This window comes from Felis catus, chromosome C1 (genome assembly GCF_018350175.1).
Source record: "Felis catus isolate Fca126 chromosome C1, F.catus_Fca126_mat1.0, whole genome shotgun sequence".
Lineage (NCBI taxonomy): Eukaryota > Metazoa > Chordata > Mammalia > Carnivora > Felidae > Felis > Felis catus.
The window spans coordinates 56343193-56487371 of record NC_058375.1 but is presented as its reverse complement, the minus strand read 5'-3'; the positions used below and the strand labels follow the sequence as shown (position 1 = coordinate 56487371).

The following is a 144179-nucleotide window of genomic DNA, read 5'->3' as shown; positions in this document are numbered from 1 at the left end:
TGGGTGGCGCAGTCGGTTAAGCGTCCGACTTCAGCCAGGTCAAGATCTCGTGGTCTGGGAGTTCCAGCCCCGCGTCGGGCTTTGGGCTGATGGCTCAGAGCCTGGAGCCTGTTTCCGATTCTGTGTCTCCCTCTCTCTCTGCCCCTCCCCCGTTCGTGCTCTGTCTCTCTCTGTCCCAAAAATAAATAAACGTTGAAAAAAAAAAAATGTCAAAAGGCAAAATACTGATTTTTTTTCATTGCACAGTTGATAGAGCTTATATAGATTTTAAAGTATTTAGTTGTGTTATTTAATGCAAACTAATATGCTGTCGTAAAAATTTAAATACTATACAACTTGTTAAAAGTGAAAATCTTCCCCTTCCCAGGAGTAACCACTGTTAACAACTAGTACAGCTCTGCTTATAGAGATTTTCAAAGGTTCTTTTGTCTATTCCTAAAGTGAGAGTGTTCCCAACAATTTTTTTTTATTTATTTATTTTTTCTTTTTTGTAGAACCAGGAAAACGGAATGGCAAGTAGATCAGCAGAACCATTCTCAGTCGCTGAAATTGAGGTGGTTCTTTGGCTGGGAAACTTTGGGGGTCCCTGAGGCCAGGCAGCAGAGAATAAGTTCCAGCACTGGCTATGAGGTGGGGCACATCTATACTTGTCATCTTGCCGACACCAGGACTGGTTACTTAGCACCAATTCTTCCATCTCCATAACCTAGCTCTCCCTACCCAAGCTGGTATATTCCTAATGACACCACTTTATTTCCCCCAAGAAGACTGACGTCCACAGTCAAGTATACTGGGTGGAAAATATTAAGGTGGCGGTGTGGGGACAGGAAAAGCATGAGTTTTCTGTGTTATGTTCTAACAATTCAGAAGTGACAGCCCCAGGAGTTTCTCTGTATCCCCAGTTCACTCTGTCTCTCTACGAGATAGCATGTGCTGAAAGGCAGGCAATCTTGCACCACCACTTACTATATGTGTGCCTTATAGCAAGTCATTTAGTTCTGAGCCTAAATTTCTTTTTTTTTTTAATTTTTTAATGTTTATTTATTTCTAGGAGAGAGACAGACAGAGAGAGCATGAGGGAGGAAGGAGCAGAGAGAGAGGGAGACACAGAATCCAAAGCAGGCTCCAGGCTCTGATCTATCAGCGCAGGGCCTGAATCTACAAACCACAAGATCACAACCTGAGCTGGAAGTTGGACACTTAACCAACTGAGATACCCAGGTGCCCCATGAGCCTAAATTTCTTTATGGTGACTAGGGACAATTGCACAGGGTTAAGAAAATTAGTGACATGTTGTGTATGAACTGTACTGCCTTATAAGCCTTTGTGGAAAAGAAGCTTCAACACTCTGCTGTCAATGGGCTAGACTACCTTTCTCTTGATTCAAGTAATTCCTAGTATCAAAAAGAGTAAACAAACTCATATACCATTGACATTAGTGTCAACAGACACATAATTGTGATTTATAAAAAGATTTTGAGAAATGAGGACACAACAACAAAAATTATTAGACCAAAACCTAACATTCTCAATTCTTTAGGGACTTAGGAGGCATCAGATTATAGACTTGAATTGCCCTGGGTATTTTTAGCATTAATAATAGGAGTCTTTTTAATGAATAGACAATAATTCTATAATATTATTCCTGATCTCAGAGAGCCTAGTCCTTTTTGTTGTTGTTTTTATTATGACTTCTACTTCTATTATTTTTACTTTTAGTTCTGAAGTTTTATGAAGATTTTCTGGACAAAAAGAGAAATGAGATCGAGGAAGCCTATAGGACTAACAGTCAGCAGGTACCATTAGTTCAGCCTAAAGGTGGTGGTTGAAGGCTGGCCTCTTTTCTGATTAATCAGCACCTATACCAGTGCTAATAGTGAGTTTTGTATTAAAAAAGCAAATGTCAGGGGCGCCAGGGTGGCTCAGTCAGTTAAGCACCGACTTTGACTCAGGTCATGATCTCGCGGTCAGTGAGTTCAAGCCCTGCGTCGGGCTCTGGGCTGACAGCTCAGAGCCTGGGGCCTGTTTCAGATTCTGTGTCTCCCTCTCTCTGACCCTCCCCTGTTCATGTTCTGTCTCTCTCTGTCTCAAAAATAAATAAACGTTAAAAAAAAATGTTTTATAAAAACAAAAAAGCAAATGTCAGTTTGAAAGCCAATTCATTCTGGAGGAGAGTAGTTTAAGTAAACTTAAAACATCTTCATTTTATTTTGGTACAGAGTTTTAAATCAAATGCAGATATGTTTTTCAACTCCCCAAACAAATGTCATTTACAAGTTAACTAAACTGCATAGAATTGTCCTTGAGTCTTGGTGCTCTGTTAATAGTTTGGGGTCGCTTATAAAAGAAACAAATGAATCACCCTCCTCCACTGCTCCTCTCCCTGCAAAGAAACCCAACAAACAAAACCAGTGGGTGTCATTAATGTACTAACCCTTGTTTCTTACAGACACAGGGGACATATTTGTCTTCCAAAGAATACAAACATTTAATCCTTTTCATTCCCTCAGAGATATTCCTCAATCTACATTTTCTGTTTAAATTTGAAAAGCTCTAAACAGAGATATGTATATATTGATTGATAAGTATTTGAAAAGAGTGATTTGTGAATCATTATTAGGGTTATTGTTATTGTTGTTTTTGAAACATTTTAAGCCAGTGACTAATAAAACTAAGATTTCTCAGCTTTTTGAGAGAGAGAGACACACAGAGCATGAGCAGGGAAGGGGCAGAGATAGAGAGGGAGACACAGAATCCGAAGCAGGCTCCAGGCTCCAAGCTGTCAGCCCAGAGCCTGACACAGGGCTAGAACCCATGAACCGTGAGGTCATGACCTAGACCGAAGTCAGATGTTTAACCAACTGAGCCACCCAAGCACCCCAGATTTCCCAGCTTTTTCAAGCAAACATTAGAAATTCTTCCCATTTCTTAGCCTCCAATAATTTATCCTCTATTCATAGGACACTAAGAAAAGACAGCATGAGGAATCAGTTAATTTAGAAACTCCTTCTCTGTCATTTATACATATAGAAACCAGATATATAGACATGTAGAAACCAAATTATGGGGAAAACAAGATCAGAAAACTCCATCATATTTCTATAATGACTAAATCCAAACAATAAATTATTTAAGTCACTAAATCTTCCAAGTCTAAGCATAGCTTACATAAATGAAGAATAAAGGTCAAGCTTATTTGATTCTATTTTTAAAGTTTATTTTTACTTATTTTGAGAGAGAGAGAGCAAGCATGCATGGGGGAGGGGCAGCAAAGTGGAGAGACAGAATCCCAAACAGGCTCCTCACTGTCAGTGGAGAGCCCAACTTGGGGCTTGATCTCACAAACCATGAGGTTATGACCTAAGCCAAAATCAAGAATTGGACGCCCAACCTTGACACCCCAAGGTCAAGCTTATTTTAAACTATGAGTTATTCTCTTATTGATACTTTTCTACAATACACCGAAATCTTCACTTGTTATGTTTTAGATGTGAGATTGTGGATGATCAATTGCTTTGTTTTTACCTCAAACATTTTTTTGACTAATGTATACTACTAAAATTGGAATTTTTAAATTAGAAAAATAAATAAAATATTATAAAGTCACTTCTATCATTACAATGCCAAAATGTGTACTAAAATGTTGATCCCACTGCTTTGCCAAGCTCCAAAGAAATCTGAAATGTAAGAATGGATTTGTTCATTTTGCCATTGTCCTCTACTGTTCAATTCAATTAATCTTAGAATTTTTTTGATGAAATCTATCTGTGTTGGCAAGATATCATAATTCTGAAGTCAGCCTACTTTCACAAAATTGAATATTCCTCTTATGCAGTAAGTCTCAGGAAGGTAACAAGAGCCAAATTATTCAACCTAGAAAGAGCCTGAATCAACTCTAGTGGAAGCTAAAATTCATAATTTGATTTAATTTTGTGTTATACTCATTTTGTGAACTTTATTTTTATTTTAGAGAGAGAGAGTGAGAGAGCAGGGGAGGGGCAGAGGGAGAGAGAGAGAGAGAGAGAGAGAGACAGAGGGAGGGAGGGAGAGAGAGAGGATCTCAAGCAGGCTCTATGCTCAGTGCAGAGCTCAACGTGGGGCTTGATCCCAGGACCCTGGGATCATGACCTGAGACGAAATCAAGACAGACATTCAACCGACTGAGCTACCCAGGCACCCCATCATTTTATGAACTTTTAGTTAAAGAATTGGGCACCTGATTCTGACCAGGAAATGAAGCAAGGACTTAGGCACATTTTCTTTAAACAAGGAAGGTTCATATTTCTGATAGTGATATAACCATTAAGGCAATTTGTTTCTTTTGATATTTAACAACCAGATATTTTCTAAAAAAGATTGACTAATGACTAACATCAGTCAGAGGAACTCTACTAGTTAATTAAAATCCCCAAAAGGAAATATCACAGCAATCTTCTTCAGTATAATTTATGAAATCAGTCAATGAGACTGAAATCAAAATTTGCCCTCATGGTAGAGATGACTGGTTTATTGTGAACTCTGAATATCAGCAGTTAAGTACAGCAAAATTAGACAAGAAATAGTTAAAACATGATAGCTTTCAGGGATTTAATTAATTTCCACCATTAAAATGATTATTTCAAACTTATATTTCAATGCTTATGTTTCAACCTGTTAAGGGAAAAGCCTCTATTGACTGTGTCAACAAATGCAAAATGTTTATGACTTTTTCCCTAAGAATTGAGGCTAGAAGTTATTAGAAACTTATCAGCAGGAAAAATAACAGGGGTAACTGCAATAAAAATCATTTTTTGTGTGTGTTTTGTATATTTTACTGGATACTAATACCACCTATGTAAAGCAGAATAGCCTAATGTTGAAGAATATAGATCTGTGTCAGAATCCTGGAATCAAATCTTGGCTCTGCCAATTATTAGTGATAAAACCTTTAACAAGTTAATATAACCCATCTGAGACTCCGTTTCTTCATCTGTAAAATGGGAATATCTCATTGCATGTTATAATGATTATATAAAATGCAAAACTACAGTTTCTTATTCAAAACCCTAAGGCCAAGTGTGTTTCAAAATTTAGAGAGCATGTTTACAAAAGGAAATATAGTTTATATACTGTATATTATGCAATACCTCCAACAGAGGTTGGGATAGCAGTCCAAAATCAAATACATTGTGTTAGTCAGCTATTGCCTCAGTATTTCCACATTAACAAAACACTCCCAAACTCAAAGGCTTACAAAAGCAATTGTATGTTTTTCTTACTTATAGATCTGTGGGTCAGAAGGGATGACTGCTTCAGGCTGCTGGTCAGCTGGGCTCAGCCAGGATTGGCTGTGTCTTTTCCAGATTGCAGTTTGGAGAGGCTATCCTCTCACTACTCTCACTCTTCTCACTCTTCTTGGGTCAGCAGTTTCCTGGGGCAGGCTTCCTCATGTCAAATCATAGGAACAAGAGACACAGGGACAAGCCAAACTCAAATCCCACAAGTGACTTAGAGCCCTTGCCCTGCTCTCATCACCTCCAGTCATGTTCCCAAAGCAAGTCATATGGCTAAGTCCGAAGTTAGGGTAATATTTTTTAGGAGGAAGCAAGTGAATTATTTCTGTAAAGTACTCAAATCTATTATACATGCTGCCTTGTCTTCAATAAAACATATAAATATATTCACATTAAGTGGGATAAACACATATTATAAATAACCTCATGATAGTTTGGTTTTCAGAACATTTTGGATTTCACATTCATAGTTAAGACATTGTGGATCAGTAATGTACTTAGTATAGGGCCTGATATTGGTCTTTTTCTGGGCTTTGTGATACCTGGAAACTTAACTATTGGAAGCTTTTCCCCATGTTATGCCAAACAGAATGTATCTGTATTCCCTCTTGAGTAGATGAATGAAATTGCATTGCAACTGGCATCTAGATTCTACTGATGCCTAAACATTTATTAATTTTATTAATGTTTATTTATTTTGAGAGAGTGAGTGAGAGAGATCACAATGGGGGAGCAGCAGAAAGAGAGGGAGAGAGAGAATACCAAGCAAGCTCCTGGCTGTCGCTGCAGAACCTGACATAGGCCTGGATCTCACTAACCTTGAGATCATGACCTGAGATAAGATCAAGAATCCGATGCTTAACCAACTGAGCCACTCAGGTGCCCCTTTTAAACATTTTTAAACTAATATTTATTTATTTTGAGACAGAGAGAGAGAAAGAAAGGGAGAACTTGGTGTTTTGTTTTCTTTTTTTAAAGTTTAGTTATTTTGAGAGAGAGAGAGAGAGAGAGACAGTAAAAGAGAGAGCACGCAACCGCAAGAGAGGCAGAGAGAGAGAGACAAAGAGTGAGAGAATCTGCACTGTCAGTGCAGAGTCTGATGCGGGCTCAACTCAAACTGTGAGATCATGACCTGAGCTGAAATCAAGGGTCAGATACTTAACTCAGTGAGTCGCCCAGGTGCCCCTCTTTTACTTTATTTTTTTTTTGAGTTTTATTTATTTAAGTGATCTCTACACCCAACATGGGGCTCAAACTCACGACCCTGAGATCAAGAGTCAGATGCTCTACTGACTGACCTAGCCAGGCACCCTAATTGTAATTAATTCACTTCACAGTTTGCTTTTTGAATGTGAAAGCCAATAATATTTCTTTAAGTCTGAAATACACAACTGTAAATATAACATAGTGCTTAAACTTCACATTTATAGCTAATTTAATCCTCTTAATGACTCTGAGTTAGGCACTTTTATGATCCTCAGTTTGCTATCCTCAGATAAAGAAACAAGCATAGACACTCTAAAACTGTAATCAAATTCACATACCTAGGAAGGTGCAGAATTGAGGCTCAAATCCAGATGGCTCTCACTCTCTTCTCCTTTCTATTAACCTTGGGCTAAACATTTTTGTAAACACAGAGAAGCTCAGTTTCTCAACAACCCATCTGGATTTAAAAAGTCCCTGTTTGCACATGAATATAGGACTTCTCCAGCTATCTTTCAAAATTTGGAAAACCTAGTCACTACTTTACTATCTGTCAATGCCATTTATCAGTGAGCTCCAGAAAATCTGGAAAACCATGTGATGTATCATTTTCCAAGTATCTGGCATAATGCCTGGCATATAATAGGCACCAAGTAAATATTTGTTGAACAAAAGGAATGAGTACGTTACACATAAGTAACTAATGTTTCCTAAACATGAGCCTTCAAGATAGTGGTTTTTAAAATTTCAAACCAGTCATGTAGTGTTTCCTCTCTTGTCCATTTACTTTGCGATTTCTACTCCTGAGACTAGGTGCTGCAGTAAGGATGGCCTCCTTGGTGCTCACGGCAGGCCAAAGCTACTGCTAGCACCTGATCCCTAATGTTCTCCACAGCGCCTGGCTGTTTCAGATTTCATCTACTTCTTTTGCGGCCCCCACAGGACCTAACAGAAGCTCCAGACCCATAGGAGGCACATAAGAAAAACACTTGTTCATTTGGATTATAACATCCCTGAAGCCGGTTTACCTATGCAAGCCAATTGTGAAAAGGCTTAAGGAGTTAAGCCCCAGGGACATTCCTGCCATTCAGTTAGTACATTTCATCCACTCCTACTCTGTTATCTCTCTGCTTCAAGAACATCTGAACAATTTCAGGTTTGCTAATTAAACTTCACATTCTCTGTTTATTAACTAATGCATCCTATCATGTTTTTAACCAGAGTGAGACAATTACTGAGACTTCAATAATATGCTCCCCAAATAAAGAAAAAACAATGTTAGCCTCAAGTTATACTAAGGCCAAATAATAATTAGCGACTATACTATTTTTTGTATTTCCTTAAGTTACCTGAGAATCATGTTTCTAAGGAGATATATGAAGTAGAGGCGTGGACTTATGTTTAAAGTAGAATATTGCCCAATAATAGTGCTGTCTACTATATACTTATCCCTAACCCTTCTTGCCTAGATTGTAATTAAAAGAGAGGGTTATTATAACTTCATGGTTATTACTTGTTTCATGTTACAGTAGGTTGGTTGATGTCCTCTTGAAAACAAAAACTCAACTTTAAGCTGAGGCATTTTTCTAAATACCCCAATGCAATTCTTATGTGCCAAAATTACGATTTCTCAAGTTTTGGAAGAAGATTAAATAAATCCAGAGATGTATGAAAGAAAAACAATAGAAAACAATACTGCTGAATTACTTGCAATTGAACCAGACAAGATTCAAAGTGAATTGCATTTATTTTTCAAGCTAGATCATGAAGAAATAGTAAGTCAAAAATAAGTAAAACGAGAGAAACTTTTTATGTTCTCAAAGATTTCTTGGCGATTTTCTGGGACTTTAAAAACTGACGCAGACACACAATTAACACAAACTTTCCATGGCTTTTAAAAATTGGCTATTTTATTACAATAATAGTACAGGTTCGATATTTTAAAAATCAACAGAATGGAAAGGTACAAGGTCAAGCAAAATTTCCCTGCCTTCTAGCCTTACTACTTTGTAATCCTACTTTCTGGAGAAAACCACTGGTAACGTTTTCTTCCTTTTATAGCCATTGAAAATATTTCACTTTTACTATTTGTATTTGTTTTGCTAGGGCCACCATAACACAATACCACAGACCGGGTGGCTTTAACAACAGAAATCTATTTTCCCACAGTGCTGGGGTCCGAAGCCCGAGACCAAGTGTTCACAGGGTCATGTTCTTCTAAGGCAGCTCTCCTTGGGTTGTGGGTGGCTGTTCTCTCCCTTGGTCTTCATGTGCTCTTTCCTCTCTGTTCTAATCTCTTCTTATCGGCACATCAGTCAGATTGGATTAAGGCCACTTTAACTGCCTCATCTCAATTTAGCCACTTCTTTAAACATCCTATCTCCAAATATAATCACATTCTGGGGTTCAGGGCTTCAACACATGAATTTGGGGGAGACAGTTCAGCCCATAACACTATTAAAAGCAATACTACAACAAAATTATAAAACTCCTGTACATATATCTGAAAACTCTTGCAGGTATATGAGAAGGATAAATGTCAAAATGGACATCAAGGGATATGCTCATTAGTAACTTGGAAAGATATTTATAAATTCTCTATAAAAGGTTTGTAATAACTTATACAATTGACAATACATAGAAATACCTATTTCCCTTCAGCCTTGAGCCTACCTAATCTTTTAATTTTTTAATTGTACAGAAAATATGACAGTTTATTCTTGTTTTAATGTGTACACTTTAAAACATTAATATGGTTGGGTATCTCTTCTCACATTAATTGTCTAAAATATTTTTTCCATGAACCCCATACCAATTTTTTTCTATTGAGTTACTTATCTTTTGTTTACTTACTTGTCAGAATGTTTTCTATATTAAAGATGGTTTGTCATATGTATGGCAAATATTTTTTTCAATCAGCTTTTGTCTTTCCGTTTGCCCTTTTGTACTGCATAGAGTTTTAAGATTGATACAAATTTAAAATATTACGATATAACTTCAGATATTAACTTTTCCTGTAAGCTTGATGTCTTTCTTTTTTTTTAATACGTTTTTTTATTTTTGAGAGAGAGAGTGTGAGCAGGGGAGGGGCAGAGAGAGAGGGAGACACAGAATCGAAGCAGGTTGCAGGCTCTGAGCTGTCAGCACAGAGCCCAATATGGGGCTTGAACCCACGAACTGTGCAATCATGACCTGAGCTGAAGTCAGACACCCAACCGACTCAGCCACCCAGGTGCCCCTTGATGTCTTTGAAAATACTCAGAAAGGTCTTTCCCATGCGAAAATTATTTGTGAACTAATATTATCCTATGTTTTCTTCTATATATTTTATGTTGTTGTTGTTTTCATATTTTAGTATGGAAGGAAAAGAAGAGAATTCAGCTTTATGTTCTTTAAGCATTTGGCCAGTCTTACCAACATTGTTTATTCAACAATTCATATTGCCTCATTTACTAAAGTGCAACTTTTATCATTTATTAAATTCTGATAATGAGGATGATTTATGGATTTTCTCATTTGTCTCATTGATCTGTTTGTCTAGTCCAAGATCAGGGAAACACAGTTTTAAATATTTTATCTATTATTTCCCTCATGAGTCTTCTCTTTTAGAATTTTTTCTGATGTGTATTTTTTTAACGTTTATTTCTGAGAGAGAGAGAGCATGTGCAGGAGGGGTGGAGAGTATCCCAAGCAGGCTCCAAGCTGACAGCAGTGAACCTAACAATGTAGGGCTCAAATTCATGAACCATGAGACCATGACCCAAGCCAAAGTCAGATGCTCAACCAACTGAGCCACCCAGGCACCCCTCTTACATGTATTTTTTATATGTATTTTAGTATCATTTAGTTTAAGTTTAAAAAAAAGTCCTGGGGTGTCTGGGTGGCTCAGTCAGTTAAACATCCAACTTTGACTCAGATCATGATCTCACAGTTTGTGGGTTCGAGCCCCATGTCGGACTCTCTGCTGACAGCTCAAAGCCTGGAGCCCACTTCACATTCTGTGTCTCCCTCTCTCTTTACTTGTGCTCTCTCTCTCTCTCTCTCTCTCTCAAAAATAAATAAACATTAAAAAAAATTTTAATAAGAAAAAATCGAAAAGCCTTGTTCATATCTTCGATTGATTCAAAGATAACTGATGTCATTCTAAATATTGAATCCTCTATCCAAATTAAGGATGTCTTTACATTTATTTAATTTTTTTATATATACATCAGAGGACTTTTAAGTTTCTATGCTTTCTTATCACATTCATTCCTGGAATTTCACCTCTTCATAGTGGTTGTGAATGAAACATTTCTTTCCATTCTATTTTCTGAGAGACAATCATTATTTGAAAGTAAAGTAATTGACTTGGCTTTTATATTAAATTTGTGATTACCATGTTAATGAATTCTTTTATATCTTGAAATAATTTTTGAGTTGTTTGTATTTTTTTATTTTAATTTTAATGAATTTATTTATTTATTCTGAGCAAGAGAGAGCACACCAGTGGGGGAGAAGGGCAGAGGAAGAGAGAGAAAGAATCTCAAGCAGGCTTCATGCTGAGCGTGGAGTATTTGTATTTTTAAGGTTTACAATTACATCAATTATGAATAATTATAAGTTTGTTTCTTTCTTGCCTTATTTTTATTTTCTTATTCAATTGCATTGGCTAGTATTTCCAAAACAAATACCAAATAATAGGTGGTGACTTTTCAATTCAGCATTGCACTGGAATTAGCCATTATAATAAGACAAGAAAAGAAAATAAAAGCTATAAAGTTTGGAGAGCAAGAAGTAAAATTATCATTATATATGATGATTGCTCATGTAAAAAATGAAAAAAATCTACAAATAAATTATAATAAATTAATTTTACAAGGTCACTGGAAAGAAGATCAATATAGAAATATATATATATATACACACACACACACAAACTATACAATCTATATACAATAGATTATATATATATGTGTGTGTGTATAATTATATATATATATGTATATATATATATATATATATATATATATATATATGTGTGTGTGTGTGTGTGTGTGTATAAATATATAAAACACTACCAAACAAGAACATAAAAATTTTAAATTATCATTACTTATGTGTGACTTACTCATTTGGTCATTCATTTTGTTCAACAAATATTTACTTGGTGCCTATTATATGCCAGGCATTATGCCAGATACTTGGAATATGATATATCACATGGTCTTCCTGATTTTCAGGAGCTCACAGCAAATATTTAGAAATAAATCTAACAAAAGATGTGCAAGACCTGTTCCCTAAAAATTACAAAATATGACTGAAAGAATCTGAAGAAAATTCAAATCAATAGAAGAAATCCTATGCTTATTGATGGGAAAGTTTAACATATGAAGATGTCATTTCCTACACGATTGACTCATGCAATCCTGTATTTGTAGATAAAGTCTTAAAAGAGTTGATTAAGTTAAAAGAGACCATTAGGAAGGGGCTCTAATCCAATATGATGGATGACCTTACATGAAGACAAGGAGACACCAGGGGTGTGAGCACACAAAGTGAAGACCATGTCAAGAGGAACTGAGAGTGGCTATCTGAAGGCCAGGAGAGAGGCCTCAGAGGAATGCTATCCTGCCAGCACCTTGATGTTGTACTTCCAGCCTCCAGAACTATGAGAAAATAAATTTCTGTTGCTTAAGCCACCCAGTCTGTTCTGTGGTATTTTATTATGGCTTCTGTAGCAAACAAGTATAATATTCATTTATAGGAATTAATCAATGTGTATATGTGTGATTTATATAGTTAACTGTATATAAGTTACATATATACTGGTCTAAACAAACAAACAAACAAACAAGCAAACAAATAAATGAAGTTTCCTTCTGGCAATCAACCCAACTTATCTCCAGCACAACCTACTTGTCATCAAAACCTGTCTCACAGTTCATCCACCATCTTCTACATGGCTCATCACAATTTCTGATTGTTTTTGAACTCCACCCTAGCCTTGTCAAGCTACAGCACTTTGCTCTACGTTTCCATGACAAGGATAGAAATGGTTGTGTGTGTGTGAAATTAGTATGATCTTGTTATTTTGGACACTTTGGTGAGCAACAAATTATTGGATCTAGAAATGCACCAATAACTTTCTGAGTAGCCCTTGATTTCTGCTTTCCTCTCCTTGTACTTCTGTTTTCCCATATGAAAAACAGTGATAATTATAATTGGACAGACCTCCAAGGTTGTGAAGATTACTGAGATATTATCTTAAAATTGTACAGAATTGGTGCTACACAAACAGGAGAAGGTGTTATTATTCTCTGTCTAGTAATAAACATGGTTTCAAATGATAGCTTTTAAAGATCTATAGTCATAATAAGAACATCACTTATCCACCCTTGTTATGTTCCTACCTCCCATAGCCATAGGTATCCAAAGCAAAATGCTGAAGACATTCTGACATACCACATCTTCAGCTGGATGTATCAGCTTTAGAAGTTACTGTCCCTTGATTTTAACCTTGCACATCTATATTTTCCTTTTTTGTCTACCTGGAGAATACCTACTTACCTTCTAAAACTTATCTGAAGTTATGTTTTTCTCTAAAGACTTATCGGAACTCCTTTTTCTCCAATATAAAAAATCAGTCTCTCTTTTTCCAGCTTTCTGTTGCCAGTGTACCCTTATGTGTCAATCCCATGACAATGACAACTGTTACTATTCACTATAGCTGCCCTTCGTGTTACCATGTTCTAGGCACTGATCAGAGTTCTTTATTTACATTAAAACTTAAAGTCTTGGCATCAATCATATGATATAGGTACTATGAAAAAGAATAAAGCACAAATAGTTTAAATAAATTTCCTAAAGTCACGTGGCAAAACTAGGCTTTGAACAAAGTCTGTCTGGGTCTTGAATTTGTTCTATTAACCTCTGTGCAATCCTACATGTCACACTTCATTGTATGTTAGCTTTAATGTCCTTTCTATTTTCTAGATTTTTATTTTCTTGAGAGAAGAAACATTTTTTGAAGTATTTAATGTCTTGCATACAGTAGGTGTTCAATAAATGTTTGCTGTATGGGTGGAAGGTGGAATGAATAAAGAGATCCTCACTTTCATACTGCAAAGTTACCTGTTGTAAGTACCATTTGAAGTACATATTTTTTATTATTGTATTTTAGTTATGTGTTATATTCTATGTATCTATGCATCTATGTATCAATGTATCTATGTATCTACGTATGTATGTATCTATCCATCCATCCATCTCGTTCGGAACAGTGCCCGTTACACTGTAAATATAAGTGTTTGGTATTATTATGATGATGTATTATTTATGAGGCTGGGCAGATGATATTCTCAGCATCTGTTGATCATGGTTATAAAAGAGAAGTTTAGGATGATTTCTAGGTTTCCACTTGGGTCTCAGGATAGCCAGCACTTTGGAATAGGTTACATAGGGGAGGAATACCACAGAATCATAGCTTGGTGAAACTACCTTAGGTCAACTGGCCTATTCCAGTGATTATGTTATAAGGAGAAATACATGAGCTAGACTGTGAATTATACACAATAATGTACAGATAAATGTCTTGGTAAGTCCAAGAATAAGAAATAATCTAAAGTAGCAAGATCTTAGAGTATTCAGTTAGATTTTATTGTATGTGGACTTTATCCATAGGCTTTATTTGTAGGCAATAGGAAGATATTGCAGAGTTATATTCAGAAAGTGAAGAAAACAGATCTGTATTTTATAATGATCACACTTTGGAGACTGTATGCCGACTGGATTACCTATAGTAAGAAACCAGAGATTGGAGAGTTGATAGGGAAGATCTTCAATAAGTCCAAGTTGGAAAGACGATGAGGGTCTGGACTTGCAGAGAGGTGGGAGGGTGGAGAGGAGAGGCTAGCTCATGTGTAAAAGAGGTAGAATCTGGTCTGGATAACTGATTGGATGTGTGGGTAATGAATCAAGGATGGCCTTGAGGTATGCAATTTGGGTGACTGGTTGGAGAGTTGGGCAGTTAACTGAGATAGGGAAGGCATCTGCTTGATTTGGATGTGAGTGTAGTTTGTCTAGGAAGAGATGTCTAGGAAGCATAGGCTCTTTGAGTCTAAAGTTGAGGCAAGAGGTCAGAGCTGAAGATACAGATTTGCTCATAGACCCTCTGGGAAGGGATGAGGTAAAGGAGAGAATGGTGAGGAAAATTAACTTTCAGAGAGTGGGCAGAAGAAATGGAACCAATGAGAGAGAGCAAAGGGGATGTTAGAGAAGTAGGGGAACTGAAAGAGCAGATTTTTTGAAGCTGAGGAGGTGAGATTGTTTCCCAAAGGATGAGTGTTAAATTTCAGAGGCATCAAATAGGATGAACACCAAAGAGGTCACTGGTGATCTTTGTCAGAGCAGAGCCAATGGAATGTTGGGTCTGGAATCTAGATTGTCTGCAGGGGGTCAGGAAGGGAATGGGAGGTGAGATTATAGAGCCAGCAAACGTGAAGTGTTATTTTCAGAAATTCGATTTACAATTAAAGGAAAGAAGTTGGTGAAGATTATGAATTAAGGAGAATGCAGAGCTGAGAAGGATATTTTTTAGGTTGGAGAAGATTTGAAAGTAAGACTGAGGAAAGATATGAAAGGATGTCATTAAAGAAGCAAGTTATAGGGGCGCCTGGGTGGCGCAGTCGGTTAAGCGTCCGACTTCAGCCAGGTCACGATCTCACGGTCCGTGAGTTCGAGCCCCGCGTCAGTCTCTGGGCTGATGGCTCAGAGCCTGGAGCCTGTTTCCAATTCTGTGTCTCCCTCTCTCTGTGCCCCTCCCCCGTTCATGCTCTGTCTCTCTCTGTCCCAAAAATAAATAAGCGTTGAAAAAAAATTAAAAAAAAAAAAGGAGCAAGTTATAGAAGCTGATAGAAGATCATTAATAATAATAGCTAACATTTACTGAGTGTGTACCATGTGCTAAGTGCTTTATCTGGTAAGTACTTTTCATGTGCTAACTCATACAATCCCCGTTCTTACCCTGGTGGGGGCTAAACAGGACATACGCCCTTAGCTATTAGGCTATGCTGGGCAGCTCTCTAAAATAGCTCTAAGAGCATAAGGACAGGTGGATGTGTTTAAGTAAAGGTATATACTTTGCCCAAGAGGTCGTTCATTGTTTCCTTGGAGATCAGGCATAGGAAAATATTAATCAGGTTGGAGTGTTTATATCTGATGGCTCGTTCTCCTGACCTACCCAGTAAAATAGAACATCTGTTTTGAGAAGAAGGTGAAGAGGCAAAAATCTGGAAGTAGAAAGCTCTAAGAGAATTGCTGCAAAGCCAAGGATTCCACTAGAATTAAATAAAAACACTTCTGAGCACAACAGCCTTTTTATCTTAAAAATTTTGTGACCTACTGGAATAGATAAGAAAACCCCCAAATGACTGCAGTATTGGGGTATCATGTGTAAAGGGACACAACAGACCTAGCTATATGAGGGTTTACCCAAGGTAGATACTGTATCTGCTTAGGAGGAAAAAAGGATCAAAAAAGTATCTCAAAGTATGTGTGATACTTGAAAGACAGAGTTTCAACACGCAGTCCTGAGGCTTGCCATCCCATTCTTTCTAAGTAACAGCAGGGTTGTTCAAGGAGAGAGAGCTGTCAACAGGATTACAGGAAAGTGGGGTTGAGGACAATACACCATCATGGGAGAAAGAGCCCCTAAACAGAGCAGAACAGGAAAACGAGGACTGAAGGCCTTGAACTTCAGTTTTCTGACTAAATAATGGCAGCCACCGGTAAGATTACCCTCTGCCTCCTCCTCTAGTTCCTCATTATTGAGGGCTTATCAAATTCCTGGCACCTTGATAAGCACTTTATGCATTGAATGTATTCAATCCTCACCACAGCTTCTGTGAAGATGCCATCATCTCCACATTTACAGGTGGCTTAGCTGAGGCTCAAAGAGGTCAAGCTATGTGACCAAGGTCCCACAGTTCCACCAGGTCTGTTTGATCCTTATCCTTGCTTCTCAAACTGCCTCCAATAATCACGCAGCAACACCTAGCACACAGGAGAGGCTCAATAAATTACTAATGAATAATAGTAATAATTACTCATATGTAGATAAATTTGGCGGATTTATCAAGATGTGTAATGTGAACAAAACCCACAGTGCCCTTGTGGGAGTGGCAGGAGAGGGGAAAATATATATTTTTAAGTAGGCTTCACATGCAGCGTGGAACCCAATGCGGGGCTTGAACTCATGACCCTGAGATCAAGACCTGAGCTGAGATCAAGGGTTGGATGCTCAACTGAGGCACCCAGGCCCCTCAAGACACTATTTTAAATACTTAACACAAATTATCCCATTTAATATTTATAACAATAACATATGGGGAAAGTATTTTTTTAATTTGTTAATGTTTATTTTTAAAATCTTTTTTAAATGTTTTATTTATTAATTTTGAGACAGAGAGAGAGAAAGAGAGAGAGAGAGAAAGAGAGAGAGCATGAGCAGGGAGGAGGCAGAGAGAGAGGGAGACACAGAATCCAAAACTAGCTCTAGGCTCTGAGCCGTTCAGTGCAGAGCCTGATGTGGGGCTCGAACCCATGAACCATGAGATCATGACCTTAGCTGAAGTCAGATGCTTAACTGACTGAACCACCCAGGGGCCCCAAATGTTTATGTATTTATTTTGAGAGAGAGATACAAGAAGGGGAGGGGCAGAGAGAGAGGGAGAAAGAGAGAATCCCAAGCAGGCTCCACACTGTCAGCACAGAGCCCCATGTGGGGATTGAACTCAAAAACTGTGAGATCACACCTGAGCCAAAATCAAGAGTCAAGCACTCAGGTGCATCTGGGTGGCTCAGTTGGTTGAGCATCCGACTTTGACTCAGGTCATGATCTCCCCCTCCATGAGTTTGAGCCCCATGTCAGGCTCTGTGCTGATAGCTCAGATCCTAGAGCCTGCTGTGGATTCTGTGTCTCCCTCTCTCCACCCTTCACCTGCTCTCTCTCTCTCTCTCTCTCTCTCTCTCTCTCTCAAAAGTAAATAAATTAAAAAAAAAGGGTCAGACACTCAACTGACTAAACCACCCAGGTGCCCTGGGGAGAGTATTTTTTTTATTTTTAAAAATTTATTATTATTATTTTTTAAGTAGCTCTATGTCCAACATGGGGCTTGAACTCACCACCCTGAGATCAAGAGTCACTTGCTCTACTGACTGAGCCAGCCAGGCACCCCTGGGGAGAGTATTATTATTCCCATTTTACAGATGAGGGCACAGAGTGACCAAAAAAAATTACCCTAGCTAGCCTAGACATACAACTAGTAAGTGGCAAAATCAGGACTCAGACCACAGGTAGTCTGGCTCCAGAGCCCATGCTTCTTTCTGCCATACTGTGCTGACTCCAGAGTGTGGAGGACCTTGTGCACTAAGCCAAGGAGAGCACCTGCTGTCCTTTCTCTTTCTCCACCTGAGGTCTCCTCCTTGCCTCCTACATCAGGGAATCTTTAGGACCGACTCTCTTGGCTAATACAGCTGTTGCATCATGCACGCACACCTGCCATGAGAAGTTTGGTGAGAGCGAGAGCCTATCTGTCTTTTTTGTATTTGTATCCCAGCACTTGCCAGATACCTGCCATATGGTAAACATGTAATAAATATTTTTGAAAGAAATGAAAGAAAACATCATCAAGTCATTCAGGCTCCAGAGTTCTTAGAAAAGGAAGACACATATCAGAAATTGGGAATTTTTACCCTCATACATTTTTACATTAAGATGAATAATATTGATCAAGCAACTTCAAATCCTTGGCCAAGAGGGTCTTTGTTAGGGACTTACATGATGACTACAAAATAAATAACCAAACAAAAGTACTTTAGGAATCAATTCGCAGGTTAGCTACAGCCAAAACTAATTCTGTACACTGAGTCTTCTGATAACCTGAATGTCTTTTGCTAGCATGTGTTCTTGAAGAATGTCCTCAAAACACTGAAATCATGCTTAATTACTTTCATGAGTCATTTGACTTGAAAATTGATCTTCAGCTTGGAAAAGCCTTAATGGCAAATACTACCAAAGAATGGATTGCAAAGATTAAGGCTTAATTGGAGGGAGTTTGATCTGAGTGGGAGTGAGGTGCTGAGGAAGAAAACAGAGCTGGATGTATGAACAAAGGAGCAGCAAAAAACGCTGCAACAGTGCCTGTCTCCGAACTGGCAGGAAAAGGGGCCTCTGAATGAATGTCTCCTGAGGGAAGCATGAGGTGAGGCCCTTGTGCACACCAAGGATTCCATTTCTCCTCACTTCCACAAGTCTGTAGGTTTCTTTCCTTTGGTGAGTTCAAAGGGCATAACTGACATAAAAGGAAATAAGAACCAAGGCTCTGAAGTGGGCTTTGTAACATAGGCTGCATGAGCTCAAGGCCTCTGTTGGGCCCACTGCTCTTCCCCAGCCTCTAGATCTGTTTCTGGCACTCAAGGAGGTCAATACATATGTGGTGACTGAATGCATGAATGTTGTGTTGTAGCTACCTTAGAATCTCAGCTTCCCAGTGTAGTAGCCGTGTGGCCAAGGGAATATTCCATAACTTCTCTGAACCAGCTTTCCTCTCTTTAACATGATAAACGTAGTACCTACCTCACAGGATTGTGGTGTAGATTGATAGAGATAACACATGTAAAGCATTTAGCAAAGTGCTTGGGCTGAGATTAAGTCTCAGCCCTTCTTCCTGCCATTGGCCATCTGTGGAGGGCCTTCCTTTCTGAACCCGTAGATAGCTGGGGACCATAACGTGTTCCTTCATCATTTACTCATTTAACAAAACTTATGTGCCAACTCTATGCTCTGGGGCTGAGTGTTATCTACACATCACTGGATCATTGTCCAAGGAGGTGTATCTTGGCCTGGCCAGACTCTCCTCCCACTGCCACTCTCCATGGGAAAAAGCAGATGGAGAGGTACTTGTGAGCAGGACGAAGTACGTGGTGAAATGGCGAGGGAGCATAGTCATGAGGGCAAGGTGGGCGGGACAGAAGCATTCAGCACAGACCCCATAAGGCCTACACTATGGAAACTGGCAAAGAGAGAAAGACTTTTCCCTACCTCTTCTCCAGGAACCAAGCACATGTGATCTTGGAGGTTTAAACACTGGCACATCCCAGCCCTCTGCAGCAGTCTCTTTCAAGCCTGGGAAACAACGGGGGCCTGGCTGACTACTTCAAGTTGTCAGCTGCCTCCCACCAGAGGCCTCTGGAAACCTATAAAGTTTTTTTTACTTTGCCCTTCCAAGTTGCCTGGGTTCAAAAAGCAATTTCATAAGAGACAATAATTAAGGGTTTTATAGTTCTTTTTTTTTTTTTCTATTTGGGAACAGAAACCTTCTCCCTTATAACATGCAAAATATTCATTGAGTACCCACTCTGTGTCAGGCTCTGACCTAGGCACTTTGTAACATATGTTTAATGCTTACCACAGCCTATGAAGTTAGTATTAGCATCTTCTTTTGTTTTAAGAAATAAGAAGAGTAAGCCTCAGAAAGCTAAGTAATTCTCTTATTTATTTACACAACCGTAAGATTTAAAGCTGTGATTGAATAAACCTAATGTATGAAATGTATGCGGAATGTCAAAGAAAAGATGTAAAGCTGGGTGCTGATGTGTAAAAAGGGAGGCAGTGGTGGGGTATTTATTAAACTATTTCATCAAAAAAGATCACCTTAATGTACTGGTCTTCTAAGCTCTGGGTTCTGAATAGTTCCTAACCAAGATTGGTGTGTGAAAGGAGGTGCTAGAAAAGCTCTTGTATTTACATACAAAATAAGACAATGGGGATCACAGAGAAAGAAGGGAAGGATGGTTGGGGGTGGGGGAAGAAAAGGATTTTAAAAGAAGCTGTGAATATATATATATATATATATATATATATATATATATATATATATATGTATACTGAGTGAAAAGTGACACTGAATAATAGAGTAAGAACCCAAAGTGCCTGCTCACATTCACAGGCACTAACTACAAGAAAATGCCAACAACAGAAGAGCCCCGGGGATGCCATTTATGGGTAAAAGCTATTTATGAGAATGAGAAGACTGGAGTGGGATTATTACTCTTGTTAGGTCCCTCTGGGAAGTAAATTAGGTGTTTGAGTAGGTATATGCAATTCTTTTAGATCTCTGCATTACATTTATTTCAATGACAATAATGGAATGCTGCCCTTGGCTTCCAAAGTGGGCTTTCTCAGCTCCAGGAACTGAGTCCTCCTCTGTGCAAGGTGCAGTGCTGGGGCTATAAGAGAGACAAAGGCTCTGGTCACACTTTCCTTGTGTTTAAGCAGCTTGCAAACCAGGGTGACAATACAGCACATATATAGATATATGTGAAAACTACAGCCCAGGTTACATATGCCAGATAGGAATTTGTCAGTATATGCTATATAGGAATTTGGGGGGTGGGGGCAGGGCTGGTGGCAGTTAATTTACCTTCACTTACTCATTTATTCATCCATTTATTCATCCATCCATTCAATAAATATGCCTTGAACATCAGTATATTCTTCCATAAGACAAACCCTTCAAATAAAATGACGGATAAATCAGGATCTCCAACTTAAAGTCTAGTGAAATAGAATTGGAATGATCCAATGCTGTTGGAAAAGTTGGATTGCACTCTTGGATTATCCAGTGTCTGGGACGATCTACCTCAGGACCCACAACAAGTGCTTTACTGGTGATTGAAAGTATTTTTTAGAATAGAATGTTTCTATGTTTCAATTTTACCTACTGTTGTTCAGAGTTCCATACTAGATGTTAACCTTTCTAAAGCCCTTCTCAAGTAGAGTTAATCTCTCACACTGTTCCTAAAATATGCCTCGAAAAATAAGATAATGTGGTAACATTTTAGAGCTGAGGAAGAACCAATTAATGATCAGTTTTACTAGTTTTTAATGCAAGGTTATCGGTTTCCCTTAAGGGTTCTTCAGTATAATCATCATCACCATGTCTTGCAAGAATACCATGAGGCAGATGTTGCCATTATCTGCATTTTATTTATTTACTTTTATTTATTTATTTTTAACGTTTATTTATTTTTTTTAAATTTTTTTTTCAACGTTTATTTATTTTTGGGACAGAGAGAGACAGAGCATGAACGGGGGAGGGGCAGAGAGAGAGGGAGACACAGAATCGGAAACAGGCTCCAGGCTCTGAGCCATCAGCCCAGAGCCCGACGCGGGGCTCGAACTCACGGACTGCGAGATCGTAACCTGGCTGAAGTCGGACGCTTAACCGACTGCACCACCCAGGCGCCCCTATTTATTTTTTTGAGACAGAGAGACAGAGCATGAATGGGGGAGGGTCAGAGAGAGGGAGACACAGAATCTGAAACAGGCTCCAGGCTCTGAGCTGTCAGCACAGAGCCCGACACGGGGCTCGAACTCACAGACTGTGAGATCATGACCTGAGCCGAAGTCCGCCGCTTAACTACTGAGCCACCTTGGTGCCCTGATTATCTGCATTTTAGAGACAAGAAAGCTAAGCTTCGGAGTGCTAGGTAACTGTAGTGGCCCATAATCACACATAACAAGCAAGGGGCAGAGCTGGGGTCTAAGCTCCATTCCAAACCCAGACAACTCAAACACTCATGCTCTTTTCAACTTGTGTGTGTTATTCCCTTGGGAAATAAGGATCTGACAGTCATTTTAAATTTTTAAAAAGATATCATAGAAATTATAAATTTTTCTTGAAGCAGCTTATGGTGATAAATACTGAAAATGTCTGTTCCACACACAGTTTGGTAATATTGGTCATCTCATGAGAGTTAGAAGCATTGATTAGCAATTAGAAATATTAAAAAAATTTTTTTTTAATGTTTGTTTTTTTTTTAATTTTTTTTTTCAACGTTTATTTATTTTTGGGACAGAGAGAGACAGAGCATGAACGGGGGAGGGGCAGAGAGAGAGGGAGACACAGAATCGGAAACAGGCTCCAGGCTCTGAGCCATCAGCCCAGAGCCCGACGCGGGGCTCGAACCCACGGACCGCGAGATCGTGACCTGGCTGAAGTCGGACGCTTAACCGACTGCGCCACCCAGGCGCCCCAGATGTTTGTTTATTTTTGAGAGAGACAGAGAGTGACAGAGTGCGAGCAGGGGAGGGGCAGAGAGAAAGAGAGAGCGAGACACAGAATCCAAAGCAGGCTCCAGGCTCTGAGCTGTCAGCACGGAGCCTGACATAGAGCTCAAACTCATGAGCCATGAGATCATGACCTGAGCTGAAGTCGGACGCTCAACTCACTGAGCCACCCAGGTGCCCCAGAAATATTTCTTTTTAAATAAAATGGTTATCTAATAAGTGCCATTTAAAAATAGGGGACCATCCTTGTGGGGAAACAGTATTTTATTCCAATAATCTCATTTTCAGATGGGAAAACTGGTACCGAAGAAGTGAGACCAGTTACTCTAAAGAGATGCACTTGTGAACCAAGGGAGTAGAGTATGTTGTAGCAGTTAATAGAAAAATGACTTGAGGAGGGTCACCTGGGTGACTCAGTGGGTTAAGCAGCCGACATTGCCTCAGGTCATGATCTCACGGTTCGTGGGTTTGAGCCCCATGTCAGGCTCTGTGCAGACAGCTCAGAGCCTGGAGCCTGCTTCAGATTCTGTGTCTCTCTCTCTCTCTCTGCCCTCCCCCACTCATGTTCTGTCTCTCTCTCTCTCTCTCCCTGTCTCTCAAAAATAAACATTAAAATTTTTTTTTAAAAAAAGGAAAAATGACTGAAGGAGCTTGCTAATGTTAAACAAATATAGTACACTCCCTTATCTGTGGGATGTATGTTCCATGATCCCCACTGGATGCCTGGAATCGCAGATAATACCAAACCGTGTATATACTATGTCTTATCCTATGTGTATATACCTATGATAAAGTTGGGTACAGTAGGAGATTAACAACAATAACTAATAATAGAATAAAACAATTATAACAATATACTGTAATTAAAGCTATGTGAATGTAGTCTCTCAAAATACCTTATTGTACTGTATTCAGCCTTCTTGTGATGAGGTGAGATGATAAAATGCCTTTGTGTTGACAGGAAGTGAGGTGAATGACAAAGGCATTGTGTTGTAGCATTAGGCTACTTATTGACCTTCTGACAATAGGTCAGAAGGATCATCTGCTTTCAGACCATCAGACCGCAGTTGACTGCAGGTAACTGAAACCATAGAAAACTAAACCCTGGATAAGGGGGGATGACGATAAACCAATTCAACATTTTTGTGGCTCCACTTCATATTTGAAGTTCATAGAATACCATTTCTGTCTTCTTAAATAGAGAAACTTAATATCAAATGGAGAGTAAATCTTGATAGTGAATCCTTTCAACCTTAATTAAAAAAAATTCCTTGGTATTAAAAAGAAATTCGAACCCAAAGGCATCATTATTATCCAAATGTGTGGAAGTTGGTAGCTTGCTGAGATAAGAACACAGAATGTGGAGTTAACTAGCAGCAGAGGTGAGAAAGGCATTCCTACTTCTTTTTATGATGTCCTGGGACCTACTCCAGTCAAGGGGAAGAAAAGTGATGTAAGCTCTGAAAAGGTAAAGAAGGAAGGCAAATATCCCACACTGGTCTATCTGTGTTTGGTACCAAACACTTCTGACCACTACTGTTGACAGCAATTCTGTGTGCTGCTTCCCATCTGATCTGGTGTTCTCCAAAGTAAAGGTCATCAATCACTATTCAGTGAATAACAGCTGGATGTGGGCTCCTCCAGGACAGGAGTGTCTTCCTATCTTGGTATCCTCAAGGGCTTAAAACACAAAGCCTGGAACAGGTTAAGGGCTCAATATGTGAGCCCTACTGGTTAAAAGGTTGAAGGAATGAATGGATAAATAGCAACTATATCCCCAGAACTCTTAAGAACTGTTAGGCTCCAAGGAGGTGGGTTTTCAATGCATAAAGTATGGTACCCGTCCTTGAGGAGTGTCTAGTCTAGCTGGAGACTAGAAATGAATACTTCTATTAAGTGTAATCTGCATGGTATCTTCCATAAGGGCAATGCAAGTTCAAAAATAGAGCAGAGAAGAGAGGATTTGGGGCATTCCCTTGGCATAAAGAGGCTGTGGATAGAGGGAAGGGACAAGAAGCCAGGTGTCTAAGGAACGGTGGGTGGTAGAAACCTTGTTTGTGTAGGAGTGGGGGGTGACCAAACCAAGGGTCTGTTGGGCAAATGAGTTGTGCTGATCAAGTGACCTATTTATGGAACATGGAAAAACCAGGTCCAGGAATTTAGGCTTGATAGAACAGGAAATCTCTGAAGAGTCTCAGCTTCCTTCTCCTCGAGAAGTTAAGTGTAAATATAAATATATCCTCACAAAGAGACAACAAACATTGCAACTAAATAAGTGTACCATCTAAATCAAATAAGGTCTCTTTCAGGCTTTTGAAATGCAAGCCGTGGGCTTGCTTTCACATTCATGTATTCATTCCACAAAGTTTATGGAGGACCTACAAGACCTAGAATTTTGTTAGGCACCACGGGGGGTGGGGGTGGGGTTCAAAGATGAATAAAACTCGGTCCCTATCCCCCAGGAGTTTACAGCTCTGTGGAGACAAACATGTACACACAGGTCCTCACAATAGGAGCTAAGAATGTAAACACGAGTTGTAGGGGTTTAGTTCACGGAAATACTACACGGAGGTGATTTGGAAACTTAGGTGACGAGCTGGTTTTTAAATGAGGTTTAAAACTCCGACGGAGTAGAATATATATATTTAAGGGCCAGGGTCAAGGCTCTGGAAACTCATGGAATGGGGGATAATGAACAGTGGTCTGACTTGGCTGGAGCACAGGATTCCTCCAGGGGTGCAGCGGAGGAAATTTAGCTGTGTATGCGCCCAATAACTAAGGCTGGGACCAGGTCGAAGGAAGCCGAAGACTATTCTGCATCTCTGTGCTTTGACTTAAGCATCTTTGGGTCCCTTTAAAAAATTCTTCTCTTTCCCAAAGAGTTCTAGCAGTTGCGGGTGGGGCCCGTTTCCTAAAGTCAACGCGTAAGTTAAAGGTCTGCAAAGCTGTCCATGGGTGATTTAAATCTCGCACCAGAAAAGGAAACGTGAGAGGCGGGGTAGGGGGAACCCACTTAACAACAACATCAACCCCCAAACGACACCAGCCCCAGGCGGGACAGGCTGCCAGACAGACCGGGGTCGGGACGCCAGCACCCTCCGGAGCTCGGAGCCCCGCACAGGCGGGCAACGGGGAGAGGAAGAGAGAGAGGGAGGGAGGGAGGGAGGAAGCGCGAGAGGGAGGGAGGAAGAAAGGGAGGGAGGCAGGCAGCGTCATGTGATCCGCTTCCCTGCTCCTTTAAGCGTCCACAGGCGGCGGAGCGGCCACAATCACAGCTCCGGGCATTGGGGGAGCCCGAGCCGGCTGCGCCGGGGGAATCCGTGCGGGCGCCGTGCGTCCCGGTCCCATCCTCGCCGCGCTCCCGCACCCCTGAAGTTTTGCAGCGCCCAGAAAGGAGGCGAGGGAGGAGGGAGCCTGAGAGGAGAGGGGGCAAATAGCACACCCTAAAACATTTATTTCAAGGAGGAAAGAAAAAGGGGGGCGCAAAAATGGCTGGGGCAATTATAGAAAACATGAGCACCAAGAAGCTGTGCATTGTTGGTGGGATTCTGCTCGTGTTCCAAATCATCGCCTTTCTGGTGGGAGGCTTGATTGGTAAGTGCGAGAGCTGCAAACTTTTCCCCCTTTCTCTCTTTTCGGGCCCCTTCCCTCTTTGCCTCTCGGGCTACTTGTTACAGTATCACTGCCTTGCTTCTATGATCTAATTAGTCCGGCTATTGTGCTTAAGAAAGCAGAGCTCCATGGGGCTCCGTGGGGCACAATCCAGTCTAGTGGCTAAGAGAAAAGGAGGGGAAAAAGTTTTGGCCTAGTTTCAGTATCCACTTGAAAGGAAGGAGGGGGGTGGCGGGGGTGGGAATCTTAAGCATGGCGACGGATCGCGCGAGGAAGCGCTGGGTTACAAAGTTGATTGCTGCTCCCCCCGCTTTTTCCCGCGTTCCCCCCTTTTCCTCTCCGTTCCCTCCCAATCAGCTCCCGGAGGGCAACGTAATCGACTTTATTGGGAACAACAGAAGAGTCAGGGAACTGCGCCCGGCGCTAACCCGGAGTCCTGCTACGGGGCTGTGATCGTTGCCTGTGTAAACCCATTTGGTCGTCTCAGCTAGGGGGTGAGAGTTTGCGTTTTGGGGTCCCAGCCTTCGCGCCCGCTGCTTCCTCACCGCACCCCACCCCCACCCCCCGCCGCGGCTGCGGACGGGTCTGCGAGGTGGGCCCGGAGGCGAGATGCCGTGGGGTGCGGTGGGAGAAAGTCCTTGGCTGGCGCTGCGGGAAGTTGGAGAGGTCGGAAGGGAAAAGCGTATCCGTAAGGTGTTGCTCTTGGCCTCCTGCCCTCTCGCGAATCTCCCCTCCCCCACTTCTCAGAGCCCGCAGAGCTGGGGATTCTGAAGCCCCCAGTCCTCCCAGGGCGCCTAGCAGAGCGCCTCCCGCCTCCCGCCCCCGCCGCGGCTCCCCGCAGGTGACAGCTCTCCGGCCCCCGGCGACGGCGCCTCCCCTGGCGAGCGCGGCCCGGACCTCTGGGAGCCAAACAGGCTTCCGAGTGAAGAAGATGGTCTCACGGATCTTCCACTCGGAAAAACTCCCTCTTGGCTGTGTCTCCGTCTTCATCCATCCTCCAGCCTCGCCGCACACTCGCGTCCCCTTCCCCCTTGGGATTTAGGACATCCCGGTACAAACTTCAGTGCCAACTTTGCAACGGGCGCGGATGGGGTGGTTTTGCTTTCTTCGCGGACCTGCGAAACTTTGCGGAGTGGAGAGTCCGCGGAGGGGCTTTCTCCGCCCGTCCCTTTGCGAGAGTCAGCGCCGCGCGGGCGCCGTCGTCGGCGTGGTGGTGAGAGCCGCACAGGCTTGGGCACCTCGAGCCCTGTGTGTGCCGTTTTGTCTCCAGACTTGGGTTTGATGCGAACAAATTAAAGGGAGTCTGGTTCTGTAAATCACTGTAACATCCAAGCTAATTGTTTTAAACAAAGGAGAGTGGGTGAAGCTTCACCGAGGCAGAAATTTCTGGAGGAGATCATGCCTTTCTCTCTGCGTATGTATCCACAAAGCAGAAAGGGGTTCGGGGTTTTACAAGCCCGTATTCTCAATTTGGGCCAAACAGCTTAATCTTTTTGTTCCTGGAACCCTCACCTCTCAAATACATACACGCGCGCGCACACACACAACGGGGTTTGGCTTTCCTGTTAAGAGCTCCTGTTTGGCTACGTACAATCTCCATGTTTCCCTGTATTGGATTTTTCGAGGCTCTTAATACATTCTCTGCTGGGAGCTGAAGGCAGCCTTCCCTGTGCCCTCACAGTGATTATGCAGCGGTTACAATTACACCTCTTGTCTCCCTTGATGAGCAGTTGCAGTTAGATGCCATTGGATCTTGTGTGATTTCAGTGGCAGACCATAATTAAAATTTCTTGCACCTTGTGCTTTCAGAATTAAATTGGCCTATTATCCCTGTCTGACCTTCATCCTCTTTGAGGTTTTTGCACAAGCAGCGAACCATTACACATAGTTCCCTGGTGTTTGTTGGTGTGGGTTTCTTTTTCTTTTCCTAAGAAGCTGATCTCCTAGCCTCGAAGAGCCCATTATCCACTGTTGTGGGTTTCTTAGGGCGCTTCCGGAACTAGTATAATTTCTGGGATCTTAGTACTGTGGAGCAAAGGTGCAAAGACACTGGTGAGTGGCTGCTGGACATTAACGTTGCTGTAGGATCAGAACAGTTTTATATTCAAAGGGGTTTGCCTAGAGTAAGTGGTGCCAGGAGTTGTTTTGCCCAGAGAATTTGGTTGGTGACCATACTTGATAACCATCGCAAGAAGTTAGTGATAGGTCCTAACTCCAACTAGATTCTTCTCAATAGATAAACTGTTGCAGTTCCAATTTCCTTGGAAAAGAAAAAACATCTATAACACTTCTTGGGGGGGGGGGGAGTTGTGTAAGTTTACTCCTTAGCTCCCCTCCTTCCTCAGTTGCCAAGACATGTCCTCAGCTCTGGCCATAGTAGACTGCAAAGATCAGATTCAGTTCACCTTAAACACTAAATAGTGACTTAGACTTTGTCTCAACTGTTTAGACAGTATTTATGTTTGTTTGTTTGTTTTTGCTGTTAAACAAATCAAGGAACTTGGGTACACTACAAGACCCCCAAATGGGAAATAAATATCAACAAAAGGTAAGTGCAGTGTTTTCCCACCAGACTTCCCTAAAATGAAAAGCAGGTGAAACCGAGCAAAGCCTGGAACTTCAACAAAGTGGCAAGTGGAATCAGTAGTTGAAGCAGTTTGTAGGCTGGAAAGTTGAAGTAAAGTTCAGAAACCTCTTCCTTCACTCTTCTCAGTGAGAAGAGAACTCCACTGATAAGTAGGAAGTCAGGGATGTGTGTGTGTGTGTGTGTGTGTGTGTGTGTGTGTGTGTGTGTGTGTGTGATGGGGGGGATGACTTCACTTCTTTTTAATGCGTCTGCAGAGGCTAATTGAGAAAGTGATATAAACATAATTTACATTTCTTTTTGATCATTGTTGGTTCCCATGAAAGGAAACATGGCAACCTAGAAAGGGGAGGCTCTGAATGGCAAAGTTCCTGATTATAAAAGTACTCCATACACGTATATACAAAACAAAAACAACCATCCATCCCCCCCCTCCCCCCCCACCAAACGGTCATGACAAACCATGCACCCCAAAGTGACCAGGGAAATCAGTTAACCAACAAGTTTCATTTTCTTCATTGGTAGATCAATGAGTTCAAAGTCTCTAGTTACAAAATTGTATGAATGTTTCAATACTTGGAGAATTTTATATGCTGTTTTTACACTGGCATTTGGTTGCAGCCTTCTAGAATTGGTGGGGAAATTTAGACATCAGATAAAAAGCAGATAGGAGGGACTGGGTTTTGGTTTAGCCAGCTTACACACTTCCCTACCCCAATGGCCTTTCGAGAACCAAGTTTTTGTTTTGTTTCCTGCTTGTTTTGTTTGTTAGTTTTTCTTGTGCCAGTGTCTATATACTGCACACCTTTAATGGTATTTTGTAAAAAGGCTCTAGAACACAATATCTTATAAGGTGGAATTTGGGGTATTTAAAATTTCGCTGAATTATGCCATGCTTTTATAAAAACTTTGAACCAGTATAAAATGATGCATCTTATTGTTTTCTTATGTGTTGAGAAGGTTTCTTAAGTAGCTAGCTTCTTTAGAATTTAGAATGTATTTAAAAACTTAAGAACCCCTAAAGGAAAAGAAAATATTTTTAAAGATGTAGCCTAATCTTTATCCTCCTTGAAAATAAGCCTGCAGAAAATGCAAAAAATAATTTCCCTTTGATTTCATGTTTGGTGAATTTAGTTCATGGAGAGGCAGCTGCAGGGGTGGTGGAAGGGGGGAAGGGAAGGAGAACCATGTGCCCTGAAACAAGAGTGCAGCCTACTAAAAATTGTGAACTTGAATCCCTGGCCCATTATGTGCAATTTGCTCAGCTTCAAATTAGTCATGTCTGGGGGATATAATGGTTGAAAAAAGCAGGTCACTGTTCCCACCTGTTCTAAAACTGTTAAGAGTATGAAGATCAGAACTGAATGAATAAAAAATGATTGCATTGTTTTAAACATAGCATAAATGAGAATATTCCAAACTTAAACTCCAAAGAAGTATCAACAAATTGCCAATATTGTATCTTCAGGGAGAATAGCTTTCTTTCAAAAGCTTACCATACCAGTAGTCTTTTGTTTTGTTTTTTAATGCTGAGAATGTTATGTGTACATATAAGCATATATAATCACTTAATTTTTGCATGGACTTCTCTACTGCTTTTCAGTGATATAACCCATATTATTGTGCTATTACTATTTAAATGGGAACTATTGATAATCTTGTTTGTGATCCATTCTTGTGAATTTTTGTTTCTGCTATTCTTATTTGGAAGTTCAAGGATTTTAAGAAATAAAATTACGCAGAATTAATGTGAAGGCTAGGCGGAGCATGTAAAGGTTTGCTTCCCAGTCCATTAGGTTTTAAGCTCGTGGTATTTATTATATTTTAGCATATTTTAATAATGTGATGCCAGTAATCCTGCAGTGTTTGGGTGTCTGGTGAAAATCTCAAAAAGAACTAATCACTTGGCTTTTGGTTGATGTTAGCCCACATTACTTTCTGTATTTGATTCTCCCTTTTTATTTTGTAAAATTTCGTATCTGACTGAACCATGTCATTTTTTTTTCTTTGTTAAACTACCCGAGTGTCTAATGTGGTTTGTAGGAGTACTGTGCAATCTCAAAAATTCTTCTTGTAAAAGGTGGGAAATTTTTTATAGCTGATATTACATTACTTTACTTTTAAACTTAACTACCTACTTGGTTATTACAACAAAATCATGCTTGTTCTAACAATCTCAAACCAAGCTTTCATCTAATCCTTCCATAGAGCCTGTCTGGCCTTCTTTTGGTACTTTCCCTTTTTCTTATTCAAAGTGAGAAACATTTCCTTGAGATAATCATGCAGAGTGTGGCTTTGTAAGGTTTTCAAATCTCCTGCCTGGAACTCAGATCTAGACTCAAAGCCTTTCCTAGCTAGTTGACATTTTGCAATAATTTGGCATTAAAAAAATTTTTTAATCCATATAGACTGAGGAAAGAATCTTACCTTATCTTCCTCATAAAGGTGTTTCTATGGAGATTTGGAATTTGAGATTGTATGAAAGTTCTTAGGTAGAGTTCATACCTAACATGTAAAATATTGATTCGAGCCTGCTGTGCGCCCAGGATAGGGCTGCAATGCTGATTGGGGGTTAGGAAAGAGGGAACTTGAAGTCTGAGTAACCTAGGAGAGCTAGAGGTAGAAGAGAGCCCTTCTTAATCCAAGTCCACCAGCAAAGGATTTCCTGTGATGACGTTTGTAGCATCAAGATAATTTTCACTTACTGGGAATCTGAGAACACATGAAATGAGAAACACTGTTAATTATACTATCAAATAATTTTATTAATATTTCATCTTGAAATAAATTTACTAAAATAATTTAACAGATGTTCAACATTAGTTAAGGTCTGGCACACAGTGCACATTTATCTAATTTAATCCATGCAAAGCCTTGCCAGATTGGTGGTGGTGTACCTATTTTACATGTAAGTAATTTGGGATTACCTAGCTAGTCAGGGTCAAAGTTCTGAATGGGCTCCAGTGGATCTGACATCAGGTTATCCTGCCCCCACCTCTCAAAGCCTTGACTTTTAAGATTGAATAAATGTGGTTTAAAGCCAGAAAGATAATGAGTAACATTACAAATGCAACTGCTTTCTCATTTTAATCATTAGGTAACGTAGCAAATGGAAAAAAAAATCAAATATGATGAATGAAATGGAGTTCAGCTTTACGTAACTGCCTGGCCAAGGCTATGGGAGGACACCTTTGGAGAAGTCTGCCTATGCCCATCTGACCAATTTCTTACAGGTTCTAACTAGTTCCTATAATTGTGTGAATCATCCATTTGGCTGAGCAGCCAAGTTCATTATCCATAAAAGCGTTTGAGTTCTGCCACTTTAAGGAAGATTAGTCGATTTTATTTTCTCAGGTTAGTGGTTTTAACATAGTTATGTAGTTATATATGTCTGGACTTTTCCAAAGGAAGCAGAGAGAAGGAAATCAGCTGTGGTTGGAGAGGATTTTCGAGGGTGTGGATTGGCAGTGATGGTCAAGCAGTTGAAAGAAGAGCCTTTTACTCAGAGTTGAAAATTCTGTTCCCCAAAGGATAATTTCTGTTTGTGTACACACCCATGCATAATAATGAGAGCATTTCAAACTAGAGGTTTCCATGCTGACACCATGAATAGGTACATTTTGTTCTTTGGGAAAACTGCTGATAGACTTTGTCTATTCAAAGATTTACTGCTCTCAATTTTGATAGAGGCTGTAACAGATGATAAGAGACGGGGAACATCAAGACGTGAAATGATCATGTCTGTTTCATTTATGTCTTGTGTCTTCTCTGGGGTGTTGTGATGGTAGCCTAATAGAATACACGGATGTGCCAGAGGTGGACATTTCTGAGAGAACGTGTCTGGATAGGGAGGGGGATGGGAGTGGAGAGGAACTTGAGGTGTTGGCGTTTTCAAACTGATGATGAAATGTTTTGCAATTACCATTCTCATAATAGGGCTAATCTAAAAGGATTGCTAAATAGCAGAAAAGAGCAACTCATGTTTTAGAACACAAAAATTCTTAGGCTCACCTTTTCACCTTTTACTGCTACCTCTTTTCCCCGCTTCCCCCATGTTCTACCTCTAATTAAATTTTATATGGGAGCAAAAGTAATAATCAGATTGTCATCAGACCAGTAGTGAGGGATTTGGTTTATTATGATTTGTTGCTTTTTGAGGATTTATTGGGTGGCAGTGGAAAAAAGTATTTTACTTGTATTGATTCGTTTAATGATCATAGCAACCTAGAGAAGCAGATGCTTTCTCCAGTTTTCAGATAGATTAGATGCTCATTTAAGGAACTTTTCAGAGGTGACAGAGGTAGTAAAGAAGAGGGCAGGCACTCAAGTGCATGATCTTTGACTGAATTCTAAAAGATATTGTAAGTCTAATGCCACTCTCCTATTGTACCTTTAATTCCTATAGGAAACAAGGTGTGGAGTGTGATAAAATTGACTCTACACAGGTTTAATAGAAGATGGAAGCTTAGTTTCCCCTTTTTCTGTTTCTACCTCTTTCCAAAACCACATGCTCCCGTCACTGCACGGGTACTAATAATCATTGTCTTGGTTACTTCCTAAACAGACTTTGAATACAGCAGCCACTGTAAATGTTGACCAGTGCTTGCAGGCCATGCTGGGGGCGGGGGTGAGGGTGCAAGCCTGAGAAAATAATACCTCAGCTCCCTCCAAAGAGAAATTATTACACATAGCAAAGAGGAACTGAAAATTGTTATTGAAAATGTGTCACAATAACCAACCTCCTGAATGCCCGGAAGGCTGCCTGGACTTAGCATACAGAAGAGATCCTGAATATAGCTATTGACTACAGGTGAGGGGAAGGAAGATGGGGGTAGAATATGAACTCAGGAAAGAAAAACTAAGGCCTTTATAGACATACAAGGCCATCTCTTTGGGACACAGCTTGTATTTGGATTTCCAAAACCTTTTTCCGATACCACCCACTTCCCGCATACTGACCTAGTGTTTCTGTCTCCTCTTTTAAAGTCCTGGGCCTCCAAGGGCAATTTTCTGCTCCCTCTTTTTCCTTCCTACTCCATTCTGTTAACATTTCCAGGTAAAGAGGTGTTCTTTCTTCACTAGCCCCTAGGAATTATGGGGCCTTCTTAAACTTCTGGTTAATTCCCTGGGTTAACTCAGCGGCTTTATCCACAAATACACGTTTCCAAGAAAGCAGAGGTAATTGAAAGAAGATGCCAAGTTATTACATTTGTTTTGGCAAAGTGTTATGATTTTTCATTAGAAAGAAGGTAATGGATCTGTAAATGGCTGGCTCAGTTTCTTTGCAAACCCCGGATTAATAAGGCTAAGCTCTTGAGAACTGGTTGGGGAGGGGGGCAGTAAACTGCTGCTTTAGCCCTGGCTGAGCCCCTCCCAAAGAGAGAGCTCCTGATCTTAAGGCAGTATCACACGGTGAAGAGAAACCTGACTGGAACTGCAGAACCCACCTGTGGTCTCAATGATCTCAAGTCACAAAAGCCCCTTGGCATCTCCCTCCTCAACCGTGATGTGGGACAGAGCCCTCCTACATCATGGATGATGGCTTGAGGAGCCACCCTGTCCAGGACATGGCACCCCTTGGGGTGTCTCACTGAACCAGGCCCACCAAAAATGTGATTCCCAGAGGACTTTTCATTGAAGCCATCTGCTTAACCCCATATCCATCTCCTACTTTTCTTTGGTTCCTCTCTGTTCCTAGATCTGGGGCAGCTTAACTACAACATTGTTTATATTCTACTCTTTTTCTAGCACCCCCAGATTCAGTGACCCAAAACATACCTGGTTTGGATATGAGAGTGTACAGAGAGGTCATCCTGCTTTCTCACATTAATTCTCCTGTTATCACGGAATGTCTCATAATGAGCCTTCCCCAAAAGGTAGATGTTAACAAGTTGTAGATGACTAGTAAATAAGAATGCGAGTCTAAATCATTGTCCTAAAGCACGCACATTTTATTCCAGGAGAACTCCTCATGCTTTGACTCGAGGTCTGTTCATTACTTTTACTTTACTTTATACACAGTTTTAAAAAATATTTAAGTAATCTGTACTCCCAATGTGGAAATGTGGGTCTCATACAAACAACCCCAACATCAAGAGTTGCATGGTCCACCCACTGAGCCAGCCAGCTGTCCCTGCCTTTTTTTTTTTCTTTAAGTTTATTTGTTTTGAGAGAGAAAGAGAGAGAGCACTAGAGGGTCAGAAAGAGAGGGAGTGAGAGAGAATCCCAAGCAGGCTCTGCATCACCAGCGCAGAGCCTGACGCAGGGCCTGAACTCACAAACCATGTCATAACCTGAGCCAAAATCAGGAGCCAGATGCTTAACCAACTGAGCCATCCAGGTGCCCCTGGTTTATACACAATTTTAGTAGAGATTTAGTAAGCCATTTTCTAAGTGCACAACAGTTGGCACGATTTGTTACTAAAATTCACTGGTAGCAGAGAGATGCAGGAGTGTAGTAGGTAACATCAGGACAAAGGAAGAATGCCCAGGATTCTGGGACTCTGGGATACAGGCGAGGCATTCCATACCTCAGTAGCCCCCCTTGGTGGCATCGTTACTTTATAAGCTGATATGATAATTGGTTCTGCTCTAAAGTTGTGTGCTCTTATTACTTGCCATGAGTGCCACTTGTTGGGTCCACTTTATCTGTATATATTGATGTATTTGGCCTGAATGGAAGCTGTGGGGCTTTTGCTATTAAATTTTAAAAAGGGTCTTGGAGATCATCTTGTCCTACCTCCTTGGAAGAGGAGTCAGAGTCCCAGGAAAAGGAAGGGACTCGGTTTATACAGTTGAGGCTAAGCCATGGCTTGGACTCAGATTCAAATGCTAATCAGCACTGTGCTTCTGAGTTTCAGCGTGAAGATCATCGGAAGGCCATAGAGCTAATGAGCAGAAAATTCCCACCTTGTGGTTCTTACAGTTCTATTGACTTTTCTGTTACTCGAAAGTAAAACAGCAATAACTTTAATGTCTTCTCCCTCTTACTTAATATCTGTATACTTAATATTCTTAGCAATAGAATTACATGTAGCGTTATGCTGTTCTTTTGTTTTTTAATTTTTTTTAACGTTTATTTTCTTTATTTTCAGAGAGAGAGTTATAGGGTGCGAGTAGGAGAGGCAGGGAGAGAGGGAGAGAGAATCCCAAGCAGGCTCCATGACAGTGCAGAACCCAACATGGGGCTCTAAGTCAGATCATGACTGGAGCCAAAACCAAGAGTCAGATGCTTCACTGACTGCTACTTGGGCGCCCCAGTGTTACGCTGTTGTGTGTGAATTTTTAAGAACACCACAGAATTTAAAACAACTAAATTCCTTCCTTGCTTGCTGAGTATGCTACATGCCCTAACTCTTACTTGAAAAATGTTGTACATTTGAAACATAAAAACAAAACAAAACAGGGGTGCCTGGGTGGCTCAGTGGGTTAAGCCTCTGGCTCTTGATCAGGTCAAGATCTCATGGTTCGTGAGTTCCAGCCCGGTCTGGCTCTGTGCTGACAGCAAGAAGATTGCTTGTGATTCTCTCTCTCCCTGTTTCTCTGCCCCTCCCCTGCTCGCTCGCTCTCTCTCTCTCTCTCTCTCTCTCTCTCTCTCTCTCTTTCTCTCAAAATAAAGTAAATAAACTTAAAAAAAAAACAACAATAAAACAAAAGACAACAACAACCCAAGACTATGGCCCTTACTAATCCAATCAAAGTACTGTCCTTGTGTTTAGTTTTAAGACCTAATCAATCTGAGGCTCCCTTGTCTAAATTCTGTGACTAACTTTTGTGCTTTCAGGGAATGTTTGTGGCAGGCATAATTCTGAAGTTGTAGTGAGTTTGGGGGAAGTGACATGCCCTATTTTTTTGGTCTTTTTGCATACAAAAGAGAACAAAATTGTTCATTCTTCATCTCTGCCACCTCTTGACTCTGAAGGTAATTGCAAGCAGAAAATTCAAATTGGGAAAATAGGGTTGAGAGCTCCATGATGTTATAATTGCCATCCATATTTTCGTGATTCTAGGGGTACAAGGGTTATATTGTAAATTCTTACTCCTGCCTTTTTGTTGAAAGTAAGCAGAATCACAAAGCACTGTGTTTTTTCTGCATCCTCTGCGTTAGTGGGAATGAATATGGACTTTTTAATTGAGGTGTATTTAACCTACATCATATTAGTTTCAGGTGTAACATAATGGTTCAATATTTGTATGCCCTGTGAAATGACCACAATAAGTCTGGTTACCACACAAAGTTACAAAATAGTTTTTTCTTGTGATGAGAACTTTAAAAAAAAATTTTTTTTGAGAGAGAGAGAGCATTAGTGTGAATAGAAGGAGGGGCAGAGAGAGGGGGAGAGAAAGTATCCCAAGCAGGCTCCATATCATCAGCACACAGCCTGATGTGGGGCTCAAACCCATGAACCATGAGATCATGACCAGAGCCAAAATCAAGAGTTGGATGCTTAACCGGCTGAGCCACCCAGGTGCCCCAGTGATGAGAACTTTTAAAATTTACTCTTTTAGCAACTTTCAAATATGCAATACAATATTATTGACTGTAGTCACCATGCTGCACACTGATTACATCCCCATGCTTTATTTTAGAACTGGGAGTTTGTACCACTTGACCTTTTTCATCAGTTTTGCCTAGCCCCTATCGCCTTCCCCTCTGGTAACTACCAATCTATTCTCTGTGTCTATTAGTTCTGTTTTGTTTGTTCATTGGTTTTGGAATTTAGATGCCATGTGTATGTATAAATGAAATCATATGGTATTTGTCTTTGACGTATTTTACTTAGCATAATACATTCAAGATCCACCTGTGTTGTTGCAAATGGCAAGACCTCACTCTTTTTTATGGCTCAGCAGTATTCCATTGTGTATATACACCACACCTTCTTTATCCATTCATCTATCAGTGGACACTTAGAATGTTTCCATATCTTGACTATTGTAAATAATGCTGCAATGATTATGGGGGTGAATATATTTTTTTGAATTAGTGTTTTCATTTTCTTTGGATAAATACTCAGAAGTGGAATTACTGGATCCTATGGTCATTTAATTTTTAATAGTTTGAGGAACGTTCATAGGTTTTCCACTGTTTTACAGAGTGGCTGCCCTAACTTACATTGTAACAGTGCACAAAGGTTCTCTTTATTCCACATCTTTGCCAGCGCTTGTTATTTCTTGTCTTTTTGATACTAGCCATTCTAACAGGTGTGCAGTGATATCTCAATGTGGTTTTGATTTGCACTTCTGTGATGGTTAGTTATGTTGAACATCTTTTCATGTGTCTGTTAGCCATCTGTATGTCTTCTTTAGAAAAGTGCCTATTCAAATGGTTCTCTGCTCATTTTAAAATCAGATTGTTTGTTTTGTGTGTGTATCTGTGTGTGTGTGTGTGTGTGTGTGTGTGTGTGTGTATGTGTGTTGTTGCTGATGTTGTTGAGTTGTATGAGTTCTGGGGTTATTTTAAGATTTTTTTTTTTAAGTAGGCGCCATTCCCTGCATGGAACCGAATGTGGGGCTCGAACTGACAACTCTGAGATCAAGAGTCATATGCTCTACTGACTAAGTTAGGTGCCCTGAGTTCTTCATGTATTTTGGATATTAACCTCTTTTTGGATATATGTTTTGCAAATAATTCAGTAGATTTCCTTTTCATTTTGTTGATGGTTTCCTTTGCTGCACAGAAGCTTTTTAGTTTGATGTAGCCCCACTTGTTTATTTTTGCTTTTGTTGCCCTTGCCTTTGAAGTCAGATCCAAAAAATCATTGCCAAGATCAATGTCAAGGAGCTTACCAACTATATTTTCTTCTAAGAGTTTTATGGTTTCAGGTCGTACATTCAAGTCTTTAATCCATCTTGAGTTTATTTTTGTGCGTGGTGTAGGATAGTAATCTAATTTCATTCTTTTGCACGTGGCTGTCCAGTTTTCCCATTTACTGAAGAGACCGTCCTTTCCCCATTGTATATCCTTACTTCAAATCATAACTTTTATGTCTCTGTTTAACATGCTTGCCTTTAGGTGATCACAACCAAAAAGTTGGATTCCACATTTTATTAAATCCAGCCCTTTCTCAAGGCAAATCATGCCTTTTTGAGGCCCTGTTCTTTTTCACTCTGGGTTCTTATAGATTTTATCTGCTCTCATTTAGGTTGTAACTCGCCCGAGAACGGAATGCCTTAAATGTGGAAAAGACACGTCCCCACATTCCTTTCTTTTCTCTGTTCTGTTGAGCTAGTTCTGGCTTGTGTAAAATGGGCTCCAACTTTAGCCCCAGCTTGCCTGGGCCCAGGGAAGTTGTAGATAAGAATTTCACTGAGGGTTTGAAAAGACTGTGCCATGGGCCTCGTTGTCATTTATAGAACACCTCTATAAGCTTGGAAGGAATCAGCTTCTTCAGAAGTGGGGGTGGTGTGGGGCGTGGCTGTGACTGGCAACCCTGGGACCTTAGACATCCTTTGAGTCACTCTTCCTCTTCATTTTACAAAGTTTGCAGAGAGCTGGTGTTAAATCCCTGGCACCATTCTTTCAACATGCCCAAACAGAAGAGAGTTTTGTGCTCTGAGAACATGATATTTCTGGATAATAGTTGATGAAAGAGAAAGAAACAGGGTAATTTGTAGACACAAGATTTTTAAACTAAAAGGACACTTAAGGTCACCTTTCAATTGGCATGTTTCTTTTTTTCTAGGTATCAGAAGAATCCCTCCCTTCCCCCTCCTCCCTACCTCACCCACCTGTTAAAAAAGGGAAAGAAAGAAAATATAGTTTGGGAGAAGGATCAGCAGTATGTGTGGGATTTGAACAAAATCCTCATGAGTATATATTTGAGACAATACTTTTTCCTGGGGGACTTGGGTTAAGTACAGATACCAGCTCCATCCAGGGAGGTCCTCTGTCTCATTGTAGAGTAGTCTCCTGGCTAAGCGAAATGCTGCAATAATTTTGAAAATTTCCTTTGAGGACTTGGGCTTCTTATCGCATTTCTAGGAAACACTATAAACAGCATGGTGTTGGTTCCAGGTTTTCCTGTTTCTGTTTTTGATAAGTGTACTGATCCTTCCATTCAAAGTGATCAGATTTCTAACTGATGGCCTGTAGTTTTATGTTTAATCAATGGGTGTGATCTGGTTTATTATCAAACTTGCTTTGTAACTTGGACAAGTCATTTATATGCTGTGAGCCTCAATTTCCTCATCTAAAGGACACCTGGCTAGCTCAATCAGTAGAGTGTGTAACTCTTGATCTCAGGATAGTGTGTGTAAGTCCCACACTGGGTGTAGAGCTTACTTAAATAAATAAAACTTTCTCCTTCATAGAAAGGTTGTAGGGTTTAATGAGAGAACATAAGTTACCTATATATATGTGTTGGATCAATCCATATATGTTAACTATTTCCCTTATTTACAAGTTGTCACTAATTAACTTCTCAAGATTCTCTTTCTTTCTTTTTCTCTTTTCTTTCTTTCTTTCTTTCTTTCTTTCTTTCTTTCTTTCTTTCTTTCTTTCTTTCTTTCTTTCTTTCTTTCTTTCCATCCTCTGTCTGGTTAGGATCATAGCAGGTCATTTCTGCTTCTTAGTGGATTATATAAAATTAAAACCCAGCAACCCTGCTTGATAGCCTTCTATTAGACACAATGCCTGCTGCCCAACAATTTAAGAAGCATGTCATTTACCCATTTGGTGAATTAGAGCGATTAACTTTTGATCCAGTTAGTGATAGTTTTCACCAAGGTTTAATTTGAATCTTAAATTTTGCTTTTAAAATGCTGGATGAGTTTTCACGACTCTTTACAGCATGGATAAGCCCAGGTAGCAAGACTTTTAAATGGATATTACTCAATACATGGAAGAGATCTGGATTCCATCCATGCTGGCTGCAAAGTGAATCCCAGTTGTTCTGTTTTAAATTATAAAATTGAAGTCGTTATCCGTTGGGAATTTTTTTTGCTTCTAGATATAACGTAAATGACAAAGACCTTTGAAAGTCAAGCTTCGAGGAAAAAAATGATTCTTTTTCTTATAAAATATTAACTACTTCTGACACATTAGCTAGAATTATAATGCTATTTCATAAGAAATTATGAACAAAAAGTAAAGATAAAAATATAACCTCTGTAAGACTGTAAGCTGCATGAGAGCAAGGAATATCTAATTTGCTTGCCTTCATCTTTTTTTTCAAAGTTTATTTATTTTGAGAAGAGAAAGAGAGCATGCAGGGGAGGGGCAGAGAAAGAAGGGGAGAGAGAAGCTTAAGCAGGCTCTGCCCTGTCAGCCCAGATTCCGAAATGGGGCTTGATCTCATGAACTGTGAGATCATGACCTGAGCTGATATCAAGAGTCGGACGCTTACCTGACTAAGCCACCCAAGTGCCCCTGCTTACTTTTCTCTTGACTGGTTACAACAGGGTAGTGCAATATAGGTGACCAGAAAAACTTCTAGAAGAAAGAAAGAAATGCCTTGCCTTTGGACTTACTGCAGAAGTAGCTAAAATGCTCCAACTTTAAGGTCTGCCCTAAGACTTTAACATTATAGTCCAAACTACTCTCTTATAATTTAAATGAGAGAAAGGTTTCTTACTATTCACTTGAACTTAAAAGATGGTGCCACCTTCATGGTTTGTATGCTTCCATTTATAAAAGTGTATAATTTTTGGAGTTCTGGAAAGGGACCTTCACCTATTATATTGTGGAAACTAAGGCCTAGAGAAGTCACAGTGACACAATAAGATTTGAATGAAATGTCCTGACCACTAGTGGAGTGTTTCATTGCCCTAGCCTGTGGTTACACTGATTACTATTATGTCTAATCTATGTATTTGGTCTTTACTTGGCCATAAGGGTAGAAAATTGACTGTGACTGCTTGCCCTTACTGGTTGATAAAGTTTGCTGGGAGGAAGAGAACACACACTACTATCTGTATTTCCAGACTTTGAATATTCAAATGAGAATACTGAATGATAGTGGCAGTTTTGCATTTTATTGTCTTTAAGAAGTAAATGTGTTTCTTCTGCTCCATGAGGGCTGGTTTTTAGGGGCTTCTTTCAGAAGACCATGTAGTTTGTTTTATTTTCTATAAATTTTTAGACGGGAAATTCATCTTTCAGAGCTTTCCTCCTAAGCATTTTGTAGAAGTAGGGGCGCCTGTGTGGCTCAGTTGGTTAAGCGTCGGAATTCAGCTCAGGTCATGATCTCAAAGTCCTTGAGTCCGAGCCCTGCGTCAGGCTCTGAGCTGACAGCTCCTGGAGCCTGCTTCGGATTCTGTGTGTGTCTCTCTCCCTGCCCCTCCCTTGCTCATGCTCTGTCTCTCTCTGTCTCAAAAATAAATAAAAACATTAAAAAAAAATTTTGCAGGTGTTACTTGCGCCTCTTCGTAGAGATCAGTAATATATTTATTATGTCGGCTTTTCTAACTGACTGCCCTTGACAAGAAAGCCTAATACATTCCAATAACCACCTCTGCGGGCCATTGTGTTCGGCTGGCTGACTGGTGTGTGGGAATGAATTCTTCCACGAGGTCCTCCAGGCTCCTGAAGGGTACTGAGCCGCCCTGAGCTGAATGTGTGCCTGCGGGCAAAGAGGAACTGAGCCTGTTGACTGGCTAGTGGAGCAGGTGAAGATGGGAAGAGAGATTTAGGGAGCAGATGTAAACTGAGAGGGAAGGAAGCAAAAGCCAAGGAGAAAGCCACGCGGAAGCCGGACTTGGACTTCTCTTAGAGGAGGGAGTATTGCGGGGGGGGGGGGGGGGGGGGGGCGCTGCTCGGAGATCATCGAGTAAGGTGGGGAGGGAGGCGGTGGCTTTGGGAGAATGTTAAGGGCTTGAAAGAAAGGCGGCCAGGAGTGCCTCCTCAGCTGGTCATGATGTCATCCTGTACTCCCTCTAAAATAATGATACTTGTTTTTTTCTATGGCCCCATCCAGGACTGTAAAGACTGGGTAAAAAACCCCACTGGCAACCGGAGTTTACTATTCTAAACATAAGAAAGAACTGTGGGGTTGGGAGCACTGGATGCATATCTCAGCTCTTCCACATGCTGCCTCTGTGGCTCTGAGGAAATTACTGCCTCTTAGAGCCTAAGTTTCCTTGTCTCTCAAATTGGTAAAATGGGAGCAGTAATGCTCACCTCTTGACGTTTCTGAGAGTTAAATGACACAATAAGTGAAAAGATGAAATGAGATAAGAAAGTGAAAAGTGCCTGGCACATGGTAGACACTTACCATGTGCTAGGTACTGTTTATGCTAGGTACTGTTTTACTATCGATGTTATTCTTTTAACCCAGGAGGGAGTTCCTGTTGTTGAATCACCCATGGTCCTTTGGGAGGCTCGCATAGAAGGTTTTCTGCCTGCTCCGAACTTGGCCATCCTGGTTCAGAGAGATGTAGATGCTTCTAGAGTCAGGTTTATGTTGCGTGTGTACATTTAAAATGTACATGTGCTTTTGTTATCTCCCAGTTTATTTATTTTTTTTGAACAAGAATACAATGATGTGAAAGGTATTAAAAACAAAGAAAAAAACTTCCTGACATCCATCATTTTAATACAGTTCCATGCTAATTTTTTATTCTTTCACTTCCTGTGACTGAACATCGCCAATTTTATATAAAAAAGTATAAAAGCCTACTTAGCAGAGGCTGAAAAGTTTATTGTTTACACCTCCACCAATTGTATGTTTACTTTGGAAATGCAGCAGTCAGCTCCTCCTCTCCTCCTTCTAAACTTTCCTCTGATACTTAACTCAAGATTGCTTGTTGAACCATTGAACCATGGGAAATTCATTTTCAAAATCTGCTTAATTGCTGTGAGACTTTTAATTTGTTCTGGATGATGGTGCTAATGTCTGGGAACTGGGACTGAAGCCCTCCGAAGTTGTTAATTCAATCAGCCGCTGCGCCCTTGCCATGCCTAATGAAGGAGGGGGGGCATCCAGATTCTTCTCACAAAGAGGTTGGGTCCCTCCTGACCACCTTGTCAAAGATGAATAAGAGAGGCCCCACAGTTAGGTCGAACACTTGGGGCAAATTACCAGGGTGTCAGTCCACATTATCCAAAGCCCTGGGTTGTACTTCCCCAAATAATTATTAAGTAGGTTTTATGTAGGACCCCAGAGTTTTAAGGCATGGATGGGTTCCATGTGCCTGTTGCTCACACCTGCTAATCTTCAAAATTCTTTAATGACTGCAATTCTGTTTTGGCTCTGTCTATAATCTGTAAGATTATAAACATCTCCCCCAGACTATTGATATTCCCGTTAACCACTGAAGTTTTCCGTGGCGAGACTGGTGAAAGCTTGCTCTGTCCTCATGATAAATTAGCTTGTTTATTCCTCTTCTGCTTATTTCTATCCTGCTGTTGATTAGTGTAATGAAGCAGAAGTCCATTGTGTATGTTCATTGGGTAGCGATCCTCTGGCACCAAAGGGGGTAATTGAGTAGAAAGGCAGAATGCTGTTGGTGCATGGGAGAAGTTAACACCACATGAGGTCACCAGGCTTCAAGCTTTAATCAATGTGGACACAATGCAATTGAGATTTTGAAAAGGGTTTGTTTATAGTGTGAGAGTAAGGGTCAGTAGTTAATTTGAAATGCTGTAGGTGTGTTTTCCTTGAACCAAGAAGGTACAGAGCATGTGTCATAGAGGATTGTAAATATCCTCAAGGGAGGGATGTAATTGCGGTAGAGGTTTAAAAAGAAGGGCATTTAAGAACTTCAGTGCACTTATTATTGATCCATCCATGCTTTATTTAAAACTTTTACCGTTCTTCAAAATGGGAAAGAGACTGTAGAAGAAACACTATGTACGTCTCTAGCACAGAGGCACAGCGCTACCAAGAAACAAGTTTTTTTTTTGTTTTTGTTTTTGTTTTTGTTTTAAAGCAGTGATTTCCTTTGGGACGATATTTGGAGCTCTATAACATATTGCTAGTAGTAGTACTGTGTGCTAATTCTAAAAGAATTCTCACTCTCAGAAGTTTACATCTTCTGGGATTTTTAATTGCTGTGGCTTGAATGAGATAGTACGAAAACCATTAACCCCTGTACTTGTTCATGCTGCTGCCCTTTTCCATTGCAGGCTCCCATCGATACCAGGCATGCCTGTCTGCTTCTTGGATTATCTTTGGCATTTCTCTCCATTATTTCATTACCTCAGTTTCAACAGTTAGAAACACCATAGTTTTGTGATCACTCTGGGCGATCTGAAAGTAGAGAAGGCCCTGTCCTTCTGTTGCAGGGAGACTTTGCAGGCCAACATCTGTTTTTCACAGATGACTATGGGAAAAGAACATAAAGCCGGTGGTAGAGCCAGAGGCTTGACATGGACTCTCAGGTGTTTTGCTGAATATATGTCAAATGTAGGTGATGAATTTATACTCTTACAACCTCACATTTGGATGGTGCTTTTATCCGTCTTCAAAGCACTTGCATAGACATCCTCTCACTTGACCTTACCAGTGGTACGCCAAGATAGGCCGCTGGTTCACCAGGGATATTCACATTTTAAAGTTATGGAAACTTAGAGGGAGAATAGCTGTGTTTGTGGTGAGTTTTGAGAAAGTTTGACTTGGTGAGATTTGTTTGCGGTGGAATTACTCTGGGGATTTGAAGTTTAATTGCTATATGATGATACGAGGAAGATAGGGGAAAAAGCTTAATTTTTTTTTCAATATATGACGTTTATTGTCAAATTTAATTTTTTTTTGCACAGAGAATTATTTGTCATAGAAGTCACTGTATGTTAGCCAAGCATTGCTTTTTGAGGTGTCGCCAAGAAAAATCAACGCCATCAGTGGTCCATCTTCAACAACTATTAAACAAATATAGAAGGAATCTCTCTTTGAAGGAACAACAAATTTCAGCCTACTCAGAGTATTCAGATGTTTTGATCTTTTTCCTTGGCATAATCAGGGTCGACCCTGTGGTAAATCTTTTTTTTTTTTTAATTTTTTTTTTCAACGTTTATTTTTGGGACAGAGAGAGACAGAGCATGAACGGGGGAGGGGCAGAGAGAGAGGGAGACACAGAATCGGAAACAGGCTCCAGGCTCCGAGCCATCAGCCCAGAGCCTGACGCGGGGCTCGAACTCACGGACTGCGAGATCGTGACCTGGCTGAAGTCGGACGCTTAACCGACTGCGCCACCCAGGTGCCCCACCCTGTCGTAAATCTTAAGAAGGAGGTATGGAGTGCCTAGATGAGAGTGAAACTAATTTACGAGGTTTAACTAGTGAATGGTGCTATGGTGTGTTCATTCACTGCATTAACACTTCTGTCTGCTTTCCTCCCTTATTTATGTCCTGCTAGTAAATATGCAGCAAAAGGCCATTTTTGATGTTGCTTTGATATCTGTTGGAATGGATGTACCATAATTAAGTTACCCAATTTCCTATTGGTGGACATAGATGGTATTTCCAGTGTGGGGACTGTATATTAGCAATACTGGGGAAGACTTCCTTGTAGTTAAATTCTTATTCATACCCTTAATTATTTCCTTAGAAACTTCACTTCTGTGAATTTATCTTAGGTCAAAAGGCATGGTCATTTTTTAAAATGTTTATTTGTTTATTTTTGAGACAGAGAGAGAGAGAGAAACCGCACAAGTAGGGGAGGGGCAGAGAGAGAGAGAGAGAGATTGAGAATCCAAATCAGGCTCCAGGCTCTGAGCTGTCAGCACAGAGCCCAATGCGGGGCTCAAAACCACGAACTGTGAGATCATGACCTGAGCCAAAGTGAGACATTTAACTTACTGAGCCATCCAGGCACCCCAGAAGGCATGCTTATTTTTAAAGATTTTGATTGAGACTGCCAACTTGCCTTCCACAGATCAGTGATAATCACCATATCACCCGTTAGTCAAATCTGAAAGTGTCCATCTCCCTGCATCTTAGCCAGTACTGGGCATTGTTTTTATTTAGAAAAAAATTCTAATATGCCAAGAATGTCTTTTAATTTATGTGTCTTTGAGTATTGGTAAGGATGAATCTCTTTTCATATGCTTTCTGGCTATTCTTTTGTGACCTTCCTTCATGGTTACTTCCTTCATTTATTTCTGTCCCTGTAATATAACTTCTTAGAGATTAGAGAAGGAAGGAAGACTTATTGGGGAGGATGGTTCAGCCTAATTCTGTTGATGGAAGGACCCTGAGTTTCCTTGTTGCACTCATTCCTCTCCACTCTGCATCTGTGGTTGAAAAGAATCTTCACCTTATAAACTTCACAGGTGAAGTTTCACTCTCATCTAGGCACTCCGTACCTCCTTCTTAAGATTTAGCACAGGGTTGACCCTGATTATGCCGAGGAAAAAGATCAGTTAACCAAGCCATAATGAACACGTGGCTCAAGTTAGTCTACTCACAGTGAATTCTGAAGCTTGTTGGATGCCACAGAGAGATGTCTTCTCTTTTTCCTTCTGAACTTCAATCCAGATAATATGAGCCTAGAACTGTTGGGAGTCCTTCTAATGAAGCCTGAGAATGAAGCTAATAAAATATAAGGTAGAATTCAGTGACTGTAGAGAAGCGAGATCTGTTCACATAATTTGATTTCTCAAAACAACCACTATCTAAAGACTATTCTATCTCTGGACATTTTCAGCTTCAGCTTGCTAATTGATTGATTAATTTTTGCTAAAGCAACTTTGAGCAAGATTTCCATTTCTCTTACAGCCAAAAGACTCCAGACTGATGTACTTTCTGTGTCTTGGTTTAAAGATACGTTGATGGAGACTATTACTGTATTGCATAAGGTGTATCTTGAGAGTTTGCTCATGTTTCATGGAATAAGTCTTCTGTAATAATAAAAAATAAAATCAGGTATGGAACCAACCTTTGTGAGGCATAGCTCGTCCAACCAGAGTGGTAGAGGAAATGGTGTGTGTGTGTGTGTGTGTGTGTGTGTGTGTGTGTGTGTGTGTGTATTGTACCACTGTTGGAGCATCAAGTGGCTGGTGAAGATCATTAGTGACACTTCCTGGAACTTGGCCAGGCTGTTGGCTTTGAAGTGAAGCTCATTGCAACACATGCTCCTGCTGAGCTGGATGTCTGTGTGAAATGGATGGCAACAGGATGTCCCAGCAGATAAAATGAGGTTCTTGAAGGCATAGGAAAAGCTTTAATGACTGCCCAAGCAGAGCAGTATTTCTGGGGATGGTTGGGAAACTTGAGTAGATGTTACAATGGCTTGAGGTTTCTTTAGGACATCCAAGAGTCTGTGAAGCAGAACAAAGAATGAGCCAGCATGTTACTGTAGTCCCTGAACTGGTTTAGTGATGGGCTAACAGAAGGAAGTGCACACGTGGCTCTTGCCTTCGAGCAACATAAATTTGATTGGAGAGACAGGATCAATAACATTAGACAGTTTGTCGTTAAGGTCAAAGTTGGGTGAAATAGAGTGTGTTCTAAGCATTTTTTAGATCAGATAAAAAGGTTTGGGTTTTTTTTGTTTTTTTTTTGAAGAACTAGAGAGTTTGACCTGGGCCTTTGAAGTCTGGGTGGTCATTTGAAACACAACTTGATGTGCATAATCCACAACAAGACTCACCTCGTTTAAGGCACTAAATTAAAAATGAGCTTAAGAGAAAAAGGTATGAACAGAGTATCAAGAGATCTGACTCTGGCTTCTTTTGCCTCCTTAGACTTATCACTCAATCCCCATGCTTCTTCTTACCTTTATTATTTGCTAATTGGACATGGTAATGCTTTCCCTTGGCAAATAGAAACATGTCTTTATAAAGCCAAATATGTTGGCCTTTCCACCCATTTCTTTCCTTTTTATTAGAAAATCCTCAGTAAATCCTCAGAATCTTTAGGCTACCTACAGATTAGAAATTTGTTTAGATGGTGATTAAGGTCTATTTTAGTACTTTGCTGAATTCTGAGGAATGTAAGGAGGCACCAAACATGATAATCTGTTCATCTGTGGTGTTATGGAAAGAAATCACTGGATGTGAAATGAATGAGTCTGGGAATTGACCACTCGCCAGCTGTGAGACAAGGTTTGCTTTTAGGATCCCATCTGTAACTGACCATAGATCTGTGGGATCCATGACAGTGATGTAGAAGAAGATGAAGATGGTGCTTATCTTTTGCAATGCACCAAAAACAAAGTGGCAGTGTTTTAGTTGATTTAAGTATGCAGGACATATATATAAGAATATTGTTAATAAAACAGAACAGCATATTACAAAAAGAAATACTAATTGAACATTTACTGTATGCCGGGAATATGCAAAGTGTTTTATACACGTGATCTCAACTACTGAGGTGGTTGAGTTGGAACAAGAATCTTTGTCTCACTTTTGTTGTTATGTTTAAAGATCTTAGAGACCGGAGGATCCTTAAAGCAGTGTTTTGGACTTCCTTAGCTTGTTAATTGTATTAAAAAAGAACCCAAAACCTTTATTCTAAAAGCAATGGAGTTTGGGGGATAAAACCTGGAGGTGGTTGTAAATTGACCAGAAGGTTTACAAATACCCATAAGGACAGGCATTATGTTAGACATTGTGGGCAGGTCCATTCACCAGGGCCTTCCGTCGGTATTTTCCTTTGTGAACTCTTTTGCTGAATGTCCCATCATCCTTTGTTGAGATGAGGTCCTGTTCATCCTGTCTGCTTTCACGACGTGAATGTTTTAGGAACTCTCCACAGACTGGCTGGATTGTCTCTCTGGGCTATGAACAGATTGTGTGGGTGATGAGACAAGTAGGTAAAGACTCAGCAGTCAACAAAGCGAGTGGAAAGCTCTTTCTCTGGCTTTCAGAATGGAGCTTGGACACAAAGGAAACTTCGTTAATCATGCCTCCTTTGTAATCAGAATGGTGGAGGCATTTTTTTCAGCCCACTATTATTTTGTCTTCTGTCTCGTCTGAGTTAAACCGATTGTTATAGCTAATTGAGGGGTTAAAAATTTCCCAGACACAGCCAGGCAGAATCAACTTCACTTGATAAAGGAGTGGGTCAGTTCTGATTGGAAAACCAATTCAGGTGTGGGCCAAGTTTCCTGCAGTCATGGCACTGGTCTGGTAGGATACCCTTGTCCAAAATCTACATGGTGGCAGCTTTGTGCTTAGATGATGAAAATTTCATGTGTGTGTGAGAAATGTGGAAGAGATGGGTAAGACTTGGCGGTTTTGATGAGTTTACAAGATCCAATCACTTTTTAGTACTAAGTCCCTAAAATAAGCACTGAATGGAAAACTTCAAGCATCTCAATATACCAAGGAACCTTGGACAACTTACTTGTTTAATCTTTCTATAGTTGCTTTCTTAGAAATCAAAGAAGGATAGTAATCTTTGGTATCCACTTAACCAGCATTGTGTAAAATAATGAGACTGTAAATGCTTTGAGTGCCCTGGAGATGAAGAGATAGGGAACATTCTCTTAAGTATTATTCATATTTAATATGGAAAGATGAATCAGAATATTTTTTTAAACCTGTTATGCTTTCAGCACCTTTCTTTTATAAGGGAAGTTGTGTGCCTTAACAGAGGTTGACTTTGTAACAATTTAATTTTCCAAGACAGGTCCTGCAAATTTACAATGTGGTTGATTTTCCAAGAGGAAAGTTTGAGGTTAGCCCTGTCCTCTCTCCATTCCCTGACTCTAGTGGTTAGATGTTTTCTAATGAATTGTTGGTTGAGGGTGATCAAGGGTAGTGAAACCAAAGACAATATTAGTGTTTTACGAGACAGCTAATCAACGATAACTCTAGCTATCCCCTAACTGTGTGTTTGCCTATTTTCTTTTTTTTTTTAAGTTTATTTATTTATTTTTGAGAGAGAGAGAGAGAGAGAGAGAGAGAGAGAGAAACAAAGACAGAGACAGTATTCAAGCAGGCTCTGCACTGCCAGTGAAGAAACCGAAAGGGGGCTTGATCTCGTGAACTGTGAGATCATGACCTGAGCCCAAATCAAGGGTTGGATGCTTAGCCGACTGAGCCACCCAGGCACCCCTTGCCTATTTTCTTTAAATGGAAATTTGAAACCAAAATAGTGAGAAGTGGCTGTAATTTCCAAGAAAGAGGCACCACAATGTTTTAGGGTTGGAAGAAGAAAAAGAGCTGCCTGATTCTTGATCTATTTTTCTTTTTTACCCCCAATACCCTATCCCTTGGTTATCTGTTTAGAGCAGAAGGAGAAAAATCCCCCACAAAGTCTGATCTGATCTCACCTAAATATTTTCTTCCCAGGCATGATTGGAGTTTACCTCTCCTATTATGGTGATAAGCTACTACTGATGCTTTCTGCCCAGTGGAGACTCCACCGCCCCTATGTGCTGTTTGTGTGTTTTCAACAGGAATTGACTATTTCACGGTTCTTCATAGAAACAGATTCTTGTTTTGTAAGGGGCCTGGGAATTTGTCTAGTCCAGCCTCACCCATACTGGGGTCTCCCAACAGGGATGGCCTCCCTCCATCACCCTCCCATTGCAGTGATGAGTTAGCTGTTCTTTAGACAGCATGTTTAATTTTTTGATCCAGTTGAAACACTATGATGGTTCAATGTTCTTTCTTATCATTTAGTGGAAAGCTGGCTTCCATTACCACGTCGTAATTTCCACTCACAAATCCTGGGTTTTCCTTTTGAAATAATCTAGAACATGTGCTTCCCTTCTGTTAGACAGTGGTCTTTGAAATCACTGAAAATGATTACCATTTCTGTCTAATGACTTTCCGTTTTCTAGGTGAAAAACCTCTGGTGTAGACTCCTTACCATACTTGCTGTCCCTCTTTGGTGATTGTATTCCCAGTCAAGATTATCTCAGCTACTATGGCAACCAGCTACTGCTTGTTGTTTCTACTTAAGAGGAAACCACCATTTTCCTGTTTTCAGTAGAAAATCTGTAATTTAGAAGTCAACATGCTAATGTCCTTAGAACAAAAGAATTTGTATTTCTGGTGGTCAGCTTATTGCACACAAACTTGAGTTTTGCAATTCTCTGTGCACTGGCCTCACCATATTAACTCTTATACCTTATACCAAATGCATTTCCCAAATATCTCTCTGCATTGGTTTTTCTCACTAAGAGACATAGTGTGGCATGAGACAAAGAAAGACTGTAGGCTCAGATGAGTTTAGGTTCAAACCCCAGTTCAGTTGCTTACTGGCTGTGACCTTGGATGAGTTATTTACATTTCAGAGCCTCATTTTACTTATCTCTAAGTAGAGATTATATCTACCACTTCTGTATAAGAATGAAAATCAATCAAGTTAAATCCCCTAGCCCAATACGAGGTACATAAGAAATTTCCAACAAATAGTAGCTGTTGTAATAATTAATATTTTGTAGATGACAGCCTGATGCAGACAGTCCAGCAGGTAGGCAACTGCCGTGGTTGAGAACTTGATATCCCTGTAATTGCAAATTCTGAAAAGGGAGTGTCACAGAATGGCTTGTGAGGTATAAATATTTCTTCTAAGCCTGGGTGATTGGGATAAAACAGGGGTTCTCAACTAAGAGCAATTTTGTCCACAAGGGGATATTTGGCAATGTCTGGAGACAGTTTTGATTTTCATGACTTGCTGGGGGAGGAGGGAGAATGCTACTAGCAACTAGTGGTACGAACAGCTAGCATCCTACAATGCACAGCAGCCTGCAGTGCACAAGATGGCCCCCAAACAGTTATCCAACCCCAAATGTCAGTAGTGCCTAGGTTGAGAAACCCTGAGATAGAAGGACAAGAGCAAGACATCCAGGAATACTAAGAAGGAATTGGCAGGTGTAACTGTCTGATGACGAGGAGCCCCGGCTTCAGACAAAATATTGAAATAAGATGATGACTAGTGTAGCTATGGCTCTAACCTCATTTAGTCTAGCCTCACCATCCTAATGTGCCTTTCTAAGATGTCAATCCTTTCCAGCTTCCCAATGTCATGTGCTAGTTAAATAAATCCTGCCAAAGGTTTATATGAGGTTTTTGTGCCTGTTACCTTACTTTCTTATGCTGACCCTACTAAAGACATGAATGACCTGATTGGTCTAGTCTTGAAGTAGTCATTCTGTCACAGAAATGGACAACCAACAGAAATAAGTTTAATATGATGTAATAACTTCAGTTCTTTATTTCTACTGCCAAAACATGGTGAAATTCCCCTTTCCTTTCCCATCCACTTTGATGCTTCTAGCCTCTCTTCTAAAATCTGTAAAAGACTGATTTGCCTCTGATAAAACTGCTTCCCCAGCCTAAGCCTATTTCTTCTACTGGCCCCTTTCTCTTGATTGTGTACCATGAAAACCCAGAGAGTCCATCTAGTGACAGCTGAACTCTCATGGGGGCAGGGGCAGGTGAGGGTGTGCAACAGAATAGGCAAAAAGTATTCTCTGTATCTGTAGGGAAGATAGGGAAGAGGGGAAGGAGTAGAGAAGACGTGTTAACATTTCTGGCTATAATTATTTTAAAAGAATAACTGTTTATAAAAATAAAACAGTTTATAAAAATAACTGTGGAGAAAAGGTGTTATAGTCCCATTTCACTGTGTAGAAAACTAAGGGCTAATTTCGTGCTCCCTCAAACAACAATACTCCTGGTATTTCTCAGGGAATGACATCTGAAACATGCAAGTTAAAGTTCTTTATGGAATCATCTCTGAGTTGGGGCCAGTCACTGAGTGACAAGGAGAACCTCTGTTTTTAATGACCCAAGATCCAGACCTTCTAGTTCTCTAAATGTTGGTTAATACATCCCTCAGGGGAAGATGACAGGCTAGAGAACGGGCAGTATGTTGCCATCTCCCACCAGATTATTCTTCTCCATCTGTCGACAGCATTGTTATTCCCAAGTTAACATTTAAGTCCTCACTATGTGCAAGGTGCTGAAATAGGCTCTTCCTATTAATTATTTTATCTTCACAAGAAATCTATGGGGTGGGAACTCCTAGTAAAATTTTACAAAAAGGAAACTGGCATTCTGTAAAGCTCTGTAAGTTCCCCAACTGAATTGCTAGTAAGTAATAGAACTAGGATTTGAATCCAAGTTTTGCTTGTTTTGTTTGTTTGTTTGTTTGGTTGGTTGGTTGGTTGGTTGGTTGGTTTGGGGTTTTTTGTTTTTGTTTTTGCATTGACAGCTTTTGCTTTTGACTTCTCTTATTCTGATCTTGTAGAATATTTCATGTTTCTTCAGCAACATAAAGAACCTTCCTGTAAAAGCAGTTCCCTTGCTGCATTGTGATCATTGTTTTTCTCCTGTGGAGTAGTTTTGTGTAAAGAGTAATCTGGGTAAATTTTGAAATATATTAAGAATCCAACAGTTTAAATGGAAAATTCGAATGAATGTTAGGAGTTGATGTCTCATTAGCAAATTTTGTCAATGATCTTTTGGCTTAGGGCAGTGTGTGCCACAACTTCCATTTCTTCTGAATAATAGACCCAGCTCTGGTGAGCTTATTTCTATCATCCTGAAAAATAGAGGTTGGACATGCTCCAGATTATTTCATTGTATTGGAATGTCTTTGTGTTGTAGTATACTGTGAGTGTACGGGCCACTGGCTGGAAGCTGGAATGGAGTTTTGCTTTTTCATCCACTAAACAATTTCATTATGATTGGATTGGACCCACCTTCCCATGGTTTATATTATGGAGATACATTTCATCATGCTGAATACATCAATATGAAGTTTTACAGTTGGCTCTTGTTTGCCCTTGCTTTCTAGCTCAGTTCAGTGGTCTCACCAGTAGTTGGAAGATAGAAAACACCCAGAGACCCTTCTGACCCCTAACAGCAAAAGAACAGAGTAGGATGACTAAGGTCTCTTCCTCTAACAGATGTGAACATCCAAAGGAAATGAGGGGACAAGGGGCCTAGATGGACAAGGCTTGGCAGCCTCTACTCTTGGCACATAAATTGACCCTAATTTAAAAGGATATGTTTTAACCTTAAAAGAATGACTTTTGCCATAACATAGAGTATAGAAATTCCCTTAAGACTCATGGAATTTCTAAGTCAGAAGTGACTAACAGTTAAAATACCACCTTTCACAGTTGAGAGAACTGGGACCCAGTGTTGATCAAATAATTTGCCTGGTTAGTCATATATCCAGCGCTAGAACTCAGCAATCCTGCTTCGTGGGATAATTCATTCTGCCAAGTTTCTTCTCAAATCTGCAGTAGTTCAGGAATAGCAGACCAGTTTGTGGCCCCGAACTGGAACGGTAAATGTGTGAAGGGGTGTCATGGAATGTTAATGCTGAAGAAAGCCCTACAGGCTGTTTTTTCCTCCCCATCTAGTGCTCTAATGTCCTCTGCACGCTTTGCACTCACCAAGTGTTACCAGCAGGAACACCTGTATGCACACAGGTGTGGGCTGTTCATTGTCTTCAACTGGTGACCTTAGGATCCTCAGATTTTACTGATCTCAGATTTCCTTCCTTAGAACCTGCAACTTTGGGACTACCTAGAATAAATCTAATTTCTCTTCCAAATCTCAATCATTCAGGTATTTGACCTTTTATCTGTAACCCCTTCCCTCTGGCCCCCTCTAAACTGAGCTGTTTTCTGTAACAAGATGTGAGCTTCTACATATTCTACCTGTGACAGGATTTATTTTCCTTTGATTCCTTTCCTAGCAAATAACATTACCATCCATCTGCTGCCCATGCAAGAAACGTGGGAACATCCTTGACTTCTCTTTCTCACTCACATCCCACACGGATCAATAGGGTCTGTAAATTCTTCCTCCTAAATAGTGCTTCCTTCCTACTCATGATTGCATCTACCTGTCACCATTCAGAATTCCTGTGTCATCTCAAAAAGTCGGGTACCCATCCCATGCTCCACAGTTCCTTCACACCGGGTCTTCCATTGCTTTTCTTTGCTAGTTCTTTGGGAACTTCCATATATGATTCATTAGACCAGTGAGAAAAATGCCTTTAGAGCTGCTGGGTAAATAAACTGTTCGTATAGCTGAGCTTTGCCCAAATTTCTGTCTGGGCCTATTTTGTAGATTTGACCTCAAAAGTAGGATTTGATGCCTTCAGAAGGGATGTTTGCTTTTCTCTCTAATAAGACTTGTTTGGAGGATGTTAATGAAATGGCCAGAATTTTCCCTCTGTGTGTTCTTAAGAATATAGATTTTGCCATTAAATCTTCAAATATGCAGCCATGAATTCTATACATTTAAGGCAAAGGTGTGAACATTTTATCTCATTTTGTCTCCAGTTTTCTTTCTAGCATGCAGGCATTGATCTCCATAGGGCAGTACTCAAATAGGATAAATCACTCAAATAAGTTAGTCCTACTTTTGAGAACCTCAGTTTTCAGAAAAAATGCTTGAGAGTAGTTGCCTAAACATGCTCCCACAATTTTAATGTTGGCTACAATCCCTTTGGGAGAAATTTTTCAGAAATTACCATGTTTTTCAGGGCTCCTGGGTGGCTCAGTCGGTTAAGTGTCCAACTCTCGGTTTGTCTCGGTAAGTGTCCAACTCTCAGGTCAAGATCTCACAGTTTTGTGAGTTCAAGTCCCACATCAGGCTCCGCACTGGCACTGTGGAGCCTACTTGGGATTCTCTCTCTCTCTCTGTCTCTCTCTCTGTCTCTCTTTCTCTCTCTGTCTCCCTCTCTCTCTGCCCTGCCCCCACTCATGCTGTCTCTCTCTCAAAAAATAAACTTAAAAAAATTTTTTACAAAGAAATTACCGTGTTTTTGCTTGCCTGTTGTCTCTCATACACATTCTTTTGATGTGTAAATTTCTTTCCTGTGGACTGGGATGATAGTATTTCAGTTTAGGAAAAGTTCATTTTGTTGTTGTTGTTGTTGTTGTTGTTGTTGTTGTTGTTGTTGTTGTTATTTGTTTGGGTTTTTTTAAGTTAATTTCTTTTTAGTAATCTCTATACCCAATGTGGGGCTCGAACTTACAACCCTGAGATCAAGGGTCATGTGCTCTGTCTACTGAGCCAGCCAGGTGCCCCTAAATCAGCATAATTTAATGTTAATATGTTTATTATGATAAAAAGACCCTTTAATTCAGGTTTGGAGGATGCACATGTTCAAATCTCTATGCTTGGTGTCACAAGGAGCAATAAAAATGTGGTCCCTCCTCTCAGGAGCTTGTAATTCTGTAGGGTTCAGAAGATATGTTTGCAAATAAAGTGGAATGCTATAATAAGGACATAGACCACATGATCTTGGCATCAGAGGAAGTAAGGATCATTTGTTACTGAAGGGATATTGGTGAAGGCCTCAGGTACTAGCACATTATAGGCATTTAACAAATTGAATGAAGGAGGTGGCACTTGAGATAGAACCTAGAACTAATGAAAATATTAAAATATTTAACAGCCGTGTGGTGATTTTACTTAATTTTGTTATTTCAGGGTTTTTTTTTTAAATTTTTTTTTCAACGTTTATTTATTTTTGGGACAGAGAGAGACAGAGCATGAATGGGGGAGGGGCAGAGAGAGAGGGAGACACAGAATCGGAAACAGGCTCCAGGCTCTGAGCCATCAGTCCAGAGCCTGACGTGGGGCTCGAACTCACGGACCGCGAGATCGTGACCTGGCTGAAGTCGGACGCTTAACCGACTGTGCCACCCAGGCGCCCCTTTCAGGGTTTTTAAAAAACCCAACATTTCCTAAGAGTATGACTGTTAAATTTGCAGTTTACCCTTAAAATTTACCTCTCTGCCTTCAATTCTAGGGAATTCAGAAGTTCTAAGGTCTTACCTTTTCTTTGAATAATCAGGGATTATTCCTGGCATTTGTGAAATTCCAGATAAAGCCATTAATAAGCCTTGTTGACCTTAGCTTGTACTATCCAGCACTGAAGTTCTGACCCTTCAGAATGCCAATGCCCCCTTTTGTTTTTTTAATTGCTTTGCGTTGTTCTGAACAACAGAATAGAGAGAAAAATAAATCAGTAAATTGCATGAAGCTTTCTATTGGGCCGTACAGCCTCCATTCCTTAGTATTTCACATGTGTGAATGGGAGACTTTATCATTTTGGTGTCACTGAGAAAACCTTCGTTAGTTCAGGCTTTTATCTATTTGGTGACTTCCTGAATGTTTCCATGGATGGAGAACTTGCCCTTTCCTGAGTCAAGTTGTGCCATTGTTTGCTCACCCAAATTGTCTAGCCTACCTCTAACTTGTATCCTTGGCCCTTATTCTGCCTACAAGATCTGTCATGGAGTCATCCATGGCAGCTCTGTCATGTGTTCCTGAGTTGGATTTTCTCTAGGCTGAAATTCTAGCCTAGAATCTGAACCCCAGTAAGTTATGGGAGAGTAGCCATTAGTTTCTGTCTGTGCTTTTTGGGAGCTTCTTTCCACCACGCCTTTATGGTGCTCTCTGGAGGTACTTTGTCACCGACTGAGTCTCCCAAATGAGCTATCCTGATGGTTCCCTTTATGTGGTGCCCAGTCCAACGCTGGGTAGCGTCTTGTTGGTGGAGCTTCAGCAAGTTCCCGATGGCCCCAGTCAGTCTTTCTCATCCATCTCTTTGCTCTACACATTACCTCTCAGGTAATTTGAGAGAGCTAATTAATAGTGTGAGCTAATAATCGAGCAATGGAGAGGCAATGTGATGTAGTGGAAGGAGCGTTGGTGGTTTTAGTCTGAGCTCTGCCGCTTGCTGGTGGGACACAACCCATCAATCTTCTCCTGCACGGTAGGGGTCATTGTAATGATTTATCTGTTTACTGTGAGGATTTGATGACCCAAGCATGTGAAAGTGCTTTGTACGATGTAATGTGCAGTCCACATATTAGTTAGTGTTTGTGTTAGTGTTTGTGACAATATTGACAAAAGGAGAATATCTGTGATTTATGAATAATCAATTAGAAGTAACAACTGTGTGAAATTTATAGAGTGTGACAGGTACTCCAGAACAAAGCAGCTGTTTCTCCTACCATGTTTAATTTGGGGCTTTCCTAACCCTAAAATTTTAATGCCAAAATGTACCGGTGGCGAGCTTGCTCATGAAGTGGGGCCGGTTGCCCACCTTTTTGTCACCCCTACGGCTGCAGCTCTGCCAGAGCAGCTTTGGGGGCCCCTCCCAGGGCTCAGAGATTTCCCACACAAGAGCTGGTTCATCCTCCATGCTGGGTTTATGAGATCATAGCCAAGGTAGTAAATTATAAGATGCTATAATTCACTTTCCATAGGTGGTCTTGGCTACATTCCACAGCCTTTTGGCTAAAAGGTGGCTGATTTTGAAGCACTGGCACAAACTCAAAAATTCAGCCCAGATGACTGGTTAGCCGAGCAGTGAGCAATAACATCAACAGATGAGCCATTTGGTTTTTCTGTGAAGGTCTTTTGTGTTTACTTCATGTGCATTTAATTTTTACTGTTTTGAGTATTTCTGGAGTGATGGAGAAATAGTAATTGCAGGCATTTTTCACAGACAGAGGTTAGAAAAAGTAATTTGATGTACTTACATTGAAGTGATTTAGTTTTTCTTTGCTGCTAGATGTTAAAGGTGGGGGTCAGGTTTTTAATCTGAATTCAGGGTTTGGGATTTCTCTCCCAATTAGCACGTCTAATGGTCAACAGATTTTATGTACCCTTTGGTGCCAGGCTGTTTATGTGCATTTTATTTTTTTTCATAAAGATTTTTAACCACCCCCCCCCCCCACTCCAAGCCAAAACTACACCAGTCTTGAGCCTAAAGTAATCTCATGTTTACCACAGCATTTCAGATACTATGTAAGAGTTTGGCTCTGTGTCCCAAAGCACTCTAATTTTTTTCCTCTTGGTTCCAACGTTCCTCATTTCCACGGGATCCAAGCCAGGCAAATAATGGAAGCCAAGTGGTGCTGCTTGCTTGCCGCGTAGGTTCTGACAAATATAGAGTAATTCTTCTATTCTTCAAAGCTGTTACATCTTTGGCTCCAGAACAATGGAGTTTGCAGGCCAAGCATTTAAAATCCTCATCAGCCTGAGATGTAAAACATATAATATTTTTCAATATTTTTTTTATCAGAATGAATTACATGAGCATGTGCTGTAATTTCTGAAACTTTGCCGTCAAAATGGCTGTGTCATTTATGCGTGAGTTTACATGGTAGGGACCTATTAGTAAGTGCTTGACTTTTGTGCGTGCGGTACAAATTACTTTGCATGCAGCTTGGCTGTGTGGTGTGTGTGTATGTGTGTTTGTGTGTTTTGGTGGTAGTAGTTTAGAGGAATGTTCTGCTGTGTTTAAAAATTTAGCTTTCCTAGAACAGATGTTAGCATAATTAACTACTTACTGAAAATTGCTGGCAAGAACGAATTACATTTCACTTAGCATACCCCATTACATGCACTAGGGCATAGCTAGGATAATTCAGAAAATCACCTCTCCAGGTCTTGGCCCTCTAGACTCACTTTCAGCTGCCCAGTAATTGAGATTGAATTGTGAAATAATATTTCACTTAGTAATCTAGTGAGATTTAATTGGTATGGTTGAAATATAGGAGAATTTCATTTTCAAAGTCAGTGGCAGAAGTGGAGTGAATGTCCTGACCATTACAACTTCAGAGCAATTTCAGTAGAGGAATTAACAGACTGAGTCAGTTAATTCCGAGGCACTAAGTCAGTTTAACACAAGTATTTACACTTTCTTTAGCTAAAACTTTTGAAACTGTCATTATAATGGGACATTCTACAACTTGGATACCTGCTGTAGCAGATACTAAGAAATCTTTTTAGGAACTGACCTGGAGGGAACGGTAAGCAGAATTGGCTCAAAGAATTGCTAGTCGTCTAAAAACCTCCCAACTCAACCAGATAATATGATCTGGCTACTTCGTTTGTACAGTATACCCCACATGTTTCCTTTTAACTAGAAATAAAGCAGGAGGTTTTTGAGCTTGAGAAAGGGAGACAGAATCTCTGAGGGAACTCAATTTAACACATTTAAAAGCTAATTTCTAAATTTAGCTGAAGTTTCTTTTAGGTTAAATAAGTGCTTTCGGGGGCCTTTGAATAAAAACTGTACTTGTACAAATAACAGAAATTTATCTGGTCTCCTTGGTTTCTGCCACCTATGTTCCTTTTCCTTTCTTTTCTCCTCTCCTTGAGGCACATCAAAAAATCCTCAACACTCCCTGGAGTTATCCAAGGGCCCGAATACCCAATACATTTCATATAAGTTCTCATTAAGGCAAACATAGATATTCAGATAGGCAAAGTATAGAAGCAATTTGAGTGTCCGATATTTAATGAATTATAAATCCATTTCATTGTGAAACAGTAGAAATTCCTCTACATTACAAAGGGAAAAGTAGTTTTTAGCTACCTTTAGCTTTGTAGCTCAGGTGAATGTTGTGGAGGCTTACATTATCCAGCTACTGCTTTTGTTCTCTACTTTTCCAGATATGGACTGCAGCCAAGTAATTCTTAGTGTGCCCCCAACATTAATCCTCTCCTTTTAAATCAGCCTCAATTCTTCTTTTAAAATAAAGTCTAGGGGTGCCTGGGTGGCTCAGTTAAGCATTTGACTCTTGATTTCAGCTCAGGTCATGATCTCACGGTTAAACATTAAAAAAAAATAAAGTCTTGGGGCACTTGGGTGGCTCAATTGGTTGGAGCTTGGAGCCTGCTATGGATTCTGTGTTTCTCTCGCCTGCGCGTGCTCTCTCTCTCTCTCTCTCTCTCTCTCTGCCCTTCCCCTGCTCACGCTCTGTCTCTCTCACTCCCTCAAAAATAAATAAACATTGGGGTGCCTGGGTGGCTCAGGCCATTAAGCGTCCAACTTTGGCTCAGGTCATGATCTCACGGTTCATGAGTTCGAGCCCCACATCGGGCTCTGTGCTGACAGCTCAGAACCTGGAGCCTGCTTCAGACTCTGCGTCTCCCTCTCTCTCTCTGCCCCTCCCCCACTCACACGCTGTCTGTCTGTCTCTCTCTCTCAAAAATAAACATTAAAAAAATTTTTTTAAAGAAACAAACATTTAAAAATTTTTTTTAAAGAAACAAACATTAAAAAAATTTTTTTAAATGAAGTCTAATATCTACTTTCTATTTTCTAATATCCAAAATCTTTTAGGAATGAGGTAGAAAATAAATAAATGACATTATAAGACACAGATAAATAAACCAAGCATTTGTATTTTTATGGGTGTGAAGATCATGACAGCAGATTTTTAACTGTCACTAGATTTCAAGAGTTAGAGCAACCTCCTTGAGTCAGTAGAAGAAGGTATCTGTTAGCAATTATGTATACATTGTTTAAATCAGGGTGTATAGTTTTGTTTTCATTTCTGTCAGCTAATTGCTATGGTGAAAGTAAAATTCTCTGAAATATTTCTTAAATATATTTGACCATTTTTACCTAAAATCATTACTTTTTCAAACTGAGGAGTTCTGATTATTAATGTTCATAAACATAACTTACCTTGTTTTTACATGCAGTTTTCTTTCTTTTTTTTTTTTTTAAGTTTATTTACTTATTTTGAGAGAGAGCCTGAGAGAGAACAAGCGGGGAAGGGGCAGAGAGAAGGAGAGACAGAATCCCAAGAAGGCTCTGCACCATCAGCCCAGAGCCCAATGCAGGGCTCAAACTCATGAACTGTGAGAGCATGACCTGAATTGAGATCAAGAGTCAGATGCTCAACCGACTGTGCCACCCAGGTGCCCCATGACTTACCCTTTTAACTGGTCTGTTCTGCACATTGCTTCCCCTTATAGCCCAAAGCAGATTAATCTTTAAATATCACCTTTGTTGCAGGAATATATTCTTCCTCTGGTTTAGGTGATCTAGACTTCAAAGGGGCTCCTGGAAGGCCCAGTTGCCAGGATAGAAGGCAGACCTTCTCCTTTCCCTCCCCACCACCCTCCTCCTTTTCTTTCCAGGAGAGTTCACGGCTAGCCTCGTGGCTACCTACAGGACAGAGATGGTGTCTCAGAAGGAAAGAGCCCCCTAAATACAAACTCTCTGTTATTTGTGGATCTTTCTTTATTCTTCCTTACATCGCTCTGTAGAGTGGAGCAGAGCTGGTAGGGAGCAGAAGCCGAAGCACCCTAGTAGAAGGATGCCGCTAATTAGAGGAAGCACACAAAGTTAGGCTGATGCTACATTTTCAACTATCAAATGATCTCTTTATAAATTTTAATACTCAGACATCTGCAGAACTTACTATGATATGCTAGATATCCTGTGATCTGGCACAAGCTCTTCTTCAGTGTCTTCCCCACTCGGCTGTCCCCCTTTTCCCTCTGGCCAACTGACACGTGCTCTCTTTCAAGGCTAAGTCCAGGCCTCCTGAAGTAGTACCGCCAACCCCACCCCTCTTTACTGCTGGTGCATCCTGCGCAAACCTCTGTCTGAGCAAGTTTCAATCAGGATGTACTTCTCTGCCAACTTCTCAGCCTCCCACACTCAACTGTGAGCAACTCGGGGTCTGGGACTGTCATTTGACTCTATCTTTAGTTAGCACAATGCCCGCATAATAATGATATTCCTAGATAATTGCTAAAGGAACCTTCTTTACTTGTAATAAAGCAAAGAAAGAAATAGTCTGTGCTGGCTTAAACGGAGACCATGTGTCATGTTAGCATGTTGTTTTAATTTTATTTTAACTTTTCTAGGAGCCAACTAAGTCTTGTATCTCTGTCCAACTCTTTAATGACAGGTTCTGGAGGGAGTAGGGGCTAATGATTTGATGTTGACTCAACTTTGAGCATGATAGCGGTAGTGGTTGGCTAGATGGTAATTTGTAAACTGGACAGCCATTTGAGACGCTATAACAGGAAGCTGGCTGGAGTCAATGAATATTGTTCCAAAAGGAGTACAGGTTTAGTCATTGTTCACTTACATTTTTACTCAAGGTTATGTTGTAATGATGACTGGAATTTTTACCTCACTCTAGCGAATTCATTTCTCTTACCTCCCCAGTATCTTTCTGTTGCCCTTTCTCAGGTAATGTCAGGATAAATGTAGCATCCGAAATTATAATTACTTTTTACTGTGAATTATTTATTGCCCGTTAACCCCATCATTTGTACATTTCACATGGCTGGAAAGCTGATGTCTATTGGGTTCACTGTAGCATCGAAGAGTACCTAGTGCAAAGTAGGTACTTAAGACATATTTGGTGAATGTAGTATGAACCTTTGTAATTTATGTTAATTGAAGAGCCACTGAATTTTCAAAGAAGCTTCAAGATGAGTTTGTGCAGTTTTTCACCACCTCGAGTTAGAAGTCTTATTGATTTCATATCCCTTTAAAATTAAATGTCATATAGTATCACATTTCACAATTCCTGTACTGTAGCAGAGAGGTGGAGGAGGCCAAAAATACTGGCAGTTGAAGTCCAGATAAGGAAAGAAAAAATGGCCCATGTTTGACATAGTAAACGGAGCTGAACTCAAAACAGGTCAGAGTTTTCAATGAATAACTTGTGGTTTTATGACTTCTTTACATGATCTAAATGCGGTCTTAAGCTACCACGAGTTAACCAATCCACAGTGCCTGGGCAAATTCACTTTTGGCCAGATTGCTCTGACTACTAAATTGCCCTGATGTTAAAGTAGCTTTTGGCCCATTTTTTTTTCTCCCCAAGTAAATGCTATGGATGGGTAGAGGGGGACATTTATAATGTGTGCTGAGGCAGCTGGGTGATATTGCATTACTATCCTAGGAATACTGAGGAGTGGTTATTTTTAGCTTTCACCTGAGCAAACATGACTCAGTTTGTTGACCTGAATCCATCCAGCCCCTTCTTAAATATACAAACTCTATTAATCCTTAAACCACGCTAGTGACTAAGTAGGGCCTTCATTACATATACCTGTTAGTTGATTGTGGCTTCTTCAAAGGTTGCAGATAATTTCAACATCCTCCATTTTATTCTTTTCTCTTACAGTAATATCCTTCATACTTCTTTTTTTTTATTTAAAGACAGAAAGTAAACTTTTTTTAAATTTTAGACACTGTTTTACGATGCATGTAGTCACAATTTTGTCTGTAGCTAGTGAAAACACTTTCTATTAGGTATTATCTTTGTTTTTAGTTCTCCGATAGGCTTTCTACCTAAAGAAACACCTGGGAATTCACTTTTAACTGTTGTAGGAGATTGTCCTAAGTTGTAAATATATTATTGCGAGAACATGAACTGTCCATGTTTGAATATCAGAATGTCTTTTTTACTTTCTCAAACAATACAAATATTTTGTGTTTTGAGCACTACTGGAAAAATTGAAGATGTTGAATTATCTTTAGGTATTTAAGGTATGTAAAAGGTTTTTGAGACTAGAGACTAGTCTCAAAATTTATTTATTTATTTATTCATGTGTAGAAAAATATTTGTGATTCCCATAGTATAACTTGAGATGCACTTGAGGCTTCTCCAAGTTCATTGCCATGAGATTTATGAAAATATTAGTATTCCTGGGATTTTTTTTTCTGTATGCAAGATACACTAGACTAATGAAAGAATGAAAATAATTCAGGCCGCTACAAAGGCAGGCGTTCACTGTGTCCATTAAAAATGCAGCCTTTGTGCCCGTAAAGTGTTCAGCTTCTCTGTTATTAAGTTTGGAATGTGGTTTTGGAGCTTAGCTGAGGAACTCAGCTAGTTATTTTTCATTTTGGTCTAAGGAGGGAGAGACTTGTTTTTCAAAGGGGGGGGGGGGGAGGGAAGAAATTAAAAAAGGTTAGGTTCATTTTAGAAGAATCGAAGTTTTAAAATGTAGTAACTATTTTCTGCAGCAAATAGTCAGTTTGAGTATGTTAGCCAAAAATAGAATTCATGACTTTTGTCTCCCTGTTTATTTCTCCAGCCACATTAAAAAGCATTCAGTTAAATGTGCCATTTAGTTTTTCTAATGTCAGAGGGCTATTTGGCTGAGTCAGCATAACCAAAGTTTGATTGATTCATATTTCTAATAAGCTAGAAGTCTGACTTTATGTGGATTACATGTAAAATGTCTTCGTGATACAGCTTTGGGTTTTATTTTTTATTTTTTTTAATTTTTTTTTAACGTTTTTATTTTGAGAGACAGAGCATGAACGGGGGAGGGGCAGAGAGAGAGGGAGACACAGAATCAGAAGCAGGCTCCAGGCTCTGAGCCATCAGCCCAGAGCCCAACTTGGGGCTCGAACTCACGGACCGCGAGATCGTGACCTGAGCTGAAGTCGGACGCTTAACCGACTGAGCCACCCAGGCGCCCCACAACTTTGGGTTTTAAAGAAAACCTTCCCTTGCATGGATTTGTGGTGCTTCTGTGGTGTACTGAAAGACTTTCAGCTAGAGTTCAGTTGTGCTGTGTTTCTGGGTAAGTTTTAGTAGACATTGCCCCAACTCTCTGCAAACATAACATTTTACTACTCAAAATTTACCATTAGGACAGATATTTAGGGATAGAAAAATGTGTATTTGAGCATTAGAAGCAGGGCAAATATTAATAATGTACCCTTTTGCCTCCTAAGTGACTTTCCTCTTGCTTTACATATTTCTCTAGGTGTTATCTGATCTCTATTACAAAAGAAATGATTTCTGCTCCTAAAAGGTCTGAAAGTACAGTATGCCAATTATAATATGCACAGAATTAGACGTTTAAACTTGCATAATTTATAATGTTTTCTTTTACCTGCTCATTTCCAGAGATAAGTTTTATAAATACATTTTAAAAATATATTGTAATACCAGGACCCACATGATGAAAACTGAAAATTTTCAAAGAATATAAACATGAACTCTAGTTAATGGAGAAGCAATCGTTGTTCTTGGATAGGAAAACTAAATGTTGAGAAAGGATGCCAATTCTGTCCACATTCATTTGTAGATTTAATGCAATTTCAGTCAAATCCCAGCGAAAGGATAAAAAGGATAAACTTGAATGGATTTGTGGAGGGGATTTACCCTACCAGATACTGATACAAACCATCATTTTATTGGATTCAAAACAATGTTGTATTGAGCCATGATGTGACAGTCCAATACATGAAATAGAGCAGATTTCCCAAAAACATCTATTTGGTTTACATGAGATAAACCAACAAGAAAGGAGAGTCCGTTCAGTAAAGAATAATTTAAATATTTAGAAAAAATAAAACTTAGAACCTCACTTCATCTTTTACATCAAAAAAAATTTCATATGGACCAACTATTTAAATATTTAAGAAAAAAAATTGTAAAAAAAATAACTAGAAATTAATAAAGGTGGCTGTTCATTAAATTTGGATATAAAGAAAGTCTAAGCACAAAATCATGAGAAAAAGCAAAACAGACATTCTACATAAAATCTGGAACTTCTCTAGATTTAAGTATGCCATAAACAAATTTAGACAGCAGATGGGAAAGTTAAGGTAAGTTACTAGCAAAAAATATTAGGCAAATAATTATTTGTAGACAACCTTTATAAGCGAGGGGGATTTTGAGAAATTAAATTTGGTGTTATCATGTGACTGATTATTTTGCAAACACTGGTTGAAAATTTTTAATCATATAAAAATGTAATAGCTAATTTTTGTACTTTTCATGTGCTCAAACACTGTTCACAGTACATACTTTTCATGTTAACTCCTTTAATGTATACAATGACTCACAGAAGTACGTATTATTGTTTTTAAAAACATTTTTTTGATGTTTATTTATTTTTGACAGGGAGAGAGAGAGAGAGAGAGACAGAGAGACAGAGAAACAGAGCATGAGCGGGGAAGGGGCAGAGAGAGAGGGAGACACAGACTCCGAAACAGGCTCCGGGCTCTGAGCTGTCAGCACAGAGCCTGATGCAGGGCTTGAACTCACAGACTGCGAGATGGTGACCTGAGCTGAAGTCGGACGCCCAACCGACTGAGCCACCCAGGTGCCCCAGAAGTACATACTATTGTTATTGCCATTTAAGAGATGAAAAAAATACACATAGAGAGCTTTAGTAATTCACCCAAAAATTTCTTAGTGTGAATGAGTGGTGACACAGGTAGGAATTAGGGAATCAGGATGGGGCACCAGGCAGGTTGGCCTGGAGCTGGTGGTACTCACCACTGAACTACTCTGCTTCTTTAAGTGAATGAAAAGAAAAAGCTACAAACCTATGTATGTTGTGATCCTGTTTTATAGAAATGTATGTTAATATGTATGTATTTTAAAGTCATATAATTCGTTTGTAATTTTTTATCTAATTACACACTCATAGAAAAGACAGTATTTTGATATTTTTCCAACAGTGTTACTTCCCTCTAGTGGGATTTTGGGTGAATGTTGTTTTGAACTTTAAGATTTCTGTATTTTACAGATTTTCTTTTATAATCACCTAACTGTTTTACAATCACAAAACAGTGTTTTGGGGTTTTTTTAATGTTACGTAGTTCAGGTGTGATGATGTCTATTGAAATGCACAGATCAAAAGCATGGCTTTTATATATCTCTGAAGTAGCAGTCAGTGTTTCAGTTTCTACCTCTGATAGGTACCATACTAAGTGAGGGCCTGAGGTCAACATAGTTCTCTTTCTCGATCAAAAGCAGGGTTAGAACTAAGGAGAATCTTAGAAACCTACTGTCTTGGTCAATCTTAGAAACTAACCATCTTGTTTCTCAGATGAGTGTCCTGAAACCACTAGATTTAACCAATTTACCCAAGATGAACTGACAGTAAGTTGTTCAACCAGGCTTCAGATGCAGGACTTCTGACTTCAGACACTGTGCTCTGTGAAGTCCCAGAACCCTCCAAGCCCTGAGGCCTGTGGGAACTGAAGCACAGTTGATTTTTGTGACATTTGTTTGGAGTAAGGAAGTAACGGAACCAAAGTGGTTACAAATACATTCTTTCAATAAAAGTGATGGTGATTGAAGACATAATGGGAAGGCTCTTAGAGATACTTTGTGACACCTGTGGAGGTCACTGAAGGATCCTCACCTGGATTTGGGGGATCCCTAGATATTACTGATCCCAATTATAGAAGGCGATATAAAAATTGGGGACAAATGTTAGCCAAAAATGAGCACTTCAGTGGATGATTTTTTTAAATGAGAAAACATTTTTTTTTCAGCTCCAGGGCCCACGACGGCAGTGTCCTACATGTCAGTGAAATGTGTGGATGTCCGTAAAAACCATCACAAGACAAAATGGTTAATGCCTTGGGGACCCAACCAATGCGACAAGATCCGAGACATCGAGGAAGCAATTCCAAGGGAAATTGAAGCCAATGACATTGTGTTTTCTGTCCACATTCCCCTTCCCTCCATGGAGATGAGTCCTTGGTTCCAATTCATGCTGTTTATCCTGCAGCTGGACATTGCATTCAAGCTGAACAACCAAATCAGTAAGTGTTCTCTCTTATCCCTTTACTACTTTGGACATTTTTCCCTTCAGGTTCTTTCGGAGCCAGTTCTGATAACAGAAAATGAAAACATTAATAGCAGAAAATTACTGACTACTTGCTAGGCACTCTTCTGAATATCCTACTTTTACTAATCCGTTTCATATTCCTAGCAATTTTGTGAGATAAGTCTTATTATTTCATTTTACAGATAGAAACCTTGGGCATCAGTGAGGTTGCTTAAGGTCAGGTGAGAGAGTAGAAGGGCTAGGATTCAAACCCATGCAGCTTGGCTTCAAAGTCTTGCCCTAAACGCCAACCTTTCTTACCTTTCTAGTGTTAAGAAGGAACTCATCCCAGCAGAGAGATTTGAGGATTTCTTAAAGGTCCCATGTTGAAAAAAGCCATCATATTAGTCAAGATCCCTGTCAAAATGGGAATGTCAACCCATGAGCACCCATTTTCCCATAAAACTAGGGTTTTGTTTGTTTGTTTGTTTTTTTGTTTGTTGTGTGCGTGTGTATGTGTGTTTAGCTTACTCAGTTGTGGTTCAAGATTCTGAGGACATGAGACATATACACATTGCATGAGCAGGAGATTACTGGATGATTTCTGGAAGACAGATCTATGTGTGGCATCTGAGAACAATATAGGGAAACTTAGGTTGAGAAGGAAGAAAACACTTCTTTTTAATGTTTTATTTATTTTTGAGAGAGAGAGAGAGAGAGAGCGTGCAAGTGAGGGAGATGCAGAGAGGGAGGGGACAGAGGATCCGATGCTGGGGCTTAAACTCACAAACCTTGAGATCATGACCTGAGCTGAAGTCGGGTGCTCAAGCAACTGAGCCACCCAGGTGCCCCTAGGAAGAAAACATTTTTTACTGACACAGGATCCGGGGTGAGATGGAAAGAGGAAAAGGTGTGTTGGAGTCCTCTCTGCCTGAGGCATGCCCATGGATTAAAGCATCACTGTTTCCAATTCTTATTTTCCTGTATAGGCAATAATCTCAATATTTAATCATTAATTTCATTTTCTACAGGAGTTACCAATACATGTGCTTGATTGGCCTCTTATTGGGAACAAAAAGATATGCTAAGATGACTTTCCAGAATGGAGAGCCTCTTCCATTCATTCAGTCTCTTACCCATTATTTCAAACTGTTGTGGAGTGCCTACTACCACTAGGCATTGTGCTGATGGCTAGACATATGGATACAGATACAGTTGAAGACACTGTCCTTTAAGGGGTTTATAGTCAAGTGGCAATGATGAGCAAATAAACAATCATTCTAGTATGATGTGTTAGGGGCTGCAACCACGGTGTGCACAGGAGGCTGTGGAAATACAAAGAAAAGTCTTTAGAACGTGGAAAGGGAAGACTGCCTTGGCACACACGTACATGTGTGTATGTACGTGCGTGTGTGTGTGTGTAGAAGAGAGCAAATAGATATTTAAAGTGAGTGTCAAAGAGTGAAAACCCAGATGAGGAGTTGGGGGTGAGGGTGGGGACAAATAAAAGAACATTCAAGCTAGAAGGAATGGCTGATATGAAGGTCCAGATTTGCACAGCCTGAAGCATTCCGTGGTGTATTTTGTATTTCACATGTTCACATTCTCTTGCCTATTTGCCTTCTTCATTGTTTGTGTAACACATTTATTCATTCACTCATTCAAACTTCATTATGTCCCAACCATATGTTAAACACTAAGTACTAAGGATACAAGACTGAACAAGAACATGTTCTTTTAAGAAGTTGGGAAAGACAGTGTTTGGGAAACATTTGACTTACCAAAAAGAAAGATATGTGCTACAATGAGAGGAATATGCAATGTTGTGACACTGTGATTCGTAAGAAATGTGTATTTAGTCATTCAGATCACCAAAATATACTTCCTCATATATATTTGGTCTTTATCCAGTTCCTGGCTTACAGTTCCCACAACCCTTGGAATTTCCTGAGCGATAAGAACAATGGGAGCATCTTTTATTATAATATTTGGTACATCAAATGGGTGTCTTGTTCATAACAAGCCCCTTTCCACCACAACTGGGCTTATATATTGGGCTGACTTTTGGAAAGCACTAAGGGTGGGGGCTGGTTGCCAGGGGAACCAAGCATGAAAACTCTTGATTTTCAGGGAGGGGAGAGGAGCTGGAGGTCGACTCAGTCACCAATAGCCAAAGATTTAGAGTCATGCCTATGTAATGAGACCTCCATAAAAACCCCAAAGGAAGGGATTTCAGAGAGCTCCCAGGTTGGGAAGCCGGAACACCTCCTATGCTACCCTGCTGGGCCCCAAGCTTTATGAGGAAACAAGGAATTCCTTCCTTCCTTCCTTCCTTCCTTCCTTCCTTCCTTCCTTCCTTCCTTCCTTCCTTTCTTTCTTTTTAATGTTTGTTTATTTTTTTTTTTAAATTTTTTTTTTCAACGTTTATTTATTTTTGGGACAGAGAGAGACAGAGCTTGAACGGGGGAGGGGCAGAGAGAGAGGGAGACACAGAATCAGAAACAGGCTCCAGGCTCTGAGCCATCAGCCCAGAGCTTGACGCGGGGCTCGAACTCACGGAGTGCGAGATCGTGACCTGGCTGAAGTCGGACGCTTAACCGACTGCGCCACCCAGGCGCCCCTGTTTGTTTATTTTTGAGAGCGATTGGGAGGAACAGACAGAGACAGAGAATCCGAAGCGAGCTCTGCACCGGGACTTGAACTCATGAACCATGAGATCATGACCTGAACCAAAGTAGGACACTCAACCCACTGAGACACCCAGGCGCCCCCAAGAAGGAATTTCACTAGGGACCTTGCCCCATGTAACTCTGATCTGGCTGTTGATTCATATCCTTTGTAATAAATTGGTAATCTAGTGAGTTAATGGGTTTTCTGAATTCTTTGAACTGCTCTAGCAGATTAAACCCAAGTAGGGTTTTGTGGGAACCTCTAATTTTATAGCCAGTTGGTCAGAAGTACAGGTAGCACCCTGGGCCTGAGATTGGCATGTAAAGCGGAAGGTGCCCTGTGGAACTGAGCCCTTACCCTTTGGGATTAGGTGCCATCTCCAGTTAGATAGTGTCAGAATTGAGTTGTGTTGTAGGACACTCTGCTGGTGTCAGAGAATTGTTGGATATGGGAGTACCCACTCCCAATACCCACACACATGTGCGCGCGCGCGCGCGCACACACACACACACACACACACACACACACACACACCCTATTTGGTGATCAGAACCTATTATATATATGTTAACAACTTCACAAATGAATTACTTCCCAGCAAATATTAATCCTAAATATTAAAAATGCCTTCAGTGGTGAGGCTTTAACTTAAACATTTCTATATGTAGATGAATTTCAATGTCTTCTGTTTTTTTCTCTCTCAAGTATGTATTCTGCCTCCAAAATATATTTTATCTTCATCTAGAAAAAAGATTGTACTAAAGATTCTCTTACCTTAAAAAAATTGTTAAATTTCTCGTAACATGAGGGCTCATACCTGATGGGGGCAGACTAAAAAATTAAGATCAGCAACTAACAGCTCCTTCAATGAATGTATAAAGTAACTGACACCATAGAGCCATCAAGAAAACCAGGTCAATAAAATACTTTTTTGGGGCAGTAGCTATAGGTGAGAGCTGTTAACTTTAATATGAGAAGGTTACATGTTAGGTTTGTGGGAATATTTTTTCCCTACATTTATTCTCTATACCTTTGTTTACGGACACTGAGGAAGGCATCAATTAAATAGTGATTACTTGTCTGCTTATAGAGAGATTTTTAATTGTAATAATATTTATAAGACGCTGGAGGTCTATGTTTTCCTCTGATCCTATGTGAACACATGAGACTGCTGTCTACTTTTTATATTTTATCATTAGTTTGGATGCCTTTCTGGCAGAAGCAGTAGGACAAGAAAGAAGGGATCAGGGGTGTGGTAAATAGGATCCTATTATATGTGAATGACTTCCTGCTTATCAGAGATTCAGCTGTAACAATATTACCTCAAATGTAAGGAGAAGTCAGGACCAATTCTATTTTTTTCTTTAAACTTTCTTAGGCAGCCGATGAAATGAGTTCCGGATTTCAAATAAGAGATTTTACCTATTTGATATGTAAAATTTTTCTCTATCTATCTAATAAGCATACCTTTGAAGAGTCTTTGAGCAGATAAAATAATCTAAGAATTATGTATTGTATTTTAATTTGAAAGGGAGAGCACCACTGGGGAAGAGGGAGTGGGGGGGGGTGCGGGGAGAGAAAGAGAGAATATGAATATCTTAAGCAGGCTCCACACTCAGCATGGAGCCCGATGAGGGGTTCTATCCCATGACCGTGGTATCATGACCTGAGTTGAAATCAAGAGTCAGACATTCAACCAACTGAGCCACCCAGATGCCCTAAGAATTATATATTTTAAATGACTTTTAGTCATTTGATATTAAATGTATATTCTTTTCAGACTTTTCCATTTAAGATAATACTGGTTTTAGCTAGAATTTGAGATCTTGACAAACCCTCAGAAACTGGAAAATATTGACTTACTCTTTAAAAGCTTGTCATTACGTAATCAGTTCTAAGATTTCATCAGATTGATGCCTTGGGGGGGGGGGAGTGATGACATTCTAGGGAAATTTATAGTGACAAAAGTGGTTAGAGAATGTATATTATATTTGATTATTGACAAAGAAGATAGTCTATGTACCTTATGTAAAAAAGGTAATCCGTGTTTGAAAAAGCAACTTTAAACAGAACCCCTATTTTTCACCTTTTAAACGTAAACATTTTACAACCTACAATTGTCCTTCAGTGATAAGTATGGAAAGCAGTAGGCGGTTCAGCTTTGAAGTGGTGATAGTTTTAAAACAACAGGCTGGGGGCGCCTGGGTGGCTCAGTGGGACTTTGGCTCAGGTACTGATCTCGTGGTTTGTGAGTTCAAGCTCCACATCAGGCTCTATGCTGTCAGCTCGGAACCTGGAGCCTGCTTTGGATTCTGTGTCTCCCTCTCTCTCTGTCCCTTCCCCGCTCTCACTCTGTCTCCCTCTGTCTCAAAAATAAAGATTAAAGAAAAAAAATTAAAACCCAATACACTGTAAGAGCTGGGGAGGGGAGTCCCATTCAAGGGAATCTAGAGACCTATAGATGCTTGGAAACAGGAATAATTGACCTTTCAGTGAAATACCAATGACAAATTCCTAGCAGACCTATCTGTCAAAAATCTGTGATTGAGTTGTTGCTAACTTTTTTCTGAACCTATCAAAGCCTTGGAATTAACCTGTTTGTCAGGGCACAAACATGGTGCTTCTGTAGAGTTGTAAGGGACACAGGACTTGAGTTTTTACCACATAGAGGAAATGGAGAGAGTATGAGTATACAAAAGGGTGTCAGAGAAAAGTCAGGTGAAACATCTGGTATCTGGATATATGGTTAATCACTGCAAAAAATGAATGCTTATCTGTGTGATGGGCTTAGATTTTCTGTGACACCAAATTCTGTTATTTGAAAATATCCTCTAAAGTGGGTGTATCTCATTCTTTTTAAAGTGTATTATCAGTCACTCGATTTATGTATGCATTTGTGAAAGACAGGTTTGGATTGGCTAAGATGGTGCCCACTTGTTAAAAGGAATTTCACTCTACTGATTACAACTGCAAGTCACATACTTAGCATAACCTCAGACTCTCCATGGGGCTTCTTTTGAGGAACCTGGGTGCAGAGATCAAAGAAACTTTTTTTTTTTGACGTGCATCTACCACGCTTTCAAATCTACAGGCTGTTGAAGTAGAAGCACCGAGATTCATTGGCAGAGAGCCTTAAGATAGATTGATCTGTGTCGAGTACTAAATCTAGAATTTTAAGGGGTTTGAAAATTCCTTACACTGAAGAAATAATGGTAAATGCTGTGTGTTAAGAAAAGCCAGCACATCTATTCTGTTCTTTCGTAATGAAGTCATTGTCTTGCCTTGAGCCACTGATCGAGTGTTAAGTTTTATTTGCTTGTTTCATTACTGTAAATGACTGCATGAAATGATGGAGTTATTTCTGTAACTGAAAAGTGATTTTTCTTCTCTCAAACTGAAAACATTCCTATAAAAACATATTTCTAGTCAAAAAAATAATTAGAATGATAATATTACCCAGTTTTCAAGGTCAATAGCTGAGAGTTCTGCTTCAGTTTTTACAAAGTGACTGTGCTCTTCCGTTTGTACACCTGTTATGGAATGTTAGATAGACACCACACACAAAGACAATTAGAATAAAAGAACAATCTGTTGACTGTAAAAAACAGTCATGTTATCCAGAATGATTAGGGGTGAATTTATAGGAGGAAGAAAGTCTGTGAACTCATTCTTAGCCATTAGCAAGAATCTTGGTTCTTAAGTCTAGGTTTCCAGATGCCTTTTGGGAAGATTCCACAAAGAGAGCTTAATGGGGGAGAGGATTCCATATGCCATAGAACTACAACTGCTAATGATGGATGGAACCAGGCCATTGGTAAAATGGTATCCACGCGGCTGGAGTTCCGTGCTTTATCAGATAGTCTTTTTTAACAAAATATGTTGAAGCAACTACAGAGAAGAAATGTAATTCTACCCTCCCATTACTTTCAAAAAGAGACCGTATTTGAGTCATGACCATGTGACAGTCTCTGTTTTTAAGAAACATTTCTGATTGGATAATTTTTATTACAGGCTGGTGTCATCAATATTTTTTCAGTTACCTTTTATATTTCTTTACCTACCTTACTCAGAGTCAGTGTGAACAAAAATGACTTCAGATTTTCCCTCTGCCCTCTCCTCCCCAAAAAAGATAAACTGAAAAAGCTCAAAATACATCAAAAAGATCCAGGAGACTTAAATGTGGTGGGGCTTGAGGAGGTGGGTAAAAGATAGGGAGGTTGTCAATATTTGAGATGAGCTTATGTGACCAGTTGGCTTTCTTCATGTGGAGTTCTGTGCTCCCTTAAAACCAAGGCAAGAACCGAGAATTTTCTAGTATGAATCAGCCTTACCTACTGACTTAGGATAGAAAGAAACTAAAATCACGGGAGAAGAATATATTTTGTTGATTAACCAGAACAGTAGAGATTAGGAACATCGTGTTTGTTTGCTTTCGTTTATGGATTATCTTTCCCTTTGAGGGACTCTCTTCAGCCACAACTTTGGAATTAACCATTGTGAACAGGTTTATATTGGCAGGAACATGGGAACCTGTGACTTTGTTTTACTCGAGTGTGATTATTGGTAAGCTCATTACTTGGATAGCATCACTATAAACTCTCTGGATCTCCATTATCTGGCTCAAAGGTTTTGTGTTATGTATATCCAAGAGAAGAAATACAGCCTAGAAACAGAATTGGGCTCCTCTAAAACCTTCCCATGATTTTTAAATTAATGTTTATAGTTTGGTATATCCAGTCCCTCCTATTTCCTTCCGGTTATCCATCGGCTTGTGGGTCAATTTAACATTGGAAAGTAGATTGTATCAGGTTAGTTTCTAGTCATAACAAAACATACTCGTCTATGGTTTGAATAATTTATAGTAATTGTTATTAAACCTCAGCTGTGTGATTGCAGACTTTGAGCACTGCAAGGAATGTAAAATGCTGCTAGTCTAGTAATCTTCAACCAAGAAGCCTTATGGGTGGACTTCAAGGGCCAGGGAAGCCCCCTGGTATTCTGTGTAAAATTCCAGTCATATTTATTGTATCTATTTTTAGACTAAGAGAGTTTGTGGCTTTTGTCAAGTTTTCAAGTTGGGTACTTGTCCCAGAAATGTTAAAGGACTAATCTTTTAATTTACTGGACGAAGAAACCTTACACCCTGAGATACTTGCCCACTGTAGCATAGCTGGCTGAATACAAAGCAGGATCTCCTAGTTGTACATCAACCATGTAGGTAGGTGGATGGTACACAGCAACAAGTACACAACTTATACAGGTCAGTGAGCCTTCTACCAAACAGCACCCAAATATTCTTGGACAGAAGTTGCACTGGTCTTTCTAAGATGGTGCATTTTTCTATTTTTCTCTCTTAGATCTCCCAATCTGTAGTTCAGTGAATGTAGTGCAGTCTAGAATCTGTTTATAGTACCACAGCTGCAGATCACCCACGTGTCTGATTTCCTGCTCTGAGTTTAGAATATAAACGAGGAGATTCTCTTTGCATCCATAACAAGTATATCCTGGTTACTAAAATAAATCCTGGTGACATCAATGAAGAATGTGAATAGCAAAGCAGCTAGCAGCAACAGATTCCTTGATGGCACCCCCACTATATATAAGGTGTTTGGTGTTTTTTTTTCTTTTTTTTTTTTTAACCTCCTCTTCTGACTTTGGGTATTCTTGTCAGTATTTAAATGCCAGTCAGTCATCACATAGCTAATGTGAGGTTGTTTTCCCCAGAATCATACTTCAATTTTGGTTAACTTAAGAAAATATAAAGAAAAACGATTTTCTGGATTATGCTTTTCAAAACAAAAATAGGTTAGATGGGGGAAGGAAAATCCTCTGTTCAACAAAGCAGAATTCTACTTGCAAAAGTGCCAGGGACTCTACATTTGAAAAAAAAAAAATTTCCCTTAATATCTACCTATTGTCTCCACACTGAGGCTAGATATGGTTCCAGTTCCTCTTTTGCTTTAGTAAATTAGTACTAATAGTGTTAGTTGGAGAGGTAGTAGTAATTCTTTAGAGCAAGAGGAGGTTCTGGTTTTTAAATTTTTCTGGTCGAGGTTGTTTCCTGAAATAATTGTTCAAGGAATCTGTCTTTCCTGCCTTACCTGCTATTCATATTATGGCCATAAGGGAAGTTCAGACCTAACTTAACAAAGAAGGTTATATCTTCTTTACAGGTAAGGTTTGGGGGAAGATTGAAAATATTGAAATTTTATATTTATTTTAATTTAAATATTTAAATTTAAATTTTTAAATATTCAAAATATTCAAATCCAGCATCTTAAAAAAAAAGTTGCTGCCACACAGTTGAAGTTGTCTCTTGAAGTATGGAGCAGCTTAACATTGGTAGTAATAAAGCAAAAGCTTGTTGGAGTGGAGAGAATCGTAATGGTGACCACAGTGATACTTTGCACTGGGTGGTGCTGATGGTTGTCTTTGTGGCCAGCCATTCGCTTTGGCTTCATACCATTTTCTTGCAGAACTAGCATATTTACTGTCCCTCAGAGTGCGGACTTCCACCACACCAGCTAAGTGGGCTGCTGGCCACACGACCAGCCCCCCAGCCGCAGCTGATTGGGTTAGGATGGGCCCTCGACCTAAGGAGAGCGATCAGATTCTCTCTTGTGCAACATTGGGATTCAGTATTTCTAGGCCGACCTTTACTGGCATCTAAATGAGAAGCCCTGAGGGCTCCCTGGGCAACCATCATTCACCACATGTATGGAGAAGCCACAGAGTGGGAAAACCAGGTGCAAAGAGACAAGTGGAGGTGAAGGTCTATGGGGTATAATTACAATCGACGACAAAAGATGACTTTCTTCCTGGTTCTAGTCCCTCAGGTTTGGTAGTACTTTCTGCCCTCAAATTTCTTGAGATACCCTTTTCTCCATCCAGCTGATTTCTTTTCTTTTTTTTTTTTTAATTTTTTAATGTTTATTTATTTTTGAGAGAGAGAGAGAGCTGGGGAGGGGCAGAGAGAGAGGGAAACACAGAATCCAAAGCAGGCTCCACACTCTGAGCTGTCAGCACTGAGCCCGATGCGGTGCTCGAACCCACAAACTGTGAGATCGTGACCTGAGCCAAAGTCGGATGCTTAACTGACTGAGCCACCCAGGCTCCTTCCAGCTGATTTCTTTCTACCTAGTGCGGGTGAAATCCTGCTACCTGCAACCGAATCCTCTCTGATCAAGACAACTTTACTTTTATTTCATCTGATCATATCAACAGGTCCCTCTGGCAGAGTGAGGAAATTGACATATTCAGAGGCTTACAGCTGAGAAATAGAGGGGTTATAAGCAAAAATGATCTCTGGAGTCCAGTGCCTTGACCCCACCCCCAGTCTGTCTGTAGTGCTATGGAGCATCTCCCTGTTCTGAACAGGAAATTATACCAGATGACTCCTGAGGTCCTATCACTCCAGCTCTCTTTTGCTGCTAGTCCATGACTCACTTAAGATTCTTTTGCTTTATAAAAATCTTATGAGTATCCCTTCAGCATTATAAATAGGTGACTTCACAGACCCTCAAGTATGAACCATTTTTGAAGATGCCCCTTTGCTAGTGGGTGAGCTTAGTGTTGACATGAGTGAGTTTTCTAGTATTTTATTTTGTTATGTGTTTACCTTGCGTTCATTTCTAGTCTTTGGGTAGGCAGACAGGGTTGGTGTACTGGAAGTGTATTTTTAGTCTGACATTAAAAAATGTATCATAGACACCAACACAGGAAGCAGTTTTTAGGTGAGTCAGTGTATAAATAACCTCAAAGAGTTTTCATAAAAGGAAGGTTGATCTTTTAATTCAACAGTCCGGCTTCTGAGTCCCTCTTCCCAACTTCCTTCATTCATTGAGTGGTCATTTATTGGGCTTCTACTACGTGCTGGCATTTTTTGGACTTAGGATTTAAGATACAAAGTTAAGTCCTTATCCTTTATACTACAGTTTCAAAAAACCTCATGGCCCTTCTTTGTTACTTCTCTCTATCCTGCAAGACTGAATTTTGAAGGCAGGGACTGTATCTTGTTCATCTTTTTGTCTCCATACTTAGCATAGCCCCAGGCTGTGTAAATACTCAAGATGTACTCAAAATAACTAATTAGGAGCTCAGTCTAGTGCAGAGAGAAAGAAATTAAAAATTACACCAATGTGTTAAATGCTAAGTGCCTAGAGTATTCCATAAACAAAGAAGGGGAAATGATTAACTTAACTGAGAAGGTAATTTTTTAACCAAGTCCTGAAGGGTAGAATCTTCAAGGAGATGTTGAAATTTGTGACTAATATATGATGGCAAAGAAACAGTCCAAGAGTAGCTGAATTTTGTTCTAGGAAACCAGAGTGTTTGGGCTAAATTCTTGACCTGACACTTGTAAGTTTTGTGACACCTTTGATAAGTTAATGAACTTCCTTGTACTTCATTTTCTTCATCTATAAAATAGAGGTGTGTAATTGTAGTGCCACCCTTATAAGATTGTTTTAAGGATGAAACTAGCATAATACGCAGCTCTTACATAGTAAGTGCTTGGTACATGGTCAATGCTCAGTAAAGTTGAGTTCTTGGACTCAAGCAGAAAGGAGTGTGAGTTCTGGAGAGAACGTAGAAGTCCAGAAAGGAAGATAGCAGGGCTGAGTGTGCAATACAAGGACCTGGGTGGTTGCTGGCAATAGGCCTTTCATTACTACAGGGCAGTGGTTCTTAACTTTGGATCAAGGACCTTGACCTTCAGAGAAAAATGTGCATAAGTCCCATTGAGACATCTTGTATTCATGTTTCAACTGAACCCCCAGAGGTTATCCATGAATCTTTAGGTAAGAGCTCCAACTTCATGATATTGGTGGACCCCATGAGTTTCAAATTACATGTTGATCAGTACTTAAGCAATCGGAGAACACCCTAAAATAGAAGATGTGGGAAATTTTCAGCATCCTTAGGAGAATATGCCCACGAGGCATGGTATAATTACATTTGACTGTAAACGTGTGTTAACATATAAATTAAAATGTTTTGGAATAGGATAATAATTTAAGATGAGAGTAGAAGTGTATGGGACACAACCTCTCAAAGCTCTGCAGACTGAAACTATGGCAGTGACTTCTCCAGGGTCACCTCGTTAATAGGTGAGGAAGTCAGGGCCAAGATCCCTATTTTCCCACCATGAAATGCTGTGAAAGAACATGTATGTGAAGGACAGAGAGCCCATTTGTTAGCCTGGAGAAGAATTCATATTGGAGAGAAAAGATAAGCTCCTAAAAGACTGAGGGGGCAGTTAGTGAGTTGCATTGATGGCCAGGCAAAGAAATTTGGAGTTTGATCCTTAAGAAAAGGAATTTAAAATCACGTATCCAGTGCTGAAATAAAATGTGGAATTCAGGATTTGAGATTCGTAGCTTGTTCTTTGTATTATGCAGCAGCTGGAAATCGCATTTCTTTTTTTTTTTTTTTTCCATTTGGACTTCTCACACGGTGGTATTCCCGACGGGAGGGCATCTGTGAACTTTTTAATGGGAGAAGTCGTAAAGCTGGGTTAGGGCTGCTCGCTCGAGGCTGGCTGCCTTCGGAGGCAGGTAAAATCTGACTCCCCTTTTGCTTTTCAGCTACAGACACAGCCATCGCTGCCACCACCAGCTGAGTGACTCGGAATCTAGGGGTTGCCAGTAATTGTGGGTTTAAGTCACAGAGGAAAAAGATAAGAGAAGAGCAAGGCTGGTTTTTCCACAATTAAATGTTGCCTCTCGGGCTTCTCTGACGGCAGGAATCCAAGAGGTCAGGAACCACCAGCCATATTATTTTTCTCCCTGGCTGCCTGCCTTCATTTGTATCCCCTCCTCATTCATGGGAACGAAGAAAAGGTGGGTTGGAAATAAAAAGCTTGTTCTAGCCTACTTTTTCCTTTACGAAACTTGTCAGAAACAAAGCTTTCCCGTGAAACAGACGGAATCCCTTCTGCTAGCTGGCTAGTCCTGCTGGCAGCAAAAAGATATTTTGGGGTGAGGGGAGACAAACACTGTTGAAATGTACTATTGTCCTTTTATAGTTATGATGGTTGTTTCTCAAGTACTGCCGTGTACTCTGGGATTTTTGTATTTGCTACTGTTTAACTCTTACATTCGTCAGACTGGAGTTTTTATCCCTTGTCACTCTAACGCCTTTACAAGTGGCCTGAGGGCAGGGATTGTTTTATTGTTCTTTGTTTTTGCCACAATGCCGCAAGTGCAGAATGCAGCTCAGCAGCTGGTGGTGTGTTAGATTTCTACATTCGTGAAATGTTAGAACTAGATGGACCTTAGTTTGATCCACCTTCAGTAATTAATGAAAGAATACGATGCATAAAATACTCAAATGGTACAGCTATTAAGTGGCTTTACCTAGACCAAGAAACAGGGCTCCTAACTCAACTGATCTGTGACATAATGGCAAACAACTTGAGCTGTGGAGTCAGGCACACTTGAGTTCATAGTTTGCCTCTCTCCCGCTCTAGCAGTATGATCACAGGCCTCATTTTCCTCGTGTTGAGACAGCAGATAATCAATCATCTGTGTCAGGCTGGCATGTATGTGTCTGAAAATGTTTACACATCTGAATATGTCTGCATGGAGTAGGCACTCAAAAGTTGGAGCTTTTAAAAATCGTTGTTTTATTTCTTTTGAAAATACGATACCTTCTTGGGGCACCTGAGTGGCCTCAGTCAGTTAAGCCTCTGACTTCAGCTGAGGTCATGATCTTGCACTCTGTGAGTTCGGGCCCCATGTCGGGCTCTGTGCTGACAGCTCAGAGCCTGGAGCTTGCTTCGGATTCTGTGTCTCCTTCTCTCTCTGCCCCTCTGCCTCTCATGCTCTGTCTCTGTCTCTCTCTCTCTCTCTCTCTCTCTCTCAAAAATAAATAAACATTAAAAAATTAAAAAGAATACAATACCTTCTTTATGCAAAAACTCCCATTTCTATGGTCTCTTCAATATCAGAAAATATAGCCTAGTTCCTCTTGATGAGAACTTAGGAGAGAGAGCAGGTTAATATAGGGCTCTTAGGTGCACCCTGGAATGGACTAGAAATGAAAATTGTTGCCCCCCCCCCACACACACACACAGGAAATAAGGGTCACCCCTCTGTGCAAAGGACTTTGGTGGTTTGTTCAGGAGTTAGTAAAGGAGTGCCTGCCTGCTGAGCAAAGAACCTAGAGGTTGGGGTAGTGAGGGAACAACTCAGCAGGCCCGGCTTGCCTCAGAGGTGATAGGAACATAAATGAGTATAAGTGATGTGATGAGAGGCAGGGAGGCCACGGGCTGCCCAGACTTTGTGTTGTAGAGGCAAAGGGGATGCCAACAACACCTGAAGGGCAAGAGAAGTTATTTCAAAGGAGAGACTGAGGGAGATGGCAGGAGCGAAAGAGAAGAAAAAGGAGCATGTTCCTGCAGGTGTCTTATATTGAGGGAGGGGCAGTGGAGGTTTTCTGGGGCTCAACCAAGGGTTGTTTTGATTTTGCTTCCTTCTTTCTCTTTCTCGCTCCCTGTCACGGACACATCACCTTCTCCCCCCCCCCCCCCCCCCCCCCTTTGTGCTGTAAGGAGTCTGTCCATCTTCTGGAAGGCTGGGTGGCAGGCAGCCCAATATCATCTCATTGCTGTTTGGAGCCTGAGTCTGGGGAAGGCCCTTGCTGATTGATCAAGGGTAGGCCCTCATCTGCAAATAGAGCCCCAAATCCTGAATTCCCCACACAAATCCTCTGTGTGAAGAACACTGGCCTGAATCCAGCAATAACACAGCTGTTGAAACAGCTTAGTCACCAGGGCAATGGAGGCAGTGCGGCAGGGGAATGCTGGGGTACAGTGCTCAGACATTTAGCTGGCTGGGAGCCCCCCTGAGAGCCAGTGCTGCAGAGAATCTGCTTCCCGCCCACAGGCATTCCCTTGTTTCTTTGAAGCACAACCATAATCCCCTCCCTGGGGAGGCCAGAATGAGGAGAGAAACTAAAACATTTTAGGACCCAGAAGAGGAAAAGAAACGGTCACTCCTTTTAGACACCTGGTTTTTCCCTCTTAACGATCCTTGTTAATTTCTTGGATAACTTTTTTTTTCTCTGCCCCAGGCTAGGCAGTATGATTTAGATGTGGTGGTAGGAGTGGGGAATGTGTTCATTTATCTTATCCAGAAAATGTAGTGACTTACTCAGCTTGTGGGTGTCCAGGTGATGCATGGAGAAGTTAAGAGGGCAAGTCTTGGCCCTTCTGCCTGATCTTGCTTGGATTCCTGTAGCAGCTTTGTCTGCCAGAGCTCTTGTCTGAAGGACTCTAGGCAGATCTGGGCAAAATACTTAGCTGATTTCATCAGGATTTGGGGAGGACTAATAAACTGCCACCAAGTGACCCCATTCCTCTTCCAGCTCTTTGAAGAGCTGACCTTTGTGTTTTCTCTTTATCCTGGACTACTTCTGCCCTGTTTGTTTTGGAAGTTGTTAAGTTAAATTAGCCATCCCTTTCCTTTCCTGGTTACTGTATGAGAATGCAGCTGTCAGTCTGTGAACTCTGCCATCTATTTTTAGATTCAGTGTGAATGAAGCTCTCTTCTCTAATTGCTTTCGGAGAGAAGGGGTGGGGGCGAGAGGAAGAGGCAGGTAGATTTCTGTAACCATCAAATCAGCTATTCTAAATGCTGTGTACGTTGACAGTGTCCTGGGGAGAAAGCAAAGAAGCCCACTGTGTGTTTTGCTCCCTTGGCTGTCAAGTTTGTTTTCTCTCCGCATTTATGTTGATTATGGTCAAATGGGAAAGAGCTATTGCCATGTTTGCTTTCCAGTGTTTTAACACTTGCCAGCTTGAATGGTTCTGATTTCTCAAGCATTCTTAGGCAAAGATCGGTTCATTGTTGAATTCAGATTACTTGGAAAACAGGGATGGTTCTTCTGGTGATAGTTTCTACGAGATTAGGTAATCTTAAGTATGCTGAGAACTGTGTCAGTGCAGTGGGCCTGAGTTTTCTCTAGATCTCTCTATGCTAATGTCCCCACCATCTCACACAGCTGCGGGGCCTCTTTGCGTAAACATCTTTCAAAACAAAATGCTACAGCATTCAGAGCAAGCTTTTTCCCTTTGTCATCAGACCCTTCCTGCTCGCCCGCCTTGCCCATTCTCTCCACTCCCATTCTCTGCCATATTGAACTAGTTGATTTCTCAATTTCTCTGACTCCATGATATTGTTTATGCTTCCATGGCTTTTTATTCATGCAGTTCCCTCTGCCTGTAAATCTTTCTCTTCATTACCTAATGAACTCTTACTCATCCTGTAAGTTACAGTTAAACATCACCTCTTATGGATGAGGTGATCCGGAAGATTACGTATTCTGTGCTATATTCTTTGACCCCCTAGCCAGCACTCTTGACATCTTTGTACTGATGGTATACTTTATATTCTAATGTAGTACTAACCACATGTGATTATACTTATTTGTGTTTATGCCTGGCTTCCCAACGCTACTGTAAACAATTAAGAGCAAACTTCACATTTTATGTCCTTTTTTTTTTTTTTATCCCCCACTATTGTGCATGGAAACTAGCAGGTGCTTAAAAATATTTGGTGGAAGGAAAAAATGAATTGGATGGAATGGTCTACCTAGCATTAGGGGTTTCAGAGGTATATTGATTCCCTCTTGGCAGCACCGGGTATTATGGGTTCTCAGTTCCTCATGAACTTCCTTCCAACTTGGCAAAGGAGGCTTGAGTAGATTACCAAAGACATGACATGTCTTTGGTCAGTGAGTGCTGTACTTCAGTGAGTGCTGTACAGGTTTTCTTCTCTGGAATCTCTTGCAAGTAATCCCACCTATTCCCTTATCCCTACACACTTGGGATATAGACCTCAAAGGCCAACCCTTTTATTGCTTTGCTAATCGTTAAACTCAGAGAAATTCTTTGGTTTCTAGCCCCTGAGGTTACATCTTGTTTCCTCCTTTGCCCCCACTAGCCCTCTCAGGCAGAATATTTATGCAGCTCCATATTATAATTTAGACAGACATGGGGAAAGGAGACACTACCTCCCTCAGGATGACTTCCCTTAAAAGCTCTCCTTTCACCCTGGGGAACAGGTACATTGTTCTTCAGTGGGACCGTTGGGCCAACTTTGAGGAACATCTTTCTGAGGGGTGTGTGTGTGTGTGTATGGGTACATGTATGCATATGTGTGGGAGTAGGAAAAGGGCAGCAGGCCCTGGGGAAAGAATGAATGCCGCCAAAACAGAGCAAACTATAGACCACACATGTGGGGTATAGAAGTGGTGGAGTAACAGAAGAAATTTTGGGTCATAGAAGTATTTGGAGAAAGAAGGGTGGTGTTAATTTGGCAGATACTTAATGAATGTCTATTCTGTAAAGACCTGGGCGGTAAGAGTGGTGAAAGAAACTGAGGTAGTCCCTGGCTTTCGGGAACTTCTCCGTCTTCGTGGGAGGTGGGTAGGGAGAGAAACGGTCAGGTAGTTGGACTGTAGGAGGGTAAGTGTTACAGTGATGGATGCACAGGGTGCGAGGGTCACTTCATCAAGTTTTAGTGAGTGAGGGAAGGCAGGATTAAGTCTATCAAATTTTAGAAGACGAACAGGAGTCTGGCATGAGTGGGGATGCAGAGTGCTATCCTCAGCTCAGAATAAAAGGAACCTTTTTCTAATTCATCCGCTCAGAGGCGACACCTTTTTAAAATTTGGGGTGCTGGCAGGGACCTTGAGTACAGTCAGTGTAGTTAACCTTGAATAGCAGCTAGCATTTACTGAGTGTTCGCTGTATGCCAGGACCGTGCTCAGCAATTCATGTGCATTATCTCATTTAATCGTCCCAACTGTAGGAGATGGGCATTACCGCTGTCCTCATCTGTAGATAGAAGAGTTGGGTGACTTGCCCATCATTGCATAGGCACCAAGTGGTCTAGGTGGGCTACAATTCCAGGCTGTCACCCATATTCCAAGGCTGGAGGCGGAGTGGCGGGCTACACTCAAGGTGACCTGCCACCTGGGTGACAGGAGTAGGGAAGAACTCCTAAAATATGAACCTAGAATACCAACCAGGGGCCAGAAATTAGCCTTTTATGCCATTCAGGGAGTTCCAGATCTTATTTTACTTATTTTATTTTTAGTTTTAAATGTTTATTTATTTGAGAGAGAGAGGACTCACAAGCAGGGGAGGGACGGAGAAAGGGAGACAGGGGATCCAAAGCAGGCTGTGCACTGTCAGCCGAGAGCCTGATGTGGGGCTCGAACTCACAAACCATGAAATCATGACCTGAACTGAAGTCAGACACTTAACTGACTGAGCCACCAGGGTGCCCCAAGGAGTTTCAACTTTTAAACATTTTAAGGAGGACCATGTAAAGGCATTGAAAGTATTTCAGAAGTCATCTCCCTGGCTGTAGTGTGGAGAACAGACAGGAATGGGGCATGTGATTGAGTTATTTAGGCCCGAGAGCATGGTGGCCTTGAGCAAGAGGAGTGACTGTGAGGAGAGAGAGGGGAATAAATCTGCAAGACTTGATGAGCAGATTGTGTACCAGCTTTGGTTGTTTGGCTTTCTGAACCGTGGAAGTAGAGACCTCCAGTGGGAAGTGAGCCTGCAGGTTTGAAACTCCGGAGGGAAATCTGAACTTGAGAGGGGCTGGTGACACACCTCTCAGGGCAAGTGAAGTGAGTGAGAAGAGAGCCCCTCTACAACCTGGCGAACACCAATGGATGTAGTTTTACTACATCCCTGGTACTTCAGACTCATTCGTTTATGAAACAGTTATATCCCCAGCTCCTTTTCCAAATGTATAGCCTTTAAGCAGTACAGTAGGGATAAGTGGATGTTTTCTGAGTTGTCACTTTGCAAAAGGCCCGATGGGAGGAACGTTTCCCCCATTGCATATTTCAGACTGCTTACTTCAACTAGGAGACGGTGCTTCGCATTACAGCAAGGGATCATTTTGACAATGCTTAGCAAAATGTCTTCTTACACGCGGAAAATATTTCCCCAGAATGCAAATGCTTGACGTGATGGAGAAAAACGACAGAGGTAATGTGAACTAAACTGTTAGGCTGGTTTGCGAAATAATTGTACTCATTCATTTTTATAACTGTGCACACCCAGGCCTGTAGGGCATCTTAAGAAAACAGCCAGGGCCAAATTTATAATTAGCTGAGTCCATTTTTGCCTGGCTTAACCATGGATGTAGGACAGGGTTGGTTTTGTTATTTCCTTAATTGAAAGCGTCAAGAAAATACAAGCCAGGTCAGAGAGTTTTTGATTGGGGAAGGAACGCTGGCATAAATAACCCCAGATTATATGTCTGCTGGAGGCTGGGAGGAGGCTGGTCTGTGCGGCCTCCTTCTGAGGTTACCCAAACAAGCCCTGGTGACTGGCAGCTCTCCTATGGAATGTGGGAGTGCATGTGAGCATTTTGAAATTTCTTTAATTTCTTCCCAGGGCAAAGGCCCAGGAAAACCAAGGTTTCTCAGGGAACCTAAAAGCTTCTGACAACCATAACATAATTCTTTATTTCCTCTTAATGTAACTTGCCCTCCCCTTTCTCCCCTTTATTTCCCGGTAACTGGTCAACCCAACCATCCTAAACCAGGGTGGAAGGGGAACTAGTATTTTTAAGTACTTGTGTACCAAATGGTCCTGTCAACAGCCTAGGGAAGTAGGTCCCATGATTTCTATTTTGCATGTGCAAACTGAGACTCATTCAAGGTCACTCATCCAGAAAGACGTAAAGATAGAATTCCGAAACAGATCTCTTTGGCCCACAAGCTCTACTATCTTGACTGGAAAATGCCCATTTCAAGAAGTCTAAATGAGAAGCATCCTGATCACTTCCTCAATGAATTTTCATCTTTTATTGCTTCACCCCACCGGGATCCATTCTTAATGTTAAACAGCTGCCCTAGATATTCTGTGGTGCTCAGATTCTTCCTGTTTGTCTCCCCAACCATTTCTTGCTTTATGCAAAGGACTTGCTCTCCTCTCTGGCTTTCTTCTTGTCTTTGGAAAACTGATTGGCAAATGCTTTTCTCATGAAGGGCAGGGCAGGGCAGTTTAACTGAGAAGGTAACATGATTCCTAAGGATATGATTGGTCAATGCTTCCCAATATGGAAAGGCATAGATCTTTCCACCTGCAGTAATACTCTACAGTCTGTCTGCACCTACAGAACCATGGAGTGCAGATTTCCTCATGTCAGAGCACCACCCCCGTAACAGGATGAAAATAGTAAATGTGAAGAACCACAGTGCCTTTCCACACCTCCTTTCCCAGTATTCCAAATGAATTTTCCACCCAACTAAAATGTGTCTCCAAAGCCATTTGAGAAATGTGAAGCTTGGACAGCCCACAGAATAGCAAAGCTGCTGGTTTGGTATAGGTGTGGAAAACCATGGGTTTCAAATCTACAAATGCCCTATATTGATACCTTACCACTTTTCCCCATGGAACAGGTATAACCAGTGTCCTCGTTTTATAGGGATCGTTCTCCAGGTGCCAGGGGTAGCCTTGGCCTTCCTGCCATTCTCCCAGGGAGTTCAAATTGGATTCTTCACTTTCATTATCTCTGGGGGTGTTGGGGGAAGGGGGGCAGTATTGCCCACGCAGTATCCCGGGAGTCATGAAACCGGTGTTTTATTACATGCAACGTAGTCATTAAAGCTGAACTTTATTTCTGAGTCCATTGGAGGCAGAAGAGAAAATGATTCAGGGGGCTGACTTCACAGCTTTGCTGGGTTTCTCTGGCCAGTGCTTTCCTGTTTCTGAGTTCTGTGTTCCAGGTTTGGATAGGGGTTCATAGTGGGAAGTTCGATGTTCCTGAGACCTGGTAATGATGTTGAATTAAAGGTAGGTATTAGATTTTCAGTTCCCTAGTAAAATGATAAAAACAGTAGCTAATCCTTAATTATTTCTGCAGTGTTCTAAGTATTTTTTTTCCCACGTGGTAACTAACTTAATGGTCACAAAATCCTAAGAGACAAGTCCTGTTCCAGCAGGGTTAGAAGCCTGAGCATATGTGCCAGGGGATGATATCACAAAGTCCAGTAAGGGAAGGTCAGAGGGTCACTTGAACCTGCCATTCTCCCTGTGGTTTCTGTTTTGTAAGTACACTATGAAAGACAGCCAAAAGGTATAGGACTGCAGTTCATGAAACTCTAGAAGCTTGATTCTGATGTTTCTAGAAGTGGGGCTTTTGGAGTCTTGACTTCTCTAGCTCGGGAATGATGACACCTGTCTCAGACAGCACAGGAAGTAAGTAATTGTGAGGATGAGGCAAAACATGTGATACAGTTTGTGAACAGTAAAAGAAAGTTTTAGAAAGAACTTCACTTGATGGTGGAACAGAAAGAAAAGAATGGTGGTGTGAAGGCAGTATGAAAAGTGTCACCTCCACAGTATCACCCAGATCACCTGATATTTCATTAGCTGAACTGCACAGAGAGTTTCATTTTGTTGTAGCTTCGTTTTTGTTTTTAGTGAATTAATTACAGACATTTAAAAATGGAGAGATGTTTCATAACAATTTGCATTTCTGCTTTGTCTTGAAAAAAGCAGAAGGTCTGGTGAGACCGACCTGTACTGCTTCATGATGGCTGTGGTCTGGAGCTACCGGCGTCCGCCTCCAACAGACGGGCTTAGTGCCACATCCAGACCCACCCTGTCCCTGATCTCCCATGTGGTTAGGGGCAGACTACAACATGAACTTAGCTGGCCCCAGGCTTCCAGCTCCATCGTGTCACGTCACATCACGTTCTTAGGGCATGTCACACTTCCCCAGTCAGGTTTCTGAAACGGCGCTGTGTAGCTCAGATGAGAGAATTCCAGACACGCTGCAAGCCATGCTCATGGCCTCCAAAGCACTACCTATTTCTCTCCCGTAGAAAGCTGCAAAGGCTGTTTGGTTAGAGTTGAGTAGCCCGTGTTACCGCAGTGTGCTTGATTCAGGTGTCAAGTTTCATTTTGTTTGTTTTTAAAGTAAGCTCTACGCTCAACTTGGGGCTTGAACTCTGGACCCTGAGATCAAGAGTTACACCGTCTGCCAACTGAGCCAGCCATGTGCCCCCTGTTAGGTTTCTTTTGAAGTCTGCTGTTTTCTACCAACAAAGGTACTTGAGGGTAGTGGGGTTTCGGGGTGACCCAGACCCAGGTTTAAGTCCCAACTCTGTCATTTACTAGCCATGTATTCTTGGGAAATTTCTAACCTCTTACGCACAGGATGGATGCCAGGCGTCAAGGAGAGGGTGTCTGCTTAGAGCCTGTGTTTTTGCTGAAGACTTACTTATTCATCTTTTGTGACTAGTTTGATGGGCTACTTTTAATACCAAGTAGTCAGTCTTCTCTAAGCAATGTAAAAAAAAGATAATTGTGTTTTAAGGCAATTTGAAAATGGTTGTCTCCCTCCCATTACCAACAACAGTATGATTTTAGGCAAATTACTTAATACCTGAGGACCTCAGCTAATTCACTAATCAAAAGGAAATATCTGTGCCCCACTTCATAGAGTTTGTTGGGAACATTAAATGATATCATTTAAATGAAAGCGCGGAAGTCATATGGGCTTAAATACGGAGTAATCAGACATGAAAGCAGTGTTTAAAATTTGTTTGCTTTTAACAGCGTACTTTAAAACAGTTTTTCCTTTAGGGATTCCCAACAGATGGGAATAACTCTTAAAGCTGGGAGAAGGCCAGGAGGTGAGTCTGTCTGGCCTTCCCTCTCCCTGAGGCACCTGTTCTGATGAAGCTCACCCCTAACATTTGGGCCCAAGGCAAGAGTGCCTAAGAAAGCATAGCTGTCATATGTCTAAATACCTAAAAGTGATAAATCAGGCCAACAAATTGTTAAGCCAAGTTAAGTTCTACTATCTGATTATAACATTTGCCTTCATAATGCACTGGAAAGCCAGGTTTGAATTTCGGATTCTTCCACTTCTTGGAATTCTGTGCCAAAATGGGACTGACCAAGAAGTTGTGGGCCCCTAAATGCCTTTTCTTTCCACCCCTGGCTCCATCCCCTACAGAAAAGGAGCTTTGAGTGTTATGTGTTTGGACACCCCAACCTCCTTGCTCCATCTCTGACTGTATCCTACAAAGAGTAGCCTTTGACCACTCCTGAGCCCAGGGGGTGAGCAAGTGGTTGTATAGTTCCCCTTAGGAGGCCAGATCTGGGGAAGTCCCCCCCACCAAGGCCATGGAGATAGGCTCAGAGCTATCAGGGTAGGGTATTCTGGGGTCCTGAGTTCTTGGAGCATATTCTAATTTTTTTTAACTTTTTAAATTTATTATTGAGAGACAGACAGAGACAGAGCATGAGTATGAGAGGGGCAGAGAGAGGGAGAGACATAGAATCTGAAGCAGGCTCCAGGCTCTGAGCCATCAGCACAAAGCCCAATGCGGGGCTCGAACCCATGGATCACGAGATCATGACCTGAGCTGAAGTCGGCTGTTTAACCGACTGAGCCACCCAGGAGCCCCAAGCATATTCTAAAAGTAGGGGTAAGGGGTTTAGGCCCTCGGTGGGCATGTCCCTTTCACTTGAGGGTTTCTCTTCCTGTGAGAAAGGGAATAGTTAGAAAGAGGGCCAGACAGTAGGGCCCTTTAAAATTTGGATCCCAAATTAAGGGCCCTTCCTGCCAATATCTAAGGCCAGTGCTACTCTGAACCCTGGGGCCCCAAGAAGCCCAGTATGTGGACTGATATCTTCTTTTACAGCTTTTCACATTTATACTCTTGAGTCCTGTGGTTCTGGAAGTGTTCTTTCAACACAATATAGCTGAAAGTCCCAATTTAGAAATGAAAGGATGTAGGGGCGCCTGGGTGGCCCAGCTGGCTAAGCGTCCGACTCTTGATTTCAGCTCAGGTCATGATCTCACAGTTCGTGGGTTCAAGCCCTGCATCAGGCTCTGCATTGTCAGTGTAGAGCCTACTTAGGATTCTGTCTCCCTCCCTCTCTGCCCCTCCTCCACTTGCTCGTGCTCTTTTTCAAAGTAAATAAATAAACTTTAGGAAAAAAAAAAAAGAAATGAAAAGGATGAAAAAGCTTGGTGTCTAATATGAGAGCTCTGGCCAGTTCATTCTGCTGACCACTGAGGCTGTCAAGCAAGGAGCAGCTGTGGCCAGCTTGAGCCCCAACCAAGAGGACATACAAACTCTGTAAGCATTTTTTCTGTCAAGCTGGGTATCGCATAGTTTCTTATGTAGAGACTTGTACTTCCCTGTTTTCAGCCCTGAGTCTCTGCACTGCGTGGTGTCTCCAAGTCCAGAGTTTCTCCTCAAACTGTGCAGAGACAGGCAGATATAGAAGACCTGGAGATCCAATGATTTTGTGTACAAACTTTGAGCCGGTTACCCTGTTGTCGGCAGCATGCCTCACCTGTCTTCTGCAACACTGGTGTTTTCAAATTTTGAGTTCCTTGGGGGGCTACTGGACATAATGGCTCACTTTCCCACAGTAGCCCTTCTGTTGCAGTTTAGGCTGTGCCCCTCTCTCTGGCTGTCAGGAAGCCCTATTTCATGTATCTTTCATTTTTTTTAAAGTTGCTGCAATCCCTGATCTGCTCGTGTCATTACCACTTTTTCCCCTTGTGATTTAATATCCTTTGAATTCCTTTACTGTGTTCTGTGGCATTTCAGGAGGGAGAGGAGGAAAATAGGAATGGCCAATTCACCATGTTTGAGAATTTAAATAGTACTAAGAAAGTAGCAGGGCACTGGTGTTCATTGAGGGTTTCATCTACGTCCAGATGGCCTCAGATCCCTCCTTTCTTGCATTCTTTCTTTCTCTTTCTGGATTTCAGAGAACTTGGGGTTCACATTGTCAGATTGGCTTCAGGTCACACTGGGCCAGTGGATGGAAAGCCCTAATTTTCCAAACAGCAGTTATCATCTGTTTCTAGAGCCTAGAATTGAACCCCATCTCATAATGCCAGTGAAAGCTGGTTCTCCAGTCATTTTGGAAATGTGATCTGCGTGGTTTTTTTCCCCCAATTAAGACTCTCCTGTTCTTGAACTTGCTCGGCACAGTTTAAGACAGACATAACGGATAGATGCAATTTTTATTCATCTCGTCTCCTTAGTGAGTTCTGTGGTGAGTTAAACCCATTTATGGTTCTTACTGATATGGAAGTACATGTGAATATTCATTTGCACAATGATGTGCTTATTATTATATTCTTATCTGTGCATATGTAAGTCTTTAATTTTGGAAAAATCCTTCATCTTTTACGTTAACTTTCCCCTCCATTTGCAGAAGGGGTTTTGAGTTTTTAAGAAATAAAAGATCCCATTTTTGAGAACTTCTTTGGGAGTAATTTTAAGAAAGATGCCTTGAGACTAGAGTGTGTTACAAAGGCAGCACAGAGCGTACTTAAATCATGTCTCTGAGCGGTGGTTATTTTTATCAGATAGGAGAGAAAACACAGGCAGATGAAGTATGGGTTTCAGGTACCTAAGGCACTTCTGTGGAAGAAGGACCTCACGTTCCATGTAACTCCTCTGGGCAGGCCTAGGACCTGTGTTGCAAGTCTCAGGAAGATAAGTGCTGATCATGAGTCACAATCTGACCACTTGAGCTGCTTCGCAGAGAGTTAGACCCCTGTCTCTGGAGGAGTTTACATGAAAGCTGTTTGACTCTTTGGCAGAGAGGTTAAGGAAGGGACCGAGCATCCAACTTCAACATTCACCCTATGACTTTTAAGTTTCAGATTTGGAGACTTGGATCTGGAGTTTGAGAGAAATGAATATATATTGTTTTGTCTTCGTTTCCATGGCAGAGCCTATGAGAATTTTTGAACTGTTTCCAAAATACCTTCCCAGATGCCATTTCTGAATTGTGCATCCTTTCTCTTGCAGGAGAAAATGCAGAAGTATCCATGGATGTGTCCCTGGCTTACCGTGATGATATGTTTGCTGAATGGACTGAAATGGCCCATGAGAGAGTGCCCCGGAAACTCAAATGTACCTTCACATCTCCCAAGGTAGGATGCCTTGGTGTCTAAGTTGATAGGGTTTTTATTTGGGTTCCAGGTATGTGGGAAGATTTACTTTACAGCTCACAGGTATGTTCCTTAGTATGAATGACCCACAGAGGTTAGTCGTCATCCTTTGTCTTAGTAGAGAAAAGGGCAATGTGGTGATTGTATGTCCCTGTTCAGGAAGAAGGAACAGAAGAAAGAATGTCTGTTTGAAGTGATGTGGTTGTTTCTCTGAAATCGCTCCATACAAATAAACCCTTGGTTCTTAAGCACTGAGAGTGTCTGAAGAATGTTTCTAAGTTATTTTGAGGTGTGAGAATCTGTTCATATTGGATCAATGCTTGTGTCTGCTTCTCTGATTCTTAGGCATTCCTTTGTTGCCAGAGTTAATGTGCAGGTACAAAGACTAAAAATCCCAGTGAATACCACATACAAAAAGAGGCCCTGAGGGAGGAAACCTAATTTCATTTGAGACCTGGGTCTTCTAACCCATTTTTAAGGCTCTCCCTTCTCTGGTTCATCCAGGAGGACTCTTTCAACCGCCCATAGGAGGGAGGTTACTCTCCTGCATTGAAAATAAGGAGACATTTTGTTTTGGGCAAAGGCCTTTAATTTTATGATTCCTCATAAATGAAAATGCAAAGATTGACTCAGTGACCCTCAAAGGATAGTAGGATTTGATGGTATAAGGACCAGGTCACAGTTAGCCAGGGGCCCTTTTCATTGCCAAGTGCTGTCCTCACACACACCTTCCCAGGTTCTGACTCCCCTGCCCGTACTGACTAAAGTTTCTGTGAAGATGAAATGGAGCCATGGTTATTGTCACTCATGGTTACATTCCTTAAGGGTATTGACATGGAGCACCATCAGCTAGGTGACGTCTGATGTCCCTTCAGGTACAGAAATTGTCTCATTTTTTCTGTGTGAAGTGCATGAGAGACCCAACAGCACTGAAACACATTCTTGATTGCATCATCTGGCATCTTCGGATCAGTTGCTTTTAAAGGACTTGGGCAGCTTTGTAATACCTGCTTCATCGATCAGTTTGGTACTTCTTCTCTCCTAGCATTGGCCTTTCCTGGCCTCACTTTTGGCTATCGCTGCAAAGATGGGGTGTCCTGTGGAATGAATGGTAGGCATGGTAGGTTGAAGCTTCTGGGTATCATGCCCCAGCTGTCCACCCTACACTGAAGAGGAGTAAGATGGGGAAGGGCAGGTTCATAGTATTACCATTTAGTTAAAAGTGTGGATTTGGAACAAAACACACTTGGCTTCAGTTCCAGGCTGTATCACTTACTGACTGCATGGCCTTAGGCAAACGTACTTAATCTGTCCAAGCTTAATTTTCTCATCTGCAAAGTGGGATAATAATAGCTGCTTTGGGTTTCTTTATAAGGATTAAATGAGATGGTGGACACAAGCAGGGTGACCTTACTATTTCATATCCTCTCTGGGATATGTTTGGGAATGAAAGAGGAGGTTTCACCAGGTGGGCCACCAGGACTGTTGTGGGCAACCCACACACCCTATGTATAGGGGAACCTGGTATTTATGAACTCTCCCTTCCCCGGGTTCCCTAGACCAGAACTACAGAAAGTGTGGTCTGAGGACCAGCAACACCAGTATGACCTCGGAGCTTGTAGGAAAGGCAGATTCCCAGGCCTGGTTCACACCCAAAACCTAGTAAGTCAAAATCTCAGGGTATAGGACCAAGGAATCTGTGTTTTAACAGGATTTCAACTCCTGCAGTTTCATGAAGTTTAAATGTCACTGCCCTAGACCCTCTGCTGTCTGCCAAACGTAGTGCCATCCCCTAAAAAAATCATCTGGAGTTGTTTGGGGTAGGTACTTGGGGGTAATCTGTAGGTGAAAATGAATGGTAGAGAGAAACCTGAGGTAGCAGGAGAGAGGAATATCTGACATTTTCAAATCTTTATATGCAGTGGGAAAAATTAATTAAAACCTTTCTGTCACTGCAAGTTGATTGCATCTTTCAGAGGTGAGACTGGTTGGATATCTAAGCTCAAGTATATGAAGCTTTGGGGTATGGAATTTCATCCTCAGAAAAGGGAAAAGTCATTTCTTGCCTCACTTACACACTTGGAGGGTGCTGAGAAGCAGAGTGAGGGGGAGGTCATTAAGAAGCCTGGAACTGCTTCTTAATGATGGCTGCTTAATTATCTTTAGGATGTGTTGATCCCTTTCAAGAAAGATATTAAACCTTGAAAAGTGTGAAGGAAATGAATCATCAAATCTCTGCTTTTTGATTGCAGTGAAATTTAGTCTTGAGTCTGAAGATTAAATGAGAAATTGCTTTAAAGCTTTTTAGTCCCTGGTGGATTGTGAATTGGGAAAAAAAAAAAAGTCAAGTTGCCACCTGCTGTAATTTGTCCTAATTAGCCAGTCTCATGCTGGAGTTGGGGGAGGCCTAAGGGGGATGGGGAAAGGAAGGGGGGGAGAGTGCCTTTCTTCCTAAATGCCCTAAATACTGGCAGAGGCAGAACCTTGGTGCATAAGGATAAGTTCCCAACAGGAGACAGTGAATTTGTCTCGGAGACAGGTAGACCAGGCCAAGATCCCAGAATCTGGTGTGCCTAATTTGTTGAAGGTAAATTTGTCTCATGAAGTGGTAGTGTTACCCTCTCTATAAGGACGAGGAAGTGGAGGACACTGAGAGAACCGTGAATGGGAAATTAGAAGGAACCCCTGGAGATCTTGTTTTACTTAGGAGGAAAGTGAGGCTGAATGAGGCAGATGACCTTCTCAAGGAATCCAGCAGGGGGCCAGATCAGGGCTAGAACAGAAGTCTCCTGACGTGACGTTCAGTGCCTTCCCTACCACAGACACATGCCTCAGTACATGTCTGGAGCAACATCACTGTTTTCTCCCTGCTGTACTTGAGGGTCCCCTTCCCCATCAGAGTTAGAGGCTGGATTTGGAAGACCTATGTCCCCCAACCCAGTACTGCTACTACTTTGGGACCTTGGGCGAGAAATACAATCAAGTCAGTGGCAATAGACTAAGTAATAGTTTTGTTCCCTTCCCTCTCAAAACCTCAATTTCTAGAAATAAAACAAGACCCTGAAGGAAAGCACATAAGAAAATTCTTTCTTGCCGTTAACATAGAGGATAATTAACTTCTTCAGTGTGGATTAATCTGAGGCCAAATTTGAGCAGGGTAGTTCCTGCAGAGCCCCAGTACTTGCCCTGATTTATAAGTGTAAAGGAAAGGAGTAGAGAGGAGAGAAGGAATCTACATAAGAAGAATCATCCAGTCTGCAACTGAAGTTTGGAAAAGAAGCAAAAAGCTTTCGACAGAAGAATTGTTTTAAATCTCATAAGCCAAGTCAACGAATAGTTCTGAAAGAATCCTTCAAACCTTAGTGGATGAAAGACTATTATGATTGATTTGTAATGTCTGCTATGAGTGAGGAAGGGAAGAGTGGGAGCATAAAAGCCAGATATTAGCCTACTGTACCTCTACTTTTGTCTCTGTCTCTATACAAAATTCTGTTTATTGCACTCTAAGCTCTGTCCAATAAAGAATTCTCCAAGATCACCAAAGGGTGAGAGACTCTTCATACACCAGTCGGATTGTGGATCACTTGTTATCTTCCTTCTGATTTCTCCACTGGACTTTTTACTCTAAAGATATACAAAAAAATTATGTTGGTCCTGAGAATATAGGCTTAGGAACAGCGAATTAGGTCTTCCCTATCACTTGGTTAAGAGGTGTACAGCAGGAAAATACTGAAGCTGGCATATAAACCCTACATCGATGGCAGACACTCATCTCTTTTATCAGGGAAAAGTCCCTAGCTACTAAAGCTGATGCCTCTACATGCCCATATTTACTCCCCTACCCTGACCCCTCAGCAGGGCCACATAGCCAGGAGTCCTGGTGAGGTAGAGCAGAATTTAGTTTTCAAAAGCAACCTGCACCCCTACTCTTTAATGTCTCACAACCATGCTTTCTGAGCAGTAGCTCTTCAATCATTGGCAGGAAGTCCAAGAGGCTTTTCTAGAAATGGGGCTAAATTTGGCTTAATTAAAATTTCTGCTCCCTTCTGCCATCTAACCTCTTGGGCAGTTAGGAAGCTTCAGAGGCAGAAAATTCCAAGTTGGCACCTCTGACAACCTAATCCCATTATTACCTTTTATCCCTTCTATCTTCCCCAAATTCTTTTTTTTTTTCTTTAATTTTTTTTTCAACGTTTATTTATTTTTGGGACAGAGCATGACTGGGGGAGGGGCAGAGAGACAGGGAGACACAGAATCGGTAACAGGCTCCAGGCTCTGAGCCGTCATCAGCCCAGAGCCCGACGCGGGGCTCGAACTCCCGGACCGCGAGATCTTGACCTGGCTGAAGTCGGACGCTTAACCGACTGCGCCACCCAGGCGCCCCTATCTTCCCCAAATTCTAAGTGTTCCTTGACTTGCTTCTTTTTCTATCAAATCAATAAAAGGAAGATATTTTCACCTTCTTGTGGCTTCAGGCAAAAGCCGTGAAAATAATTACTCTTGGCATCCAAGAGTGTGATGAACATTTCAGAAGTTGACTGTTCCATGCAGCCAACAGTCACGGAATAGTAGTGGTCTCCCATGATGTGCTGCAAATAAAAAGCCCTTATAGGCCTGGTAGACCAGGTTATTCTGATGTGAAGCTTAATGCGGATTGAAGAACTGAGAAAGTGTTTGCTAAGAGAGGAGATTTCTGTTTTTTATCTAAAATTTTCTGGTTCCACTTCAAATGTGGCTGGGTCTTTTTTGGGGGGGGGGGGTGGAGGGAGCAGCCATTGGATACCAAGCCTCCAGTGTGCCCTATTATCTGTAGCTCTGAGGTATACCTTTAAGCATTAGCTTTTCAGCATTGGTGATATGAGGCGAAGGTAAGGCAATTTAGACATGGTCTGTTGGAAATAGTGATTCTGTCTCAAACTCTCTGCTCTTCTTCCAGACCCCAGAGTATGAGGGTCGTTACTATGAATGTGATGTCCTTCCTTTTATGGAAATCGGGTCTGTAGCTCATAAGTACTACCTTCTGAACATCCGGCTGCCTGTGAATGAGAAGAAGAAAATCAATGTTGGAATTGGGGAAATAAAGGATATTCAGTTGGTGGTAAGTGAATCTACTGGGTCCAGGCAGCATGTGACATTAGAACACCAGCTCAGAATGGTGGTTTGTGAGCATGTGTGTTGGAAAGTAACTCTATCTCACCCTTGGAATCTCCGTGTGCCCACTGCGTCACCTGAGAAATAGAAATGATGGCTGAGATTTAAATTGACATGAGAGATTACAGAAATGGAAAGTAATGCAGTTATTGTACCCATTTAAGATTTTATTATAATGGTCATGATTGTGTAATAATACCAAGATAAAAGTAATTTTTCTTTATACGTCTCACCTTGCAAGGACAAATGTTTCTTTTTTTTTTTTTTAAGTTTATTTATTTGTTTTGAGAGGGAGAGCAGTGGAGGGGCAGAGAGGGAGAAAGAGAATCCCAAACAGGCTCCACGCTGTCAGCACAGCACCCTATGTGGGGCTCAAACTCGCAAACTGTGAGATCATGACCTGAGCCAAAACCAAAAGTCAGATGCTTAACCAACTGAGCCACCCAGGCACCCCCCTTCTCTTTCTTTTCTTTTTTCTTTTTTTTTTCTTTTTTAAGTTTATTTCAAGCACAAATGTTAAAGGTAGCAATGGTGTTTTTTAGGTTCTTTCCATTTTATTTTTTTAACAGGCAAAAAAAAAAAAAAATAGAACATGGACCAAGAGTCTTCTTTATCTAAAAAAGTCACATAAGAAATGCACATTTATTGTAGAAAATTAGGAAGCAAAAGTAAACACAAAAAATAACATAAAAATTGCCCATAATATCTAGAGAAATAATCACTGTTGAGGTTTTGATGTATATCCCTACAGACTTTTTCTATACAGATAGAAAGATACATGCATATAGTTTTTCCAAACAAAAAAAAGTCATACTCAACTGACTTCTTTGTTCCTTGCTTTTTTTTTTTTGTTTAATAGTATATTGTGAATATAATATAAATATACTTTGCAATACTGTGTAGCATTCCACTGTATAGATTTACCTTAACACATTTTACTGTCCCAACATTTTGGGAGCTATCTTAAAATAGCTCCAATTTTTCAATAAAAAAGTCTCACAGAAAAATCTTTAATCATGCTCTTAGTGATTCCCTTTGTATAGAGTGGGTCCATTTTTTTTGCCTTTTATTTAGATTTCTTACAGTGCCTGAGGAGGGGGCAGGGGAAGGGTGAAGAGGGTACATGCTATGAATATTAAAGCTCTTGATCTTGACAGTTCAGCAGAAAAGATCTCTTTTCACTTCTCCCCAAAATGCGTTTTCTGGGAGAAAATAACACTAAGATATAGTCACCTTCAAAATTATGATTGGTCTTTGCCTAGGGAATCCATCAAAATGGAGGCTTCACCAAGGTGTGGTTTGCAATGAAGACCTTCCTTACGCCCAGCATCTTCATCATTATGGTGTGGTATTGGAGGAGGATCACTATGATGTCCCGACCCCCAGTGCTTCTAGAAAAGTAAGAACTGATTTAAGAGCACTCTTAAAGAACACTGGCATTCTAGATCTGCCTGCCATGGTCCTGGTTTTGCTGGGGTTTAGTTCAAGTGGTCATTGTGGTACTTAGGCAGGTGATTAGACCAGGAATCATCCTAGACTCTTTTTACTCCTTCAGCTTTCACACGCAACTTATTATTAAATCCTAAGGATTAAACCTCTCTCACATTTCTGTTTCTCTATTCTGTCTTTGCTCTTCATTCCCGTGGTCTGAGTCAGATACTTCTCTCTGTCACTGTGGACAAACTGCCTTGCTCCGAAGCCCAACCCTCTCACCTCCATAAAGATGATATGCTCGTAGATATATCCCCTTTCTGTCCCACATTACTGACTTTTCCTTTCTGCTAGATTATTCCCATTAACATGCAAACACACTATACCATTTCACATTCTTAGACAAAACTCTTGATTTTCCTATTTCCCCCTGAAGCCACCACACCGTCTCTTTACTCCTCTTCATATCAAAACTCCTCAAAAATTTTGTCCGTATATCTCCTCCACCTGTTCTTTCTTGGGCCCATTCCACCCCTCAGTAAAACTGCTCTTGACAGGATCTCCAGTGACCTTCACATTCTAAATCCAATGGTCACTTCTCAGTTCTCACTTGACTCATCACCAGTATTCGATGTAATTGGTCATTTCCTTTTTCTTCACAGAGCCTTCTTCACCCTTCTCATGGTTATTCTCCTCCTTTGCTGATCATCACTGTCTCCAGTGCTGTTTCCAACCATCTTTTCAACCTCTTAAACTTGGGAGCCAGTGCTCAGTCTTTGGGCCTCTTCTCTTTATTAGCTATGCCTGTTCCCAGAGTGATGTCGTCTAGTCTTGTGGTCTTAAAAATCACCTACACTCTGATGACTCTTAATTTATATCCTCAACCTCAGCCTCTCTCAGCCCTCAACCCAAATATTCCAGCTGTTTATTTAACATCTTCACTTGCACAAAAATGTAACACATGCAAAGAACAACATTTTATTTTCTCTGCTTCAAACTTGCCCCTCTCTTAGGCATCCCCACTGAAGGAAATGGCAGCTCCATCCTTTCAGCTGCTCAGGTTAGAGAAGTAGGAGTCATCCTTTACTTCTTTTTTTCACACCCCTCGTCCAACCCAGCTGGAAATCTCACCGTATCCATTGCTACCACCATAGTCTATCTAACTCACTTTCACTTCTCATTTCTCACCTGGATGACTAGAAATAGCCTCTCAATTGCTCTTCTTGCTTCCACTCTTGTCCTTCCTATAGTCTATTCTCATAGCAGCCAGTGTTCACTTTCAAGTATAAATCAGATCTTGTCACTCCTCTGCTCAAAGCTCTCTGTTGGCTTTTCATTTCAAATCCTCTGATTTCATCTCCGATCCTCTCTACCATTTACCATCCCCCTTGATGATGCTTGGACATGCCTGGTATGCTCCCACCCCATGGCCTTTGCACTGCTGTTCTCTTCGTCTGAAATGCTCTTTCCTAGATATCTCTGTAGCCCAATTCCTCATTTTCTTCAGGCCCTGTCATAATGTCTCTTATCTTAGAGACTTTTTCCTCTCCACCTTATGTAAAGTAGTATTCCTTCTTTCTTCATTTTCTTACCTTGATTTATTTTTCTTCATTATATTCTATATTTATTTGCTATCTTTCCTCCCAGACCCATCCTCTCACCCCTGCTGAATGCAAGCATCGTTAGAGCAGGATCTTTGCCTACGTTGTTTACTACTATATCCCCAGCATCTAGAATAGTGACTGGCACATAGTAGGAACTCAATAAATATGAATGTGTTGAATGAATGAATGAATGATATCATTCCACTGTTTAACCTTCTTATTGGATCCTCAGTCCTTTTAAGATAAATTTCAAGTTCTCTGATGGGGTAGGCAAGTTTCTTCATGAATTCAGCTTTTTTTTTTTTTTTTTTTTTACTTATTTAGTGTCACGTCCTGTCATTTCCTGGTATGTGCTACATGCAGATCCCCAAATGCTTCAGGCTGTTCCAGGCTTCTGTGCCTCCATCCAGGCTTTTCCCTTTGCTTGAAATGTCCTTCCACCTCCCCAATCTTGACTCCCAGCTCTTCTCGGTTTCTGTCTCTGCCAAAGTTAGAAGTCCGTGTGGCAGCCTGTGCACACTTCTGTCATATCACTTGTCACACTTTATTTGGCTCAGCCACTACATATATCTCCTTGAGTAGAAGAGGGCTACTCTTTTAGGTATCTCTAGTCCTAACAAAATGCCTGGTATGTCATCTGTGCTTAATTAACCCTTGTATTTCATAGGTATGAATGGAAGTATGAATAAATCAGTGACAAAACGCATGAACTTGATAGAGCAGTGGCAATTAATAGTACAATAGGGAAAAAACAAAATAAAAACTAAACACACAGCTAAAAGAAGTATTTCATGTTGTTTGGAGTGATTTATTATTGAAACAATCATGCTTGTTCCTAGTTGCTGAGGATATAATAACGATGATAATGAGTGTTCTTAATGATCAGGTTAATGATTACCTGAATAGGTAAGCGGGGATAATTATGTTCAAAGAGGTCTGCTTAAGAAGGCAAAGGCGGGGGAAAACATTGTAGGAAGCTCTCAATCTGATTTGGTACCAAAATAAAGTTCAGGGCATTAAGGAGGTTAGGTTCAATTACATAGAAAATGTTAATGTAACACTCCTTCGTTCTGCAGTGGTGCTAACAAAATAAGACATTTTGCATCTCTGTAGAAATGAGAGCTAAGAAACTGATCATATGGCTTCAGTCCTAATATGAAACATCTTATTTCCCAAAACTGGGTTTTTTTTTTTTTTTTAAATCTGCCTCCCAGATGAATAAAGTGGTTTTCCTGATATTCTCTCATGATCAGAGTTATCTTTGCCCTTGGGATTTCCATGACTTTTATCAACATCCCGGTGGAGTGGTTTTCCATTGGATTTGACTGGACCTGGATGCTGCTGTTTGGTGACATCCGACAGGGCATCTTCTATGCGATGCTTCTCTCCTTCTGGATCATCTTCTGTGGCGAGCACATGATGGTAAGAGCCTCCTGACGAAGGAAGGGACTAGAAGGAAGGGTCTGGAGTCAGACCGTTGGTTCAGATTCCTACTCTACCACTTACGAACTAGCCAGGTGGCCTTAGGCAAGTGATTTAATCACTCAGAATTTCAGGTTTCTTGTCTGTAAGATGGAGTTTAAAGGCCTAAAGCATAGAGTTTTGTGAGATTTAAATGAGATGATGTATTTTTTACAGAAAGTAAACACACAAATGTCAACAATTACCACCATTTCCTCTGCTTTGGCTTCAGCTCTTCTTGTCCCCAGGACCAAGGTAACCCCCAGTGAATGTGGGCCTGGCTCTTTCCCACTGGCAACTTATCCAGGTGGCCTAGTAACCCCTATTACCTCCCTGGTCTCAGTTTGCACAGACATCAAATCATATTTCAGGCGGGACTGAAGGTACCATGGATAAAAATAATGGTGCAGTCATCACGTTGTGGCTAAGGTGATGTGCCAGCTGGAGCTTGGTCCTCCTGTCAGGCACAATCAGCTTCGTAGTAGTGGACTGTTTTTAAATCCCATAATGGTTTGATCACTGCTTCTGAAGACTTGCAGCCCTTGTAGGAGCAGTGAGAGGAGAGAGAGGTGTTAGCTTACAGCTGGGGTAGCCATAAGGGCCCCTCCAGCAGTGATGCACTGAGAATGAGCCCTCACAGCAGGGACAGGAGTACAGGAGACTCAGGTAGAGCAGCCCAGCCTACCATGGTGGAGTGCCCAGAGTGAGTTGTGTGCAGTGTTCCCACCTGGGCTCCAGCCTGGCTGCTACAATTTGTCTTCTGCCTTTCCCTGTTTTCTCACTTTATATTCCTTCATTCTCTGTCTCTTGGTATCTTTCCGTATCTCTCAAGAGGAACCACTCTTGATTTTAATGAAGACAGGGAGAATATATGTCTATTATCCTAACCATGAGAGATATTGATATATCTCTTGACATATTTTAATGCCTTAGAGTTTTTATTTTGTCCTCTGGGCACCACCCACCTGATCAAACACAAGTGTTTTGTCACATAGGAATTCAACTCTGAATGAGTCCATTTACAGACCATAGATCTTCCACTGCTGAGGGTACAAGACCTTTCTTTGGGTTCCCATAGCATCCTGTTCCTATTGCTGTGAGGGCCCCTATGGGTGGGCTGATAACAATGAGCTCCTTTGGAACAAAGATTTTGGTCTTACTCATTCTCCTCTGCCTAGAGCCTAGCGTGATGCTTGATATACAACAGGTGTTTGAATGACTGACTTGTGTGCTTTGCTTTCCCCTGTCTCATTTCTCAATTTGGTTTTCCTCAGGATCAGCATGAGCGGAATCACATAGCAGGGTATTGGAAGCAAGTTGGACCAATTGCTGTTGGCTCTTTCTGCCTCTTCATATTTGATATGTGTGAGAGGTGAGCAGGTGCCTGTGGGGTCCTGGGCTAACATGTGCATCCCTATGTCCACTCCAGCTCCTTTAGAGGTATTCAAAGAGGGGAAGGGTGGCCGGGAGCCTATGGGGTGAAAGCACTGGACATGGTCACATCCTCAGATAAAGATTGGGATTAAATCAAAGACAAAGCCCTTTATAGATGGAAGATATTTGTGCTGGCCCTATCCTTCAGACTCTGTTTCTCTTTAAGTCTGCCAGCCTTTCTTAGTCTAAATACAGCTCCCACCCCTCTGGCTGTGAGAAACTAAGAATGTGTAAAAAGAAAGTTCCCCTCTGCCTCTGTATTAATTGTGTCTTTCCATATCGTTTTTCTTTGTAGAGGGGTACAACTCACGAATCCCTTCTACAGTATCTGGACTACAGATGTTGGAACAGAGCTGGCTGTATCCTTCCTTGCTGGGTTCAGGGTTTCATTTCTTGTCATAGCCACCTGGTCCCTCAAGATGATTTTCTAAGTCCTGCTAATGTTCTCCATGTGTGCTCGGCCAGAGCTTTGATCCTCAGACCAATGATAACGGTGCAATTAAGGCAAATAAGAAGAAGAATGAATGCTTGCTTTTAAGCCCTGTGAGAGGAGGCAAAATGAAGAAGTTGCAGTGCGTCCTCACAGCAGATGGATCAGAGTTGCTAGTCTTACCACAGCCTGTCTAAATGATCTATATGCTTGTTTACTGCAGACTCCGGCATGGCTAGCTTTTCCCTGCAGCCACAGAGGCTCATATCTGGGCCCCTGTGGGAGAGCCCGTTTCCAAAGTCATCTGTGTGCGCGACTTCTCACAGTGACCTTGGTGTGCCAGCGTACGTGCTGCTGCCATTCCTTTCTGAGACCGCATGGAGATAAGGCTAAGGTGATTAGTTCCAGGGGAGTTGCCGACGCTTCTGGTTGGTTGGTGTAAACTCTGTCTGAGTCATCTTCATGAAGCAGAAGCGACGGTCTTAGCTTATCCCCTTTAGGATGCTGGATTTAAATATTTTATCTTCCTGAATAATATGTCAAGAGCTTTGGGAGAAAAAGACTCTCCTCTGGAGTGGGGAGAAAGGCTGGAGTTGTATTATTTCCTGATGGATAATATCTTGTCACGTGCTGGTAAATAATGCTTTGTTCGGCCATAATGTTTATCTGGGCTTCTTAGTGTCACAAGAACTTTGTGAGCAAACTGATTCAGTAGTATCATTACCTTAAAGATGAGAGAGTTGATCTCACCATGACTCCCATCCTTCCTCTCCAAAATGTGAGCTGCACAACACGGGAAGTACTCATAATGTTAAGTCTACTTCAACCTTTTCATTGTACAGATATGATGGAGGTCCAGGGAAGCAAATAAAATGTCAGGTTTCCTCATTCCAGGGTACTGTTGGCTTTATGGAAGAAGGAGAAACTGCATTAAATGCATTACTTAATGAAATATACATGCTGAGTTCACACTTGTTAAAATTTTTTAAAATATGCAACTTGGGGTAGAGTTGGAGCAGAAAGGACTTGCCCTGCCTCCCAAGCCAGCTCAGTGTACCCCAAGCCAGCCTCCCAAGCCAGCCTCCCTGTCACCTGCCTCCCAAGCCAGCTCAGTGTACCCCAAGCCTTGGTGGTTCTCAAGGTAAGCTTTAAAGATAGTTCTCAGGGTTGCCCTGATCAGTTTCAACGTATATACTGCCCCCACCCTCATCTCCCAATTTGGCCATCTGTCCTTCTGCCCCCTGTCCCATTTGACAAGATTTTTCTTGTGGTAACAGAAGATTGCAAACAGAATTTCCTCCCTGGTTTTACTTCAAGGACTTAGGTCCCATGCCCAGCATCCCTTCTAGCTGCTGTGGCTGCTCCCATCTGCCACTCCATCACTTCCTGATTCCAGGGTGTCTCAGTCCTCTTATAAAAATCCAAGGACTAACTAGCCCAGTGGTTCTTAAACTTGATCCCTGCTCTTGGTTTCCCTGCTCTTGAAAAATCTGATTTCATATATCTTCAGTGAAACCTGGGCTGCATTTTAACACTTCAGGTGATTTTAATGCAGCATTCTACCTGATCAGTAATTTGCAACTGATATCCAGTATTTTAGTGCTTTTCAAATTTATTGTACATACATATCTCCTGGGGATCTTAAGAGGCAGATTTTGATTTAGTAGGTCTAAGGTGGGCCCTGGGATCTGCATTTCTCACAAGCAAGACTCCATTCCTCTTCTTCCTTGCCTCAGAGAGCAATTTGGTTCATTCCATTCTGTTGTACTTCTGTGTCAGAAAATCTAGGGGCGCCTGGGTGGCGCAGTCGGTTAAGCGTCCGACTTCAGCCAGGTCACGATCTCGCGGTCCGTGAGTTCGAGCCCCGCGTCAGGCTCTGGGCTGATGGCTCGGAGCCTGGAGCCTGTTTCCGATTCTGTGTCTCCCTCTCTCTCTGCCCCTCCCCCATTCATGCTCTGTCTCTCTCTGTCCCAAAAATAAATAAAAACATTGAAAAAAAAATTTAAAAAAAATTAAAAAAAAAAAAAAAGAAAATCTCTATCACTGGCATTAGAATACCAGTGTTAATATTTTATCCTCCTGAAAATTGCCCAACTATTTGGAGACAGAGGGTGTTGTTGCCAACAGAGCTGAGACATGCTTGTGTCCCCAGCTAGCCTGCCATTTCCTTTACTGGAAACCATCAGATGGCCTTCATCATTGTGGCTGGCATCTGCCTCTGCCTCTACTTCCTGTTTCTGTGCTTCATGGTATTTCAGGTGTTTCGGAACATCAGTGGGAAGCAGTCCAGCCTGCCAGCCATGAGCAAAGTCCGGCGGCTGCACTATGAGGTGAGCAAATCTCTTGGCTCATGCAGGATCTGGTTACTCAGTGTCTCCTGCTTGATATGTAAACACATACCACACACCTGTACCTGGAGATTAGAAGCCTTTATTTCAAATACACATCGAGAGGTTCTCATGTAACGTAGGAGCTCTGGGCAAAATAAGAGGCTAAATCCGACCCTGAAAACACCTAGCTGGCCTGCGTGGATCTTGGAGTTTTCTGTGGGGTGAACTTGTTCAGCAGGTTCTTCAGCTTTGGGGTGGAATGTGGGTGATACTAGATGGGAGATTTGACTAGGGCAGAATCAGCCTTGAGACTGGGCTTCAGCCCAGGTGATCTGATTTTTAGGCTCCCAAGAGGCTACATTTCCCCTAAAATATCCAGCAGGTGATCAGATAGAATTCGGTAATTTCTGTTTATATATTATGCATCTCATTCAAGGGAAAACACTCAATATCCTCTAATCTCTAATACAAGCAACGCATTCTTAATTTTTCAAGGATCCCTTGGACTCATGCCTAAGTGGCTGTCCTTGGAGAGACATGGGCCTAATTCCTCCGTGAAAAGAAACAGAAACTGCAGAACCCCAGGGTTTTTATATGCAGTGGATCTGCAACTAAGCACCCCTGAATAAGAGGTGTCTCTCCCTGAAACACAGGTTCCCTCAAATCCTGCTCTCAGGAAACCCTGGGCACTTGCTGAAGCTTTGCCTGTCTCTAGAGCTGGAGTGACACATGAGAAAATTCAACCAAATCCACTTCATGTTGATTAATATGCACATTTCTTTTTGTTCACTGGAGCAGAATTTTATTACAACCGCAGAAAACTTGGATTTGGTGACTTTGAACCCTTGCAGAGAAGCATAACCAGCTTAGCAGGGAAATTAGCAGCCTCACCACGTGCTGTGAATATAATTTTCCCAGGCTCTGGTATCACTGTTTCATGAGAGATAAGAACATAAGAAATATTTGGCCCAATAAATTTTTCAGCCACATTCACCTCTGCAGGAGAAATGTTACTGTGTGAAATTATTTTACTAGTCACTCTTAGGGATTTGGTTTTATAGATTTCTTTAAAATTAGTTTTTTATAGATTTATATATTGAGAAAAGGATTGGTACCAGCTGGGAGTGTGTTAAGCTACTCTTTTTCTCCTTCCTAACAGGGGCTGATTTTCAGGTTCAAGTTCCTCATGCTGATAACCTTGGCCTGTGCTGCTATGACTGTCATTTTCTTCATCGTTAGTCAGGTAAGTGGATCCTGAACAGTCAGGGTGAGAATGTGCTGGAGAGGTGCCTCTATTCTGCATAGAAAATTCTAGAGAGCCGCTGAGGAAGGAGCAGGGAGGCTATAATGCTGGGCAGCTCTTCAGACCATGTTTTTTAAGGGACATTCCACCTGGCCAGAGGTGGACAGAATTTTCCCTTTCAGTACAGCCTCACGGGAAGAAGAAGGTGCTGAATAAATTAAAAGCCTGCGGCCAGATGGAAGGGCACTTATTTCATTTAGTTGAGAATACACTTTTCAAGCCCTATAGCAGAACAGCAATAAGCAAGTATCAGTTTGATTTGATCCTTATCTAGCATTAACATAGATCCTTTTACAGTCCATCAGCCATTCTTTGCAGTAATTATATTGCCACTTAAACATGAAATACAATTCACAAGTCCCCTTGATAGAATCTTACCTTTCTGCTGGTTATTTCCAAAACTCAAACTTTTGCTCTCTTGATGACCTCAATAATGGTAATAATGTTTAAATATTGGTAACTGGTTTTGGAAAGTGGAAAGTACTGTTTAAATCTGACATGCTACCTTTCTGTCATTCATTGGAGCTTTGCAAAAATCCTGTGGGGAAGTAGGGTAAGTTTTGCTATCCCAGTTGCTAAGATATGAAATCGAATGGCCTTAGAGACATTTCCCATTTGTGCTGTTTTCCAGCCGGGTAGGATTGTGGATGGGTTATTTCACAGTTCTAAGGTTGAATTTTTTTATATGTAGAACGGATGTTCTGCAAAAGGTGCCTGTAAGGATCACGGGCAGCAATGCTTGCAAAGTAATTTGCAGAGTGCCTGGCACATCGTGGGCAGGAATAGCTGTGCTCTTGTGAATAAAAAAAAAAAAGGGTAAATATTGGGCCAAAGGACATTCAGTAAGTTAGGGACCAGAACCCAGTCCTTTTGACTTTTTCTTTTCTTTTTTTGCCAATTGTTCTGTCCTCTCTGTATTTGGCCCAAACTGAGAATGTAAGTAGTGCAGATAGAGCCTTGGGATGCAGATTTGTCTTGTTCTGCTAGCTTATTTCCTCAGAGGGGCTCCTGTGCTTTTTTGTGCCATAGACCAACCCCCTTGGGCAACCTGGTGGAGGCTGTGGGCTTCTTCTTGGAATGTTTTTAAATGAGTAAAATAAAAACTTTGGACTTCAAAGGGAATCAGATATATAGGTATTTGCAATTATATATGTTACAGATATTACAGATCTATATCTATAATTGTGATTGATACAAAATTATGATTTCTATTGGTGGCAGAATTATCAGTGGTGCTAATATTAACAGGAACTTGTTTTCTACATTCATAAATGAGAGAAATGGTAACTTTCAGTTAGAAACGGGTGAAAATAAAGATATAATTGTTCTCATTCCGGTTCATGGACCTCTTGAACTTTATGGAAGGACACCCAAGGGCACCTCTGACCCAAGTTAGGAGCCCCTCGAGCCATGTGGGCTCTGCCCACTGGGCAGTGTTAGTGTTGCTGTTGAAGGCTGACGTGAATGTGGAAAAAAAAAAATAAAACAAATATGCGTATCTGTTTTCGTAAGTTCAACTTACCACGTCTGCTGTGACCTACACCAGTGCTGTGTTTGTATCAGACTGTTTGTTTATAAAGCCTTGGAAATTTCACTCGCCACTCCAAATGCAGTAAAAATATTTCAAATTCTGAATGAGTTTTTTATTCAACCAGCTGAGACTCAAACAAGGGTGTCTGAGGCCTGACTTATCCTTTGGCCAGTTCCCTCGTGTGACCAAAGTGTCCAGCCCCAGTGCCGCGGTAACGCGCTGTGGTACTTAATATGGCCAGTTGGGGGAGTCCGAGAGAGCAGGGTGTGCTTGGAGAAAAAGAACCTCAAGTTAAACTGGACTGAAGAATGAAAGGCAATCCCAAGATATGTTCCCAGGGAGGCAGAAAGAAAGGGCACTTTTGGTCCTAACAACATGTGTCTGCCACCTTGGAAAGCTGAAGCCACACCACCACAGTCCCCATGCCACTTACCCTCCTGCCTCTGCAGAGGGTCCCTTCCACCTGAAGTCAAGAAGGGACAACTGGCCGATCTTTGAGGTACCTATGTGTTTCCCGAATTTAGCCTTGTATATGTTAGATAGCGCACCTTTTTACAGCAAGGTAGGCCAATTCTTCTAAGGAGCAGAGTTTGTGGCTTTTCTTTGGAGAAAAAGATTAATATTCCATTGCCCCAGTATTTTCTAACATAGCTCCAGCCTGTGGCTGGCTTTTTATATCTGCCGCGACAGTCAGCCCGGAGTGGATTTCTACTCGAAGGGGGTAGCAGCGAGTTCTTTTGGATTCCATTAGCTCCTCACATTCCTCCTGCTGGGTTATTTTTTTAAGGTTTATTTATAGATATCTAAGACGTTTTCAGGCATAACTCTCAATGTCCCAGGTACTGTACTAATATAGTCATCAGAGGATTTATTTTTTAATGTCATTTTGGAATGTCTCAGCAATGAGCTCACCTGAAAGAAAACCTATTGGGTAACTTTTTGAAATAGATCCCAGCCTTAGGTAAAAGGAATGTATTAAAACTCCCATTATACTCTCGGGCTTGCTGAGAGAGCTTGCATTTAAGCCCCATGAAATATAATGCGAGGGGATCTCGCCAGGATATTGAAGCTCTGAGGCCAGGAATGAAGGGCTAACAGGAAGCTGTGGAATGCAGTGACCTTGAGGCTTTGTAGCTGGGTCCTGAGGGGCAGTCTTTTAATGCCTGCCATTTTAATGGCCTCAGTCATAGCAACCGAGAGATGGTACATCACAGTCTGGTATTTTAGCCCCTTCCCTCTGGAAAAGAAAGAGGCGTTCCGTTTAGAGGTAGCGGACAGTAGGGAACAGAAGTGCAATGCAGGGAAGAAGGTCACCAACCTTCACTAAGGGGACCCCCAGGTGCCTGACATTCAGGTCAAGCCACATGCAGCAAACTCCCAGAGAGCCTGTCCCCGGCTCTTTTGTGTGTGTGTGTGATCACTTCATTCTGTCACTTACGGAGGAAATGTTTCCAGTAAGAGAGCCTGTGTCTGGGATTTGGAAATCTTGTTGTTAAGTGGAATGTTGGTTGTCAAGACTACTGGGTGTAAAGGGATTTGACCTTCACTTGGCTCCAGGGGTATAATTGGGTGGTTTCACACAAAAGTAAATTGTTCAAATGTTAAATCAGGAAAAACAGGGACTTTTAGAAACAAGACTTATGCAGGGGGAAGATGATTTTCTTTTCTTTTTTTTTCACTGGGGGCTATCTGATTTTTTTCTCCAGAAGTTAAAAGAGGGTGAGTGTCACCTCTCTGCCTTGGCGTTAATAAGATTTTGGATTTACAGGGCCTGCCTGCTCTGTTGAGGCTGCTTACTGTGGTTCACGTTGGTGGGAATGTGCTCAGAGCTCAGGAGGTCTCAGGCAGGAATAATTGAGGGAGGAGAAGGGCAGGCACACACAGTCGAATGACACTGTGTATACAGCTCACTTATGCAAATTCAACTCTTTGCCCTCAGCAGGAAATAATACATTTAGAGATGACAAATTATGGGTACGGGTAATTCTGCAACTCCATGCTAAACAAGGTGCATGTGTCTCACAGCAGACATGAGACAGGGGCACGAATCTGCTGTGGCTCCTCAGGCCACCTGAGGTACCCCTCATGGTATGAGCATTCTCATTTCAGTGGTTCTACTGTAAAGTTGTATTTTGCATATATATCCAGTTTATTATACCATACATTACTATGTCTAGGATATATAGTGCGTATATATTGCTATATGGATTTGAATATATGAACCTGTGTATAATAATGTGCATTATGGTTAATTAAGTGAGTTTTCAAAGGAAGTTTGGTCTTCCGCAATAGTGGCTTCATATGCCAACTTAACACACTCACCCCTGTTTACAATAATATTCCTACTGTTGAGAATACCTTCTTTTGGAGTCAGAGCCATGACTTTCTGGCTGAGCAATCTTGGGCGAGATAACGTACCTCCCTATGGCATAGTTTACCATATGTTGAGTGGAAATATTACCTGCCTACCTCATAAAGCTGTTATTAAGACTGATCTCTTCCATGTAAAATTCTTACTGTAGTGCCTGACATATTGGCTTTGAATAAATGTCAACTATCATTATCTTTGTTATTATTTTAAAATGTCTTAGCTTTGCTAATATCTGTGTTAGAGAGCAATATTTAAGTGAAATAACACTACCCATTGACGTCTTACTTTTAAGTAAAAGTATCATTGTTTACTATGGAATGCAATATTTTCTCTTTACTTTGCCATCTGATATTTTCTTAGAGTGACTGTTTCTATCCTCCCTTTCTATTTCCATGGATTTGCACTTGCATTCCTGCACATGCCAGTACTTTTGTCCATATTCATTCAACAACCGTCTGTCTGTCGAGTACCATTGTGTACCAGGAATACAGGTGACTGTTTTCTTGAGATCAGTCATGCCCGTCCTGACAAGAATCCATTTCAGCAAAATTCAGTACTGAGTATTCCCAGTGTATGTCATTGGAAGTAGGGTCTCTTGAAGGCCCTTCCCTTATTGAGGGACCCGCCGCCTTAACAGAGTGGAAGAAAATCAGAACCGTCTTACGCCATTTTACCGACAGTTCCCATCCCAGCCTCCCCTCCTCCATCACACAGAACGGTTCTCTTTGTTATGATAGCAGGTACATATTTCCAGGAACTATCTTAAGACTTCCTCTCCTCTTCCATTATATTCATTAAAAGTCATCTTAAGTGTGCCCTAAGTACTGTAATTTTTATAAAGTTAGGATATTCTTCTTTAAAGTAAGAAGAGTGACATTTGGAGACATTGCTAAAAAGTCAGCCCTAAGTAGCTTGAATGCTTGTACATTGTTCTAAAATCAATAATGGTTATGAAATTCTTCTTGGCCAAAAAATATTCCTGAGCACATCATATCAAGTGAATTATTTTTGAAAATAAGTAAGAGTTTGCAATGGTGGTTTATGCATCACAAAGATGAAAAATTATGTGTCACCAAGGCCAAACTAAAACTGGTAAGTCTACAGTTAACTTAATTAACTGACACTCCAGGTATTTCAAAAGGAAACACCTGTACTTACGGCTTTATTATGCCTGGGGCCCCTGGGGTCGCGGGCTATAAAGACGGTGTCAAATGAATACAGATACCATCTGTATCAGATACAAATGAATAGATTACCATCTTACACTTTAGCTCCAAGAAGGGTCTCCTAGAGATGGTTTACATAATGCAGTCTCATTAAGTTATCACAGGAACATTTGTCCAGTATTCTTTTACTCCCATTTAAGATTTCCTGTAGCAAGCAGAAGTGGTCAGAGTCTTTCATTGATCTCAGAGCTGGCACAAATGTTTAGTCACTCGGGTCAACAGTTCTGTTGACAGTTCTTAGTGTAATCCATATGTCATCAGACAGCCCTCAAAACAATTATCAAGTCATTAACATAGACAAAACCAGCCTCAAAACATTCTTGTAGAATTATAAAGCATATGAGAGCTTCATAATTACCTTCATGAGTGACTTACATAGAGTGACAATGTAAGACCTAAGATTTATTGTGTTTACTGTGTGTCGGGACATTTCTAGGAATATGGTTACTTAATTCTCCTCAGTAACCCTGCAAGTTTTTATATTGCCCTTAAGGTCATTGAAGTTCAGAGTCTTCATCTTAACTTCACTTACATTAAGCAGAGAGTGCGTGGTAAAGTCTGCATTGAATCCCGTCTCTGACCCCAAGCCTGTGTCTCCCTGCTTCCCCACTCTGCCCCATTAAGGAAAGCGACTCACTCTCACTCATTTGGTTCTTTAATCAGCTTGTCTTCACTGAGCCACTGTGATGCGTCAGGCACCGAGGGTATGGCAGTAAACAAGTCAGAAATGGTTTCTGCCTACAGGGCGTTACATCTAGCTGGGAAGACAGACAGAAGAGGAGTTATAGTTATGGATAAGTGTGAGACTCAAACACAATTTCTTTTTTTTTTTTAATTTTTTTAAACGTTTATTTATTTTTGAGACAGAGAGAGACAGAGCATGAACAGGGGAGGAGCAGAGAGAGAGGGAGACACAGAATCTGAAACAGGCTCCGGGCTCTGAGCTGTCAGCACAGAGCCCGACGCGGGGCTCGAACTCACGGACCGTGAGAGCATGACCTGAGCCAAAGTCAGACGCTTAACCGACCAAGCCACCCAGGCGCCCCCAAACACAATTTCTTTAAATTAAGGCTAACTATGTACTGCTGTTCAAGGAAGAGATACTCTCCGGGTGATTCTGATATACAGCCAATATGAGAACTACTGACTTTGTACCTGACACACAGTAAGCCCTCAGTGAACCTAAATCCATACTGGTATGATTTAGATTTTAAAAGGAGTCTTACATGGCCCTTTAGTTTTCCTGGAGGTTAGAAGACATTTGGTTTTTGTGTTGGTTGGCTCCTGTCTTGGTGTTATGTTTCTTCTTGGTTCTAATTGCATGTCACTGTCCTTTTTCCATAGGTGACTGAAGGCCACTGGAAGTGGGGCGGCGTCACAGTCCAAGTGAACAGTGCCTTTTTCACAGGCATCTATGGAATGTGGAACCTGTATGTCTTTGCTCTGATGTTCCTATATGCACCATCCCATAAGAACTACGGGGAAGACCAGTCCAATGGTGAGTTTCAGTCTCTAGAACAGCTGTATTCAGGATATAGGCTTCAGTCTCTACAAGGCTCACATAGCAAAGGCTCTGGGTTCCCCAGGCAAACTTTCCCTCCAAATGTCAGTGAGTGCCCCTAGGGACTGGAGAGCCATAAGACAAAAATCCAGCACAAAGCAGGTATTTCTTTAAGTCGTCTTCTTTTTTTGTTTTTAATGTTTTATTTATTTTTGAGAGAGCACAAGCAGGGGAGGGACAGAGAGAGGGACCAAGGCTCTGACGCAGGCTCTGCGCTGACAGCAGAGAGCCCCATATGATGGGCTTGAACTCATGAACCACAAGATCATGACCTGAGCTGAAGTAGGATGCTCAACTGAGCCATCCAGGTGCCCATCTTCTACTTTCTTAATCTTTAAGTATTAGGGATACTGCATTCTAGCCTGAAACATGTGCCAGTTTTAGTATAAAACTTAAATTTGCTTTCCTTAATTTTTTGAGCAAAATTGACTATTGGAGATTATGCCATATTTATTCTTCTAGTTTGAGAGGCAAAATCTTAAGGTGTCATGTAGAATGGAACTAGGTCCTGAGATTTGAAGATTGAGCTGGATTCATTTTTTTCTCCTGCTCATTCTTCTGCAAGGCTGTTTGTTGACCTGCATCCAGACCAATAGCTATTTACCTACCTGTCTCCATGGCCTTCTTCTTAAGGGCAGTTGGTGCTACCAGGAGCCTTAGGGAACTTAGCCAGTCCGGTTATTTTGTAAGTGACAAAACTGAGGCCCAGAGAAAGGAAGGGCTTGCCTGGGGTTTCTCTGCCAGCCATAACAGAGGGAAAGGACTGTCACTGCCTAGGCCATGCTCTTAACTTGGAATAGGTGCCCTGCTAAGTGACAGATCTGAGAGCTCCTTTTTCTTTTGAATACTTAATCCTACACTGTTTGGCTGCACCCTTATTCTTCCTTCTCTTTTTCACACCTGCTTTACCTTAGCCATTTACTTGCTATTCCTCAAATATCAGGTGTTCTTTCTCAAATCAGAGCTAGTGCCCTTCACTGCCTTGGAGCAGAGATCAGGGCTTGAAGGTCTGCATGTGTGCTATGGCACCACAGGTGGGTCTTGCTCATAGGAAGTTCTTACCATGTGTGTGTTGAATGAATGGATTCATATCCTATGTCCATTTGGGCCTAATAAAACCTTACCCATCTTTTGGGCACATTCAAAATGGTTCCTTTGTCTTGAAACCTATTCCTCATCACTCCAGTTGCAGATCAGCAAACCGTGTTCAATAGAATATTGTTGCCATAGGATGTTGATAGGTTTTAGTAGTCAATTTGAGAATCATTGGGTTTTTAATCAGCATTAATGAGGTTTTTATTTAAAACATCTTAATGCCTTTAGTACATTAATTTTTACTGTAAGTCATTTTAAATGGGTAGGAGGAATAGTGTTTCCCCAGATTACTTTTTTATAAAGTTTATTTATTTTGATAGAGAAAGAGAGAGAGGAAATGAGCTGGGGAGGGGCAGAGAGAGAGGGAGAGAGAGGATCGCAAGCAGCCTTAACACGGTCAGCACGGAGCCCAATGCGGGGCTTGAATTCACGAACCATGAGATCATGACCTGAGCCCAAATCAAGAGTTGGACGTTTAACCGACTGAGCCACCCAGATGCCCCTCCAAATTGTTAAACCGTTTGGCACCGGACCCCTTTTTCCAGGCACTGTATTTGTTTGGAACTAGTGTTCTAAGGAACAGGCCTGGGGGAACATGATTACACATTTCATATGACACTGCATAAATGTAATAGATGAGTTTGCCTGTGCCTTCCCTTTCCTGCTGGAATATTAACTCCTTAAGAGCCAAGGGCAGGTTCTTAAGGGTGGTTTGAAAGTGTTGATCGAGTTAATGCTTCAGAAATAAGAGTTCTAGATTAGTTTTCATATTTCACAGATGGGCCAATGATCTTGAGAGTTGGGGTAAAAGGACGGGGTGATGACATGAGAGGAGATGATGTGGGAAGTGAAGGGCATCTGTGCTGAGGGTTGGGATAGTGACTAGTCTCAACCACCATCCACCTCCAGTACTATACCTGCCGCTTCTGTGCAAGAGCATCCTTCAGGCCGGTCTTCCTCCCTCCTCCTTGGCTGGTCACACTCAGTGTGGGAAATGGGGGCACATGGCCTCTCAAACAGTGGACCTTCATAACACCAGCAGGAAGGGACTCTGGGCTTGTGAACGAGAATCTTGATTTCATTTCATGGTCATCCTGTTGGACTTTGACAGAAATCATATGGACGTGTGTGTGACTTGAGAATATTAAGCAGGAACCCAGTAGGTGAAGTTCCTCCCTTCCAGGGAAATACCACATAAAGCAGTCGCTGGACTTCCTGGGAAGTTGGAATAATACTACTAACGGGTAATAGTTATTGAATTCTGACTGTGTGCTAGGCTGCTCTATGTAAACTGTTACGGTTGTTTTTTGCTATGTGACGAGTGGCAGACTGCGTAACCTCTCTGTGTACCATTTCTCCCAACTGTAAGTGATCTCTTAAAGTCTTTTGGAACCATAAAATTCTGTGGTTCTCTTCCTTCCCGTTGGCAAAGAAGGAGCAGAAGAGCACCTCCTGTCCTAAGTTGGCAGCCCAGAGGGTGATTCTGTCATAGGTAAGGGGTTTCCAAACACTGGTGAGAATTTGCCCATCCCGGCACTTTTAGGTACCCGAGAGGCCAGAGCCATGGCCCAGCCTGCAGTGGAAGGATGACTGCCCGCCATGCTATTGGGCCAGAGGCTTGATGTGCAAGCCAGATGTCAGGCAGCTCCCATTAGGACTTCTTACTCTGCACAACAGCCACCCCCTGAGGCTTGAAACCTTGCAGTTGAGAATAGCACTTGATCTGTTCCCCATCAGAGTTTTTTGTTTGAAGGCAGCTTGACCTGTAATTTCACAAAAAGTTCAAAAGCTAGTTCTCAGCAGGTGGTCATATCCCCCAAATCCCTTGCCAACTGGCGTTCAGAAGTATTCATGGTTTTGTTTTGATTTTTTTTTTTTTTTTGATGTCACTACGACTGGGACATACCACTAGCATTTAGTGGCCAGATTCTAGGGATGCTAAATATCCTTCAATGAGCAAAACAGTCCCTTGTACTAGAGAATTACCCTGCCTAAAATGCCGATAGAACCCATGTTGAAAAACATTCTTCAAGCAGTTTCATGGGTAGACTTTTATGGGACCCTGTTCTGATCATAAACACAAGTCACACAGTTGAGTAGTTCTGTGATGGTGACATGATCAGCTGTGACTTCACAGCAGCCCATGAGCACCTGGCAGTTTGTTGTGCCCTTCCCTCCCCATGGTCACATGGTACTGTGACCTTGTGCATTTGGAAGGGAGTCTTCCATGTTGGGTTCTCTGATCATTTTCCTTCTCTACCCTCTTTCACTTTTCATCTCTTCATCTGTTGCCAGACCACACAATGTCTCCTAGGAACTATGGAGCATTTGCCAAAATTTTGAAGCTCCTTGGAAAGAGCTAGTTTGGAATATCACATAGAAACCTAGAAAATGAACTTCTGTATTTTAAAATTCTCTGGGTCTCTGGATGACATCCCTTCTCCTCCCCCAGCCTTCCCCTGCTCCTCTTCCTTTCTCGTGGAAAGTTTTTATTTTTAAGTTGGCTTGGGCTCCCCCACACCCCCACCACCTTGCTTTTAAGGTCTGGAGCCAAGAATTCAGTTCTCTTGCTATGGAGAATGAATCCCAGGTTTGTGGTGCTTTTTGCCTTCGTGAGACGGATCCTGGAGAGACCTCTGGAAAAAGCTCCTTTCCAGGAAGTTGGCAGGCAGTTTCTGATGCAGCCAAAGGGGATAAGGAAAGAGAAAGAACATTGAGAGGGGTTGTTTTGTTTGGACGTGGAAAGAGATGCCAAGTGTCAGGAGGGAGTGGGTAGGGAGGAAATGAAAGCAGAGAGCATAGATTTTGTTTCTCCCTTTTGGTCAAGGAATAGACTGACAGAAACAAAGCAGATGGCAAGTTCTAGAAAGGGTCAGCTTGCAAAGAGCGTTTGTTTTTCTTATATATATATTTTTCTCTTTTATTGTGTCCATCAGGAAGCGACCCTTAGAAATGAACCACTCAGTGCTTCAGTACTTAGCACTGTGTCAGGTTTGATAAGATAGAGTGACATGAAGCCCAAAGGAGTGACTAAGACAGAGTCCCTGCTCTCATGGAGAGCTGGTAGCCTTGTCTGAGAGACCAGGCTTCCTTGACTGCCTCCTGAAACTCGGGATATGGCAGAACATCTCCAGGCCAGAATGCCCTCATGTTTTTAGCACCTCACTGGTGCTGCAAGGATGTGAAGCTATGGGTTCCATCTTTTTGGTTGATTTACCATAGCTGCTGGTACCAACATGTTTACATGGATCAATTTTATATACATACATATATATATATGACTCTGTATCTATGTACATATGTTTATATATAAACATTTTATGTGTATGTGTACATATATGTATACACATATACAAACATATATGTAAATTTTTTTTAATTTAGCAGAGATATTTTAGAACTCTCTTTCAAGGACCATTCACATTTTCTGCCCTGCTCCTGCTGCCTTTTCATTAAAGTTGTTCTTTTTTACCTGTTTCCAATAGCAATTTGTGAGTCATTCTGGATGTCTTCCCAGGCAGGAATGGATCTCAGCTAACCTTAGGTTGGAGTGAAGACAGCATCTCCCAGGGGTTCAGCATCGATGTCCTGCACACACGACGAACTGTCCAAATCCTTTCAGACATCAATTCTCGTGGGAAAAAAAGTTGGAGTTGCTTATAAAGTCAGACGATTCTTAATAATAGCTTTGATTTTTGTGTTCTTTCGTCTATAGAATTCTTGTCAGAAGGTTTTAGAAAAAAACTGAGGAACGGAATTCCTGACTGGATGACTATGACGAAGGGAACAGGAGACACTCTAATTGCCAACCGGTTCCTTTCTATTTCTATTCGCACTAAATGTCTTCTGTCTGACACACTCATTCTGCTGGAAGCCACAGCAGCAGCCCCAGGTCCCATGTCATGGAGCTCACTACCACACTACGTCAATTTTACTGCCAGAGGCTTCTAAGGTCTCCTGCTGCTTGTTTCACAGAAAAGGTGGCTTTGGCTTTTGTTGCCTCAGTAAATGTTTGGTTTGAGTCATGAGGCTCTGACAGTGGCTGCCTTTTATTGAGGCCTTTCCCTTGGTTGCATGTTAGATGACCCACCCATGGCTAGCCTGGCTTCTCGATGTCTGTGAGCAGTGATGGAAGTGGTCCTACCACCAGGGCTGGGCTCAGACTTGGAAGTGGGTCTCAGTAGTCTTTTCCCATTTTCTAATGAAGTTCGCAAGCAGGTCACAAGCCATCATTAGCCTAGCACCTCTTGCTCTGTTATTTGTAGTTGGGCACTTTCTGTCTCCTGCCTCTCCCAAGGTCGCTGTCCCTCCAGTGACCTGATTTCTCCTTTCCCAGGCAAAGTAGATCATTTTTTCCAGGTCTTAGAATTACCATCACTTCACTATAATAGGAGGTACCTCAGTCACTGTTTCCCTCAGTTACTTTTGGGGGAGTAACTTTCTGCTTCCTAAATGTATCAGTTTGGCAAGGCTGCTGTTACAAATACTGCAGACTAGGAGGCTTAAACAATAGAGATTCATTTATTTTCTCACAGTTCTGAAGGCTAGAAGTCCAAGTTCAAGGTATCCCCAGGATTGATTTCTTCTGCAGTTTCTTTCCTTGGCTTGTAGATGGCCATCTTCTCTCTACGTCTTAACGTAGCCTTCGCTCTGTGTGTATGTATATCCTCATCTCCTTTTCTTGTGAGGACATAGGTCATATTGGATTAGAGCCCACCCCAATGACCTCATTTTAACGTAATTACCTCTTTAAAGACCCCATGTCCAAATATAGTCACATTCTGAGGTAGTGGGTGGGAATTAGGACTTTAACACGTAAATTTGGGGAGGGTATAATTCAGCCGATAACATTAAGATTTCACTCACAGCTTCTAGGTTTTATTGTGTCCACCCTCTTGCAATTGCCCAGAACTTGGTATCTGGAGGCACTTTGGAGGTGGGTGGGGAATGGCTCATCCCAAGCTTGCTATAAACCACCTCATTGTTTTTCTCCTTCTGCCATGAACCAGCCTGGACTTTATTACAGAGAGTTATCTTTTGAGCTTAGCTTTGAAGAATAGGAGGTCAGTAGGTATGGAACTAGAGAAAATTCCACAAGAAAGAATGAAGTCAAGAGTGTTACAGAACATAAGGTTTGGAGGTAGACATAGGCCGTTTGGAATCCTGGCTCCAGTATGTACTGAGTATGACCTAAAGAAATATAAACTCATGGTATGGGAGCTTTCTGGCTTCTGGATCTGAGTAATGGGGTGTTCATTTGCCTTAGTGGTGGTTGTGAGGCTAGAATTAAGTAGCCCCTTTCATATTCTAAGACTGGTGGTCTCCCAGATTCTGTGAAATAATCTTGGAATTATCTTAGCAGTTTTCCTTCCTTTTATACTAAAGTAGCCGCAGATAGGCAAGGGATGGGCGTTAAAATGCAGCCAGTCGTAGGGAGTTGTGGTTATTGTTGTCTCGTTATAGTGCAGTTTATATAGCTTTGTGTGTCCCCAGGATGCATTTCAGCCAGTTAGAATCCAGTAGCAAGCAGCTACATACCTGTGGGTGCAATATCACAAATATGGATCCGTTGATAGTCCTCGGTGATTAAATCCAATGCCAGAGACTGGTCTCATTTTGCAACGGCTAGACACAAACAAGCCTTCATCTCCTTGTTAATTATCTGAGAGGAGCTGACACCATAACCAGGGAAAGAGACTTACTACAAACTGAAGAATTCTTTTCTTTACCTTTCTTAATGTATTTTTTTCCCTTTTATTCTTCCCATCCCTACTAAGTATGTAACATACTGCATTTTCGGAAAGGCTTTTTTTTTTTTTTTTTTTTTTTTTTTTTGTCTTAGATGGAAAGAGACTCCGAGCATGTTTGTGCACTGAGTAGCAGGAGCCAAGAAAGAAGGAGAATAACAGATGGAGCAAGACCTTGGCAGAAGTAGGAGTTGATGGAATTTGGAGGGAATGGAGGGATCCCCACTCCTGCCATGTTACTGCCATATTCCCACATTTACTCCCTAAGGCGGAGGGGGGGCGGGGTTAGCCTTCAGGGTACAATAAAAGCACATGTGAATCATAGAGTTTGCTAGCCAGAGACCCATTGGCTGGGTCCTCATCCCAGCTCTACCAGGAGCAAACTGGGCCACATTAGAGAATAATTTCTCTAATCGCCTATTTGAGCCTCAGTGTCTTCCTGTCTTACAAAGAAATACAGGGCATGCTGAGCCCCTAATAGTGCATACGATAAATACTCATAAATAACAACTCTCCTTACTATCAGTACACTGATATTGTGTACTATAAATTCTTGTTTATCAAATGCAAAAGTAAAATTAATATGCTGAACAATTCATCCAGATTATTGCGTGTATATATTTATGACCATAACACGTTACATGTGGACTCATACTTTGCTGGCAGACTCATAGGCTATTGGAAACTAGAATATTTACAAAAGAATCAACATAGCCTAAAGGTTGAGAGCCTGGATTCTGGAGCCTTATTGTTCTGGTTTGAATCCCACATAATTTACTAATCTGGCCCTTGGGCAAGTTACTTAACCTCTCTGCCTCAGTGTTTTCATCAGTAGAATGAGAATGATGACAGTATTTCTGTCAAAGGTCTGGTATGAGGATTAAATACATTAGTATTTAGAACAGTGTCAGGTACATGATAAACACTATAACATGGGTACTCATTAAAATAAAGAAGCCAGGGGCGCCTGGGTGGCTCCGCTGGTTAAGCATGCGACTTTGGCTCAGGTCATGGTCTCAGGGTTCATGGGTTCGAGCCCTGCGTTGGGCTCTGTGCTAACAGCTCAGAGCCTGGAGCCTGCTTCAGATTCTGTGTGTGTGTGTGTCTCTCTGTTCTTCCCCCTCTCACACTCTGTCTCTCTCTCTCTCTCTCAAAAATAAACATTTAAAAAAAGTTAAAAAAAAATAAAGAAGCCAAAGTTATTTTGGCTCAAGTGATCTGTAGAATCATATACATTTTTTAGGACATGCTAATTAGAATCACATTCTAAGCTTAAAGAATTAGCATCTTGGGTTCAAAACCTCGGTAGAATTACATTCTAGTGTCCATTTTTAAGTCTTTGGTGAAAGGGATTCTTTAGGTAAACACTAGGAGATGCTAATGCATTTACTGGGGTGGGCGGGGCTCTCTTTGAAAGTTTGATGACTCACACAGACTTGCAGATCTGACAGTGGCTTTGAAGTTTTGATGGCTCACCCAGATATGCAAATCAAGAACTAGTTTTGACCAAGAAATTTGAGGCCTCTGCATTATGGTAGACTGAGAAGTGGGCTAGAAGTTGCAGTAGCGAGAATGCAAGCTAGTGACCTGGGGAAATTTACTTGTTGTACAAATCACGGTTCAGCATGACACCAGGGGGCCCTGTGTAAAGCGTCTGCAGCCTTTGCACCCAACTGGTCTGTGCCCTTGCCCGAAGGACGATGAAGCTGGATGTGCCGGAGGCTGGGCTGATACCCCTTTTATTACTTGCTCGCCCCTAGTCCTGTGGATTGGACCCTTACCTCAGTAGCCCCAAATAACCATTAGCAGTCCTCTGCAACAGCTTAGGACTGCTGCTTAAAGTAGGGTCTCTTAGGTAGAGAGTCACAGACTAGCATTTAATAAGACCGATTGATCTGCACAGCTGCTGGGAAATGGGTCTACAGTGAAAAACTAATACATGTGGCACATGTGAAAGGTGCCATGCAGCCTGTGGGACCAGTGTGTGGGGTGACTCCTGGGGTTCTGAGACCATGAGATTCACTGATGCTCAGCAATTCTTAGACTAGTGATAAGACATTAGTTGTAAGTGTAGGGCCAAAGTCGCTTCTAAGTTTCAGTCCCAGTTGAAAGCAGCACTTATTTATTTAATTCTGTGGTTTGATTTAGGAAACATTTTAGTTCCCCAAAATATGAAATCGTGCGTACATGGTATAAATATAAAAATCACAGACATAACCAGCACCCCTTTCTGTAAATACCCAAATCCACGTGTATGCCCCTCAGACAACAGTCCTTAAACAGTTAGGTCCTGCCTGATGTTTTCCATTTTCCCTTTGCCAATTATACATTCATTTAATTTGTGTCCTGGCAGGTAGGAGAACGCTTTAATTTACAGAAACTTATTTTTTCTTGCTGGTGGAGAAAAGACTACATGATTCCATTTTAGCAGAGGAACACCTCTGTCACTGATGATGAGTCCAAAACACTGGTGTTGTATACGGAATCCTGGGGGCAGCAGAAAATTCAGAACACATTTCTGGTACTTTTTTCCTGGAGAAGAAAACTCTTAAATGTTTCTAAATGTGTTACGTGTATTCCCTGCCCAATCTGTTGGTAAATATAGGCAGGTCTTGTTTCCCTTCACATGGCGTAGCTGCTTTGTCAATTACTCACATGGAGTGGGTACGTGCCTCCCTCCCCATCACTGGGGAGGCGTGCGGTGCTGGCTTAGCCCACAGCAGAGACCTTAGAGTCAGACTTTCCTTCCCTGGCCTATTTCCCGGCTCTGTCATGTGTCTGCCCCTTTACCTGGGGCAGTTACCTTACTTCCCTCCCTGTTTCCTCGTCTGTAAAGCTGCCATGATCAGAGTGCTCACCTGGGCTGGCTCTCGTGAGGATTAAATATGATTACATATAAAACATTGCGAATAGCGTCGGGTATAAAGTAAGTTCTCATTAAATGTTAATAATTACTACAAATGATAATAAGCATTATGCTGATTCATCCATCATTCATATCTCTTCTCTGGGAGAAGAATGCTGTGAAACTACTGCAGAGTCTTGAGGAAAAAGGTTAGGAGTTAGCCCTACGCGTGGGGGCCCTGGTTGTCTCTATAAGCTCAGGATGTGAAAGAGGGCTGGGGTCAGGGCAGTGTTACTGAGGTGCATCCTGTCTTTCTTCTTCCCTGAACACATCTAACACCAAAACCCTCTTTCAGGTGATCTGGGTGTCCACAGTGGGGAAGAACTCCAGCTCACCACCACCATCACCCATGTGGACGGACCCACCGAGATCTACAAGCTGACCCGCAAAGAGGCCCAGGAGTAAGAGGCTGCAACACCTGGCTGGGACTGTCCCCCACATCCCAGCCCCTCTAAGTAGAGCGGGGAGTGTGCCAGAAAGAGCTCAGGTGCAAAGGAATGCTTGAGGCTCTTAGCTGGGGTTTCTTCTTGGATCCGCGGCATGGACGTTTGTCAGCTTGCCTTCTGACTGTAGCTCTCACAGGAGGATTCCTGCAGCCACTAATGCATTGTGTATAACAAAACCTCTGATATGACACATTTTCTGTGATCATTGTTAATTAGTGACATAGTAACATCTGTAGCAGGTGGTTAGTAAACCTCATGTGTTGGGGGTGTTTTCCTCGGGGGATGGTTTGGGCCAGATGGGGTCTATATGGAGTGGAATTATTTGACTCTTTTTCCTGTTTTAGATTCTAGGATAGATTTTAACATTTTTGCAGCCCGGGATAGGCTGATGTCATAGTCTTCTCAATCCTAGTCTGTGACCACTTGTGTTTTTTTTTTTCCTATTTATATCACCAAGTAGCCTATTGAGTTAATATTTAAGTTGTCGATAGATATGTGTCCCTATTTTTTATGGCATAATATAAAATAACTGAATCTCATGAGAAGGTCTGTTACGCCAGGGGCATTTCAGCTTTGAAACCAAATCTGTGTATCCAATACTAACCAGTCTGTTGGATGTGGGTTTTAAAAAAATGTTTGCTAAACTACCCAAGTAGGATTTACTGTATTAAATGGCCTTTGGGTCTGAAAAGCTTTTTTAACCTCTTGCTTAAAATGTGTTTTCTTTTGATAAGATGCTTCCAACAGCCTCCAAAAGTGTAGATCTGATCATTTAAATAAACCTGTACATGTACGCACATATGTATATGCACACGTCGCCCTCCTGCCCTACCAGCACACAGGCCCGCAGGTTCTTTTCCCTGCTGAGTCTATGGGGTGGGAAACGGGTGGGGAAATAGCTTTATGAAAAATTAAAATATTTTGCCACCAAATCAGAGTGCTTGGGGATGGTATCTGTGTCTGGAAAGAGGGTAATATTTTCTGTGCTGGGTGGTTAACCACTGTCCCCACTCCCCCACCCCGGCGGGACAGTGAGTGGCCACAGGGGCGGGGAAGGAAAGTTCTAGGACATACAAGCAGACAGCTGCCCCCACCACCTTATTCTCACTTCCCCAGTAGCCTGTTTCATTGTATTTTACCTCTGCCTTCCGAGAGACAGCGTGGTACGGCAGAGAGAAAATACTGGATCTGATGTTAGAAGGCTCAGTTTCCTGTCAAAGGTCTCTCATTAACAATGTGACCTGGTTGAAGCCACCTGACCTCAGTGTTCCCTCACCTACAAGCTGGGATTCATAAACTTTAACTGCTCCATGGGCTTGCGGTGCCAATTAAATGAGTTAAAGTATATGGAAATGTCTCTTAAACTCTAAGCCATATAAATGTGTTCTTCCTGGAATCCAAAAACAATTTTGTGAGTATTTTTCAGACACACACTCCTGCAGGTCTGAGGCACGGTCCATTTAATGTACCCTGATTTTGGCTAAAGTCATGCTGAGCCACGATGGAAAGAAATATACTTTGGCTTTGGCTCTTCTCCCAGGCCTTTTCCTGTCCTGGTAAACAAGGGATGGTGTATGATCCAATGCCTTCAACATCCACTTTCTGATCGACCACTGTGGTGCCAGGAATTCAATGTAACTTGTGCCTAGTGGTCTGGAAGGGAAGATGAACATAAAATGTGACTAGTGGTCTCCTCTCCAAAAGGATGGAGGAAGAGTTTCTTCTAAGGACATAGGCCTTCAAGGAGTAAGATTTCACCAAGGTGAAAGGGCAGAGGGAACAGCAGTACCAAAATCCTAGAGGATGTGAAGAACAGAGAATGTTTGGATGAGGCTGGTCCTCAGGCCTGGCTGGCCCACGGAAGGAGTGGAAATAGCAGATGAGCCCCATGCACCTTGAGCCACAATGGGAAGGGCTTTTAGTGCTGTGGTAAGAGCTGTAGCCCTACCCTAAGGTTTTAGGCAGAAAAGTGGTAAGATCAGAATGAACACCAGAGCATGGAGAAGCTAGATAAGCCCAGCAAAGAGATCACAAAGGCCAGAACCAGGGTGATAGTAGAGGACATGGAGAGGCAGGGAATTATTTGGAGATAAAACTGACATGGTTTGAGTGTTCTGAATGAGAGTCTCATAAAAGTCGAGAGCAGAGTCCAATCTCAAGCCCTTGCTGTGTGAGGGAATGGTAGGGCCCTTGATGGAATTGGAGATACCTAGAGATGTGTCTGTGGGCCTATTACTTAAAGGTCTATAAGTAGTAGAAGACAACTCTTAGCCAAAAGAAGGACTTTACTAGCACTTTCCTAGAGTATTTCATTGATCCACGAAAAAGTGGAATTAAACAGAAAGATGAGCAACTGGGACGACTCTAAGAGACCCAAGCACTAGGAATTCATGGACCTTTCCCCTAAAGCTGTACCATTTACAACTAGTCCAAGTCTCTGTCTCACTGCAAAACTAGGAGGGAGTATGCGAGTGGCTCTGCCTCAGGCAGGTGCCTGTCCTTTCGCCAATCAACTGTGTTCAGGAAGTCAAGTCAAATAGCTGCTAGTGGCTCACCCTGTGGATTGGGGTTAGTTTCCAGAGAATCCATTTTGAGCTGGACAAACACTCAGAAAAGATCTGCCAAAATGAAGATGATGAGCTTGGATTTGCCTGGGCTGAGTTTTAAAAGCCATCTTCTGGAAGAATTGACAAGCCAACCATTGGAAATGAAAGGTGAAGCAGACCACTTGGGGTAGGAGGTTTGGCGGTCATTACCATCAGGAATAAGAAGTACAGCTGGGGCAGGGCATCAAAGCATTGGGGAAGATAACTGGCAAGAGTGGTGAACCAGGCACAGCTTCATTAATATAGGAAAGAAAGAAATGAGGTAGATCACCCAGAAAAATGCAAGTTGTCAAAGAAGCCAAAGAAAACCAGATTCACGGGGGAAGAAGTTAGAAATCCTGAGATTTGACAGCATTTAGGGAATGAAACCTGTTGGATTTGGTGGTTCGGATGTCTGTGACTTTCTCAAATGGTTAGGACACAGGTTAGAGGTGGAGCAGAATTAATAGGAGGTCATTTTGGGAAGGAAAGAGGTAGGATTGTTGTCACAAAAGGAACCAGAATAAAGGGAGGGCTTGCATGTTTTAGTCTGAGGAGAGAACTGGACTGAGTTTGTAAACCTGAGGCTTAAGAGCCAGCCATGAAGTCAAGATGACGATGAGCTAACATAAGCCCCAAGGAAGTTCAGAGATTTGGAATCAAGGACACAAGTTCGTGGGTTAGTTTCAAAAAAGTGAAAGGTTTCATCCTGCGACAGGAGAGAAATAGCAGATGGATGTTGGAGGAGAAAGTTGAAGTCCAAAGGAGAGAAAAACCTGCAGCCTGTCTCTCTGGGTGTTCTGTCTCCTCTGCAAACATGAAATGAGTGTTGGAGTTTTACTAAAGAAGGTCTCAGTTTCAAGAATGTAGGTTTGGGGGCACCTGGGTGGCTCAGTCGGTTAAGCGTCTGACTTCGGCTCAGGTCATGATCTTACGGTTCGTGGGTTCGAGCCCCACATCAGGCTCTGTGCTGAGAGCTCAGAGCCTGGAGCCTGCTTCAGATTCTGTGTCTCTCTCTCTGTCCTTCCTCTGCTTGCACTCTTTGTCTCTCTCTTTCTCTGTCTCTCAACAATAAATAAACATTTAAAAAATTTAAAAAAAAAGATTGCAGGTTGAACACAACCATTTTCCATCAGTGGAAAGTTCAAGAAACTCTTCAAGCAGTGAGAAGAAGCCCTTATTAAGGACTAGAAACCTAGAGAAAAAAAAATTATTTACTGGCCATGTAGACCAGTTTTACAAGTTGATCTGAATTTTGCAGGTGGCTTTCAAGAGTATTATAGAAAAGAAGTATAACCTCCAATTATCTGGTTTTAAACAGTAAGAAAATTCACCAGCATTCAGCAAGCAAATAAAATACAGTTGCTGTTTAATAGAGAAAACAAAATCAGTTTTATCAGTTCAGTCCCACTGAGTATTCACTAGGTGTTCCTATATTTTTCCCTTCCAGGAAGAAAATGGCCATAATAATGAAATAAGTGCTTCCCTACATGACCTCCAGGTAGTTTTAACCTTTCTCAGAACTGAGGTAAATCACTGCAACAGTTCTGATGCCTGAGTCCCTCGGTGCATCTCTCAGATCTGCTGGGGCCCTTGAAGTCACACCCCTGGCAGGTACCTTTGAGAAGGTTGAAAGAAGTTCAGAGGGAATATTGGTCTTGGGTCTTGTTCACACCTTGGCAGTTCTAGAAACCATGTTTTATCAACTCTTTCAAACTGATCAGGCTCTCAGAGACTGACCGGTCACGTTGGGGAATCTCAATAAACTACGATTCCCACGCAATCTTTTACAATGCAGCATACACACACCTTCTGTGGCTCCATCATCCCATTGTCCAGTAATCATAGTGGCTGAAAGAGGAAACAGAAGAAAGGGATAACATGTCAACCACAGGAAGCCTGAGGGATCATCCCTGAGCCTCCAAAGAAAATACAGCTCCCTCAAAAGTGCTTAGCATAATGTGGGAATTCGATCAGGGAGGGTTGGTGAACATACCTTGGCTAATCCTAATCTCAGTTTGCTGTGGAAACATGAATTATTTAGGACCCCTAACCTTTTTTGATTCAAGCCACCTTTGCTCCTTTCAGGATATGTTGGTGCTCCTGATTTGGCCAAATTTGCCGGTGCAAACTGACTTTCATGGGACTGTACCACTGTCCCCTGTATTTCAAGGTCCTTTCGTCCTGCTGGGCTACAAGAACCATTCCGATTTCTGCAAGCTTTCTCTCACCCACCATATTTTGATACATGACTGATTTGGTTGTATAGAGATAACTTGGTTTCCAAGACTACATCAGAAGTGCCTTTTCTCTGGACATCAGAAGGGTCTTCTAGGCACTCCTTGAACTGTCCAGTTTACACAGCTGCCTGTCTGTAGCAATGCACTTAGCTCCGCTTGTTGAGAAGGCCCTTAAGTATCAAGACCAGCCTTTCCTTTGTGGCTTTGACCCTCTTACTGAATCCCTTCCCATAGTTCCTCTCCCACACTGGGCTGTGCTTCTCCAGGTTCATGTCTCAGTTCCAAAGCTCTTCCTGCAGACGTGGTTTCGCGACTCTCCCCTTATGACCACTTGCCTGTTAACTGCACTCTAATTCCTCACTGTTCCAAAATGTGATACTCAGACTGCAGTATTTGGCACAGGTTAGCGTGACAATAATACTTCTACTGGGGTGTGACATCCTAAGAAAATGGCACTAGGTGTTTTAAAAATATCTATGTCTTACTTTTTTGCTTCTTGTGACCACGTAACCACTCAAACACTTGGTGTTTCAAAAACAAATATCACCAATACCTTCTTGTGTATTCAGCAGCATTTTTCAACTGAATTGTTGGACTTTACATGTATCCCTGTGATATTTCACTTTTCTTATACAGATTCAATAGGTAAGTCACATCTTTAAGCTTTAAAGTAAGCACGGTTCGAAATGTAAGTGCAAGTAGTCAAGTGCTTTCCAAGTGCAAAATGGGTTGGCTTCAACTGCCACAGAATTTAGAAATACATTCATCCACGACCAAAAAACCCTCCCAACAGCTTGGACAGCTCTCCTCTGTCCAGCTCTCACTCTGCTTCAGACACAACACATAAACACATATCCCATTGCTGTTGAACTCCCTTTCTTTTTGTGTGTTCTGTAATAAGGAAATTTATAATTTACATATTTTCCCCCTAATATCAGTTCTTCATAGTCACATAGTAGATAAGAATGAGGCTCTGAGAGGTAAGTGATTAATTTGGAACTAAGAAGAGATTTTCAGTCCCTGAACCTCACTGTCTTTTGAGTAGCATATTTGTAGCAGAAGCATCAAGAATTTTCTTTTGAGTTGGAATTCTCATTAGAGCAGAATGACCTTATTAGGGAGATGTTATTCCAGCCTAAAAAAATATCTGCCTGCTCTCTACCTCCATCAATGGCAAGTGTCTGCCCTCCTCTGGCCAAAGGGAGGATGACAGCTACGACTGAGCAAATCCTCAGGACAAAAGTCAGACCTTGGAATCTGGGAAATATGTAACTGCTCCAGGATATTATTGCTTTTTAGTGAATTCTGGTCTTGGCTCGGCATACAACTTTGCTTCTGGGATTCCCAGGGCAGCCGAGCACCACCCCCATCTTTGACCTAGGTAATCTCTGAAGTCCTTACCAGCCCTGATTCTAAGAATCATAAAGGAGGCTGTGTGCAATGATGTCCTGTAGTAATATAGGGTGCCTGATCCAAATCCACTGGACGTCGCCATGTGGGAGGTGCTAATGTAAATAGACCCCAATCAGTTTTTGGCTCTGCAGCCCCGTAGACACCTGTCATTGCTCTTCTGAGCTCCCTCAGGTGGCTCCTGTATCCAGCAGCTCTTTCCATTGGGTGAGCCCAGGTGGGGATGGTCTTTGCTCCCAGTTAAGCAGAATGTCTCCAGTTCAGGAACTCTTGAGAGACTACGCAACAGACAGAAGTGGCCACCACATGAAATCTTCCCACCTGACATTTGGCTGACATTCCTCACATGCTGACCCAATGGAAATGCTTCACTAGCTATGCAAGGTAATAGAGTGGGTTACCCCTGTTTTTTCTAGGTTTAATTTTTTCCTTTTTAGTTTTCTTTCTTTCTTCAACTCATCAATTCACGAAGAATTCGGTTTTCCGTAGGAGTCTCAATTCAATATTTTCTCCAAATAGGTATCGTGGCATAAGTTTTTTGATAATAATTGGGAAAGACAGGATCTTAAAATGGGGAGGCCATGGCCGTGGGCCACCCGAGCTGAGACTCTGGAGCTGCCGTGAGGCTGACGCAGGGGAACCATTCCCCTGCCGGCTGTTGCTGGAGGCTGCCAGTGGGGAGTGCATTCTGGCTTCTGCTATCCAAGGGGCTACCCAGAGGCTCCCAAGAAAAGCACCTTTGATTGTGGCGGTATGGGCCCTGTCAGTGCCGAGGAAACGCACCATCTGGGGAAGATGGACTTGCTCTGGGTCACAGAGGAAATGTGGGAGCTGTAGGCAGAGGCTGAGCAAGCTGAGTGGTGAGTAGGCAGTGATGGTCTCCTGCCCACTGTCCCTGGACCTCTGAGTGAGCTGCCCTGGAGAGCAATCTGCTCCTCTGTGCTGGTGTCCAGGGCAACAGCATCTGGGGCCAGAAGCTGACAGCTGCATTGATTAGAACAGTACCCAGGGACTACTTGAGCCTCCTCTGTGGGTAAAAAAAGCCAAGTGGTGACCTGGTGCGGTGGGCCCTGCCTGGCTAGCGCTCTCACTCTGCGACGAATTGTTGTGCGTCCTCAGCCAAGTTACAGTACCTCTCTGGGTCGAGTTTGATCAAATCGGATGTTCTTTTTTTATTATGTCACATTTAGCGTCATTAGTCGGGAAGAATTACTGCATAAGGATATGCACCCTAGATTGCATGGTTTGGAGCACAGGCTGCAGTTATACTGATAAAAATTTGGGAGTGTGCACAGTATTCTACTTGATGCAGAGGAGTGTGCGTGTGAGAAACAGATCCTTAGAGGACAACAAAGGGAAAGAAGAGACGGAGGGTGGGGGAGGAAATTGAAAATAAGTTGGGCCTGTGAGAAAAAATTGCACCAAAATTTGTTGTGAGTTGAAATTTCTGCCAATCATTCCAACTGACACAGTGTGAGTTAGAGGGGTAGGGACTATACAGGTCCTATAAGTGCAATAATGACCTATTAGCCTGCCAGCCAGCTCAGGAAAGACAGTCCCATTAACCTTCAAAATTGACATTGAAAACCACCCTCGCCCGGAATCGGTGTCAGTCATAGCTATTTGCTGACCTCTGCTGGCCAAAATAAATAATGTCTGCATTACAAAAAACCGATATTTCTGATGGCAACAATATTCATTTACCCAACGAATATTTATGGAGCTCCTATTAAGTACTAGACACCGTTCTAACACAGACCAGGGGACGCCTGGGTGGCTCAGTCGGTTAAGCGTCCTACTGTGGATTTCGGCTCAGGTTGTGAGTTCCAGCCCTGGTTGGGCTCCGTGCTGCTAGTGTGGAGCCTACTTGGGATCCTCTCTCTCTCTCTCTCTCTGACCTTCCCCTGCTCACGTGCACCTACACGTACACTTTCCATTTCTCTCAAAATAAATAAACATTAAAAAAAAATAAAACAGACCAGTGGTCAAAATAGACAAAGATCCCTACCTTCACAGTATTTAATTCAGTAACAACAGTTGTAACATCTAACGTTTAGAGTCCTGGCCATGTAGGTGCCAGGTATTTTAACTGCTTGGTTTTATCAACTCATTTTAACCCTCAAATCAATCCCATCGGTTAGGTATGACTCTTTCCCATTTGCCAATGAGGAAATTGCTGCAGAGAGAGACGTTGACTGATTCAGCCTGGGTCGCAGAGCTGGAAGTAATTGAGCCTCATTTAAATCCATCCATCTGGCTCCAGGACCTGTTCTAAACCACTCCATACATCCTCTTTACTGTTACGTCCTAGCAGATAGGCTTTCCTTCCTGCCCCAAATATTGTATAGACAACGACATTATTATATGGCAAACACCGGCTCTGCTCATCTGGTTCAGCCAGTCATCAATCTCTGCCACTGTGCAGCCTCAAGTCGGTCCCTTACCCCAGGTAGTTGTGAGAAGATTAATGCATGGCAAGTGAGTGCTCCCAGCAGGGGTCTTTAGGTGTTTTCCCCATTCTCCTCCCTCCCAGATGCTGGCCCTTGGACGGGAAGGTCAAGGAAGCTACAGGAGGAGCTGAATTTCTGACCAGCTGCTCCTGTCTTGAGGTCTTTGTGATTCTTGCTTCTGCAGTTCAGCGTTAAGAGTAGGAGGCAATTTGGAAGTTAGGGATGAAACCAGAAAGTCTTCTCTGCCTGGACTAGATCTCCGGGGCAAAGAGACAGCAAGAGGGTTTCAGGTCTGCTCCGGGGAAAGCTGGCATCTACTGACCTGCCTGCACGTGGGGGGTGGAGACCTGCCAGTCTCCAGAGGGCTGCTGTAAACGGTAAACCGCCAGCAGCTGCTGCCAGGAGGGAGCGGGTGGAAAGTGACAGAACACAGGAAGTCTGAAGGGGTCCTAGAATTTTTACCTTTTTTTATTTTTTTAAAGTTTATTTATTTATTTTGAGAGAGAAAGACAGCACGAGCAGAGGAGGGGAAGAGAGAGAGAGAGAGGGAGAATCCCAAGCAGGCCTCAGGCTGTGAGCTTGAAGCCTGGTGCGGGGCTTGAACTCATGAACAATGAGATCAAGACCTGAGCCAAAATCAAGAGCCAGACGCTTAACCGACTGAGTCACTGAGGTGCCCCTGGAGTCCTAGAATTTTTAGAAGCCCTTGATTTTTATGTGTTTATTTTTTAAATCTTGTGTGCTCAACCTCATACAAAATATTAATTTTATAGGGAGAGAAGAACATATTTTTTAATTTCATTAAAAAATTTTGTTGACTTTTTAAGACAGTTTTTAAAAGTATTATGTTATGGTATACCCCAGAATCCTCTCTTGTCACCAGTGTCCAAATAACAGCAATAATGATAACTGCCATTTAAGAAGCACAGATTATGTGCCAGCATCTCACAGCAGCCCCATGACATAGATACTGTTATTTACAAAACTTAGAGATGAGTACACTGAAATTCAGAGAGGTTATGTCATTTGCCTGGGGTTACACAGCCAACACTCAAAGCTGTGCCTGGATGACCCCATTACCACCACTCTATACTATGTCCCAAAATAAGGGAAGCGATATAAACTGAGTGACCCGCCTCTAGGTCTTAGAGATCTTTAAGAATCATTCCAAGAAGCAGAGAGAATTTATCCCTGGGTTTTGTCTGACCCATTGGTGTGATTTGGAGGCAACAGATCTGTGTGTCCCTGAGAGAGGCGTGGGTAGGTCTGTTCTCACGTGATGCAGATCTGGCAGTGTGGAGCCACCACAAGCCCAAGAGAGCCCCGGAAGAGACCTCTTAGGAAGCAGTGAGTTGAAATATGAAGTGCCAAGGACTGTCCCCTACACTAGTGAGAGGCTCTCGGTAGCCTTATGTGGGGGTGGGGGTGGAGAGTACCATTTATCCAAGCATTAAAGAGAAGGGACTGTGTCCCAGGGGAGGAAGCTTACCAGAGGCCATGTAGCACTGGGGGCCAGAGCTGGGACTACAGCCCAGGCCTTACAAGTGCAAGGTCAGTCCTACCTGCAATCCAGGACCCTGTCCTCTTCCAGGATAGCCCAGCGGCATGATAGAAATGCAGAATCTCAAACAAACCCGGCATCTCCTCCCAGCCTTGGGCCCGCCACTGAGGCCACTCTAGTCTACACTTGCCCACTGAAATGGCACCCTTAAATTGGAACATGAGAGACTTTTTCTCAAAGGAGATTCAACTTTCTCGGTTTACACTATTCCAGAAGGAATGAGCTCCATAGCATGGTAACTGGCAGTTCGGCTGGGGCACAAATTTGAATCATGTTCACCTTGGGGTGGGTCTCTGGTCAAGGTTCTCAGCTCTTGGGGAGCTGGATGAGGGGGTGGGGGGACAAGGCACCACTTCATCATCTGGCAGGTTTGGTCTCCACCAGTCACTTGGCCCTTAGATCTGAGAAGTCACAATTCAGCATAAAAGGAGTTAAAGTGAGGAACCAGCCCTGTTGCTCTGTTTCCTCATGTGTAAAATGAATACAGCGCTCCTCTCCTAGGTTGCTATAAAGAAAACACGAGTTAGGACAGTGCTTGGCATGTAAGGAACTATCAATAAATGTTAGCTATCATCATCATCATCACCGTCATTGTCGTCGTCATCATGAATTCTTGACACCTGTGGGCTACATATGGCTCTGGACCTTCTCAATTCCCTCAGTGACAAACAAGAAATGCTATATTTGCCCCTGAGTTTCTCCAAATGGCATGTGCCTTCTAGAATGCGGTATTTCCCCTGTATATCCTCACAGTAAGTTAACCAGCAAAATCAGAGTGAAGGCTTATCTCTCATGGGGTGGCCAGTATTCATGGAGATTCTGTGTTGTTATTACCCCATAAGCATTGCCATAGATTCACTCAGTCATGGCAGAGACGAACCCAGCTACATGAAGGAGCGGACTCTGGGTCCCTTCCATCCCCCTAGCCTTCCCCCCAGAGCTGAGACCTTTGCCCGGTGGGCATGATTCAAATTTGTGCCTTGGCAAAGCTGCCAGTTATCACGCTATTGACTCATTCCACTTGGAACTGTTTAAACCAAGTAAACGGAATCTATGAATGCCAGGGGGGCAATACAGTTTTTCCCAGGGTGCATTTCACAGGATACTAGTTCCATCAAATGCTTACATTTGTTGAGTCGTTGTTGGGCTGTCAAATAGGTTTGAGAAGCATTGGTGTTTTAAGCAAGTTTCTTTTCTGAGGACATCCTCATCCTTCACATGCCGGCTTTCTGAGTCTGCAAGGGAGGGCCAGGGTATGCTCCTTCTCAAACTTCTTTGGCCATCCGGCTCTCTTTTGTTTGTGGGACAGCTTGGGGGACTTGGCGTTCTATGGCAGTATTTCCAAACCTTCGCCTGCACGTGGTTCACCTGGGAATCTTACTGAAGTACAGTTTCTGAAAGGCAGTTTCTGCTTTAGAAGGTCTGGGAGGAGCCTGGGATTCTGCATGTCTATCATGCTCCCAGGTGGTGCTGATGCTGCTGGTCCACAGACCACAGCTTTGAACAGTGGCGTTTGAGAAAAATTTCTGAAAGCTCTGTCTGCTTGATTCCCTTCCCCAGGACTCCTGTGACATCCCTGTCACAGTCCAAATGTCTGCTGTGCTTGGATCATGTGAAAAGTGAACTGGATACTGAGCTGGAGTGGATGCTTGGGAGGACAGGGAGTTCTGTCCCTTTTGTTCCCAGCGGCGTGTCCAGAGGCTAGAACTGTGCCTGGATCACAGAGATGGTCAGGAAACACCAGCGCAATGATTGCATCGCAAGGGAAATTAGCAAAGTTGCCCTTTTCCTAGCATTTTCTGAAACATTTGCTCTGCTGAGCTGTGGTGGATCTGAGTCCTTAAGGTCCAAGACTGCTGCAAACTCACCAAAGATTACGAAAACCACCCAAAGCAAGTCTTTCTTAAACTTGCAAATCTGACTCAGCCAACTTCTATGTGAGGCCTCCGCCTGTGAAGACAGGGCTGCTTTTCTTGTTAGGGGAGCCTCAGACCTTGTGGTCTCCAAGTCTCACGGAGAGGGTGCTTCCTGGGTTGGCATTCAGGGTGCGTCACAGGCTGGCCAGTAGCTCCAGAAAGAAGCACTTTCTTTAAGATGGCACCAAAGCATTCCAAGGCAAGTCCATGGGCAACTTACTAGGTTCTCAGATTTGGCCTCATCCTCGTCCCGATGCCCTCATTGCCAGTCCAGACAGGGAGCCAATTTTCTTGCTCTTCAACAATTTGTCTGTTTGTTTTGATCAGAGAGAATAGGAAGAGAAGCTCTTTGTTGCCATGGTAACTGCTCATTGAGATTCTCTTTTGTTAATGTTTATTTATGTTTTTTTGATGGGGGGCAGAGCAGAGAGAGAGGGTGACAGAGGATCCGAAGTGGGCTCTGCACTGACAGCAGAGGGCCTAATGTTGGGGCTCGAACTCACGAGCCACGAGACCATGACCTGAGCCCAAGCTGGATGCTCAACCGACTGGGCCACCAGGTGCCCCTCTCATTGAGATTCTTAAGTAGGTGTGCATGGAGGCCAAGTCTCCCTCAAATCGGTTCTTTCCTTCCAGGAACTTATAATCTTCTTGGGGAGCAAGGCTACCAATGCGTGAGCTATATAGCCAGTGACCAATGGGAGGTGCAGTAGGTGCTTTTCAGTGACTCCTATGCTGGGGCAATCTCAAAAGGCTTCCCAGAGAAGCAAAAATGAGCCAAGCTTTCAAATAGTTGGATAACAGGGGAACACAAGAATGGGTGTGAGAGACTGTGAAGGTGAAATTTCATAAGCATTATTTGGGAGGCAAGGACTAAATTACCCTGCTTAGAAGAAGGTCAGGGGTGTGCTGGGTGGAAAAGCAAATTGGACCCTGGAATGTCAGGTCATAGGGGCTGGACACCTGGGTCCATCTCTTTAGAACTAGAGTCTGGGAGGTATGTGCTGTTAGGTTCAGGCAGCCACAAGGCAGTCACAGAGAGACAGGCTCCTGAGTGAAGCCAGGGGTGGATCACCAGATTGAGAGGGAATGAGAGGGTCTGGTCACTAAATACAGTTGTATAGCTCATGCACTGCACAAAAGCACCTGGCCAAGGGAGCAAGAGAGCACTGAAATCCAGTTCTCACTCCTCTGTGTTTACTAAGGCACCTGCATGGGCTGGCAGGGGTCTGATGGGCTCTAGTCACAGCCACTTGGTGTTTTTTCTTCATGGCAAGACGTTTTCTCAAATAGCCGGTCATATGCCTTCCCAGTGTGTCCCAAGGGGGGTGCTGCTCATCTTCGCACAGGTGTTCTGAGAATGCAGTTAGAACTGGAACAAACCAGTTTTCTTCTGCTGCCGACTGACCCAACAAGCCAGCATGGTCTGTAGTATCTGTATTTGTCCTCTTCGACTGAATTCAACTAAATCTTCTTCAAGAACGATTTAGCTCCTGGGCACCTGCGTGGCTCAGTCTGTTAAGCATCCGACTTCAGTTCAGGTCATGATCTCAGGGTTCATGGGTCCGAGCCCTGCATCGGGCTCTGTGCTAACAGCTCAGAGCCTAGGGCCTGCTTCAGATTCTGTGTCTTCCTCTCTCTTTGCCCTTCTCCCAGTCATGTTCTGTCTCTCTCTCTCAAACATTAAAAAGAAAGAAAGAAAGAAAGAAAGAAAGAAAGAAAGAAAGAAAGAAAGAAAGAAAGAAAGAAAGAAAGAAAGAAAGAAAAGAAAGGAATGATTTAGCTCCCAAGCAGGAAATGAGAACAGAGCATCTGTAGCCCTCAGGGTCCTAAAGGTAGGACCAGCAACCAACTGTCCCAAGGGGTTGGGCAGAGATGTGCACACTTGAAAGTGCCCCACAGTTTCCCTGCTGGCAGCAGTGAATATCACGGATGCAGATGACACAGAGAAATGCAGATGGCTTGAAGGGCTGTAAGAACCAGTGCTTCCCATTAAGGGTACTGCTGGCATTTTGGCGACAACCAAAAATTCCCCCTCCAGGTTTCAAAGGCCTCTCCCAAGGGTTGAATCACCCCCAAATGAGAACAACTGGTCCCTGCTCTTGACAGAAGAGAAAACAGGCGTAGTAAGGTGTCCAGCCTCTCACGGACAAGAAGATGCCAAAGCAGGGTTAGCATGCATGATGCCTGCTCTGCACCACTTTTCACCAGCTTTCCCCACTCACCACGATTGTCTTTCTTTCCCCCCCAGTCTTATTCATTCTCTATCTAGATCTCTGAATTGAGACCACAGAACATAGTGGAGCCAACTGATCCAAGTTCACCCATGGTCCCCTTGGGCTCCCAACAGCTAAACAGAGAAAAGGTAAAGAGAACAGTTAGGTCCCTGGCTTTGGCCCGCAGCCATCTGTTTTGAGAGGTGGGCGCCCTTAAGTACAGATGAGTGGGGCTGCAGGCTGGGCCTGACTTCCAAGGTCATACGTGGTCCTGCTGTGCCCTCTCTTTCCCCTGGGCCGGACCCACATCCCCCCACACAACCTTCTCAGGCTGGGTAGTAATTCACCACTTTTTTCACCCCGCTGATAAATACTAGGTGAACCTTTCCCTCTCCTTGCCCCGTGGCTGTCCTTACAGTGAGAAGGGGAAATTCAATCTCGCTTGTCAAGGAGGTGAGGAAGAGGGCAGGCAGTGCCAGTGCCCGGCCCGGAGCTTTTGACCACATGCCTCCTCCCCGGGCCTCTACCTGGACCCAGCATGTGACCTGGGGAGGCTACATGGTTCACAACCAGTCATGGGCTTCAAACTTATGCACTGTGAACTCTAGAAACAGAACTCAGAAAAGGCCCTTTGCAGATTCCTGTGCTCCTTGCGTTAATAACTGATAATAAATTATAGCCAAAAATGTTATTATTAGAACTTTCAATATTCCTCCTTAACATTTTTTAGTATGTAATACTTAATAATAAAAAATGTGTATGTAATGTTTATGTAAACAATTAAATGAAATAAAAGCCCACCAACAATTTAAGAATTAGAGTATTACCGGGGAGCCTGGATGGCTCAGTTGGTTGAGCGTCTGACTTCGGTTCAGGTCATGCTCTCACGGTTAGAGAGTTCGAGCCCCCTGTCGGGCTTTGTGCAGACAGTTCAAGAGCCTGGAGCCTGTTTTGGATTCTGTGTCTCCCTCTCTCTCTGTCCCTCCCCCATTTGCACTCTGTCTCTGTGTCAAAAATAAATAAACATTAAAAAAAAAAAAAGAAAAAATTAATTAAAAAAAAACAAAAAAGAATTAGAGTATTACCAGTGGTTTTGTATCTGTCTAGGTACTGGTGCCCTACCCCACACTTTCCTGGCAACTTCCAGGTCGTCACTTTCTGAATTTGGTTGTTTACTGTTCTTCTGTTTTATTTTTACATTTTATCACATACTTATGAATGTTTCATCTTGCTTGTTTTAAACATTAGAGAAAGATAATATGCTATATGAGGTACTTTTCTCTACAATTCAAAACCATGTGAGATGCATTTGACTTGGTCACATGGCTGCACTCTATGCGTTTCACACTCTTGGACGTGTCTCCAGGCACACATATGCAAGAGTGCCTCTAGGTACACATTTAGGAATGGAGTTATGGGTCATAGAAAAGGCAGGTTTTCAACTTTATGATATGGTATCACTTTACAAAGTGATTGTATGAATTTCATTGCTACTAGCTGTGTATAAACGTTCCCATTAGCCAACATCCTCATAAACACTTGCTATTGTATTAGTTTTTCCCAATAGTGTGTAATCTGGTGTGTAAAATAGCATCCCAGTGGTCATAGTTTTCATTTTCCCAATTACTGAGGTTAAGCATGTTTTTATATGTGTATTTGCTATTTGTATTGTTTCTTCTGTAAAATGCCTATTTGTATTGTTTCCATACAATACTGAGCTGTCCTAACTGATTGGTAGAATTTTAAGAAATACAATCTGGATGTTAAATCCTTGGCAGTTATATCTGTTATATCTGTTACAAATATCTTCCACCAAGATGTTTGATATTTTTCACTTTCTTTATGGCATCTTTTGGTGGTGTCAATGCAGTCAATTTATCAGTTTTGGGAGGGGTACTTCGTGTGTCTTTTGATAAACCCCAAGGTTTATTATAAAGACATTCAAATTTTCTTCTCAAAGTTTTAAGCTTCACTTTTCATATTTAAGATTTTAGTCTATCAGAAGTTAATTTTTGGATATCTGAATAAGGATCGACTTTTATTAATTTCCCTATTGGATGGCCAGTGACCTTAGCACCATTTATTGAATGGTCCACCCATGATCTACACCATCACTTTCTTCATCTAGCAACTTATCATATATATGTAGTTCTGTTCTGTAGTCTGTTTCTTAGACCAGTTTGACTGTCCTGGCTATCCCGCTTTAATTACTTTAACTGTTGAGGAAGTCATGCAGTCTGGAAAGTGATGCACGTTCCTTCATCCTGTTTGTCTTCAACATAACTTGGCTCTTTTTGGACATTAGCTTTTCCATTTGATGATATAATCATATGCCCATAAAACCATCTGAACCTTCTCTTTGCAGAAAGATTTTGGGCTACTGCTGCAATTTATTTCACAATAATAAGGCTATTTATATTTTCTATTTCTTCCTTAGTTACTTTTATAAGCAATATTTTTCCAAGAATTTGTTTTTATTTCTTTGAAAGTATAGGTATAAAAACTTCAGAATATTTTATTACCACCTTTTTAAAACCTTTGTTTATCTGTGGACATGCCCTTTGTTCATATGTATTAATACCTTGTCTCTTCTCAATCTTACCAGAGATTAATTTATTTTTATAGTCTTCTAAAAGACTTTGGTAGTTTTTCTGTATTGTTTTGGTAGTTTTTCTGTATTGTGTTTTTGTCTCTTATTATACTAATTTCTCTATTATATCCTTGCTTCTACTTTCCTTTTGTTTGTTTTACCAGAAAATCAGGTTGATCCTGTACTTTCCTCACCACCAATTTAGGATTTGGCTTTCTTCGTTCTAATAAGTTTACTGTCCCTTGTTCATCTGCCTTCCATTTTCCAAAAGTCTGTTGCTATTATCTTTGCTCATGTTCTGCTCATCTTTGTGGGTTTATATCATTTTGAAAAATCATTTTGCTATAGTTTTAATGGGTTTAGGGAAAGGAATAAAATTAGATGTATGTGTTCAATCTGCTGTCTTTATCTAGAACCTATGATCATTGCTTATTAATCTATCTTATTTATCATCTATTTCTCCCTTGGATGCATCTTGTTTAATTTCTTCAACTTAGGTTTCATTTCACTACATCTTTCTTCTTCTATTTAACCCACCCACTGGGTTTTATTTGAATAATAATAATTTTCCTTTATAAACTTT

General features: G+C 41.6%; 1 protein-coding gene across 3 annotated transcripts; it reads left to right on the top strand.

Moving 5' to 3' along the window:
- The first annotated feature begins 25820 nt into the window (after positions 1 to 25820).
- On the top strand, positions 25821 to 127425 carry WLS (Wnt ligand secretion mediator). Of its 3 annotated transcripts, XR_006584378.1 has the most exons (14): positions 25821 to 26181; positions 68682 to 68954; positions 94460 to 94584; positions 99539 to 99700; positions 101016 to 101152; positions 104042 to 104210; positions 104427 to 104504; positions 105524 to 105621; positions 105979 to 106042; positions 108300 to 108443; positions 109603 to 109686; positions 116219 to 116372; positions 123373 to 123461; positions 126478 to 127425. XR_006584378.1 is itself a non-coding variant. In XM_045035998.1 (13 exons), the coding sequence occupies exons 1-13, from the start codon at positions 26076 to 26078 to the stop codon at positions 126585 to 126587; spliced, it is 1704 nt and encodes a 567-aa protein (XP_044891933.1). In that variant the 5' UTR covers positions 25825 to 26075; the 3' UTR covers positions 126588 to 127425. The 3 variants fall into 3 exon arrangements, 2 of the variants coding, with proteins under 2 accessions (XP_044891933.1, XP_003990227.1); XM_045035998.1 differs by lacking the exon at positions 123373 to 123461 and having other exon boundaries at positions 25825 to 26181; XM_003990178.6 differs by lacking the exons at positions 104427 to 104504; positions 123373 to 123461 and having other exon boundaries at positions 25827 to 26181.
- Positions 127426 to 144179: the final 16754 nt, after the last annotated feature.

Bases quoted from the DNA above. Each gene is read 5' to 3' on its own strand.
- WLS (XM_045035998.1), top strand. From the start codon at position 26,076: ATGGCTGGGGCAATTATAGAAAACATGAGCACCAAGAAGCTGTGCATT. The intron at 68,955-94,459 runs GTAAGTGTTCTC...TTTCTCTTGCAG, and splicing joins CAAGCTGAACAACCAAATCA to GAGAAAATGCAGAAGTATCC. The intron at 101,153-104,041 runs GTAAGAACTGAT...TCTCATGATCAG, and splicing joins CCCCCAGTGCTTCTAGAAAA to AGTTATCTTTGCCCTTGGGA.